The sequence below is a fragment of the Amblyomma americanum genome, chromosome 3 (assembly GCF_052857255.1).
Source record: "Amblyomma americanum isolate KBUSLIRL-KWMA chromosome 3, ASM5285725v1, whole genome shotgun sequence".
In the NCBI taxonomy this organism is placed as follows: Eukaryota; Metazoa; Arthropoda; class Arachnida; order Ixodida; family Ixodidae; genus Amblyomma; species Amblyomma americanum.
Genome location: NC_135499.1, coordinates 5,559,255 through 5,703,057, shown reverse-complemented (window position 1 = coordinate 5,703,057; position 143,803 = coordinate 5,559,255). Strand labels below are relative to the sequence as shown.

The 143,803-nt window shown below is 47.8% G+C and overlaps 3 protein-coding genes and 1 long non-coding RNA gene across 9 annotated transcripts; 1 reads left to right on the top strand and 3 right to left on the bottom strand.

Annotated features, from left to right (window-relative positions):
* Positions 1-26,551: 26,551 nt before the first annotated feature.
* Positions 26,552-33,221, bottom strand: LOC144124436 (uncharacterized). Its single transcript, XR_013313169.1, has 5 exons — positions 29,413-33,221; positions 28,654-28,816; positions 28,159-28,425; positions 27,879-27,989; positions 26,552-27,596 (listed from the first exon to the last, which is right to left on the bottom strand). It is a non-coding gene; the product is annotated as an uncharacterized LOC144124436 (long non-coding RNA).
* A 716-nt stretch (positions 33,222-33,937) lies between these two features.
* Mtl (Rac family small GTPase Mtl) lies at positions 33,938-71,081 on the bottom strand. Of its 5 annotated transcripts, XR_013313168.1 has the most exons (6): positions 70,733-70,865; positions 67,407-67,456; positions 57,072-57,472; positions 44,840-45,000; positions 42,330-42,432; positions 33,938-34,500 (listed from the first exon to the last, which is right to left on the bottom strand). XR_013313168.1 is itself a non-coding variant. In XM_077657084.1 (5 exons), the coding sequence occupies exons 3-5, from the start codon at positions 57,445-57,447 to the stop codon at positions 43,458-43,460; spliced, it is 615 nt and encodes a 204-aa protein (XP_077513210.1). In that variant the 5' UTR covers positions 57,448-57,472; positions 67,407-67,456; positions 70,733-70,865; the 3' UTR covers positions 42,354-43,457. The 5 variants fall into 5 exon arrangements, 4 of the variants coding, with proteins under 4 accessions (XP_077513210.1, XP_077513207.1, XP_077513208.1 ...); XM_077657084.1 differs by lacking the exon at positions 33,938-34,500 and having other exon boundaries at positions 42,354-43,535; XM_077657081.1 differs by lacking the exons at positions 33,938-34,500; positions 67,407-67,456; positions 70,733-70,865 and adding an exon at positions 70,963-71,081 and having other exon boundaries at positions 42,354-43,535.
* A 146-nt stretch (positions 71,082-71,227) lies between these two features.
* ScsbetaA (Succinyl-coenzyme A synthetase beta subunit, ADP-forming) lies at positions 71,228-135,261 on the top strand. 2 transcript variants are annotated; one of them, XM_077657078.1, is made up of 10 exons: positions 71,228-71,482; positions 71,906-72,062; positions 72,451-72,713; positions 83,295-83,465; positions 90,368-90,464; positions 97,545-97,706; positions 110,835-110,977; positions 111,198-111,318; positions 124,188-124,276; positions 134,930-135,261. In XM_077657078.1, exons 1-10 carry the CDS (start codon positions 71,417-71,419, stop codon positions 135,002-135,004), a joined length of 1,344 nt encoding a protein of 447 aa, XP_077513204.1. In that variant the 5' UTR covers positions 71,228-71,416; the 3' UTR covers positions 135,005-135,261. The 2 variants fall into 2 exon arrangements, with proteins under 2 accessions (XP_077513204.1, XP_077513205.1); XM_077657079.1 differs by lacking the exon at positions 83,295-83,465 and having other exon boundaries at positions 71,331-71,482.
* On the bottom strand, positions 74,932-76,500 carry LOC144124433 (uncharacterized). Its single transcript, XM_077657080.1, has one exon. It carries the CDS (start codon positions 76,358-76,360, stop codon positions 75,056-75,058), a length of 1,305 nt encoding a protein of 434 aa, XP_077513206.1. The 5' UTR covers positions 76,361-76,500; the 3' UTR covers positions 74,932-75,055.
* Positions 135,262-143,803: the final 8,542 nt, after the last annotated feature.

The window sequence follows — 143,803 nt, the reverse complement described above, 5'->3', positions numbered from 1 at the left end:
TGCTGGGTGTAGCCCACTTGCGGAAAATACTGTCAGGTCGCTGTGTTCTCAACATGTGAATTACATAGCGCCTCAAAGGGTTAGCAGGTGACCTGAAGCCTATTCTGCCATAACTGCCACGCGATGCTCCCTTTAATGTCAAACATTTCATTACGAAAACTCAAAATTAAGCAGTCCCACACAGTTCCCAGGGGACATCACTGCGGCTGAACAAATTTACAAGGAGAGTTGGTAATGGTAACCACCCAAATTAGAACAGCGCCAAAAGGACAAGGGCGCAAGATATGAGGCACGACATAGTGACAGCCTATATTTTATAGGAGAGTGACACAACTAGACGAACCGGAAGATGCGCGTCTTAATGTGTACCTGACGAAGCACCTAAACTCGTTGGAGGTGCCTGTAAGTTTAGTTCGGGCCTTGCACTGCCAAATACGTGAATGTCAGTCGTCAAATGACGCACCAGCTTGCACGCCTGTTTCCGTGAGACTTATGTGGTGTTTACAAGTGGGAAGCAAATATGTAGAGATAGTTGAGGCCTCCCTAAGACAAACGACACGTTTCTAGCGCAGCCGTGTGCGCGCACATTTCTGTGAGCAATTTTGTGTCAATTTCCTTCGACAAAATTTCCGTCAGTGTAGCGTCGTGCTTATTAATTTGTGTTCTAGTTCAGATTTATTGACTTTGCCTGGCTTTACTGGCGATGTGCCCTGATGTCACTTGCTAACTCAGTGGGGGTGAAGTATACCCTAAATTATAGTTTCGTCTCCCGTCTAGTGTAGCCTTTATTAAATGATGATCTTAGATAAAAAGAATCTCAAAAGCTAACCTAGATGACGACACACCAAAGACAGAGGCTATATGATTTGCGTGCTGTCAATTCTCGGCGTCAAATTATAGACGACAAATGCAATCAGTGCGGCAGAGTATGCGTTATCATAAAAGAACGTCTTGCTGGGCAAGTTGGTAACTGTACATCTTTTTGGTTACAGCCGCGAAAACAGACACAGCACAAGGTAGAAAGACGGGATGGAGCGCCACTCACAACTGATTTATTTGAAGGCAACACGGACAAATATAAACCATCGTACACGCAAGGAATGCTATCATCTTCAAGGTTGATAAGATAGCGAACGAGTGAAAAAATTGTTCTCTGCCTTATACAAAGATATGGACGTGTCACTGACGCACATGCTTCCTTTCTTTGCAATAAAAAAAGCTTAGATAAATTCTCTGGCTTTTGTGTCCTTGTTCATTGATAGAATTCGCGCACCAGAAAAACATTGCTCACAAGAGCGTGACTGGCAGGACCTTATATACTTAGGCATATTTGGGCCTTCTTTATCTTGCTCTACGTTTCTTTCATGTACATATTCACGTATTTCACGTCCGTATCTTTGTATAAGGCAGAGAACAATTTTTTCACTCGTTCGCTATCTTATGAACCTTCAAGATGGTAGCATGCCTTGCGTGTACGATGGTATATATTTGTTCGTGTTGCCGTCAAATAAATCAGTTGTGAGTGGCGCTCCGTCCCGTCTTTCTATCTTGTGTCTGTTCTCGCGCCTGTAACCAAAAAGATGCGTTAGAATTAGTGTTCACACCGGACGGAGCAGCCGCTGCCGCTGACGGGTTCAGACCACGCGAGTGAGTAGCGTGACCCAATCTGTAAATCACCCAACCTGTAAATCACACGCTGTACCCACCTCGCACAGTCTCTTCGGCTTCCCTCTCCTGCTTTCATTACCCCGCCCCAGAAAGTGGAGCGGGAGTTTTTCTTTTTTCGCTCCACTTTCATCATAATCAGCCTGACTACGCCCACTGCAGGGAAAAAGCTTCTCCCATGTATCTCTAATTGACTCTGTCCTTTTCCAGCTGCATCCACCCTTTGCCTGCAAACTTCTTAGTCTCATCTGCCCACCTAACGTTATGCCACCCCCTGCTACGCTTGCTTTCTCTTGAATGCACTCTGTTACCCTCGGGGACCAGTGCTTGTCTTGCCTTCGCATTACATGCCCAGCCCAAGCCCATTTTTTCCTATTGATTTCTAGTATAGGATGTCATTAATCCACATTTGTTGCCTCGCTCACTCTGCGCGCTCCCGGTCTCTTAACGTTACACCTATCATTTTTCTTTCCATGGCTCGCTGCGTTGTCTTTAACTTAAGCTGAACCTTCTCCGTTAGCCTCCACGTTTCTGCCCCGTAGATGAGTACCGCTAAGATGCAGCTGTTGTACACTTTTCTCTCAAGGGATACTGATAAACTCCCTTTCATGATCAGAGAGAACCTGCCATATGCCACCATATGCTCTCTAATTTGCCACTGGCCAACAGAGGTATCAGACGGGCGGACGGACAGATTTTTCCGACATAGGGTTGTAATGTTAAAGGTTAAACAAAAAGAGGAGAAAAAGTTATGTTCAGCAAGGGAACTCAAACTACTACTGTACGCGTCCAAAAACACTCCAACGATCTCTTGAACCGCCTTGTAGATGTGAACGGGTGATTTTAAAACTGTTTCTTTTATTTGCTTACGCTTAGCGATGATGCCCAAGGGGAAGCTGTGGGACCGAAGTGAGTGCAGACCCCTGGCGGGTGTCCTAGATTTGTGGCAGTGCAAGAAAGGAAAAAGAACGCTTCCGGGAACCCAATAATACGCCGAATTGTCCTTCCAATCAGCTCATTCTGCAGCAGAATGACGCAGAAATCGTACCTGATTAGCAGAGAGACAATTGACAGATAATCCAACAATTATTCGGCAGTCGTGAGGAAATTGAATCATACCACTCGGTCTCCACATTCCTTTAATCTTGGTCTGACGAGCCATTGTTTTGCAAGGGGCCAGTCTGTTTCGCGTCCTCAGCCGGAACGAATCCTCCTCCGTGCATCCGTCGAGAGGTCACCCCCACAATGGAAAAGCACGGCACAAGTAGCTGGAATTTTTTTCCTTGCCAGTAAAAGGCCGTTGCGCAGTAAGTCCGCGCAGAAATAGCGACTCCGGGTTGGTGCTCATTTTTTCGTGTCCGTGATACGCATCAGACGGCATTATTAGCGCTAACAAAACACGCACACGGAAGAGAAGGAAGGGCACGGGAGTGGCGCTACCGCACCTAACTTATTACTCAGGAAGGATAAAAAATTTATTCCAATGACTACACATGCGCTGACCAGAAAACAACGCTTATTGCACACAGGTACACACGGTGTTGCACACAGCTTGCTGCGCGCAGTTGTTGCGCGCAGTTATACGCTTGCTGCACAATTTTAATGGGCTCTGAGGAGGCCTGTCAATAAAGGTATGGTATGCCTGGGAAGGCCACCGCTTCACGAATATCCTCCATCCAGAATTTTTTTTCAACGCGTTTGTTTCAAGTCGAGTTATCTGCAGTCAATTCGAGCCCTACCCTCTATCGTCACATTTCGCGTGCTCGAAGGTTAGCGCTCCTCCGCCGGCCCCACACACTGGCCGGAGCTCTCGGCGGTATTAGCTGCGTGACGTCTGAAAGAATCTAACAATAGCCATTTCCTAACCGAAATGCGGCCGACGCGTGCGACGGAGGAGGGTGCGAGTATGCAAAAGTCGTCGGAAAAGGGTCGCCAAGTTTCGCGCGCGATTGTGGGTTGCCTGGGGTGTTCATGCGAACACAATGTAGTGATTGAGTGAGTTTATGCACTTTCCTCATAAAGCGTTTCAGAGCCCTCTAACTATTAAGTGACAATCTCATCATGCAAGGAAACGGTGCGTTCTGTGAGCACAAATGGCAGCACAGTCTTGGCTGTGCTTTGCTGTACGAGATTTTCAGCGCACGAGTAGCGCAGTGATGCGTTTTCTCACATCAGTTTTCGTCTATTATCGATCTGACACCAGGCGAGTTGCGTTTAAACCGCTTGAACCCACCTCTCAAGTCAATATCGTTTAGAGAGCGCCTGCGTATATTCTACGAGGGACGCCGTAGTGGAGGGCTGCGGATTAATTTACACCACCAGGGATTATCCAAAGTGCACTGACATAGCACAGCCCGCGAGCATCTTTTGCATTGCGCCTCCATGGAAAAGCACCCACCGCGGCGGGGATTCTATATCGTGACCAATAAGGCCCGCAGCCACTTAAGAAAGACAGCTGCTGTCACCAGATTCCTCCTACTATATTGTACCTAATGCGCACAGCGTGCCGCTCACTCTACGCCCTAAACTTCAAATCAAGAATCAATTCATACGGGCACTGAATAGCGGCCCTTTCAAAGCCATAGCCTGTACTCATAATACACTGAGAAGATTAGCACCAGTGTTGTGAGCACTGCATCATTGAGCATGACTAGTCATCGGCACTACTCGCAGAATACAAGAACGAATCGGCTAGTCACCAGTGGTACCTACCAACTGCACCCCTCTAGTCGCCGTCAGTTGGTGCAGAAGTGCCACGTGATATCCATGAAAGACTCTGCAGTTACCCCTTTCCAAACGCTGAAGGCTGCGATATTCACGCCGCTCTCTCAGTTCCTTGAGGCGATCGAGGAAAATAAGCAGGAGGCTTACCTGGAACGTTGAGGCTTCTTCGTCTTCACTCGGGGAACGTGCAGCGCGCAGCCACTGCGGCCTGCATTCAACGCAGCGACACGGAGTAGAAGGAGGCAGGCCAAATCGCAGAGAGGATCTTCAATCGTAAAAAAAAAGACAAAAATGCATCTTCCCAACTTCTTACAGCGGTACCTGTGAGGGCGACGGCCCGGAAAAAACACCACTCGCCGTCAGTCGCCACGAAATAAACGAACATTTCTTAGAAGTAGTGGTTGCAGCTGTTGCCGGTGGAGCCCTTAGTGCCAGTGGCTACTGTTGACTTCTCTGCTACGGTCATCAGCGTCTCCTGGTCTTCCACGGAGACTCTGGCCAACTTCACCTCCCACTGCACTGAGGCCGCATCAGGAAGCCTGATGCTTTTGGGTTTGTGAGGATATACCCATATAAAAATGTTACGAGCGCAAAACCTTTACTCAAGGCGCGTTCGTCAGGCATACTAAGTGTATCAAGTCAGTTCCCGATAGCGTCCAGCCGACCCACCTTCCACCTGCTTTTCACTTATCCTACTTCGCAATCGCTCATCCGTGGCATTTGCCTGTTGCGCAGCCCAAGCCCGTTGGGCGAGTTATATTGTGTCCCGAGAGTGGCATGGCTTCAGACGAGTGACATGTGATAGCTCAGTTTTCGTGGAACGGTGACCATGTAAGGGCCATAGCAGTGGGCCAGTAGATTTTGGTGCAAGCCGCGGCGCCTGAGTGGGCGCAAAAGCCACACCCATCTCCCGGAGCATGGACAACATGCCGGCGGTGGCTATCATAGCGGTCCTTGGATCGCTTTTGTGAAGCAGTGGATCGCAAAAGGGGCATCTGACAAGCTTTTTCGGCTAAAGACAGGGTCTCAGCGATACAAAGGTTGTCACTGGTAGAAAATGGTAGGGTGGTGTCCAGGGTGCAGCGCGGCGGGCGAGCGTATACAAGAGGTAGAATGGACTGTATCCATTCGTTTCATGAATGGCGGTATTAAATGCGTACGTGATGAAGGACAGTATGGTGTCCCAGTTCTTATGGTCAGTGTCCACATACATGTTAAGCATGCTGGTGAGTGTTCTGTTTATGAGTTCCGTCAAACCGTGTGTCTGTGGGTGATATGTCATTTGGTGCCTGTAGGTAAAAGTGCACAAAAGTAGCAGCGGTTCAACGATAGCAGCCGTGAACTGGCGGCCTCGATCACTGATTACCACTCGCGGTGGTCCATGCCGTAAGAGGACAGAGTTCAGAACATAGAGACACTGGATGCGCGGTAGTCGATGGTACAGCAGCCGTTTCCCAATAACGTGTAAGGTAGTACCCACATACCACGATCCAGCGATTGCCATTTGGAGTTCTGGGAAAAAATCGAAGCAGATCAATTCCAACCTGCTGGAACGGACTGTTCGGAGGCGTCACAGGGTGCAGTAAACGAGGTGGAGCGGAGGTAGCTAGGTCATTTGTGGCGCTGACACTGCGTGCAACTGTCCGCATAGCGTTCTTTTGTTGGACGCATTTTCTGCGAGTAAAACCGCTCTTGGGTTCGGCAGAGCTGCGAGCCGATCCCAATGTCCTGAGGCGGGGTTGTCGTACACGACACGCATAATGGACGAGCACAGAGCCGTTGAAACAACGAGCAGGTAACGTGGCCCCACAGTGGATCAGTTCTTTTTTAAGTAAGTAACTTTATTTTGCAGGAAGTAATACAGTTAATCCTTGCGGGTGGCGTAAGGCCATAATAGACCATCGTGGATACAAAAACGGCCTGTAACTCAGTGGGCAGAGATGACAGCGATGACGTAGAGGTAGTGCGTCCGCCTCGCGTGCTAGAGGACCGGGGTTCAAATCCTGGTGCCGCGCAATTCTCCACCGGGTTTAAAAAAAACCGCGTGTCGATGGAATTGCATAACAAGGCCTGGGGTGCGGCCTGATCTCAGTGACCAGAACCGACAACGCACTCCCTCACCAGAACAGGACTTCGCCACTCTAGTGTAGCACTTGGCCGCAACCTTCTATGATCAAACCATTTAACCCTCGGCCCTCAGTCCCCAGCGGCTGCGGAGCAACTGACCACGGCGGTGGTCAGGAGGGCGCTAAGAATTTTTGGCTCCGTACAGGCCGCCATTGGAATCTAAACCTGACAACGTTTAACGCTAGAACTTTGTCTAGTGAGGCTAGCCTACCAGTGCTGTTCGAGGAACTAGCGGGAATTAAATGGGATGTGATAGGGCTTAGCGAAGTAGGCGTATACAGCACTAAAGGACGGACACATACTGTGCTATCGCGGCTTAGAGGGTAGACGAGAACTCGGTGTGGGATTCCTCATTAATCAGGATATAGCTGGCAACGCAGAGGTGCTCCATAGTATTAACGAGAGGGTAGCAGCTATTGTAATTAGGTTGAATAGGAGGTACAAGCTGAAAGTGGTCCAGGCCTACGCGCCTACATCCAGCCATGATGACCAGACCGTTGAAAGCTTCTATGAGGACGTAGAATCGGCAATGAATGAGCTAAAACCACAGTACACTGTACTGATGGGCGACCTCAATGCGAAAGTGGGCAAGGCAAGAAGCAGACTGACGACCACGCGGTAGGCGGCTATGGCATATGTTCTAGAAATAGCAGGGGAGAGTTATTAGTTGAATTCGCAGATAGAAATAATTTATGGATCATGAATACGTTCTTCCGCAAAAGAGAAAACAGGAAGTGGGCCTGGAAGAGTCCCAATGGTGAGACTAAAAACGAAATCGACTTCATACTATGCGCTCAACCTAGCATCGTTCAGGATGTGGCCGTCCTCGGTAAGGTGCGCTGTAGCGACCACAGAATCGTAAGGTCTCGAATTAGCTTAGACTTGAAGACGGAACGGAAGAAGCTAGCGAAGAGGAAGTCCATTATCGAGTTATCCGTAAGAGGGCAAGTACAGGAGTTTAAGATAGCGCTGCAAAACAGATATTCGGCTTTAAATGAGGACGACGACCTTGATGTTCATACAATGAACGATAATCTGACAGCCATCATTACGGAGTGCGCAGTAGAAGTAGGCGGTAGGACGGTTCGACACGGTACCGGAAAGCTATCTCAGGTGACGAAAGATCTGATTAAGAAACGACAAAGCATGAGGGCGTGTAACCCTACCGACAGAAAAGAAGGGACAGAGCTATCGAAGTAGAATAACCGCAACGTAGCCGACATAAGGAAGTTTAATATGGAGAAAATCGAGCATGCTCTAAAGAACGGAGCTAGCCTAAAAGCGGTGAAGAGGAAACTATAGGGATTGGTAAAAACCAGATGTATGCGTTAAGAGAAAAGCAGGGCAATGTCATTAGCAATATGGATAAGATAGTTAACGTGGCCGAAGAGTTCTACACAAATCTGTACAGTAGCCAATGTAATCAGAGCGTTACTGAGAAAGACAGTATTGTACAGCAATGCGTCACCACGCCAATAACGAGAGAGGAAGTAAAGAAAGCCTTAAGATCAATGGAAAGGGGAAAAGCAGCTGGGGAGGATCAGGTAACAGCAGATCTGTTGAAGGATGGAGGAGACATCATGCTAGAAAAACTAGCCACCATGTATATGCAATGCCTTATGACCTCAACCGTACCAGAAGCTTGGAAGAATGCAAATATTATCTAAATTCATAAGAAGGGAGACGCCAAGGAATTGAAAATTTACAGACCGATCAGCTTACTATCTGTTGCCAACCAAGTATTTACTAAGGTAATCGCTAGTAGAGTCAGGGCAACCTTAGACTTTAATCAACCAAATGATCAGGCAGGCTTTCGTAAAGGGTATTGCACAATAGATCATATTCACACTATCAATCAGGTGATAGAGAAATGCCCAGAATATAACCAACCTCTATATATAGCCTTCATTGATTACAAGAAAGCATTCGACTCAGAGGAAACCTCAGCAGTCATACAGGCATTGCGTAATCAGGGGGTAGAAGAGCCTTATGTCAAAATACTGGAAGATATATATAGCAACTGCACAGCTACACTAGTCCTCCATAAAGTCAGCAACAAAATTCCAATAAGAAAGGGCGTCAGGCAGGGAGACACGATCTCGCCAATGCTTTTCACCGCCTGTTTACAGGAGTATTCCGAGCGATGAAGTGGGAACAGTTGGGAATAAGAGTAAATGGAGAATACCTAAATAATCTGCAATTCGCTGGTGACATTGCCTTGCTGAGTCACTCAGAAGGTGAACTGCAAATCGGGATCAATGAGTTAGACAGGCAGAGCAGAGCGCTGGGTCTAAAAATGAACATGCAGAAAACCAAGGTAATATTCAACACTCTAGCAAGAAAACAGCAGTTCACAAGTGGCTGCGAGAGCCTGGAAGTTTAAAGGAATACGTTTATTTGGGGCAGGTAGTGACAGCTGATCCGGATCGTGAGAGGGAAATAACTAGAAGGATAGGAATGGGGTGGAGCGCATATGGCAGGTTCTTTCAGATCATGAATGGAACTTTACCAATTTCTCTCAAGAGAAAAGTGTACAACCACTGTATCTTACCGGTACTCACCTACAGGGCAGAAATGTGGAGGCTAGCGAAAAGAGTTCAGCTTAAGTTAAGGAAGAAAATACCAGTCAAAAAAAGACGAACACACCAGGAGAGAACAACATAGGACAACGGCTAGACTAACAACTGAATTCTTTATTGAGTACAGACCGCAGTGTAATCTCAACGCATGCGCCAAGGCAGGACAGACGCTCAAGCAGAGTTATTCAAATAATCAAGTTCTTTTATCGTCAGTGCTATCGATGCTGAACTGACGCAAGCATCGTCATGTTTTGCTATTTGAAAGGCCTCAAAGATTTCGCGGGCCTTCCCTGTTTTCCCATAGCCCAGAATGGTGACTTCAGAGAAACGTGGATAACACTTACCAGGACATCTACTACAGTGCCAAGCAAGATTGCCATCTTCACCAGCGCCAACCTTTGTTTTGTGCTGGCGCATCCTTTTGTTCACAAAGTCACCCGTCTGAACTATGTAAAATTTTCCACAGGTCAGCTGAATCTTATAAATCACTTCAGTCCGGCACTTTACGTACGTGGTTCTATGTTTGGTCGTGCAACGCTTCTTTTTTCCGTCAGGCATAATTCGTGCACGAAGTCCCGAAAGCTTAACGGGGGCCGAAAAAATCAAATCAACCCCTTGGCGCTCGGCAACTTTCTTAACATTATGCGCCACTTTGTGCAAATAAGGCATGACTGGAAATTTTTTCTTTTGTCAGTGGCATCATTATTTCCCTTCTTGACCTCGCCGTTCCTCTCTTTTGATACGGATTCAGCGACTGCTCTATACATTTCTGCACGGAAACCTGCATCAGACAGGCGTTTGGCTTGCGTAGCGACACTGGTAGACACGGTGTGACAGCAACTTTTTTTCACAGAGTTCTCGAAACAAGCCTTAGCAATACCTCTCTTGACTAGTTCCGAATGGTTAGAGTCAAAGGGTAAGAGCCCTTTTTTGTCCTAGGTGAATACATCCAGCACACATGGCCTTCTCCAGAAAAGGTTAGTAGCAAGTCTAAAAAACGGGTGGAGTTGTTAGTGGCTAACTCGTGAGTAAATTTCAGAAGGGATGAGCAGCGCCTAAAGGCACCCAAAACATGTTCAACTATCATCTGACAGGAGTCATTAGGTCCGGTGTTTAAAAGCACCAAAAAGTCATCAACGTATTTGGCAATTCGCAGAACACGCCCGTCATCCAAAACACTTCGAAGCGAGCGGTCAAATTTTGCTAAGAAAATATTGCAGAGCACTGGGGCTACACAAGCAACTATGCAGATCCCTTTCTTCTGAATATGAAACTTGTTGTTAAACTCGAAAAGAGTGGCAGAGAGGTACATAGCAAGGAGCTCCAAAAAACTTTCACGCTGGATTCCATATCTTGTTTTAAAGGCCAGTTCACCACACTCTTCAATCAGTTCTCTCACCGCATGAAACAGTTCGTCGTGAGGGATAGAATAGTAAACGTCTTCGACTTCCACAGAGAAGGCCATGTTTGCTCATAGTAGGCCTTGCTGTAGCTCCTGTACAAGAGCTGCAGAGCTCCTAATCCCGAAAGGGTCTTTTGGCGTAAGGCTGTTCAGATGTCGTTGAAGATATTGTCCAACCACCTTTTGCCACGAGCCCTCTTCTGTAACGATGACCCTCAACGGTACGGATGGCTTATGTGTCTTCGCTGAGAAAAAACTTGCAGCGAATTCTGCGAAGATTTCTTTACAGATTTTAGCAGGTGGTCCAAATTGAGTTCTCCGAGGAGCAGCTCAGCGGCGCACCTTACCTTGGTTGGTTTTTTCGAAGCGCTTACAAAATATTTTTCCATGGCTGCCGCAGTTTTTTCGCTGAACCGTTCCAACGGCAGTCCAACAAAACAGCCTTCCTTGTCAGGCTGTAGAAGAGCTAGCTTCGAGTCACGAAAAAAAGTAACCACCTTGCGAAGGTCTTGCATTTTCCTTACGATAACTTGGTTCCCCGACTTGTGAAGACAGTCAGCACCTTCGGAGAGGCATCTCTCCTTTTCTTGGGCTGGCGCCAGGTCCGAGACACCTCTGACAACCGCCAGTAGCTCATGGTTCTTCACTTCGCTAGGAAAATCGCAAGGAAAATGCAAGACCTTCGCAAGGTGGTTACTTTTTTTCGTGACTCGAAGCTGGCTCTTCTACAGTCTGACAAGGAAGGTTGTTTTGTTGGACTGCCTATGGAACGGTTCAGCGAAAAAACTGCGGCAGCCATGGAAAAATATTTTGTAAGCGCTTCGAAAAAACCAACCAAGGTAAGGTGCGCCGCTGAGCAGCTCCTCGGAGAACTCAATTTGGACCACCTGCTAAAATCTGTAAAGAAATCATCGCAGAATTCGCTGCAAGTTTTTTCTCAGCGAAGACACATAAGCCATCCGTACCGTTGAGGGTCATCGTTACAGAAGAGGGCTCGTGGCAAAAGGTGGTTGGGCAATATCTTCAACGACATCTGAACAGCCTTACGCCAAAAGACCCTTTCGGGATTAGGAGCTCTGCAGCTCTTGTACAGGAGCTACAGCAAGGCCTACTAGGAGCAAACATGGCCTTCTCTGTGGAAGTCGAGGACGTTTACTATTCTATCCCTCACGACGAGCTGTTTCATGCGGTGAGAGAACTGATTGAAGAGTGTGGTGAACTGGCCTTTAAAACAAGATGTGGAATCCAGGGTGAAAGTTTTTTGGAGCTCTTTGCGATGTACCTCTCTTCCACTCTTGTCGAGTTTAACAAGTTTCATATTCAGAAGAAAGGGATCTGCATAGTTGCTTGTGTAGCCCCAGTGCTCTGCAATATTTTCTTAGCAAAGTTTGACCGCTCGCTTCGAAATGTTTTGGATGACGGGCGTGTTCTGCGAATTGCCAGATACGTTGATGACTTTTTAGTGCTTTTAAACACCGGACCTAATGACTCCTGTCAGATGATAGTTGAACATGTTTTGGGTGCCTTTAGGCGCTGCTCATCCCTTCTGAAATTTACTCACGAATTAGCCACTAACAACTCCACCCGTTTTTTAGACTTGCTACTAACCTTTTCTGGAGAAGGCCATGTGTGCTGGATGTATTCACCTAGGACAAAAAGGGGGCTCTTACCCTTTGACTCTAACCATTCGAAACTAGTCAAGAGAGGTATTGCTAAGGCTTGTTTCGAGAACTCTGTGAAAAAAAGTTGCTGTCACACCGTGTCAACCAGTGTCGCTACGCAAGCCAAACGCCTGTCTGATGCAGGTTTCCGTGCAGAAATGTATAGAGCGGTCGCTGAATTCGTATCAAAAGAAAGGAACGGCGAGGTCAAGAAGGGAAATAATGATGCCACTGACAAAAGAAAAAATTTCCCGTCGTGCCTTATTTGCACAAAGTGGCGCATAATGTTAAGAAAGTTGCCGAGCGCCAAAGGGTTAATTTGATTTTTTCGGCCCCCGTTAAGCTTTCAGGACTTTGTGCACGAATTATGCCTGGCGGAATCAAGAAGCGTTGCACGATCAAACATAGAACCATGTACGTGCCGGACTGAAAAGATTTATAAGATGCAGCAGACCTGTGAAATTTTACATAGGTCAGACGGGTGACTTTGTGAATGAGAGGATGCGCCAGCACAAAACAAAAGTTGGTGCTGGTGAAGATGGCAATCTTGCTTGGCACTGTAGTAGATGTCCTGGTAAGTGTTATCCAAGTTTCTCTGAAGTCACCATTCTGGGCTATGGGAAAACATGGAAGGCCCGCGAAATCTTTGAGGCCTTTCAAATAGCAAAACATGGCGATGCTTGCGTCAGTTCACCATCGATAGTGCTGACGATAAAAGAACTTGATTATTTGAATAAGTATGCTTGAGCGTCTGTGCTGCCTTGGCGCATCGGTTGAGATTACACTGTGGTCTGTAATCAATAAAGAATTCAGTTGTTAGTCCAGCCGTTGTCCTGTGTTGTTCTGTCCTGGTGTGTTCATCTTTTTTTTTGGCTGGTATAATCTTCTTCAACATGCCATACTAACAGGCCGACCATTCTGCCTTGCTTCAGCTTAAGTTAAGGTCAACGCACCGAGCCATGGAAAGAAAAATGATAGGTGTAACGTTAGGAGACCGGAAGCGGGCAGAGTTGGTGAGGAAACAAACGTGGGTTAATGACATCCTAGCCGAAATCAAGAGGAAGAAATGGGCTTGGGCAGGGCATGTAATGCGAAGGCAAGATAACCGCTGGTCTTTAGGGTAACGGAGTGGATTCGAAGAGAAAGTAAGTGTAACAGGGGGCGGCAGAAGGTTAGGTGGGCGGATGAGATTAAGAAGTTTGCAGGCAAAGGTTGGATGCAGCTGACAAAGGACAGGGTTAATTGGAGATACATGGGAGAGGTATTTGCCCTGCAGTAGATGCAGCAAGGCTAATGATGATGATCATGATGAACTCAGTGGGAGCGCGCGGTGGCAAAGAAGGGTTATAGAGCCGGATCTTTATGGTGCTCAGTTTTAAACACCTCAACTTCAGGAAACTCTGGAACGATGGCTGAGATGTAGTGCATGAAATTATCACTGCCACACTAGGTTGAGGGAAACGGCATTCGCGGAAGACAGTCTGCGTCGGCGTGTCGGCGCCCGCGGTTGTATACGGCATTGAAGCCATACTCCTGTAGGCGGAGCGCCTAGCGCGCGAGGTGACCGCATGGATCTCGAAGTCTGACGTACCAGCAGAGGGAATGATGATCAGTCACAATGATGAATGAGTGGCCATAGAGGTACGATCAGAAACTCTGCATGGCGAAGATCACACTTGTTCGGTAACACTGCAGTTGCGCTCTGGCTTGCTGAGGGAGCGCGTCGCGTATGCAATAGCATGCTCCCGATCATCGTAGCGTTGAACCAGAACAGCGCAGATTCCAACACAGCTAGTATCAGTATGAACTTCTGTTGGTTCGGAGGACTCGAACCGTCTTCGCTCGTCCCTGGCAATACAAGTGAAAGTAGGAGTGCCGCCACACCAATGACATGCTTGGTTAATGGGGGTTAACGTCCCAAAGCGACTCACGCTATGAGGGACGCCACAGCGGAGGGCTCTGAATAATTTCGACCACCTTGGGTTCTTTAACGTGCAGTGACATCGCATAGTAGAGGGGCCTCTAGCATTTCGCCTCCATCGAAATGCGACCGTCAAGGACGTAGTGGAGTACGTCATGGTCCCCCTGTCACACGGGCACTTTCGATCCTCATTGAGCTCGATCTGCATCGAGATTCTCGAGCACGCTCGAAACATCCGGTGCTACACGGGCATTTTCAATGCTCATTGAGAAGTTTCCCTAATGTGTGTTAGGTGGCGCCAAATGTTCCGCCGACAGCCATAACATGGCGATGTCCGGCAACACTGTGCAGTCGGGGGCAGCGGAAGCCAAATCCGTAGCCAAATCGGTACATTGCGTATCTGCGCCAGGTTTTTGTGGCGCACCTCTGCCGCTGTGCGATGCAACCCGAGGGCCCGCAACGCCGCCGCGATTTCTGCATAGACTGCGGCGTTTCTCTTCTGGCGCCGCAAATCATTTAGGCGGTCCTGCCAGCAGTCGATGAGTGCGGCTGTCTCGCGCTCGCTCAATACCACCTAGATAATACCACCTAGATAACTTTACAAGGCCCCCGCATGACCTCCTCGCCAAGCGTCTACGTCACTGCTAAGAGATGCAGCGCGCAGCAGGTGGACGTGGCGCCATCTGGGAGAAAACTGACTAAGCGGAAAAATTCTGTTCCCTCGATCGGATTTGGAATTATCCTGGCTTGGCTCGAACTTAGCTATTTTCTTGTCGCTTCAATTAAAACTCAAGAAAGCTCTTTTCTTATTTTTGCCACGCTTATATTAACGAGTTTATAGTTTGAAATATTGCAAAAATAAATGTCGTGTTAAGCCTTGCATCCTTGCTGTCAACTGCGGCTTTAACAATGTTTAATATCAAACTCTACTTGCGCTTGAAAGCTAATGCCAGTCCGCATCCTAAGTTGGTTGGGTACACTGAGACAAACGTGGTAAATATTATAGAAAGGTTGTTACTAATTCGGGTGTCAGCCATTGTGGACCGCAAAAGTATACTCAGCCCGTGCCAACTCGGTTTCCGGCCACGGTGTTCGATATGGAATGTACATGCCGATCTTGAGAGCAGAATTCTCCTTGCTCGTCGTCAACGCCTGGTCGCGGCTTTGGTTACGTTAGATGTCGCCAAAGCTTACGACAGTGTAGAACACTCCATCCTGATACATAGGCTACAGTCTCTTCAATTTCCAGATTATATAGTTGCATGGATATTTGCATTTCTTCATAACAGGGAATTCTTTTGCGTCCATAATGGTGTTCATTCAGAGAGGTATAGACAAACGCGAGGTGTACCGCAAGGAGCTGTTCTTTCTACTGTGCTCTTTAATATTCTGTTAAGCTCAATTCCTCTCCACCGCCATGTACGCACTTACGTCTATGCGGACGACATTGCGTTTTTTGCTGCTGCGCCGGATATACATTCTCTGTATGGTCTGTTGCAGTCATATTTGAATACACTTGAGCACTGGTTGAGCGCATTACACCTGAAGTTAAATGTTGGCAAGTGCGCCACTCTTGTTTTCCCTCTATTCACTCCTGTAGTGGTCTCTCTCTCTTGCCAGTTAAAAATAATACCGCAGGTTCAATCCCTAAAATACCTAGGGGTCATTTATGACAATAAACTCACCTGGCGACCTCACATTGACCATGTCGCGGCGAAAGGGGCTCATGCCGTGGGCATGTTACGGAGATTATGTCATCACCGGTACGGCATGCGCAGAGATGCGCTATTAATGATCTACATAATGTATGTCAGGCCAATTATAGAATTTGGATCAGTGTTGTTTTCAGGCTCGGCTACATATAAACTTCGCCCTCTCGTCCTTTTAGAGAGGGAAGCAATTCGCATGTGCCTCGGCCTTCCAAAATTTGTGGCTATCAATGTGCTGTACCTTGAAGCCCGCATTCCGTCTCTCTTATCACGACTTCAATTTTTAACTGTGCAAACTTACCTCAGGATCTATGAATCCCATTTCCACCGTTCCCAAAGCATTTTCTGTTCTCAGCCGACCTCCTTTTTTGGTGTCCCCTGGTCTCGCTTCAATTCCCCTCAGGTAGTGTTTGTGCAAAGATTACTTCAGCCTTTAGATGTAAACATTTATGATATCCTTCCTGCGCTTCGGAATGGGCCCACTATCCACATTGTTTTCGACGACATATTCCCAAAAAATGCAAAACTTTTGCCACCGGGTATTCTAAATGGTCTTCTAGAAGATCATCTGAGGACCCTACCTACAGATATAGTAATAGCCACTGATGCATCGCAATGCAATGAAAAAGCAGGTGTGGGAATATTTTGCTCGCATTTAGACTGGTCCTTTTCTCTGCGCCTTCCAGAATTCACCCCTATTTTTCAAGCAGAGTTTCTAGCAGTTGTACTTGCTCTACGCAAGCTAGACCCCTCTATTACAGCAGTTGCAGTAATTACTGATTCTTTATCTTTGTGTTCGTCCCTCGCTGCACAGGTTGACGGTCCCATTTTATCAACTTTCTTATCCCTACTTCCTCCGCATTTGAGCCTTGTTCATTTAGTATGGGTTCCCGGCCACAGCAGTGTGACAGTAAATGAGATTGCTGATAATCTCGCAAAGCTTCCCTCAGCGGCCCCGTGTTGCCAATCATCCCGGCTACAGCCTACATTACAGCATCTAGATTTCGGCGACGTGCGTTTTTAAGCACGCAAGACACATCGCTTTTAACATCGGCGGATTATGAGCACCTTAAATATTATTGGAACAGGAAAATTTGTTGCTCTCGGCAGCTTGAAGTATCACTGACGAGGCTGCGCTGCCGCATCCCCCCTCTAAATTTCTATTTACACAAGTCGGGTTTGGCGCTCTCTCCCCTTTGTGCATTTTGCCGTGAGCCAGAATCTATTGAACATTTTTGGCTGTATTGTCGCCGATTCAACTCACTGAGAAAAAGGTTGCTGGAGGAGCCCTTGCAGCATCTTGGCCTTAGTTTGAGCAGCCCGCTCTTGCTATCATTTGGCGCCACCACATTTGGGTTCAGCCACAGATCTGTTTGCACCGCTGTTCAAAATTTCCTGATAGAATCTCACCGACTGCCTTGCTAAGTGTTCCAATCTTTTCCTTTCTATCAATTATTACATTTTGACTAAATCATTAATATTTATTCCCTCTATTATTATTCTTAAAATTTTAAAATCAAAACACTCATCCCTTTTCTGTTCATGACGAAAAATTCACCGGTGTTGCGCTCCCACGTGCTTTTCCTTTTCGTTAACTGCGTTCAGGTGAATAGCCACCCGATTCTTGGCCGATCCCCCAGTGTGGGTATGTGCCATTTTTTGATAGGCTAACAACAACAACAACAGTACGCACATGGTCATGGTGCTAGCTGACGTGAATGTGTCGCGTTTTCACGGAAGAGCTCAAGAACTGTGCAAGCTTTTTTATCTGCAGAGGCTTCGTTTGCGTGTTTGAACCTGCGTAGCCTCAGTTCTGAAATGCCTGGCTGCTGCTGCGCCCCAGGCTGCAGACCAAATTATTATGGTGGTCAGAGTGTCCGCGTCTACAAGTTTCCTGCCGACGAGACGCAAATGGCAGCATGGACAAAGGCTACTTCTCGCGAAGATTTTCTGCCAACCAAGCACACTATGGTAAGCGTCGCTTTTGGAGCTGTTTTTCAGGATGCTTGCCTTAAACTTCTTGCTTCAGTAAAACTTCTTTCTAGCCTAGTTAGTGCATTTTGAACACGGGAAAAGGAGCAGCGCAAAAGCATGCAACCACGCAAGAAAGGACAAGACACGAGCGCTGTTTTCGCGTTTTGTGCCGTGTCTTGTCCTTTCTTCTCTTGTGGTTGCATGCTTTTGCGCTGCTCCTTTTCCTTGGTTTTGTGCTTCACACGACATTTTTTTTTATGGCTTGCTTCGGAGAGGGGACTTTTTCTTCACTTTCTTATTACTTCGCTTGCGGAGTTTTATTTCCCAGTTATTTCGCTTGCCGAATTTTGTAAGCCTGTCGCCCAAACCTAATGGACTTGTGGTTTTACTTTGTTTTAGGTGTGTGAAAAACACTTTCAAACGAGTGACTTCGTCAGGTTTGCAACGTACACGGACGAGAACACTGGTAACGTTATCGAAGTTCCGCTGCAGCGTGTCTGCCTGAAGCCAGCTGCTGTCCCGAGTGTGTTTCCCGGCTGCCCGAAATATCTCTCTCAGCCACCATCTTCGCGAGAAGCTCCTGCAGAAAAGAAGGCCCGACTCGAGGCAGCGTCACTGCGAAAAGCGATAGAGCTTTCTGTTGCTGCTCAAGAGGAAGAAGATCGCAGGAACAAAATTTGCAGTTTTGGGGAGCTGTGTTCTGCCCTTCCGAAGCTTAAGACTTCTGACTTCTGGACTGTGGTCACTACGCAGGCAAAGGTTTTGTTCCTTGAGCTCTCCCTCGACGAAGCTCCTGCAGTGCGTTCATCAGTGGTGGTTTTAGACGACCTGTCTGTTCAGGTGTTTCTCGGAGGGTCCCGTCTCCACAAACTTGGAGACGAATGTGTGCCGTCACAAATGAAGGATTTAAGGGAGCTTGAAAAAGTGCTGCAGTCTGTTGAAAAGCTGCAGAGTTGTGCTAGTGGCAGCGAAAAGGAACACCAGCTTCTTGCAACTGTGCTAATGCTCCTGGATGAGGTGAACAAGGATTATGAGCTCCAAGAACATCATGGATGGAACTTACAGGTACTAAAATTTGTGCGAAACCAAGTCGAGCTTGTTTTGAAAAATGGGCCTCGATATCCACCAGATGTACTCGTGTTTTCAGGTCTGCTGTATATCATTTCTCCACATGCATACAGGTTCATCAGAAGCTCGCTTAAAATTAAGCTGCCGCACCCAGACACTATTCGACGACTGTGTTCGTCATATCACATGAATCCAGCACTTGAACAGCGAGATCCTTGTTTCTTGAACTATGCTAAAACTGTATTGCAAGCAATGGCCGAGCATGAGCGCACTGTGACATTAATGATGGATGAGATCCATCTTCAAACCTATTTTGAGTACAAAGCAGGCTTCGTTACAGGTGCCGCAGCCAATAGTTCCGATCCGGCTAAAACAGCATATGTGTTCATGCTACAAAGCCTTTTGTCAAGCAACAAGCATATTGTTCACATTTTGCCAGTCGCACAGATAGATGCAAAGGCACTGCATCTATTTTTGCACAAGCTCATTACTGACCTTGAGTCACTTGGATTTAAGGTACTAGCTGTTGTTTCAGACAACAATGCTATCAATCGGAAAGCCATGACATTTTTTGCTAGCCCCCCCAAAGCCAGTATAGTTTACACACACCCAGCTGATTCCTCTCGTCCACTGTTTTTCATTTTGGACCCTGTGCACCTTTTGAAGTCAATTAGGAACAATTGGCTAAACCAGAGAAACAGTGGAAAGTGTATATATTACCCTGATCCAAGCAGCAATGACCCAAAGCCACCTATTCTTACGGCATCGTTTAAATCTTTGTGTGATCTGCATGAGGCTGAGCAAAATAACCTTTTAAAGCTGGCACCAACACTCTCACTGAAAGCACTGAACCCATAAACTATGGAGAGCCAGAACGTTAAGCTTGCTCTCAGGATTTTTAATGAATCGACAGCAGCTGCACTGCAATGTTCCGCTGTACAACATGCTAAAGGAACAGCAGATTTCATAAACACCATTTTGACATGGTGGCGAATAGTGAATGTAAAGACGCCAAGAAAAGGTGAACGCCTGCGTGATGAAATGCAGTCTCCGATTGCGTCAACAACATGTCCACAGCTTGAATTTTTGAGGAAAATACCAGAGTGGCTAGACTGCTGGCCTAGCCTCAGACACGATGCTGGCCACCTGACGAAAGAAACTCACATGGCTTTTGGCCACACGAGCCACGCTCTGCATGAGATCGCTTTATACTGCCTGGAAGATCTGGGATTTCGGTATGTGCTCCTTGGAAAATTTCAAACAGATTGCCTTGAGGATAGATTCGGGAAGTATCGCCAGCTATCCGGAGCCCAATACCATGTCTCGATCAGGCAGATTTATGAATCTGAGAACAAGCTAAGGCTTCAAAAAGTACTGGACATGCCTGATCTTGACATTATTGCAGAACCGATCTCCGTCATAAGCGTTGAATCACTTTGTGCACAGTTCAGTATAGCAGTGACCAATGCTGATGTAGCAAAAAAATCGTCGATGATTCCCGCTGTTAAGTATGTTGCGGGATACTGTGCCCATGCAACACTGAAAAAGCTCATGTGTATGTCGTGCAAGGACAATCTCGTCCTGGATAACACCAGTTTGGACCATGATGACACACTGCTCATTTCAGGCACGACAAGAGGAGGATTAAAGTTTCCACGAGATGTCGTAGTGAACGCTGTACTTTATACAGAAATAGTCCTTGACAAATTGAGGAGTGAGCAGTATGCATCCAAATTTCTGGCTCTTCCAAATCAGAAGGAGGCCCTTGTTTCTCTTGTGTCAACCATTCTCCACGATTCTGGAGACCTTGATACGTGTGATTCTGGTCATTCGCCAGAAAAAGTCATGCACCATATTTTGAGTGCTGCTGCCAACACGCTGTTAAATAATCTGTGCAAAACGAAAAACAACACAACAGTGTCGAAGGGGCAGCGAAAAATGCAAACTCTAAAGAGTTGAGGATTGATGACTGTATCGTTTAATGGCAAGTGTTTCTGAGATAGCGGACCTTTCTTGCACACCTGATTACATTATAAAGATAGCTTTGTATTAAGGCATTTTATAATCTGCACATGTTCTTTTCATACTTAGCAACTGCAGCTATAGAACATTTGATAGAACTGTAGCGAGTGGTAACTTGTGTACCAAATTTTTTTCCCTTCTGTATGATGGACATGTAAATGCAAATGGGTATGTTTGTTCCTGTTTCATAAAGTATGGCACTGAACAATTTGTACTGGATTCTTGTGTGCGCATCTCACCAAATCACACAACTTGGTGACAGCTATATTCTTTGTGTATGTGTGTGTGAAGTGCTTAAATACTCTTTATTCACTGTATTCGTTGCAAATTTTTTTTAGAAATCTTGCTGGTTTGTTGTGAAACATCCGTGCAACGTGAAATAGTATAGAATAACATATGAAGGAAGCTGACGGTCAATGCAACCAAGGAAAGCATAGGGGAATGTTCGATTTTTACTGAAGTGGTTATGAGTGGGAAGTGAATAGTGTAATCATTTTATGGATGCAAGACAACTGACTAGGAAGAATTTAAAAAAAGTCAAAGGAGCTACAACTGGGGCTAGTTGGAAATGCATTCTTGAAGGGGATGATAAGCGCTGTCAAAATACGAGAAGGGACGAACAAACAGGACAAAGCGCTTTCTAGCAACTGTTTATTCTATGAAGAAACATGAATACATATACACATGTTAACGTCAAATCATGCGCAGAAGAGGGAAGACCGCACCGCACTGACAAGAGCGATATGAAGAAAGAAATAAAATAGAATAGAAACGAACAACACGTGCCTTTACAACAGCCGAAGATTACTTATCTTGAGGTAGTTTAATTCAGTTCTCCCTAACAGCACCGAAGCGGAGCTGACGCATTGCTTATCTGGAGCAACATGCATAGCGAATGCGTCGATTATTTGGCGTTCCCGCCTATTCCTGAAGAATACATATTCTAATCAGAAACCGTTAAATACTAATATTACGCTGGCACAAAACACGCAGTATTTTGAGAAATGGGTGCCCGACGGGCAACCGGAAAAACCACGTGGGGTGAAGCTGACTTCCAGGCACATCTGCTGTGTGTGACGTCACGGACGCGTGCGGAGGCCTTGAGCTAGGGAACCGCGGCGTCCCAGAGTGGCGCTACTGCTCCTGACAGAAAGTGCCATCGACAGAAAAAGAGAACCTGGGGGCATCCGCGGTGGCGCGCGCCCTTTGAGCCGCGTCGCTCCCGCTCGCTTCCGTGCACGCGCCGAGCTCACGCCGCGCCAATATGTATCGTCTGAAGTGCGGCTACAAAAAGGTCGCTCAGCTTGACAGCTACTTCCGAAAAACAAACTTGAATAAAGGTCAAAAGCTAATTTCACATGTATACTCTGTGGAGCAGAGTATTGACCACGATGGAGCCCGGCTAAGTGGCAAATGCACATCGCAAGTGAGCGACCACATCGTGTACGACGTGTACGTCGAGGTAAGTGTGTCATTTTATGCGAAGCATATTAACGTAGGTTTCGGGCTTTCGCGCGACGCCCGGCGGTGGCCACCATTGACCCTGAAGTGGGGTCACGTGACATGACGTCACGTGATGATGTCACACAGGCTGCAGATGGGGCCTCATATCGCGCCGTCGGTCGCCTCCCGGCGGTGGCCACCATTGACCCTGAAGTGAGATCACATGATGTGACGTCACGTGATGACGTCACACCGGCTGCAGATGGGACCTCATATCGCGCCGTCGGGCGTCGCCCGGCGGAGGCCTCCACGCTTCGGTTCGCGCCGTCGCGCGCGACGCGGCGGCGGCGCCACCATCGCTGCATCACGTGATATGTGACGTCACGCCAGGGATGGAGCGGCGCGCGCCCGCCTTCGCGTCAGTCTCTGTGCCCGCAAGTGCGCCAGCGTCTTTGTGCCGGGCGTGTATGCGGCAGCTGCTTACCATGCTTCGCATCCACTGGGCTTAACCTTGATAAGCCTCCAATTTTGTTATATGCTCGAACTACCGATAAATGACTCGCAATGATTAGGGGCACTCGATCCATCTCTGCTGGCGAATACGAGGCAGATGCTTTAGTTGCTGGTTGGAAAATTCACTGACGCTTGCGAGGTTGGCTGAATTAAAGCACTGCGAAACTCGGCTTACTGCCGCCTAATTTTTTTATTCGGTTCTCACGTCTGCCTACGAGTTTTGTGGGCTAATCTGCATTACAGGCGTTAAACCTGCGGCGTGAACGCGTAGTTAGCTGCGAGTGATACCCAGCCACGGGTGTCATGCGTGCGACGCAAGCGCGGAAATGTACAGTGCCGTTAGTTTTATCCACGAGGAAGCCGTTAAGCAAAAAAGAAAACTCAATCTGTGTGCGTGAGTGCGCGCGCGCGTGTGAAGAATCGGGCTCGATTATAACCGAAAGATTTTTCACGGAAAGCCAATGCGTGTGATAGGACGGCCGATCAGATGGTGATAGAAAGTGATGTAAGATAATGAGCCAGTGAATGCGGTAACAGAGCAATTGCGAACAGTAATGCAGCGAAACATGCATGACGAGATGGAGACGTGGCTCTAGCAAAAAGCAATGTCTTGGCGCATCCAACTATAAGCCAGGGCACCCAAACTCTGACGTTGGCTTACATTTACAATTAGTTTGATGGTCTAGCATGTCTGGCTGGTTTGAGAAATACCCAATTTCTTTCTTTCATAGTTGGCGTGGTCAAGCCAGGAGAGGCGGAACCTCCTTGTTCAAGGAGGGAGATGCACATGCAAAGCTGGCATCACAGCTCATTGCAAGCATGCAGCTGCTATGTGCCTCTATGTAAACAGCTACGAGGAGGAATCATGCACCAGCCAGCCCCAGAAATGGGGAAAGCCGAGTGACAAACCAAAGAGGCGCTTAGAACAAGATGTTTCGGACCTCTTCTCCTGTGAGTAGAATTCGCTGCTTTATTAGATGCTTCAACACTGCAGCCTGAAAATATGCTTTCTGGCCAACTAGTTTAGCTGATCTTTTTTATTTCTGTGCATTCAGCATGCCGCCCTTCATAGCTGCTGCTTCCATTTGTTAAGTATGCCATTAACTTGTTTAGTTTTTTTTTCATCCTTCTTAACAGGCCAGGACACTAGCACTCCAGAAGGAAAGCCTCATGACCCAAACATCATATTTAGCTATCCGGGCATAGCATGTTCCCTACGACAAATGTTGGAAATAGAAAAGATAAGTGCTGAAGGTATGATTTGTGAGGAAGTAGTCAATGAAATTGTTGAACAAGTGACGGCAAAATTGGAGAAAGAAACTCTAGAGGAATTACTACAGCCAATGAAGCACCAACCAGTCTACAGATACCTTGAGGTTCTTGAAAATGAAAAAATCCAAATCAGAAATTTTGCCAGCGAATTGGACGAGAAAGCGCTGCGAGCTACGATGAAAAAGTAGTGCTTAAAGAGAACCCATGTGACCTATGCCTTCACACAAGGGGCCAGGCAAACTGCTCACGGTATGTAATGGAAATTCGGCAAATGATAGCAAGCACAACACACACAATGAATGAAATCATGTTTATAATGCTTATAATTTGCAGATGGCACGAAGAGCGTCACGTGCAAATAAGCAGTACAAAAGCACATGCCATCAGGACAAAAAAGAATGACAGATTGCAGAGCAGCTGAACAATTATGCAAGAGATCATCCTACACAAGTGCTGCAATGCAATACGGTATGCTTTCCAGCACAGCACATAACTTCATTTAAAAGGAAAACATGCTGTGCTTTGTCATCAAATCACATCACTGTGCTCCCTGTGCCACAGCAGGATTGAATTCTGTCCAATGTTCATAATAATAAAGTCTAGGACGTCAAATTGTTTTTCAGGTATCGAAACAGAAGCAATTGCACGAGATGAACTGCAACAAAAGCTTGGTATTTGCATTGTACAAGTAAGTTTGCTTGTTGTTTTACCTTGCATGAGTCCCTCCTTGCACGTCAAGTCTTTTACCTTAGATCTTTCAAATAAAGTACTAATTAATCCCATTCGTTATTTTCAGACAGGACTCGTCGTGCTTCCAGAGCAACCATGGCTTTGCTGCAGCCCAGACGGTATTGCCAAAATTGACAATAAAACTGTGCTTATTGAGATTAAGTGCACATATAAGTTCAGAGATGAACCTTTCATCTTGTATGAAGAAAGGCGCAGTCTGTTGCCTTACTTAGTTTTCAGTGGGGATGAAATTGTATTGAAAACAACACATAGCTACTACACTCAAATCCAAGTGCAAATGTATATAATGAACCTTTACAGGGCCATTCTCTATATTCACAGTCCTAAACACTCAGTGATAGTAAAAGTAAACCGGGATGAGGCCTTTCTGTGTGGAATCTGATTCCAAAGATGGAGTATTTTTATTTTAAGTTTTTAATTCAGTTGTTCTAGATCTCAATACTTTATTTCCTCAGCTGATTCAAGATGCTTCGCTCAAGTTACTTTACATTGCATAACCACGTTTTTTATCATGTACGCACTGAATTCCTTATTAATTTTGAACCCCTATCCATTTTTTTAATTCCAGGAATATCCAATTATTAAACATACTTAAGAATTTTGTATTCAGAAGTTATGTAATGAAAATGTGTTATGTGATATTTATTGTCATGAAGCAACTCTGGCTATAACAGGTGCATTTTGAAAGGACGTGCCATGTTAATTTAATACACCTGGAGATTTTAAGTGTTTGAGCATGAATTTTTGTTCTAATGGTAGCTTTTTCATTTTTTAGTCCAAGTGTCCCCGAGTCATGACATAGGAAAATTTGCCAGATAAAGCATTAACATATTTCATCCATAATAAAACTGCATTTCAGTAAAAAACAGTGAAATGCATTAAATTTTTTAGTAAAGCACAAGTAAAACTGAAAAATGTAAGTTATCCATAATATAGCGCTAAAAGTAGCATGCAAAGACCACATGACTAATTAGGGGAAGCGTCAAGCGTTGGTTTGCAAGTTTTATGTCCAAAGGACAACAGTCTCAAGCTTTTACTACATTAAATTTCGGTGCATTGTACTGCATTTTTATTGTAAACACATCTGGGCTGACAACCCAGATGTGTAGCACTGTTTATGCTAGTCAGATGTCTAAGTGATCTCATTTAAGTGTAGTCGGGTGCAGCTCATGTGCAATAAATCAGAGTTCTGTGATATGAAGTCATCGTCATTAGCCTGGCTATACCCAAAGCAAGGCAAAGGCCTCTCCCATATTTCTCCAATTAACCCGGTCCTGTGCTAGCTTGCACCCACTTGACCCCTGATTTGCTTCTTTATCTCATCTAATTATCCGCCGCCCCCCGCTACTTTAGTTCCCTTGGAATTCATGTTGTTACCCTCAGTGACCACCAGTTATCCTTTCTTCGCATTACATGTTCTGCCCATGCCTATTCTTGATTTCGACAAGAATGTCATTAACTGAAGTTTGTCCTATGACCCACTGTGCACACTTCCTATCTCTTAACATTACACCTATGATGAGGTGATATCAAGTGATGTTCAATAAACCATATTTTTGTGATACCATTTCAGTGCCATGTACTGGCTTGCATTTTTTGCTTTCACTATTTTGCTGCCATCTATGGGAGAATAAAAAGTTAAAAGCACAGATCTGCTGTGCGAAACACATGGTGACCAACACAGAACCTTTCACAACAAAAGTAAAACAAAAGTCCTCAGTGCTAGGATTCGCATACCCATTTATTGGCTGGGACACATACAATTGAGTTGTGAACTCACTTGAGTGCAAACATGAACTCTTATGAATGTAATTCATGCAAACTAAGGTATGGACTACATCAAGCAAAGCAGGCCTACTGCTTAATTATTGGAGGTTGCAAATTTACTAAGGCAGCACACACTGAAAATACTTTCTTCATGTGTGGTATCAGGCTAAGTGGTACTCTGTTCTTTAGAATATGAAAAATTTTTAATCTTTGGATTACTCTCTCAACATGGATACGTACAGAGGCAATCTTGTAAGTCATGTCCATGTCATCATCAGACATTTGACCACCTGTTGAATTAAAAGGAGGCATGAGTAGCACCACACCTTTCCCTTCTACCGTTGTGCGGATGCTTGGAAATCCTTTATCACTTAAAATTAAATCGCCTGGTCTAACAAGCTCCAGAAAGCCAGAGTCCAGAGTCTTGGGTAATGAATGAGTCAGTATGTCGCCCTCCATAAACCTTTGATACGAAGCTTATCATACCATTAGGAATTATACCAATTAAGAATTTCAGCGTGTATTCTCGCTTGTAATGCAAATACAAAATATGTTGACAGTCAGGGTTTGAGGGTGCTTCAGTGCGGGTCTCGGTACAATCTATTATTAAGGTGCAGTTCGGGTAGTTTTCTTTAAATGGGGCAGGCAAAGAAAGTTTGATTGCTCTCCGGGAAGGCATGAAGACCCAATCCTTCAGAGCAATGCTTAAAATACCAAGTGTTTTCTTAAAGACAGTGGATGCTGTTGAGGGTGCGACGCTGAAAATTACTCCTAGTGCACTATATGTTATCCCAAGACGTAGCTTGGCGAGAAACAAGCACAGCCTATCTTCATTTGACATAGTATTGCGCCTGTACTTCGGAGGAGGCAGCAGGTTCAAAAGGAGGCAGAAGACTTGCAGTGTCACTCCACATAAATCTTGCAGTGCTTTTTCTTTTTCCTTTAGACTGAAAGCCTTGAAATCTAGTTTTTCTTGCAGTTGCCATCCACACTTGCAACCTGCAGCAGAATAAACAGAGAACATGGTGCAATTTACAGGTAAATATACTTTAGCAAGAGGACTAACCAATGAAAAATGCTTTTTGCATCACCCTGCAACTATGCTCATTCATTCCCAAAAGAAAATAAGCACCACTTCTATAAAATAACAAAATGTTACACAGGAAGAAAAATTCACAACAAAGGTAATTGCACGAAAAAAAGAAATCCTCTGCTAGCCTTAATAAAATGTTAGCTAGAGTTAAGCACAACTGATAAGAGGAAACCGCAGCATAGTCCAACCTTGTCACTCATTTCTGTGTGCACAACTTGAGTAGATGCATCAGTTCCATTTGTCGCAGAAAGAAGTATAGTTAGCTTTCCTTGAGCCACACTCGCTTTGGTTTGGGATTCCTGAAAAAAAAATTTGTATAAATGACTATGTTGTATTGCACAGATATGTTCTCAGTGCTACAGGAGAACAGTGTTGAAAGGGCAGTATTAATAGCAAATTAATGTTGGATTTGTGTCAAGCTTTTTCTATAGACAGAAATATGATCCCATAATTAAAAGGTGTTCTTACAGCATCTCTCTTTGCAATGAAATGACTTTCTCCTGTGCCACACACACTCATTGAAGGATGTGAATCACTTGTGCGGATTGTCGAAGCCACAGCTGCGCTCATCTCCAGAGGTGCATCACTGAGATCCATCATGTGAATGTCCTGATGTCGACAGTCTGTAATGGAGGTTCCTGGTTTATCGCTTTATCGTCTGTACTTCGTGATGGATTTTCACTTCCTGCACCGGGCTGTCTAGAAGATATTGTCTGGTTGAGACGCCTTTGCCACCTGCATTGAACCAGTAAAAGTAACATATTACTGCCAACCTTAAAAAGGGTGCAGCCAAGCTCATCGTGCAATTAACTGCTATATTTTTATCTCATTGCCCTTTTGAATGCCCTCCCTGTTACAATCAGTGACAGGATTTAAAGTATGAAATAAAAAAGCAGAACTCATTAAAAAAACACAATTAAGGCTGCATTTTACACTGGCAGTTTCACATTTTTGATTTCATACCTTTGCGCTCTTTCCCTGTCAGGTGCTTTTTTTTCTGTAGATCGGAGGGAAAATGGTAGGGATGTAGGCTGGATGTTGGCTAATGTCACTCTTGCAGTTGCCTACAAAATGTCTGCTGCAAATTCTTGTGAGCTCCTTAGGCAACCAAACAGTTCCATCAGGGCTACATAAGAAAGAATAGTATTGTCTATTATCAATTGCCAAGGCAAACAAACACACGCACAGACACAAACGAAATCGCACAAGTTCCGAAGGGAGCAACTCAAATAATTCACGAGCTCCTCGAATATAGCATAATAATAAGTGCAAGTGTGATTCACAGGTTAAAACAGCATATAAATTCACAACAAAACAAAGCAAACTACGGCGTCTATCATATTGCCTGAGGTGGGTTCGGGCGTAAATTCACAAAGCAATCCTTTATTGCAGCAGTTCGTTCCGATGTGATAAAGCTGCTCTGACAGCGCCTAACTGTAATCACCTAACAGCGCAATGTTTATTTAAACGCGCTAGCATATTCATGTGCGAACTTGTAACAACGACGGCCACACCTAAAAAAAACAATACAGGAAATCAAAAGCCACTACGCAATCGCAATCCAACTTTTACATTTGTGCTTGCGAGAACACAAGTACCCGTAATCATCAGTGCAGTCGTCGCGTGCATGCTCAGCGTTGAGTACCGGCTTGTAACCAAAACGAACGAACACAAAATACAAACCGCCACAGCCGAAAGCACGGCATGGCTGTAGGGACTTACCTAACCCTCCTCACTGCGTTGATCCACGCTTGAAGTCTTTCTTTTTCATACCATTTCCCCGGAAATCTGTACAGTTTTACAGGTGGCTCAAGTCCCTTGGCGTTTTCCGCACTGTTGTGGCAGCCGACAACACAGCAATACTTCGGGCCCCGCTTAGGTAGGGCCGCTTCTGCCATTGTGCAAATTCCACAACACGCTCGCCGAACAACTGCACAAAACTGGCGGCGCCCTGCTGCGCCCAGGACGGCCTCGGAACGCGTGCGCACGCACTTGTCTGCCGCCGCGCACCGGCTGCTTCTCTTCCCAGTAGTTCACGTTCCGCCGCCAGATGGCCAGCAAACTTGAGCCGCGGGTCCCCGCGCCGAGTAAGGACGCCATCTTTGTTTACAATGACGGCGAAGCTTGGAGCGTGGTGTAGAGATTATTTTCAAATGTTTGCATATAAGCAGGCATAGTACCTGAAAAATGCTCTGTATTACATTTTAATCAATTACGACAATTGTGGTTTGGTTTTGTTAACTTGTGTTTATTTTTATAGCTTCATGAGAGCGAGTGTTTTCGATTGTGCTTGGAACCTCAAGCACTCTTGAGGAACCGGCATCGAGTCAAGCAGGATCGAGCTCGATTGCGCTTGTAAGTGGCCGCGTGACAACCGTCGATCTGCATTGAGTTCGATAAGCATTGACTCAGTGAGGATCGAAAGTGCCCGTGTGACAGGGGTAATAACTCACGAGGCAGTGCCATACTCTTTGAAGCTAGGTTAGGGTGTCTAAGAACGCGCAGCTACAAAAAGTAATTTAACGAAGATGACACATGTGGTGTGTGTGGTAAATTTATAGAAACAGTAGAACATCTCATACTACAATGTGATGGTATCCATCCTGATATTGATACAGTCACAGTCACTCTTCCGGAGGCCATTGGGTTTACAGATAACAATGGTCATGTAAATAAATCTGTGGTGAAAATTTGCAAAAACCGATTGGAAGATTGGTGGCTCAAAAGCAGAAAGGTGACATAAGGTTAAAAGTGTAGGAAAACTTAAAGAAAATGGCAGATTTTAAGAAATTATAACAGTTAAACAAAAATAAAGGAAAAAATGCTGAGCATGGTGGCAGCCGCCATCACCCGTTTCAAAGGGGACGCTCCTACCTTCGATCCACAGCCATAACATGGGTGATCTCCGGCAACACTGTTGAGTCAGGGTAGCAGCCGCCAAATCCGCCTGCAATGCCTCCACAATTACTTGTGTACACTGCGGCGTTTTTCTGGCTCCGCCAATGATCTAGACGCTCTTGTCAGCAGTGTGAGAGTGGCTGTCTCACGCTCGCTCCACGGTTTGCGCCATTCCTTCCTCCATGCTTTGCGCATATCTATAAACGTTGGGTCTTCACATAGACGAGCAGGACGACGCCATCTTTGTTTACACTTCTGGCAAAGCTTGGAGCATGGTGTTAAGATTATTTGTAAATATGTTTTCATATAAGCAGGTGTGGTGCCTAAATATGTTTTCTTGCATTTTAATCAGTTACAACAATATCACTTCCGGTTCTGTTTTGCTAACGTGTTTTTTATAGTTTAGTGAGAGTGCTTTCAATTTTGCTTGGAACCTCGAGCACTCCGACTCGTAAAGTGACCAGACATCTCGATTTAGGCGGGACATGTCCCTTCTTTGCGGGCGTGGTCCCGCTGTCCCGCCAGCATGCTTGTGAGACGGTGTTTTGCCCTGCCTTTCTTACATTGCCTACACCCGCTCTGCCTAGCTCCACCAAACCAGCCTAAATAATGGAAGAGACAAGCCATATCCAGGCGCACATAACTTCAGTCATATCGGTTTCGATGAGAATGCTTTATTTGACAAAGCCTGCAACGTTTCACATTATGTCACGACTGAAAAACTAGAGGAACGGAAGAGCCAAAAGAAGCCGGTCAGGGAACGATGGGTGGATGTTCTCCAGCGCTTTGAGACGAATGATGTGCCTTGTGACAACATGAGCGCAAATATGTATGGAGTACTGCATGTGGATGTGAGGAACAAATGCACCAGTGGAGAGGGCGTTTTCTTTCATGAACAAGCTGTGGTCTGTAGAGAATATGCAGTTTCAAGTGACTACACGTAAAGCGATGCTGATGCTCAAAGTGAATGCGCACATGACATGTGAACAGTACCACGGACACATCTGCAAGAATGAAGCAGTGCTACAGAAGATCCATTCAAGCCAGAAGTATTAGGTGTATGCAGCAGCTAGGCAAAAGCCACAGGAAAAGAAATGCTGCATGATATAAATAGAATAATAAAAACTGCATGTCTAAACTACTAGCCTCGTCATTCAGAGACCTGCCCATGGCCCGCTTTGGGGTCTGATGAATATGGTCACTTTACTCTTGAGGAGTCGTCATCAAGTCAAGCAGGATTGAGCTCGATTATGCTTGAAAGTGGCCATGCGACAACTTTAAACCTGCATTGAGTTCGATGAGCATTGACTCAATGAGGATCGAAAGTGCCCGTGTAACAGGGGCAGGGCTCTGAATGACTCCTGTAAACAGGCGATGAATAGCATTGGCGAGATCGTGTCTCCCCGACACCTTTTATCGCTGAATTCATGTAGGACTGTGGCACTTGTGCACCCTCGATATATATCCGTTATAAAAGTGCGTGCTGATGTACGAGTATGCTGTTCGCTCTTTGTGCTTAAAGGGGCTCTGAAACACCTTCCGAGGAGAGGACATCAACTTTCTCAATCACTGCATTATGTTGTCATGAACACCTGAGCCAAATAATACACTTCTACAAGCAGCAGAGTACCCACAATCACGCGCGAAAGTTGGAGAGCCCTTCACGGCGACATTTTCATGCTCGCACCCTGCTCTGTTGCTCGCATCTGCGTATACATGTTGAGAGGGGGCTATTGGTTAGATTCTTTCAAACGTCAGGCAGCTATCACGGCCGCGGCCAATAAGCCGCGTAGCTCCGGCGGGTCAGGAAGCTCTTCCCCGGTGGTGGGGCCAGCGGAGGAGCGCCGACCTTCCAGTTTGCAAAATGTCAAGAGAGGAGAGGGAAAGGCGCGAAGACGCTGAAATTCAAATTCTGACTGCAGATAACTCAGCTTCTACAAAGCGCATTAGAAAATTTCTTGCTGGACAGTATTCGTGAGGAGGCGTGCTTTAAGATCCCAGCCATACTGCAACTTTATTAGAGCCCCTTTAAGTTATGGGCGCAAAACTGTGGAGAACTGGTTCGCAGTCTGCCTGGTAGGTTTTGCATGCCTTGTGCCCATCCGAGTATCGCTGTACGCAGGGTATTTTGAAGCGCTTTTTTAATAACGGGAATGAAAATTAATGCCGTAATATTCGCCTGGATCTATGCTTAAGGAGCATTGTACATTTTGTGGGGGTGCCATTCTCAACAGATCATAGCGAGTCAATGCTGAGTGGTCCTCGTCTTGTCGTCCAGTCTTCTTCACGCAGTTTCAAAATGACTCAACTCAAGAACCAGCCCAACTTCACGCCTTACTCCAGCCCTACTCCCATTGCGGCGATGACGCAGCGCAATGAAATCCATCTATTGACACCCACCTCACTAGGAACATCCTAGCGCCGTTCCTGAGACGCAAGGCCTCCCTTCAACCAAATAAAAAGGAACCAGAGGTAGCGGGCCCAACTCATGACGCAAGGGGAGAGTCTTGAGTGCAATCTACCTTGTTCACAAGACGTGGCGCACTCCGGGGCGAAAACTGGTTGAAAACAAATGCACGTAGGATACGATGCGCGATCCGCTTAGCTGATCGGGACGCGAGTCCCGATTCTTGCAGAGCTAATGAGGAAAGCGCGTCTAAACAGCGTTTATATACACGCCATACGTTGTCACATCACGTGACCTGACAGTGTCGCCATATCGATAAAACTCATTTAAGATAAAATGTCAAAGGAAAAGCCACCACAGTGAAGATTATGGACCAAGGTGTACCTTTGGTAGACATGGTACATCACGGGGTTTTAACTAGGTTAAACTTATTACCGTGCGAAAGCATTCTCTAATCGTCAAAGTCAAATTTTGGCAATGGCCCGGGCCAAATGTGGAGGTCGCCATCGTGTCGGGCACGCTCAATTACTGTTGGACATCGATTTTGGTCCAAATTGGCCAAGGTCGAATTTTGGGGGTGGCCCGGGCCAAATTTGGAGATCACCATTGTGTCAGACCCGATCAGTTATGGTTGTACATCTGGCGTTTAACTTAAGGCTGCTGCTAAGCGGCTCATCAAGGTCAAGGATCGCACCAACAGAGATCGACTTCTGCATCTAGTAGAGAGGTGCTCGAACCTGATCTCGGCTACGTTTCATTTCGATAGAGTTGAAACGCGAAAGGCACATGGATAAAGACCCCAGGTGGTCGAAATTATTCTGCAGACCTCCACTATGACACCTCTTTCTTCTTTCACTGCCTCCTTCACCCTTCCCTTATGGCACAGTTTGGGTGTCCATGGAGATATGTGACACTGCATCATTTCCTTTCCTCAAAAACCAATTTTCATTTCTTTTTTGCTCGTAGAACTATCCCTCTAAAAGAGGTGGGACAGAGGCAGGCGACAACACAGGCAGTTTTTGTACACTGGCCTGCAATAATACCCAGCTATGTCCTGAGGATGTGTTATCGAAGTGCAACAAGTGAGCGCTCATCGACCGGCCTGTGATGCCTTTCGTCTTTTTGTCCGCACATAAAACCCTGTGGATGCGTCGCTGTACAACATTCACCAGAGTAAAAGTGGATTTCAAGGTATAGTTTTCTGCTTAAAAACAAATAGCTCAAACATAATTGAAACATCGTACCCAAGATAAAAAATTAGCACTGTGCTTATCTGTCGGTTTTCCACCAACGACAAAGAAAACGAGAGGTCTTTCCTGTCAATGTTTGCAACCCAAAGCCGTCACTGCTCTTCGCCTGCAGGAAATCAATGCAGCTGAAAAGGCCTGCAACCAGATAGTGCCGGCGTGGCTGGCTTCTCATGTTTCTGTTTTCACTTTCGGTAGTTGTTGCATCCAAAGAAGATGCAATGGTTTCCAGTGGCTCTTGAGCTTGTAGTCGTAGAGCTAAATCCACGAAAGAGCAAGAACGTGACAAAAATGAATCAATCACCAAGCTAGCACACTGAACACGTGGCACGGGCATCGCCAATTGCTCAGGCCAGATAGTAGAATGGTAGTCGGCGTGCTGCCGACGAACTGGGTGTGCAGAAGACGGAAAATGGTGTATATACCCGCAAGTCAGCTACCGCCAGCGAAGCCACGGGCTAAAGGCACCGACCAGCCAGCTCCTGCCAATTATTTCAGCTAAATAAAAGTTTACTCTCTCAATCTCTTCCTCGTCGTTGTTGGCTAGGCATTTTTGTCACCCGGTATTGTCACAGACAGCTGTCTATGGCACAAACTGGTTGCGGATATTCCTGAATGATACTGCCGGGACGGCTCAGAGTCGCACAGATGGCCACTAAGGACAGTGTCAATTGGAGTTCCCACTCAGAGACAACATGCGGAAACCACGCAGCCATCACACACCCTCGACGAAAACTGCGCACTTCCAGTGGCCCTACTGTGAGGCTGCTGCTGCTAAGCAAAAACGTGCGCCCAGCGTGACAGCAGTGGTGGATGGAGCCTTGCAAGTGGCACAGGCCTTCCAGCTGAGCTCGAAGAATGCTTTATTCTCACGGTCCTTCCCCTCAACACCTTGCACTCCTCAAGAGAGAACACATACACTCGCAGAGAAATGTTCTCCAGGCACCATGGTTGAACCTGGCCAATCGCTGGCTACCTTCCACGCATGGAAAATGCCCCCATCCGAACAGAGTGCTGAACCCTAGGTACATTAGCACAGCCTGTTCTGAGCGAGAATTCATGGTACATGCAAGGCCAGACGCGACGTATCTGGTCTTTCTCCACGGTGTACAATGAGACCGCTCCAGCACACAGTTGTGAAGTATACACTCAGCAGTGCATAACGCGGGGCATTTGCTACAAAGTATCACACACGAGGAACTTTTCGGCCACAACATGGCAAAAGTCCACACATACACACACACATGCACACACGCACACACACACACACACAAAGATGTGCTGGGACTACTGCGACGACAAGCGCACAAAATCCTGTGTGCACTATTCACAAGAAGTCATTGCCACTGTATGCCCCGAAAGAAGCGTTTAAGAAAATGAGTTGGTGGCTTTAACGGGGCTCTGCAATGCTGAGTACTGACAGTAACAAAAGCGAGAAACTGGCATATAATGATCAACCCATCGTCCTGAAGCAAAATTTTGCACTGAATTGATGTAGCACCAGAAAATCTGTGACTAAAAACAATCCTCCACATTTTCCCTCTCAGCTCATACACCAGTGTGAGCCCGAAAAGGTCGGGACAAGGCACCACAATCTACAAAAATTCCAAACAAACGATGTAAACACTGTTTATATATCAGTTAAAATCAAAACTCGCTACACTAAAAATAAACAAGTGCGAAGTCTCATGCAAAACACAAGACTGGTACAGGCAGGTAAAACAATAAAATGGCACGAGCCAAGCTTAAAGATAACGTAGTCAAGGGTTCGACAGAATCCTGCCTGGAGAGGGGGAAGCATAGTGGTTGAATAAAACATACACTCGTCAAAAATGTTTCTAAAACATGATGTTTCGCAATCCCTTGTGCACAATGACCATGGACGGAATGGGCGTAGTTATCCGGGAGATTACCCTGCGTCTTGTTAATAACGTTATCTGTAGTCTGTATATAAAACATTCTAAAAGCAGTCATGACGATAAAGGTTTAATTGTATCTAAGATTGTGGCGTTTTTCCAGTCAATGGTGTGCTTCATTCCTTGGGCATGTTCTGCCAGTGGGCTCGATGACGTGCGACATTTGTTGACATCGTTCTTGTGTTCTCTTAATTGCCTGACTTGCCAATGTATGATGCATCGCAGACTTTGCAGGGGATTTTGCACACAACTCTGGCGTAATGTGGGCGCTCCAGACGATCTTTAACGTGACAGAGCTGTTGTTTTAGCTTGCTGGATTGCGCACGTCGTATTTTGAAATGTTCGAGCCAGAGCCTCACTTCTCCCCCAAGCGTAAGGCACGCTCGCGCACTTCTGTTGTCCGATGAGTCTAGGTTCGGCAGGTTGCAGAGAGCGGCCTTGTTCGTTTTGCAGCAGTTGTTGAGGATAACCATTTTCCTCGAGGTCGACGCGGACATTTTTTTTTTGCTCGGAACAGCGCAGACCGGAATTGGTGCAAAGACGAGCTGCACGGTTATATAGAGTGGACACGACGGAATGTTTGTGGCCAATGTGGTGGGCAGATTGAAAATCCAAGTACTTCCCAGTGTGTGTGGGTTTCCGGAAAACGGTAGTGGCAACACCATCGGGAGTGCGGAGAACAAAGACATCAAAGAAAGCAATCCTTTCGGAGACTTCTTCTTCCACTGTGAACAGAACTGTTGGTTGAAAAGAATTTAGATGGTCCAGAGATGGTTTGGCGTCCTTGCGATGAATTACACAGAATGGTTATCAACAACTGCTGCAAAACGAACAGCACCGCTCCCTGCAACCTGCCGAGCCCAAACTCATCGAACAACAGAAGCGCGCGAGCGTGCCTTACGCCCGGGGAACAAGTGAGGCTCTGGCACGAATATTTGCAAAATACGACATGCACATTGCGCAGGTGCCGTCCAGCAAGCTGAAACAACAGCTCTGACACGTTAAAGATCGTCTAGAGTGCCCATGTTACCCCGGAGTTGTACACAAAATCCCCTGCAAAAACTGTGATACATAATAAATACGTTGGCGAGTCAGGTGACTTAAGAGATGATTAAGAGAACACAAGAACGACGTCAACAAATGTCGCATGTCATCGAACACACTGGCAGAGCATGCTCAAGGAATGAAGCACACCATTGACTGGGAAAATGCCACAATCTTAGATACAATCTTAGATACAATGAAACCTTTATCGTCACAACTGCTTTTAGAATCTTTTTATATAGACTACGGATGACGTTATTAACAGGACGAAGGGTAATCACCCGGATAACTACACCCATTCACTGTGCTGTCAAGTGCCCATATAAGAAGACAGACTACGGATAACGTTATCAACAGGATGAAGGGTAATCACCCGGATAACTACACCCATTCACTGTGCTGTCAAGTGCCCATGTAAGAAGACAGACTACGGATAACGTTATTAACAGGACGAAGCGTAATCACCCGGACAACTACACCCATTCACTGTGCTGTCAAGTGCCCATATAAGAAGACAGACTACGGATAACGTTATTAACAGGACGAAGGGTAATCACCCGGACAACTACACCCATTCACTGTGCTGTCAAGTGCCCATATAAGAAGACAGACTACGGATAACGTTATTAACAGGACGAAGGGTAATCACCCGGACAACTACACCCATTCACTGTGCTGTCAAGTGCGCATATAAGAAGACAGACTACGGATAACGTTATTAACAGGACGAAGGGTAATCACCCGGACAACTACACCCATTCACTGTGCTATCAAGTGTGCATATAAGAAGTGGCCGATTCCGTCCATCGTCACTGTGAACAAGGGAAGGGGTCCCGAAACATCATGTTTTAAAACCATTTTTGGCGAGTGTACGTTACATTCAACCCCAAAGGTTAAAGATGAGTCTTTGGGCTGCTAACACTTAAAGGGACAATGAAATGATACCTACTGAGGTAAGAAAAGCGGATGAGCGATAGGTATGTCACAACTCGTCCCCCACCTCAATTTTTAGTTAGCTTCATTAACACTGAAGGTTAAAAATGACACCCCTCTCATACGCCCAACTTCAGAGGCACACACGCCGCGCATGTGCAGAAGCCAGACTGCGCATGCGCGGGCGCAAGCAGGCGTTTAATTTTCTATTGTCCCTTCAGAGCCCCAAGGTGGGTATTACATGGTGAGGGCGGCACCAAAAATTATGGGGACAATTAAGTAACTTTGAGGTGGAATGAGAAAGCATTCGATTTCCCATTGGTTGTTGCACCTGTTTGTGTCAGTTTCAGTGCAAAAGTCGGCCTATCAACCATCATATTTGGACTGCTAGCTGCATTAGCAGGTATCCGCTATGCTGGATGATGTGGATATTCTTTTTCTTCTAATCTTTTATTTCGATCCTCTATCTAGGTTGCTGTCTACAAATATGTTCCTCACAACCTTGTGGCCAGGTGATGTGACGTGATTTCGACCAATCATTTTGCTGCCACCTACTATGGAGGCCAAATTGCTCAAAACCCCGTGGTCTACCATGGTGGGCAGGTTGCGATGACGCCATAAGGTCATGTGACCCCTCGACCAATCAGCGAATTTCGTCTGGGTCATCGGCGGGGTTTTGGTGTGACGTCATGAGTTTGAATCGAGGGGTAAACTACTAGATTCGCTTTTCGCTCCCATAATGCCGCACAAACATCAACATACCAAGCATGAGAACCAATTTTTACAAAAAAAAACAGTTGGACGATGCTGTGCATTAGCAATCAAGTTATAGACGTTGCAATCAAGCAACTTCGCCATGATTCTCCGCTTGATAAGCCTTCGCAAGCGGAATTTCCCTTTCTCCTGGATTTTCATCTTCAGACTTTTCACCTCTATTTTTGTTACCAAAACTCACTTTACATTCGGGCAAACAGCGAATGTTTACTGCTCAACAAAGGCATCTCTCCAGTTACCCCAGCCCCACAAGGTTTGTGCTCTTCCCAATGCCTAACACAAGTTAAATATGATTTGTGTACCATGTGAGGTTAAAGAATATGGATTTTAAAAGACATGCACTAAGCTGAGCACGGTACAGCCAAACAGCACCGCTCTTAAAGCACAGGTAGTGTAATCCAGACCCATTGCCGATAAAAAGCCAAAACAGTGCATGTCTGGCAGGTCGCGTTACCAGCACACAGGCAAATTTCTATCATGTCCAGAGTGATTCCCGGCTCAGACCTGAGAGCGAGTACCCTTTGTGTTTGAAGAGTTCCTTTCACTACCACATGATGGCTAATGCAGGCATCTAACAATTTTCCTAGCATTCAATAATGTAATAATAAAAATCAATTTGAGAGACTAACAGGCAAAAGTAATTGCTAGCTCTACAAAATGCTGCTTTCACGTGTGAGCCTAACTAGGCACAGTCCCCAGTTTGCCTTGCAATCCCCATCTGGAAAGACACGTCAAAATAAAAAAATGACAGTACTACATATAACGCATATAATGTTGGTGCTGTTTGTCCACCAAACACCACAGGCAAGCTTTTCTGCCCGACTGGGCAGGAGCTAGTGCTCCTTTCAGGCAGTTTTGAATGGCCAACAGCAAGAGACTTTAGCTGCTCTAACACAACTCCATTACAGCGTCGCTCATAGCCTGAGTAACTTTGGGACGTTGCACATCATAAACTAAACAAAACAATCCGTTGCAATATGCACCAAAACAAAGCAACTGCATAGGCATGAAAGAGCGCTGAAGCCTAGTGGCGGGAATAATGCTTCAAAATTCTTCACCAGAAGTAAAAGCTGAGCTACACTCCAGTTATCAATCATTACACTAGACATCTCCGACATCCGCCATGAAATTTGCATGAAAAGGATAGCAATTTTTTTTTTTCCTTGTTCACCCCAAGAAGCTGTCAGCAGTGACCTTGGATAAAGTAGTCTTAACAGTTGCCTTGGCAGTGCTGGAATGACCAAATGCGGCTGTCCCGACCCGTTCAGAAATCTGTCGTGAGAACACACATGGCTACAACATGGAGGGCACACCGTTTATAACAGAAAGAATGGCAGTTTTCAAAGACAACAACAATGGTGTTCCTGCACCTAAATATCTTGCACAGATGCTCCACCTACTTAAACAAATTTTTTGCGTGTATGATCTCCGTCAAAAAGTTCCAAATGCATTACCTCTTTAGATACTCTGAAACAAGCATAGTGCTTGGACATCCAAATTCTGCAGTGCAGCAGCTATAATTGTTAGTGGGGTTGACTTTTAATATACTGTAGGCCATTAGTGAACACTGCAAAAATGCTAGACACTGCTGTCTTGGCACTGCAAGCTTATGCACAGAGTGCAGTGGCTGTCAGTACTGCAGTGCACTATGCCCTCCTGCTTGGCATCACTGATCATCATCTATGCAATGAACCTGACTAGCATGCCCAAGTGGTGCTGACACTGCAGCACCAGCCAAGTTCAGGCAGAAATGGGCAGCAGACCAGCGACAAGTAGGGACGAGGAGGACACTGGCAGTGTGGAACCAAACGTGTGCACTACTGGTGGTAAACGAATCGCAGAGCACCCTGCTGAAGTCAAATGTGCGAGCACTGGATGTTGTAGCTAAGATATGGCAACTCAGTACAATTTGAATTCACAGGTGACAAACAGCCAATTTCTTGCCCAAATCAAGTACAGTTCCATTTACAGGCAGGGAATATTGACGCGACAGTGTTAAGGCTCCTGTTCTGCAGAAAATTCAGTGTCATTATTGTGTACAAAAAAGCAGGTGGCCCTCCTACTACCTTGGTCACATGACCTTACGACACAATCATGACAGATGGCAGTTAAATCAGTGAGGTTGCTCAGGGAGAGCAATCTGGGTCTCCGCAAGCCCCACCAGCCAGGCCTACCCCCCCCCCCCCCCCCCCCCCCTGCGTCAGGAGTGGTACGAGGATTACCATGAATCTGTGAACGTGAAGTCGAGAATGACTAGTTTTGTATATATGGACATGCAGGCAGAACCTAGGAGAAGTGATACACAAAGAGGACCCTGGCTGCTGAAGGGAGCCTTTAACGCCACCGCGTCATACCCTTATGGTGGAGCTTAAGTGTTTCTTGAAGTTTTTTTTTTTTTACACATTTGAAAATGCTCGCGCAACTCTACTTGATGCTGCTCAGTAATGCAGCCGAGTGATGCACCAGAAGCAGGTCATTTTAGCTCAGCTGCCATTTCCCCACTGTCGCATTAAAATATATGCTGGGTCCAGCCACAATTGGTGAGTGTGAGGACAACGGCCAGGGCAATGTGTGCCACATTATGCATGGTGCACTCTCACTGTGGTGCTGCCGTGGGCATTGACTGTGACAGCACAATGTGTACACTGCAAGCAAGGCAGCAAGAATACGGCCAGCAGTCATTGAGCGCCACCTGCGGATGTCAGGTGACAACGGCAAGCCAAGTGTGTGCATGGTTAGTGGCATGCAGCCACTTGATGCTGCACCGCAAGATGAGCCACTGTGCACAGCCAGACCAGGTTGCCAGTTCAGCTTTTTCGAGCCAACTGCCACACTTGCTCAAGTGTATCAATTATCAGATGTTTTGTCTTAGTGAAACAGCACCTACAATTTTGAAGGGATGAAAGTGTTCAAATTAAGCTAGTTGAAAATAGGTTCAGGGGTATTTTTACACTGTCGTGTGTAAGCACCAAGAGAACCTAGTTCAGTCATATCCGAAAACAATTTTGAGGAAACCGACAATGACATGTTTGCAGCAACTGCACCACAAGGTGTTCAAATGCTTGCAGTCACCAAAATGCCTCGTTAGAAGGTCAGACACAAATTGCATGCCACCAGAAAGCTTGTAAGAGCTGTGTGCAGCCCTCCCTAAGTTTTGACCTGTGAAACTCTGCATGGAGGCGCCACCAGACAAAGCACCTCTGGTGTGAGACTGGTGCAATAGGCTGTTCTTGACACCAGAAGTGCTTTGTCAGGTGGCGCCTCCATGCAGAGGGACACAGGTCGGAACTTGGAGAAGGGGGTCTCTTACTTTTGCCCACAATGGTACATTAACCACCAATCTGCAATAAAAAAAAAAAAAGCACCACACACAAATTTTAGAAACACTAGCATCACGAAAAAGAAGACAGTCGCTCGTACCGGTACAAGGATCTGCTTGCTGAACATTACTCCTGCTCACAGATGCAGCAAGCATGGCATGAGTGCAGAGGAGGTGGAACTCACCCCACAGGGCTCAGTGGCACTAAAACAAACAAGAAACACACCGAGAACACTTTGCTCCATGTTTTCACTGCTCAATCAAGGTACGAGGAGTACAGTGTCCAAACACGGATTCCACTCAAGGAGGTGGCGACTACACGAAGTGACTTCAGATGGAACTACAATACTCAAAAAGCTAACATAAGAGCTGAGAGACAGCACAGCATGAACCCCCTTCAACGAGATCCCGCACACCTCCCACTCCATTGCACACGTCACAAGACAATGCCACACTCAGCAGTCTTTCCTCACCAGCAGCTCTTGGAAGGAGGTGTCCTCTGCACCATTCGAGAGCCGGAACATGCAACAGGCACTGCTATGCTTAGCCAGCTAAGGTCACCAGGAGCTGCAACTGAGGCCGTGCTTGTTGAGGCAGTAAATCCGCAGTCAGCTCAGCCGGGTCACAACTGGTGCCCAACGCATCACTGAACCACCTGGCAGGCAGGCCACTCATTTGTGCTGGCGTTAACCTGGCTGCAATCAGACTGCTGCTTCATATTCTGGCCACCACAAGTGCTCCAGGTTGAGTGGAGATCTCGGAAAGTGCCCCCCACCGCTGCTGCTCTGCCACATTGCTAACATTCACAGCGCAAGACGAACACGGACACGAGGGGAGACACCACAAAGCGCTGACATTCACTGTTGACCTGTGGCACTACTCAACCACACACACTTCCACTGCGAGCACAAATAATAACAAGGCAATGCAGCCCGTACCATGCGTACCATGCATGCAGAGCGAATAAATAGCAGGGTGTCAAGCAATGCAGCAGCAGGTGTGGTCGCCGCCATCCTTGTCTTTGCCAGCTCCCACACAGACACTTGTTCTTTTTCCAAGCCTAGTGAATGAGCCGCAACAAGCTGCCCAGTAGTTACGGTCTCTGACCACTCAAGGCTGGCAGATGACCGAGGAGTGAGCAGAAGGACCCCAAAATCGCAGCACACAAAAACACTGCACTCGTCCTTGCATGCTCTTTCCTCAAGGCTGTCAGGCCATCCTCTGAGAGCCTACACCAGCTTGCACCGCCGCTGCCTCCGCTTCAGGGGCTCTGGCCGGAGCACTGCACGCACCGCCTCGTCAAACACCTGCGTTGCCAAGGGTCAGTCCACAGAGGCGCACTAGCTAACGTTCCGCCAGAGCAATTTGTGCTCCATCTCACAAGTCATGTGCAATGCTGTGAAGGCTGCGACGATCTCAGCCAATCAGAACAGCGTGCACTGCAAAACGCATTCCTCTGCGCCCCTCACCCCATGACTGGCAGCGCACAATTTTGCAGCAGGCCTTCGCAGTGCTGTGCTCGTGCGTACTTTAACTGCCAGCTTAACCAGGGCTTAACCTTACTTTCAAAACACCATTCTGAACTATGTTTATTTACTGCAATAACTGTTTGAAAAATATCGTATATACATGACTGTAAGTCTATTTTTTTTTTATTTGAAAACCCGAATTGGAGGGGGGGGTCGATTTATAATCGGAACCAAAGCATGGCACCATAAATAAAGGCGAGACAAATGACATACCAGGGATGCTACAACATGGCTGCCATTTTATGTTTGTGCACAGTTCTACCCAATAGCATTCAGCATACTTTTTGGAAGAATTTTTCTTTTTTTTGTTAATTTCAACTCTGCAATCAGCACTCAAGGGAGTGTCAACAGTCAATGGAAGAGCTGCTGTTCCAATCAGCAGTGCTTCCTGGGAGTGTCAGTAGCTGATGGAATAGCCGAAGCTGCTCACACAAAGTTTCTCTTTGGCTTTGTTTAACGCATTTGACAACTGCCAGCAACATTTTACCAGTTTTGATTATGTGCTTCATCAAATTTGTGCTCCAAGTTCGGTAAGCGTACGGTGCTCGTTCATGGCTACATTCAAGATGACTATCATTCTTTATGCTGAAGAAACGAACAACTGCGCGATACAGTTGTATCGGCAGCTGCAAAGAGACAAAATTTTCAGCTGTTCCACGTGATGTCGTGATGCGGTTGTCTGCAAAGAGTGGGATTCCACAGGAAGACAATGTGCTGTGCTTGTTTGCGAAGTGGGGGATTTTGCTGGATGACAACGTTAGAACGATGTGGTTGGGACAGTAGCAGCAATGATGATGGCTGCATTAGTGAGGACGAGTTGTCCAGTGACTAATACATTTTTGGTTTGGAATGTGTCCACGAGCACGGCCCATTTTTTTTCCCCTGACATGTGATATGAGGGGCCGACTTATATTCAAGCCAACTTACAATCGTGTAAATACGGTAATCACAACTCCTCAAATACTTGAGGAACTATTGTTGCCTTCCTTGGCCCTGATTAGAGAAGAGCGCTCTACCTTTCACAGTGCTGCAAACGACTTGCGAGATGAAGTTCTGTGTGCAGTGCAGTAGCCAAGCCTCACCTGTCGGAGGCCCCTCTGGGTGAGAGCAGAGCACTCGAGGTACTTGATGGCCCGGATCTTGGAGCATAGCTTCTGGCCCTGCTCCCGCTTGATGGGTGACAGGCCTTGCTCCGACAGCTGCTGCAGGGTCTCCTTATCCTCCCGAAGGTCCATCTTGGTCCCTGCCACGAGGTGAAAAGAGAAGGCACTCAACTGCTAAGGCACAGTGCTCTTTTAGTGCATCAGCACTCAAGCCCATATTCTTCCATTTGTCATTCTGGTGTTTGCCACCTGCCATGGTGGGCAGGTTGTGATGATGTCACAAGGTCACAGGTGGACCACCTGCTTTTCCGCTCACAACGCTCATGCTGGATTTTCTGCAGAACGGGAGCCATGACTGATAAGCATGCATAGAACAACTGTACAGTTGAACCTGGACATATCGAATTCTAAGGGGATCGGAAAATAGTCCGATAGAGCGAAAATTTGATATACAGATAGGGGATTAACCCACACTCGAGATCATGACAAATTGTGGCATACCAATCGCAGGAGTCATGAACCGCAAAGTCTGGGCATGCAATGTGAAAGCACTATTTCACGGAACAAAAAATCGCTAATTTTCGAATGCCTTTTGCTGTGATTAGTGAACTTGAAAACACTAGTCTAGATCTTCTCGAGGCTGTCCAGGTGCAACAGCCCGGTACCTTCCACTTCGCCGCAACAATGCCGAATGAGGCTGAACGTCGATGCCAGTTCAGCGGCTGTGCACGGGCGCATCTCTTCAGAAACACAGTTGACCTTGTCATCGCTGGAATCGCCTTCTTGGGCACCGGCTATTCTGGCCACAATGTCCTCATCAGCGAGGTCAAGTACAGCCTGAACTTCACTCTCAGCATTGATGAAATCTTCAACGATAAGTTCCGACAGGACGACGCTGGAAAAATGGGACAAGTTGCGAAACGCGTCCTCCGAGCATTCATCATCATCCAAAGCTTCAGGACATTCAACTCCAACCATTTCAAGGCCTGCCTTGCCGAAACAGTTGGCTGCCGTGGCCTATTTTACATTGTTCCAAACGGCGGTAATCATCTGGATGGCGCCGAGCAGTAGTCATCTGGATGGTGCAGAGCAGGTCAATCTTGAGATCAGTTCCTATGTGGAGGTTCATAAGGGGCTGCTGAACAAATCACCTTCTGTAGCCTATCTTGAAAGCCATTATGATACCCTGGTCCATGGGCTGCAGTCTCGCTGTGATGTTCGGCGGCAGAAACTTCAGTTCAATGTTCTGCAGCTTGCAAGTCGTTTGATGGGCCAAGCAGCTGTCTAACAGAAAGCATACTCGGCGTCCCAAGCCTGCAGCCATTCACCAAAAATTGGCCTGTCATCCAGGCCTTTCTATTACAGTCGTAGTCGATGGGAAGCTGCTTGCAATTCTTGAGGCAGCGTGGTGACGTGCTCTTTCCGATAAAAAACGGACGTAGCTTGCACGAGCCATCCATGTTTGCCGCAAGCAGAACTGTAACACGCACTTTGCTCATTTTCCCGCCGTGACAAGAACTCCCTCGGAGATCGAGTGTATTATTCGGCAGCATTTGCCAAAAGACAAAAGAGACCAGTGTCTATACTGAAGACTTCGGCAGGCGAAAACTTTGAAGTGACCTTCGGCCACTCCTCTGAAAGCCAATGCTGCATCTCCTGGCTGCTGACAGCCCCACTTTCGCCTGAAATGGCTTTTCTCACAATGCCGTGGCGGTTTTTAAACCATTGCAGCCACCCAGTGCCATCGCAAAAGTTATCTTCGCCAAGAGCCATGGCAAACCATTTGGCCTTCTCCATTAACATGGAGCGATCCACAGGGATGTTTTTCGCTCAGACTTCGAGAAACTACGCATACAGCGCCTCCTCAACTTTATCGAAAGCAGCAGGGTGCACACGACCTGCTCCCAAGCGACTTTGCTCACCTGCTTTGAGCGTGATGTACTGCTTGTTTTTAACAGCATACTTAGACTGCTCTGCGGAATGCCGAATGCGTGTGCCACAGACGACTTCTCTTCGCCATTCTTGATGTGCCAGATCACCTCAAGCTTTGTTGCGTCGAGATTCTTTCTCTTTTTTACTTCCATAGATGCCATAGCTTACTAGATCACAGCACTCACGCACGCTACAACCAGCACGTTGAAGCAAAGACACGCACAAGAAAAATACGACAGGCCCCGCACTGGCCGATGGAGTCGAGTGGCGTCTGTCGAGAAGGCACAAAGGGAAATAAAGGAGGGAGAGAGAAAACTCGGTGGATATGCACTGTTGGTGCTAGTTGTGTCAGTTGTGGGACGCTGCGGGCGCAACCACTGCCTGACTCGTGGCCTCCGCAATCGGCTCCGGCGCGCGCACGCGCACGCCCTATTGCGGAGGCCATGCCTGGCTCTTTCCAGTTCTTTCGTCTCCCTCCCCAGTGAGGAGGCGCAGCCCCTCACTTACGACCGGTTTTCTCTCTTTCCCAAGAAGGCATGGCTTGCAAACGTCGCCGCTCGCCTCCGTGAAGCGCGTTGTGCGACCGGAGATGCGAGTGTCTTTGGGGAAAGCGCACTTCCCAAGGGCTCAGCGCGGCATTCAAAATATCGAACGGCTGGTGAAACTGGAGTTTGATATACTACGCAACTGTCCTATACTGTTACATAGTATTTTCAGGGGGATAACCTTTGCGTTTGATATAATCAATAAATTGAAATAAGCGGGTTTGATATATCCAGGTTCGAAGCAATAAAAATTGTACGACATTGCAATATCATGAATAACAAAGCACAATCACAATAAACAATGCAGAATAACGGCCATACAGTGCTAGCGCACCTAATTCGAATTTGGCCCAAGTATGCAAATCAACCGCTAGTTTTTGTCACTATCTTCTCACTGGAAGGCCAGCTCACTCTTCGTTTCCACGCATCGCATTTCTCTTGCACAGGCTGATCCATTTTTCAAAATCACTTGGCCCAAACATGGGGTCCACCAATATGTGAACCATGGCCAGGGCAATGTACAAAAGGTACAGAAGGAATTGTACAAAATGCACAAAAGGAATTGTGAGAGTGACGCAGATGACGCTAGGGCAGAAAGCCTTGCCCTCTGGCAGCCTCTGAGGGTTTGCAAAGCATGGTGAATGCTACCAGAATTACTGCTACATGTACTCCCTCTTTTCACAGGGAAGCTTATCAGATACGCCCAGCAACATTTCGCAGTCTGCTTTTCTACCATCACACAACCAGGTGTTCTGAAGCTTTTTCTTGTCTCAATGAACTCCTACAGATTTCAATATGAGCCAAGAAACCCCCCTCCCTCCGTCACAACCGGTCGTCACAAGCATCACAATTGGTCTGTGTTGTGAATTTTTTCGAGTGTAGCTCTTAGGCGTCCATTCCCAGTTTGAGCGGCATGCCTCGGCATAACCGAGCATGGACACAACGGAGGATGGCAGAGGTGATGGCAAAGAGAGCACAAGGAGGAAACCAGAGCAGGAGTGTACGGCGGTAGCGCAAAGGCACGTTGCACGGCAGCGACCCACAGCATCAGAGCAGCATGTGCCGTTGTATGCTCGCCGATGACATCATCAGTAAGGTATGCGTCGCTAGCAACAGATGGCACCTGAGTAGCGCGCTGGTTGTTCGCCTGAGGCGAGGCTCATCCAGGCAGAATGCTATGCACGCTGCCCCAGTCGAAATCCACAGCCACTTCCGTTCAGCACTGCGTGTTTTGTATGCGGTCGCCTATGGTTCCAACTCCACAGCAGCTGCACTCAAAAAATGCATTACCTAGAAGAGTACTCATCTGCAAATTTTTTACCATTTTGTTCACTTTTGTAAGCATTTCTTTCTTTTGCTGCTTACAGCATTAAGTGTCCATCTCTCACTAATGCCTCCAACTCCAAACAAGAATGCAAAAAACTCAACTCACAAGACAAACTTTCCAACACATTTTCACGCTCGACCGGCTGGGCTCCGCATAGAATCACGTGAGGGCTCAGCCGACTTTCAATGATTTCCTATATGCTGCTCCCCGCTCCCAGCAGTGCGGCGCCGGCATTTTTTGAATATATATTTTGGCAGCTACTGGCTTTTTGGCGCAAATGGACCTGTAGCGGCGCTGATGAGGATGAAGTTAGCGCGACCTGGCTCGCGCAGAACAGAATGCTTTTGGCAACCGACCTGGCCAGCAACGTCAACAGCCCGCTCCGCCGGCTCACCAGCCGCGGCTACCGGGACTCCAAAAAATGTGGTCCTCCCACCACATCTGGTGACACCGCACAACAGCTTTGACGCACGCAACGCCACTTCCACCGGCTCTGCACTTCTGCCCGTCCTGTCCCTCCACTTGGCCTTGCCGCTGCACGCTTGCTGTTCGCACCCGGCTTTCGGCACCTTTTCATCGCCATGTACGTGCCTACCACCAAATCCGGTGAGCTCCAGCCGTATCAACGCTCCTTCCTTCCGTGGCTGCCCGGCCTACCTGTATTTTATGCCAGGGACCCCGTTTTGTGGCTGGCGCTGCTGAACTCGCACTTTCACATCAACAATGTGTCCAGCCAGCTGCTGCGCTATCAGCACGCCAGCCGCGAACTACCACCCGGTCTCCTGGCACAGCTGCGGTTGCCGCCTCCTGGCCCCGACATATACGCCGATTTCAAGAAGGGCCTCATGGCATCTTTTGGCTTGGAGGTCCCGCCGCCTCTCTGCGCTCCTGTTCCTGACTCAGAAGCTGCGGCGCCACTTGACCCACCACCCCTGGCCGCATTCCCTACTCGAGCTGTTTCGGCTTTCCCTCCGCCCGCTCGTACGTCGGCGCCCCTCCCCACACTGGTCTCTCCACTATCGCCGCCACTGTATGTGCCCCCACCCATGGTTCAGCAAGTGCCACGTGAGCACGCGTCGGTCTCTTGCCCACCTTCACACCCAGCTGCCTCTTAATACACCCCGGTCTCTCCCATATTTGCCGCAACGGCCCCTACGGACGGCCATTCACCTGCGAGCTCCCGTCCCAGGGCGCCTCCTGCCCAGCTCTGCTTCCCAGCTGTGGCGCCTGCCCTTGGGCCATCACCAGCAGCACCCTCTCTCGACCCGGGCCCGGACTCGCTTCTAGTCCCAAGTTCGCCTGCTACCTCAATCCCAACCACAATGAACACAACTGTCATTCCTGCTGCGAGGGCCGCATGCACGCCACCCCAGGGCATTGTCACGCCTAGCGCACCACCCGAAACGCCTGCCACACATCCCTGCCCACCTGGTGCCTTCACCAGTGCCTGTGCCTCCACGACAGACGAGACAGCTCTACAGTATCCTTCCCATTCCAACAACTACATCCCGGACTTGCTTCTTGTGCCCCAAGATTGCCGCAGTGAGCTCGTTTTTGCATAAAGCCGTTGCACCTCGTCGACCACTTCGATCACTTCCCTACACGGCAGCCCGAGACCTCCAGCCCAGTGTCGTGCGCCGTCGTTTCATCGCCGCCAGCGGCTGAGGCATCCCCTCCTCTTCTACGGCGGCGGCTTCTGCACGGCATCCCTTCGTATACACCCACTGGGCCAGCACAAAGCACATATCGCCTGTAACTCCCACCACGGGTGCATTTTCTGCCATGACATTTTCTGGCCCGCTTCAACCCAGCTGGCAACCCCACCAGTAGACCTTCCGACTGCAGCACGCCTAGCTCGCCTCCAATTCTTCGACGTCTCCTTATGTCATCATCCTCATCCTTTCGTTCCCCTCGCCCTTTGCGCAGCAGCCAGGCACAACCGTCTGAGTTTGTTGCACCCGCCCGGTGGCCTTCACGAACCTAACTGTGTCCTGGACTTGACCCACCTGTACAAACTTGTACATACCGTTTTTTTTCCTTTATCGCACACCACACTAGGGGGGTGGGAGCATCTGTAGCGGCGCTGATGAAGATGAAGTTAGCGCGACCTGGCTCGCGCAGAACAGAATGCTTTCGGCAACTTGCCTGGCCAGCAACGTCAACAGCCAGCTCCACCGGCTCACCAGCCACGGCTACAGGGACTCCAATAAATGTGGACCGCCTTCCACAGGCCTGCTAGCAGCAAAGCTTCTCCCCGGCACCACCAACGCCTCGAAATGGCAGGAAGAAAGCCCAATGAAACGTACAAACATTTTTGTCCTGGCATGGCTCGGCAAGCTCGGCGATGTGGCCCATGTCTTCAGTCACATGAATGCACATACTGCAACACCCATCACCTTCTGCATCATGCCCCTTCCACACCGGCCCTCTAAACCTACCTACACTGGTGCGGCAGAGTCATGGCACACTGCCAAGGTCTGTGCTGCAGACAGCCCGAAACTGAGCAACGAGCTAAGAGCCAACGCTCTGAAAGGAGTTTCCACAAGCCAGGTACCATGTCTGCTCTGCAGGTGCCCCCAAGAAGTGTAGCAGAAAGGGGGCACAGGCCAGCGTGCGTCTTGAGGAACCCACAAAACGCAGTTTTAGAACCCCTGCTGCAGACAATGTTGAAACAACCACCACCACCAACCCAGTTATGTCCACTACAGAAGAAAGGCCTCCCTAGTTAACCCATGCCCACAGGGCAAGATTTGAGAACATGAAAATTCTGGGCAGGGGTGTGAATCTAGAGGCTTTACATTTAAAGCTGTTTGACCACTGTTTCAGTGATACCCCTTTGTTTTCTGCTGAGTGCACACAATTGATTTCTTTTCGTGCACTAGCATTAGAACTGCAACACGGCAACCATGTGAGATAGCTGGTGTGTATGAGACATAACTGCGCCAACGAGAACACCAGAAGAAGACGAACACACGAAGTGTTGTCCTGTGTTCTTTTTCTTCTGGCGTTCTTGTATTTTCGCTGGTAAACTTTCGCCAATGTATGTCCAAAGCCTCTGGAAGGTGGCACACCTGCCAGCAGCCTTTGTGGCCAACCATGAAAATCACTCCATGGCCGCGAGTGGTTTTCAGCGGTGCGAACAGATCAGCTTTGCTGGCCGCTGCATCTGGCCACTACGTCATCACCGCAGCTGAACATCCCACACGTTTAGCTGCCTCCTGCACTGTGTTTTGGATGCACTCGTCATCATCAACTTCCATCTGAGCGCAATGGATTTAGAACACATCTTTACCGCCTTGCCCTCTTAAACAGAGTTTCGAACCAAAACCGAAGTGCGAGCGCACCTAATTAGCATTTGACTAAACCACGCTAAGCCATCCGATTTTTTTGCTAATACAGCGGCTGCATGTTACGCATGTCTCAAACTGCACCTCACAGCAAATGTGTGGTGGCAAGCAGAAGGACGAGACATGATGACAGGGGGCTATGAGATTACCTAATAATGGCTGTTTGGCCTAGTGCGAGCGCTTCACCACTGCCCACTTCATCGTCTCCTTAGTCGACAACAATGCTAACATGAACTTCAGCAGTTTAATAGATATATCTGCACAGAACACAATGCACAGAACACAATGTACTTGCGTGAGATAAAACCTGCTAAGTAGGCACAAACTTCCCTGGGTATGTTTGACAAGTTTTTAAACAACTTTTGAAACAAAAATTACACGAAACGCAGACTACAACACATGTAGTAGCACTACAAAAATTTTTTGGTACGTATTCTTATTACATTTTAATTTATTCATAATCAAAGTTGGCCAAAATACCTGAGTGTGTTGGCGCGGCACATCAGCTCTTCAAGACCTTTCACAATTCTCTGCAAAAATTTTTGGGGGGCAAAACCAACTGCATATATTTTTATCCTAGTCATCAGGCAATGGCATGTAAAAATATATCAAGTAAATTTAAGAGGCTGACCAGCCACCATATCTTACATGGCACCCATACGAGGCACTCCGCGATGTAAAGGGTGCCAGCGGAGAATGCTGTTTCACACGCAGTCTTACAGATGCTATGTGCAGGCGAACCTCGCATCAGCCACACAGAGGAACAATGTCGTGCAAAGACTCGGACAAAGGATGCGGTCTATAAATGAGCGGCCAGGGCTCAAAACCGGGAGGAGGCACAAGCGAAGCAAAGGCAAACTGCTAAGCAACTGTGGCAGGAACAAAGGGCGCAGGACAGACATAGGGCGTGTGCGAACACTGAGATGCGGCTACGCGAGCCCGAAGCCACCCACGAGAAACACGGCAAGATTCTCGAGCACAGGCTCGCCAAATAGGATGCTTAAGCTCGAGCCCACGAGGCAGAACTCAGCAGTGAAAGATGCATTAATCGAACTTTCGATTACTGAAAAAGCGCACATTGCAAAGGCACAAGCGCTCATCATCCGAATCACCACAAGTGTGTAATTGCCATACATTTTTGCAAGAGCATTCTAACAGGCCAGTTGGTGCAGTTTGCCAGACCATTAGTGCACAACGACAGGGACAAAGGGGACAGGACACAACAACGCTGTCTCCTGCATTTCTGCTGTCCCCATCACGATGCACTCATGGTCTGGCAAAGACATATATATATATAAGAAAATATATTCCAAGAAAATATATATATATATATATATATATATATATATATATATATATATATATATATATATATATATATATATATATATATATATATTCTTAGCCCACATCATGGGCATTGTTTGTTTGTTGCTGCTAACTTCGCCACAAGAATGCTGAAGTGCACTTTTGCCAACAATACTAAATCAAGAGCCCGACACAGGCCGGCAAAACCACTATTTCCAGCCTGAGCATTTGTTTATTATATTCAAGGTTGATGCACAAAGTTCGCTGCATCCGAGGTTTAGACAAGAAAAGTTCATTATATCTGAGGTAACACAAGAAAGTTTGTAATATTTCAGGTTAACATACAAAAATTCATTACATCCATGGTAGCATACTTATCACCAACCCAACTAGACCCACTGAAGGACAATGGCCTCTCCAGTTAACCCTGTCCTGTGCCAGCTCCGGCCACATTATCCAGGTCCGAGATAGTATACCAAGGTTGCAGTGATGGCATAGAGGCGTATCGATGGAATTGCATAACCAGGCCTGGGGTGCGGCCTGATCTCGGTGACCAGAACCGACAATGCACTCCCTCACCAGAACAGGATTTGGCCACCCTGGTGCAGTACTTGGCCACAACCTTCTATGATCAAACCAATTAACCCTTGGCCCTCAGTCCCCAGCGGATGCGGAGCAACTGACCACAGCAGCGGTCAGACCTGTGACGCAGCGGAGGGTACTAAGAATATCTGGCTCCGGGCAGACCGCCACTGGAATCTGGACCTGGCAACGTTTAACACTAGAGCTTAATCTAGTGAGGCTAGCCTAGCAGTGCTGTTCTAGAAACTAGCGGGAATTAAATGGAATGTGATAGGGCTTAGCTGAGTTAGGAGGGCAGGTGAGGCGTATACAGTACAAAAGGAAGGACACATACTGTGCTATTGTGGATTAGCAGATAGACGAGAACTAGGTGGGGGATTCCTCATTAATCAGGATATAGCTGGCAACATAGAGGAGCTCTATAGTATTAACGAGAGGGTAGCAGCTATAGTAATTAGGCTCAATAGGAGGTACAAGCTGAAAGTGGTGCAGGCTTACGCACCTAAATACAGCCATGACGACGAGACTGTTGAAAGTTTCTATGAAGACGTGGAATCGGCAATGAATAAAGTAAAATAACAGTACACTGTACTGATGGGCGACTTCAATGCGAAGAGGGGCAAAAAGCAGGCTGACGACCACGTGGTAGGTGACTATGGGATAGGCTCTAGAAATAGCAGGGGAGAGTTATTAGTAGAATTCGCAGATAGAAATAATTTACGGATCATGAATACTTTCTTCCACAAATGAGAGAACAGGAAGTGGACCTGGAAGAGCCCTAATGGTGAGACTAAAAATGAAATTGACGTCATGCTGTTTCCTCACACTGGTATCGTGCAGGATGTAGAGGTCCGCGGAAAGGTGCGTTGTAGCGACCACAGAATGGTAAGGTCTCGAATTAGCTTAGACTTGAAGAGGGAACGGAAGAAGCTAGTGAAGCGGGAGTCCATTAAAGAGCTAGCGGTAAGAGGGAAAATAGAGGAATTCAGGATATCCCTGCAGAAAAGATAATCAGCTTTAACTGAGGAAGACGATCTTAATGTTGATACAATCAATGATAATCTGACGGCTATCATTACGGCGTGCGCAGTATAAGTAGGCGGTAGGACGGCTCGACAGGATACCGGCAAGCTATCTCAGGAGACGAAAGATCTGATTAAGAAACGTCAAAGCATGAGGGCGTCTAACCCTACCGCCAGAATAGAACTAGCAGAGCTATTGAAGTTAATAAATAAGCGCAAGGTAGCCGACATAAGGAAGCTTAATGGAAAGAATTGAGCATGCTCTAAAGAACGGAGGTAACCTAAAAGTGGTGAGGAGGAAATTAGGCTTAGGTAAAAACCAGATGTATGCGCTAAGAGACAAGGAGGGCAATGTCATTAGCAATATGGATAAGATAGTTAAAGTAGCCGAAGAGTTCTACACAAATCTATACAGTAGCCAATGTAATCAGAGCGTTAATGATAGCCACAGTAGCACACAGCAATCCGTCATCCCGCCTGTAACGGCAGAGGAAATAAAGAAAACCTTAGGAGCAATGCAGAGGGGAAAAGCAGCTGGTGAGGATCAGGTAACAGCATATCTGTTGAAAGACGGAGGGGAGATTCTGCTAGAAAAACTAGCCACCCTGCATACGCAATGCCTTATGACCTCGACCGTACCTTAAGCTTGGGAGAACGCAAATATAATCTTAATTCATAGCAATGGAGACGCCAAGGACTTGAAAAATTACAAACCGATCAGCTTACTGCCGTTGCCTACAAGATATTTACTAAGGTAATCGCTAATAGAGTCAGGGCAACCTTGGACTTTAATCAATCGAATGATCAGGCAGGCTTTCGTAAAGGATATTCCACAATATATCATATTCATACTATCAATCAGGTGATAGAAAAATGCACAGAATGTAACCAACCTCTATATAAAGCCTTCATTGATTACGAGAAAGTATTCGACTCAGTGGAAACCTCAGCAGTCATACAGGCATTGCGTAATCAGGGGGTAGAAGAGCCTTATGTCAAAATACTGCAAAATATATATAGCAACTGCACAGCTGCCATAGTCCTCCATAAAGTCAGCAATAAAATTCCAATAAGAAAGGGCGTCAGGCAAGGAGACACGATCTCGCCAATGCTATTCACCCCCTGTTTACAGAAGGTATTCCGAGGCCTGAATTGGGAACAGTTGGGAATAAGAGTAAAGGGAGAATACCTAAATAATTTGCGATTCGCTGATGACATTGCCTTGCTGAATCATTCAGGAGGTGAACTGCAAATCATGATTAATGAGTTAGACAGGCAGAGAAGAATGCTGGGTCTGAAAATTAACATGCAGCAAACCAAAGTAATGTTCAACAGTCTAGCAAGGGAACAGCAGTTCACAATTGGCGGTGAGCACCTGGAAGTGGTAAAGGAATACGTCTACTTAGGGCAGGTAGTGACAGCTGATCCGGATTGTGAGAGGGAAATAACTAGAAGGATAGGAATGAGGTGGAGCGCATATGGCAGGTTCTTTCAGATTATGAATGGCACTTTACCAATTTTCCTCAAGAGAAGAGTGTACAACAGCTGTATCTTACCGGTATTCACCTACGGGGCAGAAACGTGGAGGCTAACGAAAAGAGTTCAGCTTAAGTTAAGAACGCAGCGAGCCATGGAAAGAAAAATGATAGGTGCAACGTTAAGAGACCGGAAGCGGGCAGAGTGGGAGAGGGGACAAACGCAGGTTAATGACATCTTAGTCGAAATCAAGAGGAAGAAATGGGCTTGGGCAGAGCATGTAATGCGAAGGCAAGATAACCGCTGGTCCTTAAGGGCAACGGAGTGGATTCCAAGAGAAAGTAAGCGTAGCAGGGGACGGCAGAAGGTTAGGTGGGCGGATGAGATTAAGAAGTTTGCAGGCAAAGGGTGGATGACGCTAGCAAAAGACAGGGTTAATTGGAGAGACATGGGAGAGGCCTTTGCCCTGCAGTGGGTGTAATAAGGCTGATGATGATGATGATGACCAAGTTTGTTACACAACACATGCCGTGCGTCACGACGGTCACCATTTCCACTTTCCCTAAGATGCTCATGCATTAACAAAAACTGGGCGGCCAACCACCAGCACCAGCAGTCAAGCAATACTTGGAAGAGGAATGCCCAGTCAAAACAGGTGCCGAACGCTCTTACCCACGAGTATGATGGGGGCATCGGGGCAATGGTGCTTGATCTCAGGGAACCACTTGGAGGTGACATTCTCAAACGAGGAGGGACTGACCACGCTGAAGCAGATGAGGAACACGTCTGTCTGTGGATAGGAGAGGGGCCGCAGACGGTCGTAGTCCTCCTGGCCAGCCGTGTCCCAGAGGCCCAGGCTGACAGGCACCCCATCGCACATCATGGCCGCCGAGTAGTTGTCGAACACGGTGGGCACGTATTCACCCGGGAACGAGTCGGTTGTGTACGAAATGAGCATGCAGGTCTTGCCCACTGTGCCGTCACCCACCACCACACACTTGATGGGGCGCCCAGACGACACACTGCCTCCACCGCCCACCTTCTGCATGGCTGCTCCCGCTCCCCAACAGGCCCTGCACGAAGAATTAGATTGGATTACTGCGTGCGGACATAAGGTGTGTCTACTGATGTGGTAAGCAAACAGTTTTTTTTTTCTACCATAATTTCTGATACACAGTCCGTGGGGTTGAATTCTGGCTGAAAAAAATTTTAATGCAATAGCATTTAGACTGTCGCCTTGCAAAAACCACAGGGTTTCACAGGAACAAAATTCCCTGATTCGTCATGAGGGCCACGACGCCATCAGCACCGCAAATTTGAAAATTTGAAGACAGAAGTGTTCAGGTACCTTCCATTGAATTATCATACGGCATTAAACTAACCATACCCATTCTTCAACCTTGATCCCCAAGCAATCCAGATTAACCCACCAACTAATCCCCATTATCCACCTTTCTGCACCTACTAATCCACCGAAGTCCATTTTGTGGGATGGGCATACTTGGGGGGGTCCTTTGGAATATTTGGGGCCAGCCACAGAGACGACTACCTAGCGGCTGGAACAAGAATGCACCTTTTTATACATGCTGGGGGCAGGGCAATATCAGCACCAAGTGCCCAACTTGAGCTAGCACTGCGACAGCATAAGACAATTCAGGCACTGTGATTGTAAGGTATACAGCGCATGCCCGATACATCCCAGAGGGGTAATGACATGAAAAAAAGATGATTAAAAGCAGTGTCGTAATGAAGTCGCTGTGGTGGCTTGATTGCACGTGCCGACTTTCTTGGGACAGGCGTCGGCCTAGGAGCAGTTGGTAATGTATGGCCCACTGTACTAGCGGGTGCCACGTGGTTGCCGGAAGACTGTGGCTGGAGCAAGAGTGTAGACTGCAGATATGATGGAGCAGCAGAGGTGTTTAAAGGAGATGTGCTAGGGTCAACAGGCTTACGCACGAGCAAAGCACAATCGTCATCGTCCTGTTCACTGGCGTCCGCTGCACATTTCTCAAGAGTTTGAAGAAGATGCCGTCTGTTGCATCTAAACACCCGACGATCTTCAGTTTGTACCTCGTAGGACCTGAGAGCCGTGGTGGCGACAGTTGCTTTCTTTGACCATGTGTTGTCCCAGAGCCTCACGACCCAACTCTTATTCAAAGGTGGTAGAGGTTTACTGCCACTTTTATGATGGTGCTTCCTGACATCTCTTACCACTATTTGTAGCTTCAATAAGCCACTATCATCACTAGAACCCAATCACTATCACCTGTCACTGAAGTGCCCTTACCATTTGCTATCGCCATTTTTTCTTCTAGCCAGTTATGTATGATATGGTGAAGATGGTTGTTTGGGAGGCTGTCCACATTACATGCAGGCCTGCTCTTGTCAGAGAAATTGCTCTCTCCTTTTGTCAACTCCGACTGTGGTAGATTGCAGTGATTGATCTCTGTGAGTCCCAGTGGTGGGAATGGCCAAAAGCAGTTTGGAGCACACTTTATAGCAGCCAAAAATTCAATTTGGAGCAGCTTCCTTGTGTTCTGTAGCAGGAGCCCTAAGCGAGAATGCCAAGGTTTAAGGATATTTAAGTGGTGCAGGGATGTCTATCTTGGCTAGCTCTGCGAATTTTTTTTAATGCATGCAAATTCACTTATTTTGTAACGAACTAAAATTAGCAAAATTTTGTATTGTTAATATTAGTGCAAATTTTGCAGTGCAAAAGCTGATTTGAGTTGTTTTTTTAATATCAGTTTTGTGCGGTTTCTTTTTTAAAACATGAGAAAAAAAGCCCACGAGATTTCAAAACAGGCGCGTGACTGTGCTCCTATGTCTTGACATCAGCACTCCAAAATGAGCTCCAACTGCAGGAACTCTGGTATGGAGAGCCAGAATGAACAGAGAGGTCACCACAGTAACAGCGAACATTCCGGCATGAGTGCAGCCACCTTGCTTCATTGAAGTTATGATGCAGCACAAGTGAATGCCTAGGCATTGCACAGGTTCATAAGAGGTTTCTCGTAGCCATAACATGGCCACACATCTCATGACAAAGTGTTTCATCGCGTATGCGCACTCCTACACTGGTAGGTTTAGTGCTTCTCATGCCCTTCACAGCTTCCTCTTCAAGTGTTTGCAACAAACAGACTCGGTTTGGACTTTTTCGAACCATAACATATAATTCAAGACAGTGTAACGGAAGACGTCCGGCAACAACATAAGCTTGAAACTGCGTGTGCAGAATGTGGTCAGTGTAAGCCAACCCACAAGGAATGCCACCCCATCATTGGAGCTTCTATTTACAAGCCAACTCTCCACCATGAAGTTTCCAATTAATGTGGTCTCCTGCAAATACAAAACGGAAGCTAAGATGTTGACAGCACTGCTACAGCTGGCAACCAAAAATGAGGCCCGTGGAACCGAGCTGCATCAGCTGGAGTGTGTCCGAAGCCTTTATCGAGCTGTTACACTGACCTAATGGGGACACATGGCAGTGCTGTGCAACAGCCTTATAAATCTAGCAGGACCAGAGTTTAGCACTATTTGAGCCTCTTAGGAACAATTTTTTCTTCGCATGTCAAAGGGGTAAAATCTGTCAATTTTGGAGAAGCAGTCCAGGCTGCTCCACGGAGCAATCTTCGCTCGGCAACTGCTTCCAGCCTGTGATTGGAAAAAGCGATCCCCATATCCCATCTGCCACTGGAATAGAAAATCCACGCACAACGGCTGTTAGCCTCCATTTTAAGTTTGTTCACCCTGATTGCCAGAAACGTTCTGTGGTGTCATCGCTCCTCCGACGAAAAGAAATGTGTTCCAGAGGAGAAGACCGGAGTGCTGAAGATGCGCGTGTACGGCGTGACTTGTCAACCTGTGGCTATCCTATACACGTCATGGACTCTGTACAGCGCCAAATGGAACGTTCCAGGCTGCAAGCTAATTCCGCTACCCAGAAACGAGCCACAATTCCCTATGCTCCTGGCATCAGCAAACCTTTGGCACGCATATTACGGTCCTACGAAGTAAAGACCACGCATGTGCCAGCTGGAAAACTGAGGAGTCAGCTTGTGCAAATCAAAGACAAGCCGAAGAAGGAAATGTTCCCAGGTGTTGTGTATTCGATCTCATGTGCGGACTGCCCGTCTGTGTACATCGGCGAGTTGGGTGACTTTGAGCGAAGAATACGTGACCACCAGAGTGACGTCAGAAACCGGCACGCAGATCAAAATGCGCTTGCCGAGCACTCGGTGTCCGCCACACACAACATAAACTGGGCAGAGGCACGTGTGATTGCAGAAGAAAGGGACAAGAAATCTCGGCTCTTTCTGGAATCGCTGATTATTCAGATGACAGCGCATACGCTCAATCGGAATCACAGAAACTTGCCCCCAATCTACGCCAGGTGCCCGAGTTCGTTCATGCGCCGTGTATCAATAAACGACGCAGCTACGTTACGCCTCAGTGTGAACAAGGCTCCTGTGGTGGAGCCGAAACGTCTTCCAATCCTTTCTTTTGGTCGGTGCCTTCTATTTTCGTCATGTGAACAAGGCTCCCATAGGAGAGCCGAAACTTCATCCCTTCCTTTTTTTTTTTGGTCGGCACCTTCTACTTTCATCATGTACCATCCCGACCAGACGAGTTTCCGTCAGACACTAGACTTCATGGAATAGCCTTTCTCCAAGAAAAAAAGGAGAAAAAGTTAATCCGGAAGTGGTCCCAATTCGTGGTTCAAATTCGCCACAAGTACTGTAAATAAATATTGTAAATGATCAACAAACCGAGTCACGAAAAACAAGTCTCCCGTCACCTGCAGCATCAGCTTGTAAACAAGCTACATTACAAGAAGCTCTTTTCCTTGTGAGCTGGTCACTGTGCAGCAACAGATAGCCCCACTGTCATTTTGGTCCTTGGTAGCCGGGTGACACATCGGCATATGTGACAGTAGTGTTGGGCAGATGCGGCACAGAAGGGGTCACAGTGCTCAGCATGGTTACAGTGCCTATACTGCACTGGCCAGCGTGCCGACGGAAAACGCCAAGGTGGCACCAGGCGACTGCCAACAGCTGCCACATAGGGGTGCTGCAAAGCACCGAGTGGAAGACGTGGTCACAGATTTGTTTTGTCCCCTTATTTTTTATTGTAGACCACATTAGCCTACATAGTAACCCAATACATTCATCACAGTACACTGCAGTCCTCCTCTCCGAGATGTCACAAGTGAGTTCTTTGCAATACACGGGACATGCTTGCTATGCAACAATCAGATAATGCACACACCACAGAAATCATACTTGTGCACACGGCAATGGCGGCTGCGCTACGCGATATTGTCTGCTGGCAGTCGCCGGAAATGGCACCTCCCTGTAAATGGTGAGCTGCCAATGTTCGGCACACTAGCCAGCATATTCTAAACATCAGGCAGCATGGTGTCAGGTGGTGCTGCTTCTTGAGAACACGCATGTCTACTCAATTGACAAGGAGAAGTATCCACAATGACTCCACAAGAGTGAATTTTTTTTTCTGGAAAGCACAACTACATTTTGATGCAGATCGAGCCATTTCATCTTTTGTTTTCACTACTGCTGCTTTGTGGGCATTTGGATTTTGTGCGGTCCATACAATTTTGCTTCCAGCTTACAATAAAGAAGCTCCGCAGAGTGCTCCCTTTACCCATTCAGAGTTATACTGCAGTCCTCCAAAACCAACAAGCACCATGCACCCATTTAAACAAGATGTGGAAGAAAGAGGGGGTAACGAGCAGTGACAATATGGAGGAGAGGTGCCAATATATACCGGATGTTTCACACAAGATGTTCTGCTACTTTTTTAAATAGGCTTTCCGAGTTAGAAGAGCGTTCTTTTTAGCCATAGCACCGTCAGCGAAGCACTTCACAATACAGATAAGATGTGCTAACTAGTAGGCTGGTTAGCTAATACTGAATAGTTAGCCTTTTAAAATGATATCGTTACGGGTCCCATGTCGCAGAAAAGCCAGCGGTGTTGGTGTCATTGGCCATGAGCAAAAAAATCCATGAAAAATGCCAAGAAAAGCAACCTAGGTGGCAGGTGGGCCACCTAGGTTACATGACCTTGTGACATCATCGCAACTGCCCACCACTGTGGCAGGTGTCAGTTACATCAATCACTGGTCGAGAGAAGTTACTTGGGGAGAGCAACCTGGGGGGGTCTCAAGCCTCACCAGTGGCAGCATCTGCCATCACAGGGCAGTGGCGCATTGCTTAACCACTGCACCAGGAGTGGTATGAGGATTCCCAGGGATCTATGAATGTAAAGTAAGGAATGACCAATTCCGTATACATTAAACCCATTAAATGCTATTGCATCATGCCCTTAAGGAAGAGTTCTGGTATGCCCTCCAGTTTTTCACTTCTATTCTCATTCACTTATTGCTCAAATGACTGCTTTTACCTCATTAGACATAATTTTTATAAAGCTCCCCAGAAAGTAAAAAAAAACTGCTTTACATAACAAATGCTCGTCCGGTACTCGAATACGCTTGCACGGAACCCTCAAAGCTCAAATCTTATAGAAAAGCTTGAACGCGTCCAAAACCGCGCTGCAAGATTTGTTTCTGGTAATTATAACTTTCACAGCAGTATCACATACGAGAACCTTGGTCGGAAAACACTAGCACACTACCCATTAACTGCAAAATTAGAACTTTTTTTCCGAATTTACTCTGATCTCACAGGAATAAATAAGAACCTTTCTCTCCCAACTTCTCTAAACGATGTGATCACGAGCTGAAAATTCTTGAAAGGTGCTGTCATACTGATGCCTACCGGAATTCATTTTTTGCGCATGCTTCCGCACACTGGAACAAGCTTCCCAAGAGCATTGGTGAATGTAAAACATGTTCTGAGTTTGTCTTTATTATCCCATAGTCTGCCGTAGATTAATATCATCTCGTTTACTTCATATTTTTTGGCTGGCATTGCGCTTCATGCGATAGTGTACCCTTTTGATTTCTGTGTTGTGTTTTTTTTTGCACCGCGGTGCCCCGAAGACCGTTTGCCGTCGAGATGACTTATCCATGTTACGTATTTTGTTACTTTCTTGCTTTTACAAACTGTGCTTAGCTTAGCTGTTTTAAGTTTTTTTCTCAGGTTCATTTAAGAAATAGTTTTCCTCCAATTGTCTCCCCTGCAATAATGCCCTTGAGCTGCTAAGGGTACCTGTATAAATAAATAAATAAAAATGGCTGTGGTTTAGCTCTGGTTAAACCTGGAGTGACGCGACAGCTACAGCTGGCCGAGTGAAGCTCGCTCAGTCGAATTGTAAAGTCAGTGTTTCGCTGCTCCGTTTCGGTGGGCGTTCCTTCTTCATCTTCGTCCCTGGACGTGGATTCACTCTCTCCACTCCTTCCCCACTCTGTTTCGCCGGCGCGTCGCGCCGGCAGCTGCAACGGTGGCTATGGCGCTGCCACGCTGAAGGCTCGAAATGCTAGCGTAATGTAGGCGCGCAGCGTGAACATCAGCTGCGTGCTCCGACGTCACTCCACCCATGCGCACGACCGACGAAGCGGGCGGCGTCTGCAGCGCCGTCTGCAGCGCCATCGGCGCGCGGCGCACACACCAGATGTGGGCTATGACGTCACTCCGCGCATGCGCACAGCTGGCGGAGCGGTGCTGCCACGGCTCAGCGCGCAGCCATGCTGACCTCGCGAAGTGGCTGGTGTAGTGTAGATATCGCTACAATAAATAAATGTGTTGCTGCTACATGCACTGGAAGGTTTTCTTTGTCTGCAAGTTTTTCGAAAGTGCATGTACTTTGCCATGATATAGGCAAAAATTGTTAGGCCACAGCGCCATGGGTAACTGCATTTTAGAATTTTTAAAAACTGATATGCATATTGCCACCTAGTGTTGCCAGGTGGCGCAAGCTGTCCGCGAAGACGATGAGGTTGCGATCGTGCTATCGGGGATCGGCCGCCATTACCGTCTCCTCTTGCCGACTCCAGCTGTTGAAGCGTCTCTCCGTGAGAACTCCGTGACAATTTGGTGGAGCCTGCTGGGTACGAGTATCCCATGCAAGAAACCCCTCCAGGGAGCCGTGCCGCCAGCCCTGCGCCGATTGACACCCCGGTACACCGCTTCAGCCGGAGGCTGCAGGGACTTTCACCGGAGTTTGGACCACTCGCGACAGTCATGATACCAGCCACCGGTATTCTCACGCAAGCTGCCGGTGCTACACCTGCCCACTATACCTTGCAGACCCCGCGGGTTCCCAAGGCCTTCCACGGGGACCTTTTCGAAGACGTGGAGGACTGGTTCCTTCACTTCGAGCGTGTGGCTGCTTATAACCAGTGGGACGACGCCGCGAAACTAAGAAACGTCTACTTTAGCCTAGAGGATGGCGCCCGCACGTGGTTTGAGAACCGTGAGGAAGTTCTAACTTCCTGGCGAGAGTTTCGCTGTCGCCTGCTGGAGGCCTACACCAGCGCGGATCGCCGCGAAAGAGCGGAGCAGGCAATCCAGTCCCGCGTCCAGCTACCGAACGAAAGCGTACAAATGTACGTCGAGGACATGACGCGGCTCTTCAGGAGAGCTGATCCTGCCATGCCTGAAGAGAAGAAACTTCGGCACTTAATGAGAGGCGTCAAAGAGCAGCTGTTCGCAGGCCTCGTGCGCAGCCCACCATCTACAGTTGCTGCATTTCTTTCGGAAGCCACAACGATGGAGAAGGTCCTGCAACAGCGTTGCGCCAGTTACGACCGGCCCGTGCATGCTGCTGCAGTCACATCATCGTTTGCCACCATCGGACAGCATCCTGATGATTTGCGGGAACTTATTCGCACAATCGTGCGTGAGGAGCTTCACAAATTTTGTAGCCCGTCGCAGCCTGCGCTCGGTTCCATCTCCGCTCTTGTACGAGAGGAGGTGCAACAGGCGTTCCGGGGCCCTGTTCCTGTGGTCGACGTACCACCTCTGCCTGGGGACTACCACCGTCCGACGTACGCCGAAGTTGCAAGGCGTCCGGCTCCCGCTTCGCCGCCACCAATTCACGCCACGCCTCAAGCCCCGCGGCCCTCTGTGCAACCGGTGCAGTACTTCGAGGATCGTCGAGCACCCCTCCGAAAGGCCGACGTTTGGCGTACACCTAACCGACAACCGCTCTGTTTTCACTGCGGAGAGCCAGGTCATCTTTATCGAAATTGTTATTACCGACGCATCGGCATCCAAGGCTTCCGCACCGACTCACCGAGACCCCGTCAAGGTGAACGACCCCCTGAAATTGAAGAATTCCTTGCGGACCAGCGCAATCCATCCCGAGCGCAGCGGCAGTCGCGCTCACCCTCACCGAGGCGCTCTTCCCCGACACCTCCCGGCTTCTCGCGAGCGGCACCGGGCCGATCGCCAAGTCCTCGTCGGGAAAACTGAAACCCGCGACCTTCGGGGGCGTGGTCGCTGGGGGGCGCTGTGCTAAAGACCTCCTGTCGTCGCCGCTACAATCAGACAAAAACCCGCCGACGCCATCACCAGAGTTAAAAAAACCGCGTTTCTTTAGAAATACCCGTTCTTATCGATGGTCGCAGAGTAAGCGCATTAGTTGATACCGGGGCCGATTATTCGATCTTAAGTGGACAACTGGCGACCATTCTGAAAAAAGTGATTACCCCTTGGCCTGGCGCGCACCTTCGAACTGCCGGCGGTCATCTGGTTACGCCCAAGGGTATGTGCACTGCTCGCGTTCAGATCAGCAAGTCCACGTTCGTCGTCAGCTGCATCGTCCTGGGCGAGTGTTCTCGGGACCTAATCCTCGGCATCGACTTTCTGCGGGAGTATGGAGCAATTATCGATCTGCGCAACCGAATCGTCATGTTTTCCACAGAGCAAGCCGCCGAACTCGACAACTCCTGCCGACGCAGTGCCGCACTTCGCGTTTTCGCCGACAGCGTCACACTTCCGCCCCGTAGCAGTGTTTTGATTGAAGTCGCCTGTGCTGAGTTGCACGACGCTGAAGCAGTCGCCGAGGCTAATCATTCGCTCCTCCTGACTCAAGGCATCTGCGCCGCTCGAAGCTTACTAACAATTCGCGCTGGCCGGTCTGCGATCCTTGTTACAAATTTTTCTCCAGAGCACCGGCACCTTTTCTCTGGAACTGCGATCGCTACCGCTGAAGCGGTTGTGGATGTTCCGGTCTGCTTTGCGTTCGCGGCAGCGGCCCCTGACGACCAATCATCGCGCGCCACTGACGACCAATCTGTTCCGAATGTCGACATCAACTGCAACCTCCCCGAAGGAAAGCGCCTGGCCTTAGAGCACTTGCTATTGGAGTATAAACAGTGTTTCGCTTCTTCGTCGAAAGTTCGTCAAACGCCCCTAACGCAACACCGGATCATTACGTATGACGACGCTCGCCCTATCCGCCAGCAGCCTTATCGTGTTTCCGCCAAAGAACGGGAAGTAATCCAAAAGCAAGTTCAGGAGATGATTGACGACGGTGTAGTTCAACCTTCCCAAAGCCCGTGGTCTTCGCCTGTTGTCCTTGTTAAAAAGAAGGATGGAACACTTCGATTCTGCGTGGACTACCGTAAATTAAACAATGTGACTAAAAAGGACGTCTACCCGATTTCCTCGCGTTCTTCTCTGTTTCCCTTCTGAACCTTAGCGCGCCTACGCTGCTGGCGGCACCACTGCGATGCCCTTCTTTTTCGGAGGGGGGAATAATGCCACCTAGTGTTGCCAGGTGGCGCAAGCTGTCCGCGAAGACGATGAGGTTGCGATCGTGCTATCGGGGATCGGCCGCCATTACCGTCTCCTCTTGCCGACTCCAGCTGTTGAAGCGTCTCTCCGTGAGAACTCCGTGACAATATTAATTAAGGTGGGCTACACACCTCTCAATAAATAAGGAGACTAATAGTAACAGTTAAAAGTTAGCTCCTCAATACTAGTTAGCATATTCTGGTGTGCTATGCCGCTAATGTTGCTATGCAAAGCGCGTTTCTAACTGAAAAAGCCTATTTTTAGAAATTGCAGAAGGTGAAGCACCCACCGGGGAAAGCGACGAAACCCCCAGTTTCCAAGGAGGGTGCCAACAAGTGCCTGGAACGAGGTGAACCAACACAGGTGTGCCATCAAAAAGCACAGAGGACGCCAGTCTTTTATGCGCATGAGGGGCACACCACAAACTGCAAGGTTTCCAATAGGTGAAACAAACACAGGGCGAACAGTCAGCATGCCCAATCGAAGTGCATGCAGCAGGCTGGCATGGTTGCACTAAATGCCACACGGAATGGTAAAAGCTGCCTTCAGATCTATCCTTTGAAGGCGGCTGTGTGAATGTGCAACAACGCTGAAAGCAAAAGCACTACTGCCCATACGCCCTCGCTAAGGGAACTCTCTGGTAAGCGGAAGATAATCCTGACATTGCAATGTCTCATCACGAGCATTCCAATGCTTCAACGGCCAAATTACAAAGGAACAAAAAATAAAATTGGAATTGCTACATTGTCAGCTAATCTACCCAAATTGAAAAGCCAAATCCACAAATTTGTTAGCACTGCTAAAATTTGGGAAATCGGGCAGCTGGTGAATTCATGATGCTGGCATTTGGACCATTTAGTGCAACTAGTCCGAGCAGTGTGAAAAACCAAATGGAAAAACCCTGCATTCGCAATGAAAGTGCATGGACAGTTTTTCTTGCTCAGACAAAGGACGACATAGCTATCAAAATCTTGGTGTGCGCTAGTCAGTGGTTCATCTTAAGTAAGAGCAGTGCAGCACAAAAAACAGGGACAGAAGGGGAAGAGACAAACAACAGGGCTGTCGCTGACTAACGACTGAAATTTTATTCAAAACGGCAGAGGTTTAAATATAAACAGGGTATGTACTTGGCCGTGTGATGCCGTTCGTATTTAAAGCCCTGCCGTTTTCAATAAAATTTCAGTCGTTAGTCAGCGACAGCCCTGTTGCTTGTGTCTTCCCCTTCTGTCCGTTTTTTGTGATGCACTGCATTTACCAAACAGGTCATAGCATTTGCGGCTGCACCCCTACTGTAGTGCAGCCGCTTTCTCCCCGTTATCCGCAATACCACATTTTCAGGGCTGTTTGTCCACATGTTCTATTCCAGCACTGTGAAGTACAGACATGCACTGATGTCACGCATGGCTGTCACACACCCAGTCTGCAGAGAAACAAAAGGGGGCCAGCTCACTTGCCTGCGCCCCTTCAAAGAGGCCCAGCGACATTCATCAAGCATGAGCTCTTTATTCTCGGTATGCCTCCATGTCCACAGAGGTTGCCCAAATTGTAATATTTGATATTTTTATTTTCTCCAAAAATGCTTATTTTGAGCTGATGGCATAGAAACGCAGCGGCGATTTTCAGCAGCAGAAATGAGGTGGCAGCCACATTTGGCGCTGCCTTTAATTTTTTGGGCATCCAGTTTGAACCTAGTTACTTCAAACTTGGGAAATGAATCCCAAGTATGATGTCTCTAAATGCTGTACACTTTTCGCATGCCACAAAAACTGAACAGAGCGGTGAAAGTGAACGAAAAGTAGTAAGAGTAACCCTAGGGGCATCTGCTTCAAATTTTCGTGGAGACGAATGCTGTTCAAAACATACCCAGAAGAAAGAAAAAAAAAAAAAGCCAGTCGACACACCTTTCCCGAAAATGTGAAAAGCCAGACAGGAAGCAAACCTTTTGATGAGTTCGTCATCCCTGCCCTATCTACAATCTGTAGGCAGAGGGGCTCCCCAGGCAAAGCAACAACTGCAAGTGTACAGACACGCTTCTGCTGTGCAAGTGCACAAGGCATGGTTCTGACTGGTAGCGGCCAATCTCAGCACTGGGAGAGTGAAACGCACTTTCATCGGATCATTTAACATGCAATTTTCTAAGTTGAATAACTCATTTGCATGCTCAGATTTCAATTATTCTTTTTGCACTGATCTCTGGAACACATAGATCCATTTAACAGATTAACCAGCACTGAGAAAACATAGTGGTACCCCTTAAATCTGAGGCTAAAGAAGGGTGTGGTAGAGACCTTCAAAAAGGCATTTCCCAGATAAGGGGGCACTTACTAATTGAGACCCTCACTCCCCTTGCTTACAGCAGCACTTGTGACCATATTCTGTTTTTGGCACACTATACATCGGAAGAAACTTTGAAAAAATCTCTAAGATTACGTTTCAGACTAGCTTCTTGAACAGATGCAAAGTGCCCATTGTCATGAATTCACACAACAAACCAGGATTTAGACTCGTTCACTAAAACAAGCACTCCAAGTGTTTTATCCACAAAGGCTATTATTAGGGGCCCCTGGAAAGAAAAATTTTATGCAACAAAATTTTCTGAATCCTTCCAAAGGCAACAGTCTCCACAAAACAGGACGAATCTGAACACTGGCTAGCAGCTGTACATCGGCAAATCCATTTTCGTCACACAGCTGCCTCCCAATGGCACTGTACAGTTTCATTGGAAGGCACCGACAAGTGAGAACATGTCGATGTAAGAATTAGTACCCAAGTTCCATGTGTAAATGCTGCCGGAGCCGTCGCCAACCACAAAAGTATGTACAGGTTCAGCTCAGCTGTCGAAAGATTTACGCAGGCCAAAAGAGGCGCTCCATTAATGAGCATCTCTGAGCATGAGCAGTCGAAGCAATCAGATGATAGGAAGAATTTAGCAGTAGTACACTGCGAACCTACAGATACCAAAATACAGCCCTCACAAGTGCGTTTGCGTGGCTGCAATTGATTTATTCAATAAGGAGATGGAATTTCTCGGTTCAGCTTGTCAATTTTTGAAGTTCGTTTGTCATAAGTGCTTATGCATATGGCTGGCGATGACAGGAAGCCAGTGGCATTGTTTTTTTTTTTTTCAGTGAACTACAGCTGAAAGTCTCCTGCTGCATTTTGCTCTAAAACAAACCTACATGCCCTTCAAGGACTTTCACGCAAGCTCGTTACGTTCTCAAATGCACATTTCGCCCTCTTTAATGCAGTTCTTGTCAAGTATGCCTCGCTCTGGTGCCCATTCTTTCCTCAGCCCGTTTCGCTTTTCTGTCGGGACGGAAGAAGAAGAAACACCAGCCGCGGCTAAATGGAGCACACGAAAAGGCGGCGCTGCCCCTCAGTCACGAACGGTGGCCGAAATCACCGGGTCAACAGGAACGACAGTAAACAAAACGCGACTCGGCCACCGAACGCTGCAGCCCTTTAAGACGGGTGGCTCGACTGACGCGCTAAAAATACACTCCATCCGACGTGCACACAAAGGGCAATTTTCTCGCTCCAGCCAGCACGTGCTCCGACGCCTCCCGCGAGCGGCAGTCGTTGACAAAGCCCCGGAGTGGCGAGAGGGTGACTCACTGTGCTGGCCACGAGGGCGTAAACAAGGAGTGTGGCCGGCACTTGAGCTGCTGGCGACAACGAGGATCCACTCCCTCCGATACGCTCTGGCCGTGGCCGCCCGTGGGGCGCTATCCGTCCGCACGCGTAGCGCCGCTGCCAACCCGCCGGACACACACCCGGACAGCTCGCTAACACATCAAACGAAGCCTACGCAAAGCCCACCACAACAACAGCCGGCCCGCACGCACCTCTCCGCTCCCCGGCGGCTCCAGCCGGCACTTGGCGGGATACGGCAACGGCTACGAAGGGCCGCGGTCAACGCCCAACCGTGCGCCGGCGACAACTCGAAACAAAAACAAACACCCATGCCCACTCTTGGACAACCCAATTAATGTTTTTTATTTACCAACAGATTCAAGAGTCCGAGGAGGGGTTTTATGGCTAGAGGCTCCATGGCTTGCTTCTTCGTTCACTCGAATTTGTATGCGAACGACATTCATTTTGAGAACGGGCAGTGGAGGCTAAAAACTTGCTGAAAATTCACACACACTCGTATTTCTACGGAAAGAACAGTTTGCCATAATAGAACGACCCCAGCAAGCGCGAAGAAAACCCCGCAAACATCCACGAGTGATTTCGGTTTCGGATTCTCGCTTCTCATCATCTGTGGTGCAGCTACTGCAGCAGTGTGGTGGGTAAAACATGGCGACCTTGCTACGGAGGGCAGTGCGGACTGCCGGAAAAACCGCTCTACAGCGCAACTTGAAGGTGCGACGACAGCTGCTTTCGATTGTTTCTCGATGTGTATCAGCTCCATTCTTAGGTCTGTAGGATTTGGGCCCACCACTGGTCCACAACTTGCTTCTGAGGCGAGCTGTCGTCGTGAACAGATGGGTTCATTCGCCGAGGTCGGCCAGCTCTTTCAAAATGTTTAAAACGAAAGAAATTGCAGTGCCGAAACAGTGCCCCATTTCTTTACCACTCCATAGGGAGCTCTGCCTAATTAGGATGGTCGCGCTATGTTTGTGTTACGGTTGCATCAGAAATGCCAGCTCCGCGAGCGTACTACCTGTGATCCTTGCCGCAGCGTATCGCTTCCAGGCACCGTTACTTAAATCGAAGCAGTCCCTCGTGCCGCGTCTGTGTCTTGTCGGAGCTAGGCATTGATCGGAACGCCCTGTCGCTCCCAAGGTCAAGCAGGATACCTGGGCAGGGTGGCTGCAGCGCCGCAGCCTCAACCTTCAGGAGAACGTCAGCATGCAGATCCTGCAGGACAACGGCGTCACCGTGCCCAAGTTCGGCGTGGCCGCATCACCCGAAGAGGCGGAACAGATCGCCCAGCGGCTAGGTACGGAGCTCGCACTGGTCAGGCACATTGACAACGGCGTCAAGCGGGTGCACTGCCTGTCTCCCCTTTTTTGTGGCTCTAAGCAACGCAGCACTGCGTACTGATACCTTGGAGGTGAAATTGATTTCCAAGTCCAAGTCAGCAGCGTGCCAGAATAAACACCTTCCTTGTTAGTCTAAAAGATGTGCACGACCAAGAGCTCAGTTTTCTAGCAGGCAGTGCGTGCTTGAGTTTTCTACACTGTACTGCCACTTATCATTTTTCTTGAGTTCAGTGTGAGCATTGTGTCCTTGATAATAATTTTGCTGTCAAGCAGCCTTTGTGCCATGCAAGTTTTGCAGTCTCTTCATGTGTTCCTGTCGTGATGAGATGTGTGTGTGGTTTTCAGGCACTCCCGATGTTGTGATCAAGGCACTCGTCCTGGCAGGGGGCCGTGGCAAGGGCACCTTTGACAGTGGGCTGAAGGGCGGCGTCAAGATGGCCTTTTCGCCAAGCGAGGCCAAGAAGCTGGCAGCCCAGATGATTGGCTTCATACTGCGCACCAAGCAGACGGGTGAGCGGGGCATCCGGGTGGACAAGGTGATGGTCACCGAGCGCCTCTACAACCGGCGTGAATACTACTTTGCCCTCATGATGGAGCGCGAGTACAACGTGAGTCCCGCTTTCAGACTGTGCTACTTGCTCCCTCAGCTGGGGCCAATGTTGCACTCTGCAGCTGTGGCACGGGTTGGCAGTGTGAAGCGTATCTGCTGTCCAGTTAAAAACCAGCAGTTTGGTGCTGCACTTGGTGTTTTTTTTTTTCAGGTGTGATCAGGGCAATCCCCCCCCCCCCCCCCCCCCCCTCTCCCTACAAGCGAGAAATTTTTGTAGGAAACCCCATTTTTTCAACCAAAAAAGTTCAAGAAATACATGCCTCAAGTGACCACTCCCTCATCTATCTCATCCAAAAAAGAGCCACAAATCCGCTCCTGTGACTGCCATTTTTTCTGCCAACAAATGGGTGCCTGTGTGAACACGCAGAGCTGTTGCTGCAGTGCTGCAGGGTCATCGCTCGGGCAGAGTGCCCCTATGAGAGATTTCCTCCTGTTCTCTCTCGTAGTGCAATGGCTGTTAACTGTGCAAGTCTACAGCGTGTTCCGCAATTAAAAGCGCACCGTAAAATGCTTCTCTCAGCTAAACTGGTAAGTTGTTCAAGTTCAAATTTCGCACAGAAATTGTTGAGGTGCTAACAAGGCAGGTTTATTCCAGCAAGGTGAATACTGGCACGAGCACGAGACATGTGCCAGCCCCCGCGAGCCTCACACGCGCGCGCAGCAGCGCAGCCAAGCTAACCGGCCTAGTCACTGCATGCGACTACTGCCTACAACATCTCCCTTGACAAAAAATGCAAACTCTTGGGAGGAATGATGCAACGTCCACACATGGTGTGCCAGTGGAAGCCGCCAGCGCAGGCTGTTTGTGAATCTTCTGGAGAAACTGAAGTCCCAGGGAGTGTTAGTGCCTTATCATCTTCATGTTGAAATGGTAGGCAAAACAGAGCTGACGGACGGGACGGAAGAAGGCGAGACAGACACATGCGCTGAACTAACAACCAAATGGTTTATTGCGAAAGAGGGGGCAATATAAAGCATAGAAGGGAAGAAGAAATGCGGTGCAAAACATGATATGGCATACATTCGGGATATCATCACTGATTAAGAAAAGCGATCTCCTGTGGGAATAGAGCCACCGATGGTTGGCTTACACATGAGTTGCCTAATGCATGAATGTGAAAGGCCTCCGATATCAGGCGCGAGGTATGATCGTTATATTTGGCGATGATAGTTGTTTGGTTCAAAAACGCCTCACATTCTTCGCAATCTGCGAAATGAATGACCATATTTCGGCGTGACTTGTTTTCAATGTCTTTCGCGTGTTCGCGTAGCCGATCGTTGACGCACCGTCCGGTCTCTCCGATGTAGAAACGGCCGCATGACAGTGGGACCTTGTACACTACACCACAGCAACAGTTGACAAATTTGTCTCTGTGTTTCTTCTGACAAGACTTCTTTCCACTCTCCTGATTCACTCTCTTGCACAGGCCTCCCAATTTGTTCCTGGCAGAGAAAAGGAGCTTTACGCCGGCTTTGTTCACAATCTTTTTCAGGTTATGCGAAACTTGGTGAACATACGGAATACATGTTATGTGCTTAGTGTCCAGTTTGCACGTCTCCTTCTGAATTCTGCATTCTTTTAATATCGACTCTGCTGTGCTAGATAAGATCTTCGTCGGGTATCCCGCAGCGGTAAGCCTAGTAACCTGCGCGTCAAAGCTGGCTTGGGTCTTATGTGCACATGATCTAAACAGAGCGGCTTTCATGCATGTTTTCGCTATCCCGCGCTTGACTATCTTATAGTGGGCCGACCGGAAGGGGAGCAGGCTTTTCTGGGAGCGCGGGGAGTATATCCAACCACACATACACATGGTCACACGATAGCACAAGTTCCAGATCCAAAAACCTTAGTTTGTTGTTAGTAGGTAGCTCTGTGGTCAATTGTAGGTTGTTAAGTTCAGTACTGAACACGTCAAAAATCTGAGCAACAGTTTGTTGGGCGTTACTTTTGCGATAAAATACTAAAAAGTCATCTACATAACGCATAACCTCCGTTCCGTCGTCGCATTTCAAGTCTCACCCTTTATCACAAATTATTTCATTCTTCCCTCAATCGGTCACCGGATATCACAACTGCCGCACGCATATCTCACCGCACCAGTCATCCCCTACAAGTTGCCCGGCCGCCATCGCATACTGCCACCTTTTCTGCTTCATTTTTCTTTCGAGCAGCAACGGACTGGAACGGCCTACCCCGTGACATCGTCAACATCGCTTCATCCTCTACTTTTCAAGAACATGTAACCGATCACCTTCAGTGCTAAATAATATTCGCTGTTTTGTTTGCTCATTCCATTAAAATCCCACCCCTTATGTAATACCCCCGATACAAGGGGGCCTTTAAGGTGAATAAACTGAACTGAACTGAACAACGGTGCTGTCCAGCTTGGCTTGAAGTTGTCTATCGCACGAAGCTAAGAACAGATCGATGAGAACGGGAGCGAGGCTGGATCCAATACAAACACCTTGTTTTTGGATGAAAAAACTATCATCAACTCTAGCAAACGTGGACTGTAAATAAAAGCGGAGCATTTCTAGAAACATGCTAACGTTTATACCACTAGAGTTCTGGAACTTGGTGCCTCCGTGACGGTCGATGCACTTGCTGATTTCTGCGATCACCGCGCTTTGCGGCAGGGAGTAGTACAAGTCCTTGACATCCACCGAAAACGCGCCAACGTGGGCAGGACACTCGTTTTGAAGCAATTCTGACACGGTCTCCGGCTTTCTGATGAGGAAAGGATCTTCAATCTCAAGGTGTGACAGGCACTTCTGCAGGAACACCGCTACCTCGCGCTGCCACGTTCCTCGGTCGGACACAATGACACGGAAGGGGCAGCTTACTTTATGCGTCTTGGCGCTGAAGAAGACGAAAAGGCTAGATGCCTTCGACGCTTTGACGGAAGAGGCCAGTCTTGAAAGTCCAGCACGCTCACAAAGCTGTACTGCCTGCTCTTGCACTTTCGACGACTTGACAGTTTTCACTTGTCTGAAGTTCGCAGCGACTGCAGCTTGAGCCTTTTCCTTGTAGAGGTCGTTTACCACAAAACCACCCTCTTTGTCCGACTGAACGAGCTTGACGCCAGCGTCTTTGAGGGCTGATACTGCTGCAGTGAGACGGCGCGTGCTTCCTTTCTTCACCTCCTGGGGTAGGGAATCCACGCCTTCCTTGATGCATCTCCCAGCTTCATCCGTTCTTACTCTTCTGGCAGCGGTCCTAACAAGAGAGAGGAGCTGTGTTTTGTCGAGTCGCGGATGCTCGCAGTATTTCGGCCCCAGCACGAGCAGGTTATTCACCTTCGGGGGGACACTTGCGTTCCCCAGCATGACGACGTCTTGTTGAGGCGAGGTAGGGGGCGCCTTTCGGCGAGGGAGCCTAGGAAGAACCTGTCGCCACATGAATTCCGCCGTCTGCGAAGCTACACGCAGGTCTTGACTGAATCTTCTATTCCCTTGTTCAGGAGGGATGTTGCTTCTGCACGCAATGCTCAGGCACTCCATGTAAAATCTCGCTTGCCTCCAGGTCTCGGAGCGTAGGTGCACAGCATTCAGTCGGTGCACAGCATTCATAGGTGCACAGCATTCAGTCGGTTTATCAACAGGTGAAATGACACCAGTATTTTCCATTCGCTGCAGTTCAAGCATTGTTTTCTAGTACAGCGGAATTTGTATGCAGCGAGGGGAGCTCAGAGCAAATGGTTTCACACCTTTGCGCAAGCGAATGTGGTTTTCTCTTAAAAAATAAAAAAAATAGCTTGTCAACGCCTTGAAACAGCGAAGGAAATTCGTCTCTTGGGCTCACCTTCTTTGCAACGGTGCTGACGAAGGTTAGCACCTGCAAGTCTTTGATGCTGGGCTTGCCGAGTAAGGGAGTGTGGACATCCACTTAGACGTCTTGGAGCGTTTCACGTTCACGGTAGGAGAGTTGAAGACGCGTAATGCCCTTGGCTGCGAGAGGTCTCCCATCAGGACTGTAGAGCTGCCGAGGAGCACACTACAACGGAGGCTGATGTCTGAGCATGCTGAAAGCCGTAGGTGGGAGAACAGATTCGTCGGCGCCTGTGTCGATCTTGAATTTTACAGGTTAGCGTTGCATGAGGATGGCTGTCTCCCATGTCGACGTATCAAAAAACGAGACGGTTTCGAGAAATCTACCTTCGCTGTCGGGTCCGGTTGCTTCAACGATGTCAACCCGGTGTGACATGCAGACATGCGTATTGGCCCTTCTTGTGGCAGCCCTTGCATACCTGTGTTCGTGCTGGGCATAGTGAACGTGGGTGTCGTTTTTTTTTCACACCAACGACACAATGTTGGAACGCTGTCAGCTGGACATGAATGTGGCTTTGGTTCAAAGTGCTCTCGCCGTCGTGGACATGAGTAGCATTCGTGGAGTGCCTGACTTGCTGTCTGCCTGATGCAACTTTGTTGACAGTCAGCGTTTCGGGGTGAAGCTCCGCTTGCTGCTGATGTACACTTTCGACCTGCCTGATGAACTCGAGCGCCTTCTGAAGAGTGAGATCAGCGTCAAGTTGCAGTCTCGCTGACTATTCTTGAATGCCAACGACCAGTCTGTCTCGAACCAGTTCCTCTCGGAGGGTGCCATACTCGCAATGGTTGGAAAGCATGTGAGGTGCAGTTCCGAAGTCTACAGATTCGCCAGCATTTTTGACCCGTGTGTTGAAGCGTGCCTGTTCAAAAATGTTGTTGCGCCGTGGTATGAAGTAGCTGTCGAACTGCTTCAGGACAACTTCTGGTTGGGCTTACTATGGGAATTGCGTTGCTTCTGACACCATGTTGAGATGCCAGCAGGACAGGTTTATTCCAGCCAGGCGAATACCGGCACAAGCACAGGACACGTTCTAGCCACCGCAAGCCTCACGCGAGCGCGCAGCAGCGCAGCCAAGCTAACCAGCCTAGCCACTGCATGTAGCTACTGCCTACAACAGAAATGGCAGTAGGTCGACAGAATTGTTCTGTGCTACAATTGTTTTGAATACTTTCCTGAATTGATAAAAAAAAAAGTCGGATGTTCGCATTGTCTGTGGTGACGACGAAACAAAACTAGCCGTTCACTCAGCGATTGCACCGGTGGCGCCATCTCATTTGCCGGCTGTGACAATTCGGTAAACAAGGGGGTTGGGGGTGTTTTGCAGGAGGTTTGAAGCCGCTTTTTAACGAAAGACTTGAAATTTGGTGGAGTTGGCCAAACTAGGTTTTTGTGATCATTGATATAGAGTTGAAAAAGCATCTTCAAACTAACGGCCTGAGGGGCGAGTTGGTGCATGATGAAATAAACGGCTGCGCAAATCAGGACGAAGACAAGAAAGAGACACCACAAGCGCACATGAGAAAACGTTAGAAAGCGGAGGCGGGTCAAATTTGCCTCCCCATTGTAGAGACTGCAAGTGTAAGCCGGCGCTTAACGGAATAAGGATTCCTGGCAGGAGTCGCGATCAGGTGGCGCGTGAAATACTTGAGGCCTTTATGATAAAAAAGAAAGGAAGCACATGTGTCAGCGACACCTCGGTATTCCTCCGTAGAAATGAAGTTTCCTTCCTAGACAGTTTTTTGTGACGTCATGTTCTGTGATACTTTTCAGCCTAGCATTTCTAGCGGCCGTCTGCTGTTTGTTTAGGTGGGTTGTTAATTTTTTTATTGGTTTTATCTTTCTTTTTCTGACTGCTTTTGCTTCATATGTTTGACTCTGCTTTTGCTATGATTGTTATTGGTTTTTACTTTTTATATTTTGTTTTTTGGTTTCTGACTGCTTTTGCTTCTCCTGTATGACTCTGCTGTTGCTACGATTGTTTGACACTGCTTTTGCTAAGAGATGGCCCCTTTGTTTCGGGTTTTAATTCCTTTGATCAGAGATATCTGTTAGTCTAATCTGCAGTATATAGTCTGTTAACCTGATGTAGTGGCTTTTCATACCACATGCTGGGTTCGAAGTGATAATGGGATGAGTATCATGCTTGAGCGGAACTGTTTAAATATGCCATCTTTCCATAGAGTAAACAGTTGGTAGTGTGCGCATGTGGTGTCTCTTTCTTGTCTGTGTCCTGATTTGCGCAGCCGTTCATTGCATCTTCAAACCTCCAGCAAAGCATCCCCCCCCTTCTTCGCCAAATCTCCACGGCCGAGAAGCGAGATGGCGCCACCGGTCCAATCGCTGAGATAATGGCTTGTTTTGTTTTGTCACCACCGCAGACAATGATATCCGACTTTGTTTGACCGATTCAGGCACGTACCCCAAACAAATGTAGCATATAACAATTCTGCCGGCCTATTGCCATTACTGTGCGAAATTTGAGCATGAACAACTCACCAGTTTAGCTGAGAGAAGCATTCTACGGCACGCGTTTAATTGTGCAACAGTCTGTAGAGGCTGATGAGAGAAGACATTCAATTTAGGGTACTGAAAAGCTTCACTTTAAAGTGAAGTTTAGGAACTACTGTTGAAATGTTGCTCAGAATTGAAAATTGTGGAACTCTTGTGTCTTAAGCTCCTGAAAAAGCTTAAGTCATTCGGAAAACCCGATCCTCCAGAGCCTCCCAGTAACGAGAAAAGAAAGTGTGCAGTAATTCCGTAAGTTCACAGATTATCCCACCGATTAAAACAAGTAGGCTCTAGATATGGGGTAAGGGTGCTGTTTTCAGCTCCCCAAAATCTTGGAAAAATCTGTGCCATGGTCGATAGAAGAGCCAGATTAGAAAAACAGAAGTCAAGAGAAAGTAAAAAACAGTGCAATATAAAACATGAGTTGCTATTTGCACCTTGTGCCGAGGGAGTGGTATTATATGATGTACCGTTGACATGCGGCAAGAGTTATATAGGCCAAACTGGTAAATGTGCAAACACACGGCTAGGCGGCCAACATAATTCGTCTTTAAAGGTGGCTCCTTCCTCTAATTTGGCCCTGCATTACAGAGACTGCGAACTCAGCAATTCTAGCCCTTTGGACAAAAATGCATGTGTACCTCTGTTCAATAGAACAAACATTCTGTATAGGCATTCCAATCAGCTAAGAAGGGAATTATCTGAGGCTTATCGTATTCACAAGAACTCCGACATGTGCGTCAGCACACCATCTGTTGTAATCCATGATTGTTAAATTCGGTATCTTGGTTTTTCAGCAGCGCAGGGGACAAAGGACGTGACAAGTGCACAGACACGGCGCTGAACTTACAACTGGTTTATTGAGGCGATTTTCACTACTTAAATACAGTGGCAACCAATCTCAAATGAAAAGACAGATACACAAAAACAGATTGACGAAAATGACAATTCCTGAGCACAGGTCTACAGTGGCACAAGGCCAGCTGCGCACATTTTTCTATTCTCATAAAGGAAACGTAGTTCTTTATCAGACAGAGCTATTGAGGCTACGCTTACGCATTCATCTTTGAATTTATGAATTTCATGAGCTTCAATGATTTCACGAGTGATTTTTGTTCTATTATCTGACAGCCCTCGACACTGAGTGAGAACAGGATAACACGGCGGTTTTTTGTTCTTTTTTCTTTCCTCTGTGCAGTCTCTGCAATGAATGCCAAGGTGACGGGAAGCGATGCCGCTCACGTTGTTGTGTTCCCGCAGCCGGTCGTTGAGGCAACGACCCCGTGTAGTGCTTGCCACATGTAAGCGGAAACCTGTACACAACATTGCTGCTACATGGTACAAAACCTTTTTGGTGTTTCTTATCGCAGCCAACCATCCTTTCATTGCTGCTGTTTACAATTTGGCAGAGTTTGGAGAGCTTATCAGGCGCGGAAAAAACAATGTTTACATCGGCACGCGCTCCCATCCTTTTCAGATTATGTGAAATGCGGTGTAGATAAGGAATAACCACATACTTTCTTTTTTCTTCCTTGGGCCTTTCAGTGGAATCTCTGCGGCCTGAATTAATGATTTCTCTTAACAGGCTCTCTGATATTGCAATCAGAAGGTCGGATGGGTATCCTGCTGCTTGTAAGCGTACCACCTGATTTTGATAGCTGTCTTGCACACGACCAGCTGCGCACGTTTTTCTATTCTCATAAAGGAAACATAGTTCTTTATCAGACAGAGCTATTGAGGCAACGCTTACGCATTCATCTTTGAATTTATGGATTTCATGAGCTTCAATGATTTCACGAGTGATTTTTGTTCTATTATCGGACAGCACTCGACACTGAGTGAAAACAGGGTAACACAGCGGTTTTTTGTTCTTTTTTCTTTCTTCTGTGCAGTCTCTGCAATGAATGCCAAGGTGACAAAGTGTAAACCTACCAGGTGTAGAATTCCAATCAAATTCACCGTTTCGTTTTTAAAGAACAACTCGCTGACCCTATTACAGGCTGATAAAGAGGGAGGTTTTGCTGTGATGGCAAAAGCGCTCTACTTATCGAAAGCAGAAAATGCTATCAGTTCAACTTTCCGGCAGAGAAGCGATGTCGCTCTAAGTAAAGTGAAAACCCGAGCACGGAAAATGTGTGCACAAATGAATTTGGAATCCCTAGCCAAGTGTATAGAGAAAAGCAAGGTCCTGCTTAAAGATATTCTTCACAGCCAAAACTTACAAGCTGGACTGCCCACTTCGAGCAATAGTCACCGAGGATGGCACATGGCAAAAGTCTGTTGCGTTATTTTTGCAAGGCAAGCTGAAACTCTTAACCATTGACGACCCTTTTCAAGTGACGAGTTCTAACCAAGTAATCGCTTTCTTGCAAGAAAACCCAGGGAAAGGCTTCTCGGCCTGCTCTATCGATATTAAAGATTTATATTATTCCCTTCCGCAAAAGAAACTGCTGGCAAGCGTTGAAGAATGCATTGATTCCTTTGATGTGGTAGCTTTCCAGAATTCTGCAGGCATCAGCAATAGCAACTTCTTGGAACTCCTTACTTTTTACCTTAACTCAACATTTTCCACCTGGAATGAATCTGTTTACCTCTAGAGCAATGGCGTCTGCATTGGTTCATGCATAGCTCCGATACTGAGCGACATTTATCTCGCGCACAATGACAGGCTCCTTGATAGTCAACTAGACGAAAGCGTGGCTTGTGTTTTTAGGTTTGTAGATGTTTTTTAGTTTTTATGACATGTGCAGTTACTGACGCAGAGGCCTCGGTCTCGAAAGTTTTATCAATTTTTCACACCTGTCTTGACCCTCTTGTTTTGACACGCATGAAACGCCTTCTGAAGGAAAGTTACGTTTCTTAGATCTTGCCATGTGCCTCAACAATAGCCATGTGTGCTGGCGTTACGAGCCACGATGCCAGAAGCCCCTCACGCCTTTCGCTTCTGCACATTCTAAGCTTGTAAAGCGCGGCATCGCGAAGTTGTGTTTAAGAAATGCCCTAGAAAAACCATGCCATCATGCGATGCAAGACAGCTATCAAAATCAGGTGGTACGCTTACAAGCAGCAGGATACCCATCCGACCTTCTGATTGCAATATCAGAGAGTCTGTTAAGAGAAATCATTAGTTCAGGCCGCAGAGATTCCACTGAAAGGCCCAAGGAAGAAAAAAGAAAGTATGTGGTTATTCCTTATCTACATCGCATTTCACATAATCTGAAAAGTATGGGAGCGCGTGCCGATGTAAACATTGTTTTTTCCGCGCCTGATAAGCTCTCCAAACTCTGCCAAATTGTAAACAGCAGCAATGAAAGGATGGTTGGCTGCGATAAGAAACACCAAAAAGGTTTTGTACCATGTAGCAGCAATGTTGTGTACAGGTTTCCGCTTACATGTGGCAAGCACTACACGGGGTCGTTGCCTCAACGACCGGCTGCGGGAACACAACAACGTGAGCGGCACCGCTTCCCGTCACCTTGGCATTCATTGCAGAGACTGCACAGAGGAAAGAAAAAAGAACAAAAAACCGCCGTGTTATCCTGTTCTCACTCAGTGTCGAGGGCTGTCAGATAATAGAACAAAAATCACTCGTGAAATCATTGAAGCTCATGAAATTCATAAATTCAAAGATGAATGCGTAAGCGTAGCCTCAATAGCTCTGTCTGATAAAGAACTACGTTTCCTTTATGAGAATAGAAAAATGTGCGCAGCTGGCCTTGTGCCACTGTAGACCTGTGCTCAGGAATTGTCATTTTTGTCAATCTGTTTTTGTGTATCTGTCTTTTCATTTGAGATTGGTTGCCACTGTATTTAAGTAGTGAAAATCACCTCAATAAACCAGTTGTAAGTTCAGCGCCGTGTCTGTGCACTTGTCACGTCATTTGTCCCCTGCGCTGCTGAAAAACCATGTCACACCAGCTTGCCCAAGCTTCTACAGTATCAGTATCTTGGTTCAACACAGTGATTCGTTTTGTCATTTTGGGGGTTGGCGCATATGCTGCTGGCTGCCTTGTGTGAGGTATTTAATCTTGTGTTTTTTCCAATAAACTTCAGTTGATAGTAGCGCTTGTCCTTCGTGTCTTTCTCTTTGTGTCCACTGTCGCAGCACTGTCGAAAGTTTTCATGTTATGATGTTTGCTAATTTTTAAAAGAAATTAGAAGCTTCCAGAATCAGCCATTTCTTCTCAAATGCAATGGCAGGCCTTTGTGACAGGGTGGCAACGCAGGGGGTGCTGTGCGCAGGGTCCCGTGATTGTGGCCTCGTCCCAAGGCGGGGTCAACATTGAGGAGGTGGCCAAGGAGAACCCCGAGGCCATCCTCAAGCTGCCCATCGACATCACCCAGGGCATCGACAAGGCACGCACTGCCGAGCTGGTCGAGGGCCTCGGTTTCCACCCGGCTGCCATCGATGGGGCATGTAGTTTTCTCTCTCAGCTCCAGGGGCGGGGGTGCCTGATGTGGAGATAAGCTACTCTCTCGACCAGGCATTCCCACCTTGTGCCCACTTGCATTGTGCTTGCAAATGGGCCGGTAGATGGTGCAGGGAGGCAGCCGGGACACCCGCAAATTGTGGGCTACACACAAATCGTGAACTCTATCTAGTCAAGCAGCATGGACACTGCCAGAAGAGTATCATTCAGCATCAGCCAGTTGCACCGCTATCAGCATGAACCTGGACCAAACCGCCAGACAAACACAGGCGACTTTCGTTAAGATGAATCCTCAGATAAGCATTTGTTGGGTTCCCATAAGATTTAATGTAAAAAATATGCATGTTCACTTGGTTAAGATGAACTTTCACAATGACACTAAACCATGGCTATCCCGCATGTCATATCAAAGAAAGGAAAAAATAAAAATAAAATGTTTAAAGTTTAAATAAAATTCCAGACAGTGTGCCTGTGCTAAATAGCTTCTGTGCATCACTGCGCAAAGGTGTAGGAAAGCTATCTTGCGAGAGATGCACTTTCTTGTGAAGGAAGCTGCTCTCCTGTGGGTTCAGGGAATGCTAGCACCTTGGCCCCGAAATATATCATCATCACACAAGTCGCGTGTTGCCTCAGGCATGTGGCACAGTGTGCACCTGCTCATTGACTTAATTTTTTCACTGCCATGAAAAAATGACAGATTTTGACTGCTTTAAATGAAAAATGGTTTCTTCAAGTACCAAATTCACTGCGCATTGTAATATGCATCAAACTGTAGCTTGGTGATTATACTCCCGAACGAAAAAAATGCCACAGTTGTGTGTGCAAAACATTCACCCAAAGAACAACACCGGCAAAAAAAATTACCCACTGTTGTGAGCTAGAAATTGATAACCAAAAAATTGAATTATACCAAACGTTGCAGATGTTCTTAGCTACATCCTTGTCATTTTCAGCTGAGTACATAATACATCGCACTTTCCGTGGCCTTTCAAGTTAGGGGACATGACTACTGTGCTACTTGAGCAGGCGTTCTCAAACTGAGTTCCGCGGAACCCAGGGGTTCCATGGGCTGCTTTTGTGAGTTCCGTGAGCACCCACTCTGGTCTGCCCCCCCCCCCCCCCCCTTTTCCGTTCACTTCTGGCGTGCGTGTGTGAAGCAGACACAGTACCTGTTTCGTTGAAAACTAATTTCAGAGCGTTCGCTCTTCTGGGCTCGTTCCTCAATTTCCTGCCATCGGCATTGGTGCCGTTCACTGCACAGACCTTGGCAGCACACCTAGGTGCTGCGCTACAGTAATTGTGCAAGCAGCGGTGGCTCGCCCCGCGCACTTGGCAGTATGCCAAGACTCTGCTGTGCCAGTGCATATACTTTCAGAACGCTGGCGAGATGGTGTGGAATGGGCATGGCGCACTAGCACTCGTGCAAGTGGCAACTACCCTATATACTCTTGTAAGGGCCGCGCCCGCAACTTTGGAGCCGAAATTTTGAAAAAAAATATATATATATTTTCATAGCCAAACACAAAAATTCGTGCACCAGCAAAAATGAAGTTTCACAAGTCGCTACTAGATGGCGCTAGCTGCGTTCAAGACCGTGAGATACACACAATAAAACTTAAAAGGAGGACGCCGACCAAAAGTAAAAACCAAAAAACAACAAAATGACGTTTTATTAAGTTTTATTATGATTGTCCCCGACCAGACGAGCTTTCGTGCAACTCTCGACTTCATCTTGAGATAGACACGTTGTGCGTTGCATGCGGAGAGGAGGAGGAAACGGCTGAACACTTGATATTTTTCTGTAAATGGCTTCACCCTACAGTGGAAAGCAGCAGGGCTGATTTATCCAAGGCATTGGGGTTTTAGGACAGTGAAGGGAAAGTAGATTTTAAGCGGGTAGAAGTAACCAAGCGAAGGTTATCTGATTGGTGGCTAAAATCAAGAGAAGAGTAAAATTTCATAAGTCATGGCTAGGTGGCTTGAGCCACCGCCCTATTTAAAGGGTTCAGCCGTATCCATCCATCCATCCAACCCTATAACACGCTACACACGGACAAAAACGACAACTAGACGACGGACACAGGACAAGTGTGTACTAACAACAGATTTATTCTGGGATGAGGGCACATAATTACATTTCATGCACTTGCTCAAATCAATTAATTCATCGCCACCGGCTGGGTTGCATGCTCCTTCATTTCTTGATTAGATCTAACTCCTCACTTGATAACAACACCGAGGGTGTGCTTACGCACTCATCTTCACCGTCCTCCCATATCTCAAAGGCTTCTTTTATTTCTCTTTCTTTCTAGTCCCTTGCACGAGCTAAAATTGTAGTCCGTTCAAAGTTGTGGGGTTTTACTTGGGGAGATATATACGTTCTCCCCCATTTAACTGCGGTTAATACTGTTCAAAACCGCCAGACCCCACCCCGTGATCGCGTACGCTACCAAGCGCTTGCCAACCATGGTGGGCTTTGCTCTGACGGAACAAAGGAACGACACATTGGCTGACACAAACAGGCATTTATTGCTACAGCAACAATAACGCCAGCTAGCAACAAAATACACTAATGAATCAAGGTCGTTCGACTCACCAGCAAAATTACGAGTGAATGTTCGCCCAGGCTAGGGTAAGGGATGCTACGAGGCCGGGCGGGTTGAGATACGGGAACCAGAATAACTTAGGAAAAATAACAAATCCTGGGAACCTTGCCCCCGATTGCGCAAATCACAAATGTTCACCTTACTTTGAGCGGACTACAATTTTATCTCGTGCAAGGGACAAGAAAGAAAGAGAAATAAAAGAAGCCTTTGAGATATGGGAGGCCGTTGAAGACGAGTGCGTAAGCACACCCTCGGTGTTGTTATCAAGTGAGGAGTTAGATCTAATCAAGAAACGAAGGAGCGTGCGACACAGCCGGTAAAAATGAATTGATTGATTTGAGCATGTGCATGAAATGTGCTTATGTGCCCTCGTACCAGAATAAATCTCAGTTGTTAGTACGCGTTGTCCTGTGTCCGTCTCATTTCAGTTGCCATTTTTGTCTGTGTGTAGCGTGTTATTCCCATCAAATGTACAACCAACTAGCCCACATTGCTGCCTTGCTTACCCTATCATCATCAGTGCTTTGAGATCACATGGGGACGCGGTCTTGTTTTACAGCCGTTTCGCTCCGGGAGCCATTTTTTTCTTTGTGCGGTGCTTCGGTCTTAGGCGGTGTGTTGGTGCGGTTTTGGTTGCTGTGTGCAACATTCAGTGAATCGTGGCCTATGTTTATCGCTTCGTGACAATGGACAGAGATTTGATTTTGTACACCGCGGCCTTCAGGCTGAAAGTTGTCGCTTACGCCGAAGAACACGGCAAACGGTCGGCTTGACACAAGTTTTACGTCAGCAAGAAGTGTGTGCGTCCGTGGAGCAACTAGAACAGCTCATTGGTACGAACTGCAACTGGAAAGTATTCCGCGGGAAGCAGTGCAAGTTTCTGGAGCTTGAAAAGGAACTTGTGGATTTCGGACAAGAAAAACTGCTATGCAGTGTCTATGGAGATAATGCGCCTGAAAGCCGTTGCCATCGCTCGCCACATGGGCATTCCGCTGGCGAATTTTAAAGGAAGTAGAGCATGGCTTCAGTGCTTTATGAACTGGAACGCACTCTCCATTTGGCGCAAAACAACATTGTGTCAAAAGCTGCCCAACGAGCACGAGGACGAACTGTTGAAGTTTGACTGTTTCTTTAACAGCCTTCGAAGGGAACACGGCTATGACTTGACACAGATAGGGAACGTGAATCAGACGCATGTCTGGTTTGATGCACCAGAAAACAGCACAGTTGATTTTAAAGGTGCAGAAAACATCTCGGTGCGTACAACCGGTGCAGAACGGCAACGATGCACGGTGGTGCTGTGCATCACTGCCAATGGTAGAAAGCTGCCACCATGTGTGGTCTTCAAGAGGAAGATGCTGCCAAAGGAAAAGTTTCATGATGGCATTATTGTTCGTGTCCTCGAAAAAGGTTGGATGTGCGATGAACTCATTTCTGACTGGATAAAAACTCTGTGGGTGAACAGACCGGTCATCCTGCAGTCACTGGATGTTTATGTCCATCGGCATTTAAAGCTGAATTCCTGTGCTGTTACTCCGAATGAATGACAGCAGGTGTTCACGAGAAGACTCCTACTGGACGGTTGAAGAGAGCTTCACTGCAGAAGGTTTGTGGATTTTAAGCGCATGGCGTTTAGTGTCGTGTGACACCATTGTGAAAAGCTTTAAGGTGACTGGAGTATCGAACCAGGCGGACTGCACCGAACATAACTACCTCTGGGGACGTGCCCATGAGACGAACTCAAATAGCTGCCAGAGCGAAAGAGATGAGGACTTTCCTTGAATAAAGTATGTGTAGTCATTTAGCAGTGTTTACATTATTGTTTACAACAGTCGCAGCAGAAGTCGCAACAGTCGCAAAGAAGCCAGATAATGCGGTTATCAACGACCAAAGTTGGTAGACGAGTCCTCGAGGATCTGCACATAGTGCTGCCACCCACAACAGAAGACAGAGGGGACATTACCGAAGACTGGAGAAATGAACTACTAGTTAAATCAATACCAAAAAATATGCATCCCGAGCACAATCAAGGTAAGAGAGAAGCCAGAGCTAGCGCTATAGAGAAGTATTACATCAGGAAAAATGGCACGTATTATCTAGACGCGGCGGGCCGTACGCAAGACAGCATCTGCACCATCGCGCTCATACACGAGGGAAAGCAGGTGCATGGGCTCTCAGTGAAAACTAGTAAAGTTGCGTTAGCCGAGGAAGTGGCGATAGGACTGGCAGCCACTCACTCCGACGCCACGCGCATAATTTCTGATTCTCAGCACGCCTGTCGAAATTATATAAGAGGAAGAATAGCGCCGCTTGTCAGCAGAATTTTAGCAAACGCGCAACATAGCTCAATGCAGGGAACAAAACAATTGGTATGGGTGGGACACCAGGGAATAGAAGGGAACGAGGCTCCGCCCGAGCGTCTCTCCCCCGGAGTTCCACTGAATTCCCAGACTCTGTCGGGACTCCTGTACCGAATCCGCTTACCACATATGCAAACATTACAACATATGTGCGCCTCAGTAGGCAGACGTTCCCAGAGCCCGCCAAGGGCCTGGATAGAACTTAGGAATGACACGTCAGAAGGCTGCAAGGGGGGTCGTTTCTAAGCCCTGCGATTCTAAAACACGTAGGCCCAACTTTTTCGAGGTACTGTAAGTTTTGTGAGACGTGAACAGATGCATATCGGGGGTATGGGCCTGCCAGAAAAATCCGGAAATAAAGAAAGTAAATCAGCCATCGAGAGAGGTCTGAGAGGCAACCTTGTCCAACTGCTTGGACCTGGAGTCCCAAAGAGCACGGACAGCAGCTACCGCCAATGGTGTCCTGGGATGAGGTCTACCACCCAGGCAAGGGAGCTCTCCACTCTCATCTAAAACCCACCCCACTGCATCCAATAAAGTTTTACCACCACCGCCACCACTTCCGCGCCGTGCCACCTTTCGGCGCGTCCTACTCTGGTTCCATCTCTGAGCGAGCGGTGGCACTCTATGCACCCGGTTGCACCGACAGTGAGGGACACTGCTCAACCCACGGACGGGCGCTTACTAGCTGCGCTCTAAAAAAAAGAACGTCGACGTCACACTGCTGTCAGAGCGGGAGTCGCAGATAGACAAAGGAGCCGAGACAGAGCGTTACATGATTCTGTGCACAGCCCAGCTAGTCAAGTGCACGAAAGCGTGGAAACATTTGTTCTTGTCTTGATATTAGAAGTCAGTACGTGAATGAGAGATGGGCACTGAAAAAAAAACTTATTGCTGAAAGCAAGAAAAACAAACAAAAGTGAATGAAACAGCAAGAAAAAAAGCACAAAGGCATTTACATGCAACCCCGCCCGATTGTGATGCTTGTGACGATAGATTGACTGGGAGGGGGGTTACTTGGCACATGTTGAAAGCTGTTGGGGTTCCTTGGGGCAAAAAAGCTTGAGAATCCCTGCATTAGAGGAAGTAGTCACATGATAATGTGAAGGTAGATCTGAAATATGATACAGCATATGGCACTTGTTCTGAGTTCTGTTCATGTTTTTTATAGCAGAGCTTGCAGTTCCTCTTTCATTTATTTTTCAGTTGGTAGCGAAATGGTTGTATGGGTCAGAAAGGGGCCGTGGCCTTCCTTGACATCATTATAATCAAACTTCAGCTGATGAATTGGTAAAATATCTTGGGTGCGTGTTGCGAAGACCCTAAAGCACCTAAAGCACCAAATAAAGTCACTCCCATCATTTACAAATCAAGTGCACTACATAAAATACAATGTGAATGGTAAAACAAAACACGTGATGATGTCGCAGGCCTCCAAGACAAAATATCTCTATCGGAACTGAAATCCATGCATTCCACATCGTTGTCTAACTCACCGCTGCTGCTCTTTAAAAAAAAAAAGAGTGCATCAGACTGACTAATATGCTCGGTACAGCCTTTTTTTTGCCTTTGAGGAGTGCACGGTGAAGGGGATGCCATGATCACTGACCGGCAGACTACATCCAGTCGAGGTTTCACTTTTCATGTCACCCCCTCGCATTAGAAAATGAAAAAACAAAACTGAAACCAAACAGTTGGTGTTATAAAAGCAAACTAAATGGTGCAGCGTGTCCAGGAGCGCTGTCTTGAATTTTTGACGGCAGGTTCAAAACATCGGTCATTGTACAGCATATGGCATGGTGGTGAAAGAGTTGGGAGCTGAATTTTCAACTGACGTAGCACTGATGCCTTGTCAGAAAGTTGTGCTGTGTGGTGTTCTATGCTGGCCTTTCTCACGTAGGGCCTCTGTGGTTTTGCAGGCGGTTTCTCTGATTGAGAACCTGTACAACGTGTTCCTGAAGTATGATGCCACACTGATTGAAATCAACCCCCTCATCGAGGACAACAACAACAAAGGTGGGTATCGGCATGTGCGGTAGGCTCGAGAGGCGCACTAACCACCAGGCAAAGGTAGTATCGAAGATGCATGCATCTCTTTACCGAGTCTCTTTATTGCAAACACTTGAAGAGGAAGCTGTGAAGGGCATATGAAGTACACAGCAACGCTGAACCTACCAGTGAAGGAAAATAGCGGTGCTCCTTGAGATGAAGACTACACATAAGCAATAAAACGCTTTGTCGGGAGAGGTACAGTATGTTTAACTGCAAGAACCTTGTCATAGCCTCCTATGAACCTGTGCAATGCTTCGGCATTCACTTGTGCTATGCTATGAAACAGCGATAGCGCGGTCGCACTCATGTTGTGAACTTCTGTAAACCAAAGTGGCTGTGCTCATCCCCGAATGATCGCTGTTAGCAGGATGACCTCTTTATTCATTTTGGCTCTCCATGCCAGAGTCCTTTCAATTGTGCATTTTCGAGTGGCAACATTAAGGCATTATCATCATCAGCCTGAATACATCCACTGCAGGGCAAAGGCCTCTCCCATGTCTCTCCAAGTAACCCTGTTCTTTGCCGACTGCGCCAACCCCACAGTGTAACAATATATTTAGGTGCTGACACTGCTCCCGGCAGTGCGACCAGATCTTCTTTACTGCTCCTTACGCTTCTCTCGAACACGGACAGATGGCGCCACTCGACGGAGGCCTGTTTAGTCGCTGAGCTGCGGCGTCCATAATGCAGGTGTTGCGCAGTCGTTCGGTGCAGCGGTGTGTACGTGCGCTTTGTTAAAAGCGGCAAGGCACAGAAGGTTTGAAACTGCTGTCAGAGCCAAACAATTTTGGGTGACTTCGTGTTTTACTTGCTGAACTGCATGTATGGGTGGAACAACAGCGAGGGCACTGCTCTGCGATCCTTATGAGCTCGTTATCGAAATGCGTTCACTGTAAGGTTTTTTTCGTTCATCCTCACGAATGCTGAGAGCATAGTTAACTGTACTGACTCTTAAAATAAAAGGTCGGCCGCAACGTTCATGCTCCCAGATTTGGGCCAAAGAGCCTACACATACGTTTAGACATTGCTTGAGCAGTGTAATGCGCCAGCGCTGTGAGAAGATGCTCGCCATGTAGAAAACATGGTTAACTTCAGCCAACTGGAGTTCTTAGATGTGCAGAGAAACCTCAATGGCGTTTCCGCATTTCGCCTGCATCAGAAATATTGCCTCCGCAGCCAGGAGTAGAACCCGCTCTCTTGTGCTGCATTGCGGAACGCCTCCAGCGCTGTACGAACGAGCACAGGGACCGGAAAAAAAAAAAACTGAATTTGTGACGTTTTAATGGCTAGTGCAGTGCACTTTTAGCTACGCGACGCAAAAATGGTTAATGGAAATTCCCCTGGCATTCCTCCTGTGAAGCTCTTTTACATTGGCACCGACGATGCTTTACATTGGCACCGACGATGCTGAGCTGTTGTCTCCCTCAAGGAAAGACTGGCGTGCACGCGCAGAGGTAAGATACGTGACTCTAAACTGGGGCTGGCAGATGTCAGTTTAGAATAATTGCAGTTGGCGTGGTAAAGCGACTTGTTCACCTCAATAATGTTGGGCCACGAAATTCTCCATATAGTGTTCTAGGGTCCGGCAAACTGCAGCTGCATATTTGTTATAAATCTTACCGGTATGCCTTCTGCCTTTCATGCCATCATGTTTTGTTGCACCAAAATGTACAGCCGGTGGAAACTGGCCATGAGATCGCCGACCGAAATTGCTACGCTGCCATGGCATGTACAGGTAACGCTGAGCACCTATAGAATTTTAAGTACCTGGACCAGTGCTCAAGAGAACAAACCTTAGCACCATGAATGCCGATGAAGACGGGGCTTGCACTTAAGTGAGGAGGCACCTCAAAGTTTCATGATGGCAGAAGGGCATGTTCCTTGATCAGCTGGCATGCATGATGTACTGCAACCACCTGTGCACAGTTTCTTTTGAGGGCTCCATGATGGATCGGCGTCTTTTTGTTTTTCGCAGGCTGCCCCCGAGGGCAGTGCAGCAGCAGCGGGTGCAGACCGCTTGCTTGCCTCCTTGGAACACGTGGCTGCAGACTCGTTTTCTATGAGGCTTTCTTAAACTTGCCTCTTTTGTCAGATATTTGGGACACCTGGGAAAAATGCTGGGCGCAGCATTCGAAGACAGCACCGGTTTCTTGGGTGCATTTAAAAGTGCCTTGCTATTGAAGTCGGCGTAGTGCAATTTTATATCGTATGCTCCGGTTATATCTGCTCCGGTTATTGCCTGGCGCCAAAGTTCTAGGCGAGCAGTCTCTAACGGAGCTTTAAAAAGTGACGCTTGGTGCGGACAACTCTGGTAGGCCGATCTGCTGTTGGTTACGAAGCACTTCTTACCCATAATCACATCTAATCGGCTCCTGGAACCAGCTGTATCTCTTAGGTGTGCCACCACAACAACCAACACTTTACAGCCACTATGTACATTCATAGTCAAGGCGGATTTGAGGGTCAATATTCGGGGTGCGGTAAGTTCTAGCCACCGTAGCTGTGCTCTCTGGTTGCTCTGGTGCACTCATCCCACAAGAAGTCGTGCAGCACATCCGCTGTCAATGCGTAGCCGTTGAGCAGCTCTTCTTCCAGTTCGGGAAACTTGCACGGCTTGCCTCGAAAAGCGCGCTTTTTGCAGCTTGTGTTCCTCAATGCATCTTTTTGGTTGCACCATCGTCGGATGCACTTCTTGGCCACGTCAAATTCCTTGCCCGCCGCACGCTTGCCGTGTTCCAGAGCAAACTCCCAGCCGTGTAACTATTAAGGTGCTTGCCCATCGTGCTAAAACTATAACACTTGGCAGCAGACAGCGAAAGCCACAACTATGGTGAACCACAACTCTCGTGCCTTTGACAGCCACAAAAAGCTGGAGCTAGTAATACTGATGCCGATATGGATAGCGGGAGCCGGCGGCAGAGGAAAAAGTTGACAATGATGATAATGAGCCGCGGCCTCTGGCACCATTCGTGGGCAGCATCCGGAAGCTCCTGTGTGCATGCGTCGCCTCCGCGATCAAGAGCGCTATTGCTCGCAGCCGTAGCCTATCTCGGAGGCCGCGGCGCATGCATTTCGAAGTCTATACCCGCGTGGGTCGTGTGGAAATTGTGGGTGCGGCCCTTACACAGATATTATTTTTTTCCACTATTTCCTTCTGGAAAACGGGGTTCAGCCCATCCACGGGTGTGGCCCTTACACACGTTTATGGTAGAAGTACGCAGGACAAGCACTAAACATCAACTCAACTAAACATCAAGAGTTGATGTTTAGCGCTTGTCCTGTGTACATCTTTTCTGTGTCCTCGTCTATAGCGTATCTTTTCTAATTAATAATGTACATTCATAGGCCTCAACAACCATGCATGGCCTTGGCCCTGCCTCCTTGTGTGTTTGCACAATGACGATTGCCACTAGTCCCAAACTGCGACACAGAAAGCTGGTTCTAGCACACTTTGTTCGTGCACAGCGTCTAACACAATGTGGAAGCCAAGAACCTCACTTCCACACCTTGTGACGCACTGTGGTAGTGCGAAACACTGAAAAACACAGCCTAAAACTGCACTGAAAGCCGCGCAAACCGCTTAGTTGCGTCCCTCGCTCCGCAAGCGAATGGCCCCTTCTCTGCAGCGCCCCCGTGCCGCTGTGGTCCACGCATGTACTAGAGGGTGAACATGATCTGTGCGCACTCTCCGCTGCGGCGGGCGGGCAGTGTCAACACCTAAAATATTTTTACACGTAGCCCACCCTATGCCCGCAAACTTCTTAATCTCATCCGCCCACCTAACCTTCTGCCACCCCCTGCTATGCTTGCCTTCTCTAGGAATTCACTCCACTACCCCTAAGGGCCAGCGGTTATCTTGCCTTTGCATTGCATGCCCTGCCCAAGCCCATTTCTTCCTCTTGATTTCGACTAGGATGTCATTAACCCACATTTGTTCCCTCACCCACTCTGCCAGCTTCCGGTCTCTTAACGTTACACCTATCACTTTTCTTTCCATGGCTCGCTGCGCTGTCCTTAACTTGAGCTGAACCCTTTTCGTTAGCCTCCACGTTTCTGCACCGTAGGTGAGCACCGGTAAGATACAGCTGTTGTACACTTTTCTCTTGAGGGAAATTGGTAACCTGTTATTCATGATCTGAGAGAACCTGCCATATGCACTCCACCCCATTCTTATCCTTCTAGTTATTTCCATCTCATGATCCGGATCAGCTGTCACTACCTGCCCTAAGGCATAGGAGCCCAATTATGTGCCTATTTTTAAATGTCGCATGTTTTTTTTTTCTTCAGTTTTAAAAAAGAAACCGCACTAAAACTGATATTAAAGAGAACAACTGAAATCAGCATTTGTCAGAATTCTCTGCAGCTTTTGCACAGCAAAATATTCACTAATATGTATTCATCATCATCAGCCCGAATACACCCACTGCAGGTACACCTGTCATTTTCCTTTATATAGCTCGCTCCATTGTCCTTAGGTTGAACCCTTTTCGTTAGTCTCTTTGTTTCTGCTCCATTAACAATCCATGTTAGCAATAGGAAACTTGTTTTAATTCTTGCACAATAGTATGTGAATTGCGTGCATTTAAAAAAATATTGCTATGGCGGCAAAAACTTTGCTCAAGGTCGGTTCACGCCAGGTGTACAAGTCAGTTCCTGATATCGTTCAACCGACCCAACTTCCACTTCGTACTCCCTTCTACTGCTTCGTCTTCGCTCGTCCGTGGCAATATGCAGAGCTGGCCAAGATGGCTGCCTGCAGCCTTGTACCATTTGAATGTGCAGCAAGTTGTCATTTTTTGAACTGTGGCATTCTCGCTTGGGGCTCCTGCTACAAAACACGAGAAAGGTGCTGCATATTGAATTTTCCGCTACTACAAAGCCACTACAAAATGTTCTTGGCCATTCCCACCACTAAGTATGCTTAAGTACGTTGTATACTACAGCCAGAGGAACACTAGACCCAGGCCTGTGGTCATGTTGATCACTGTAGAAGCTGTCTGTCCTCATGTCATCCATTTCAACTAGTCATGCCACTTTAATATCTGGAAAAAGCTGTGTGCAGGGCTGACAAAAGTGGAAAACATCTGTTGTGTGGTTTTTTAATGGTTAGACTCATTGGCTTATCTTCATTTTTTTTCTATGCAAGTTTAGCTGGACACTTGTAAACTTTGAAGCAGCTTGTGCAGGGTCTACCATAGCATGCTGTGAAACCGGGGAAAGCCAGGGAGCTCGGCAGCTGTGCAGTAGTGAGGGCTGTGGTCCCTCTGGAAAACGCTTAAACTGGGTGTTCGTAATAAGGCCACCATGCCTCCACACCTAGCTGCGTTGGGATGCAGATGACACGCAGTTAGCTTGTTGGCTCGGAGAAGCTACACGAGCTATAAAAGCACAAGCGTACTCGCAACAAAGCAGCTCTGCTAGCATTTCACTGTATTTTCCCACAGCACACCGCTGCATAGGTTAAACAAGCTTGCGCGTCCATAAAGACGAGCGCTAGAGGCGCACATTGATCCATTCCGACGATACCACGCAGAGATCTTCATCATAGATATGATTCGAACACACGCATAACGCACCTTCTTCTTCTTCTGCCTCTTAATAATTGGCACATACCCACACGGGGGGATTGGCCAGGGTGTAGTGGCATAAACAAGGAAATTTTCATAGGAGATTATGACAAAATTTTAGCACCATGCGTGAATGCTCTCGTAGCTACTTTTTCGTTGCCCGCTCCATCGCGCGTTGAAAGCGGCTCACAGCACTTGCCCATTCGGCCTTCTTGCTTGAGAAAGCAAAAAGCGTCGGAACGAAGTCTAAATCCGCGGTGACATTCGAGGCCTTCCTGGCCATGAATAAAACCTTTTGTGACAGACGGCACACGCATTTAACCGCAGTACCTCGTCCGTACCTGTCACAAAGTGATTCCCGCACAGTCTTGACGTGCTTGACGGTGCCCAAGGGCGGCCACGATCGTCGAGCCGGCGAACTGCTTTTGTCCATGCTTTGCGTCAAAGGCTGTCCCGGGAGGCGCTCGGAAAGCGAAAAAATCCGAGTTTGCTTCCCTTTACATATTGGGCATTGCAGCCGTATGCAACACATTTCGTAGGTATCGCGAAATGCGTCGCGCTGAACGCCCGACGGCTGCAGCAACGCACCCTGCGTAGGAAGCCGGTTTGTTTACACTTCCAAGGCCGGTCTCGAGTGGAGCGCGCGACCCTTCCAATATGTTTCGCGACACCGCCGCCAGGGGATGGGCGCATGCGCAGTCGCGTCGTGAAAAAGGCGGATTGGAGAGCCCAGTGATTGTGCCGTCCGATGCTCCTTCTGTGTCTCTGTGGTAGTTGCACTGGGGCAGTGTTCCAAAAGGTTCATTTAGCACCTTTGGCAGGTAGCGTGGGGAAGCCAGGCACCTGGACAGGGGGATGGGCTATCTGCTTCATTTTGCCCTCACAGTTTTGCAAAGGGCCTTGTCAGCGCCATGCATAGCTGAAGAGCGTCACAAATCGTTGCAACAGTTGGTGGCTCACAGTGGTCATCTGCGTATTCCTTCTGCCTCAGTTGAATGCAGCTGGGCATCACTGGCACTCTCCACTCTGATTGCAGCGTCACTTTTATTCTGCTTGATGCCACATGCAGGTAAACTTGAAAAGCTTTGCCAGCCAATGATTGGCTGCTGCTGTCTGTCATCGGGGCAGCTAACACCTCTCTGGTATGGCGGGGCTAGGCTTTTGGGTGGTTTTCAGCATTGAATGCCCTGACGTGCTTCACACACTCATTTATGCAGTCCATGTGCATGTTTTTCAGCAATATGATGGCTGAGTGCTGACCAGACGGTCATTCTGCATCCCACAAAGAACTAGACTAATGAAACATACTAGGTTGCGAGCATGCACACAACCACCCCACTCCCTCCATTTGCTCCTTCATGGGACATTTACTGACTGTTTGGAGGTCCATGCCGCTGCACGATATTGCCGAGAAGTAGGAGAGTTCTGCATTACATGTGGTGGAAATGAGTGCTTCCACAGAGCGGTGCCTGCGCAGTGTACTGCCTGGACGCCAAGTGCCGCTTTGACGACAACGCGGCCTTCCGACAGAAGGAGCTGTTTGACCTGCGGGACTGGGCGCAACAGGACCTGCGTGAGAAAGAGGCCCACGAGAGCAACCTCAACTACATCGCCCTGGACGGTGACATTGGCTGCCTCGGTGAGTGTTCCTGTGGACCCATGTGGCTGGACCCCAGTGCCAAGCTGCGCTAGAGCTCATGCCGCTTAACAGTGATTTAGACGAGTTTGGTACGGTCGAACCTTTCTGTATCAGACAGAGAGCACGTTTTTCGCAGCATCAGACTCTTCCAAAGTCTTTAAATAGGCATGTGTGGATAATTGAAACGTCAAATAGTTTGCGAATTCGAATCGTGCCATCTTTTCACTATTCAAACAACCTCGTAAACTTAGAGATAAAGAATTTTCTGCATATCAAAACATCATGACATTTGCTAATGGCAGTATCTCGCACTTGCCGCTTGCTCTTTCCTCATGGAATTGACTCCCAGCATGCAGCAAAAGTCTACGCGTGGTGATACTAGGCCTTTGCATAATGCGCTGATGGCCATTGGAAACACCACGCAGCGCATCATTGCGTCATGCCATGAAGTTGACAACTGTCCGGTGGCGATGTGAGACCCAGCGTTCACCAAATAAGCTAGGCTTGTCGAGGAAAGGGGAATACGCGAAGTTGCGGCCCGCACGTGTTCCTGCGGTTGTTTCACAGCGACCGCTTTGATCGTTCTCAGTTATAATCTAGAAACTGTGCATCCGAGGCCGCACAGCACAAAAAGCTTATGACAGAATTTGGGCCCGTGCAACCACACTGCGTAGAGTGCAGCTCGCACACCAGGGCATGCATCTAACAGCATGGTTTCGTTTCTGCACCTTCGGCTAGCGGCAATGCTTGGATCCATCGTGGGGCTTGTAGTCTGACGAAATCGACACATGAGGGCTAAGCGGACTACCTGTCTTGGTGAATGCTGCATTTCAGGTTGCATCCCAGATTCATGCTGTGGTGTCCTTTTCGTGAGCTGTCGTGTTGCTGCTATGGGTCCAGACATAGTAACCAGTGAAATAAGAAGCGAAATTAGTGTGTGTCCTGTTGTTTCTCTCCTGTATTTCTTTTCGCTAGTGACTATGTATGTCTTGTTACATTCAGCCAGCAATTCTGTGCACCTTGCCCCTTCAGTAACCTACCACTGACGTTATTCATCAAGTAGGGAAGTACACTCGCGATAATTCAAACTCTGACAATTGCAAGTTTCGGTAATTGAAACAGTTTTCAAAATTTTGGTTGGCCGGCTATATTTTCAATGCATTTTAAAGCCACCTAATTTATACTGTGGTTTCGCTTAATTCACACTTTTTGTCTTGCTCCAATGCTCTCATCATGCGAAAGAGCAGGGGCCAAGGTTGGATACACCATGTTTGTGGCACTTAGTGAGCTGAAAATTCACCCCCTCCATCCACTTGATGACGCAGTCCGAAGGGGAGCCATATCAAGGTCTGAATGGCATTCCAAGCGATCCAGAGTACCTCGTTGCCAAACAGTTCTGTTTTCTGAGCTTCGCTACCAGTCCGCAGTCAGAGCGGCTATCAGCCACGTATCAGTGAGCCAAGCCTAGCTGTGCACTGTTTAGGACTTGGATTGGCACGTCACTGGTATCTGTTATTTTTAGAAGGCTTCGTGCCATTCAGGCACAAAAGTACATTCCCATCACTTCTGTTTGCGTGGTTTTCAGTTGTTCCTCCTCCTTCAGTGCACCGAAAATGTGTCCTCATCACAAGCTGCTATGGTGAAACCATCTTTACATGGGCACCGCCGCTGGTGAAGGAGGCAGCAGAAGGCCTTACTATTTTGCAGTAGTTCTGCTGTTGATATTCCAGGCAGTCGACAGTGCAGTGCAGCATATGACTCACTTGTGAAAAATCTTCATTGTGGTACAGCTTTCACTCATAAGCTGACCACCATAGTCAGTTTTTTTCACAGTTAAATTTTCTGCAGTGTGAAGTGGTTTTTTTTTTTTTTGCTATTTGATGATTCAACCTTTGGATAAATCGTACATTTTTTTCAGTACCTCAAAGTCCCATTACACCAGTGCATTACCAGGTCTGTCAGAAAAGTATCCGACCTTTGGTCGAAGAAAAAAAACGCAGCGAAAATAAATTACAAAACCGTCACAAGCGTTATAATAGTTCTGTATCCGTACATTGTGTGGTCGTTCATTTATCTGTATAAAAATTCCAAATAGTATTGGAAAAAATAAAACCGTCAGTCTCACTACCAGCAACCCGGATGGTCGAGCAGCCATGTTTTTTGTATAGCCTGGCCCATACCAATGCCCGTAGCCAGTTCATGAGCCGGCCGTATGCTGACAGTGCTGGAGGCGCGTTATGTTGCTGGAGTGCTGGCTGTGGCTGTTGTTACGGCAGTTGTGCGCACGGACTTGTTTGGTCGTTTATGCTACATTAATCTGCTTCTGTACTGGGCCAGCCCGCTGCGGCTTTGTGCTTGCAAGCATAAAATGGCAGCAATCGCTTCCCGCTGCAGTAAGTCCATTTCACAAAGCGATGTCCGCCATGAGCCTGCCGCAGCTGGCTGAACTTTGGCTTGGACTCGTGGTGGATAGCAGTCATCATTATCATCATCAGCCTGACTACACCCACTGCAGGGCAAAGGCCTCTCCCATGTCTCTCCATTTGACCCTGTCCTTTACCAGCTGTGCCCACCCTCTTCCTGCAAACTTCTTAATCTCATCCGCCCACCCAACCTTCTGCCGCCCCTGCTACACTTGCCTTCTCTTGGAATCCACTCCGTTACCCTTAAAAGGGCTGCGAAACACTGCTTGAACAGATGCCGGCTATACTTCAGATGAATTCTTTGTCACACAGATGCTGACTCAAAAAGAATTAGAGGAATTGATGCATAGAAATGGGAGTTATTCAATGAAGAAATTTAAAAATACGAGCAAACAAAATGCTGCCCTCAACTTGATTTTCGTGCAGCTTCCCATTCCCATTTCACTCTCCCAATGACGACACTTGGGGGGGGACCAATCAAAACAGCCTATCTGAGCATGTCGCGGAAGTTTGCACACCATGTTGCCTAGTCGCTGTAACTTGTTCTTGCCAAGATTGGTAGCATCGTTTTCATGGTTACAACACCCACATGAATGGCCAGTTGACCCAGCGACGCTTCATCGTCACGTCGACGGCGCAGAAGGGAGCACTGATCAGTGACATTCCCTGACTGATGGTTTCGAACTCAAGCACGAGATACTGCGACAGAGTGACGCCCTGCGCAAGGTACTAGATACTTTTAGGATAGCGCGTACCGCTACTGCTTACCGCATACCATGGCCGCTACTAGGAATGCGCTGATTGGTCACGTCGAGCAAGACGCTCGTGCTGTTGACGGGAACGTGGCGCCATCTGGCACTGCCGCCCGGTAATCCTTCACAAGCCGACAATGTGCACTGCTAAATGTGAAACGAATGGCTTTTTTCTTTGCATCCTTCCTTGGGACCGAAACGAACGCTTTTAGAGTGCAATCTCTTGATTGGATCGATTCCGCAAAGCCGTTCTCAGATACATAGAGAGTAGCCATAAGTGCTGTGCGCTAGGTCGTAGGGTGTGTACAGAGAGGCGCAAAGTCCTTCGAGCCAAAAAAATAGCCAGAGCCTCTGGTAGTGCATTTTTGTTTTACTTGCTTTACAGCACTTTTATCTATGGCAAACAAGTTGGTTTTGTTGATGTAATATAAAGTGCTAAAACTTGACGAAACTTATGTCTATTTATTAGCACAATTTGCAGTATATTTACTGTTTGTCCAAACATCAAGCTCCTGCCCCGTGATGTAATATCCAGTGCTAAAAACTGCCACTGTATGTTAACACCATCAGTGCCATTAATTTGTTTTTTCGAGCTAATTAAAATATTAAAAACTGGAGTATACATGGCTTGACTGATGCTAATAGCATCGCTATAACTCATTCTATGCAACCAACGGCCAAAACAGTGCACTGATTATGTGTTTTGGGGCCCCTTTAAGGACCAGCGGTTATCTTGCCTTCGCATTACATGCCCTGGCAAAGCCTATTTCTTCCCTCTTGATTTCGACTAGGATGTGATTAACCCGCGTTTGTTCCCTCACCCACTCTGCCCTCTTCCTGTCTCTTAACGTTACACCTATCATTTTTCTTTCCATGGCTTGCTGCGTTGTCCTTAACTTAAGCTGAATTCTTTTCGTTAGCCTCCACGTTTCTGCCCCGTAGCTGAATACCGGTGAGATACAGCTGTTGTACACTTTTCTCTTGAGGGATATTGGCAACCTGCTATTCATGATCAGAGAGAACCTGCCATATGCCATTTTCGGAATACTTTGGCAACATATTGAAGCGTACATCGAAATTTTTCTATGCTGCACTTTCTCTCTATCACAGTCTCCATATTTTGCAAATGGCATTAGTTTTGGCCATGTACCAGCGTGCAGATAAAATGACATTAAGTTGAACAAATGTTATTTGATGAGAATGTCATTAAATTTGCTGTGTGACAGGTGTGTTAGTCTACAAAATAAAGTTTAGTACCATCACTTCTACACGATTCCCCCTCCCTTATTTAATTCTTTCCTCACCACATATAAAAGTGTATGTCCCTGTTGCTGGGACAGACCATCATGCTACCATGTGCAGTTACCAAAATATAATGGCAGCTCCCAAAACACACAATGTTACAAAGGAGCAATGGGAGGCAGCATTGTCCAGCGAGAGCTTAGAACAGTAAGGCATGTTGCTGGGCAAGTTGGTTAAGCATCTTTGAAACTTGGAAAGAATCCACCTTGGCGCAAGTAAAACCACACACACAAAGGAAAGACAACGAGACAACGGACAGGCGCCAACTTCCAACTGTTTATTCCTTAAGAAAACCACACAGATAAATAGTCTCAGGATACGCCCACTTTCTTTCACTCCATGTGCCTATCACAGCCATAATCTATCACCCTGCATTATCAGTTATTGCACAGAAAATTGTACTCCGCCGCATACAAATTCAATGACGTGTCACTCACACAGGATCTGCAGTATCTGCAAGTATCTGCAAGATACTTAGATCTGAACTGTGGCGTCAGGTTCGTTTTTTTCACGACTGGCTGCATGTCGTCTGCCACCGAGTGTTTCCAGAGTGGCTTGCAGAGAAGAACTTTGTTTTCTTCAAGCGGCAAGCCGCCCAGCTCACAGAGGCCAAGCGGAGGGAGGTTTTAAAAGGTCTACTCTGCGATGCTAACAAGAAAAAGGATAACAGGACGAGCCGTGTGGTGGTGTTAGAGAACGCAAAGGTCCCTGATAGGTTGTTAGAAGTGCTTGAGAGAGGACCTAAGTACGGCATTCAACCAGTTGTGCCTGCCCATGAGCTGCTCGCCACAAACAGGAACATTGCTGCGAAAGTAAAGGGTGAAAACCAAGAACGGTGTTTGTTGGAAGGAGTGGACTGCCTAAAAAAGTGTGTTACGACTGCTGTGACCAGTAGACTGGAATGTGATGTTAGTCATGTTATGTCCTTTTTTAAAAGGAATGAGTTGTGTCTCCTTCAGTCGGACAAAGATGGCAGGTTTGTGGTCATGGAAAAGGGCCTTTTCAATGAAAAAGCATTGCAAGCGGTTGACAAGAATTTTATTGCCATTAAAAAGGGGGCTGTGAGAGTTAAAACTAAATTCATTAACTTTTGTAGGGACCTGCAACTGCCGAAGCTGGCCGATGACATAGTGAAAAGTAAAAGGAACTCTCTTTCAGTTTTCTTTACTGCAAAAACCCACAAACCTGACATACTGTTCCGTACTGTAGTGAGCGAGAGTGGTTCCTGGCAGCATAATGTTAGCCGTTTCTAGCAAAAAAAGCTTAACCTTCTTAAACTGGACGACCCTTTTCGGGTTAAGAACTCGCTGGAGGTTGTTAATTATTTTAAAACACATCCAGAAATTAGGTCTGCTTTTTCAGTAGACATAGAGGATTTGTTTTATTCCGTCCCACACGCTGAGCTGCTGGCGTCTGTTATGTCGTGTGTTGAATGGACAGGTGGATTGGCCTTCCGGGATGCTGCAGGTATATGTCTGTGGAAAATTTTTTGAATTTATTGGAGCAATATCTTAAGGTCACTTTTATTGTTTTTAATCAGCAGCCCTACTTGCAGAGAAAAGGTATATGTATTGGTTCCTGTGTAGCCCCTATTTTATGTGAAATTTTTTTACCTGCTTTGGACCAGGATCTTGCACAGTTGTTTTTAGGAGGACCTGTTTTTAAATCTTTTAGATATGTTGACGATTTTCTTATCCTTTTATCCACCGGTTTTGACAATTGTTTTGAAGCTATTGTGTCCAGGATTTTAAGTGTTTTTAACCTCAAAGGTCGCGGTCTAGTTTTTACGCATGAAGTCCCAAGTGAGAAAAAACTGCAATTTTTAGATCTAAGCTTAGCGTCCCGGGAGGACCATTTATGCTGGGGTTACTATCCCCGTACTAGCAAGGAACTCCTGTCCTTCAATACGGCGCATTCAAAAATTGTGAAGCGCGCCATCGCCTCTCTCTGCATTGAGTCCTCGCTTTCAAAGTCATGTCCGCACCAAATGCACGATAGCTTAAAAAATCAGATTGGCCGCCTGTTGGCTGCTGGCTTCCCCTCGGTAATGTTGACTGCCGTCGCTGAAACCCTCCTCCAAAAAACAAAATGCTGTACCAGGCCAAAGAATCCGAAAGAAAGGAGCCCTGCGGTAAAACCTGAAGTTATGCCTTATGTGCACAAAGTGTCACATAATCTGAAGAAGGTGGCTAACAGACACGAAGTACCGCTAGTATTTTCAGCACCAAACAAGCTGAACAAACTTATACCCCGGATTTGTGGCACTGAGCGCCCTGGATGCAATATAAAACATCAGCGTGTCTTCACCCGTTGTATGGAAGGAGTGGTGTACGAGATACCCCTGACCTGTGGGAAGTCCTATATAGGGCAAATGGGGAGGTGCATCAACAAACGCCTTGGGGAACATTGCAAAAAGGTTGAAAACAATAAAGATAAATATGCCAACTTGGTCAACCATGTGCAAGTGCAAGTGCGAACCTCGACTGGAAAAGGCGAGGATTCTTGGCAGGAGCAAGATTAAACAGGTGAGGCTTTTATTGGAAGCGTTTCACATAAAGAAAAAGGCGGCTTTGTGTGTGAGTGACACGTCAGTGAATTTGTATGCGGCGGAGTACAATTTTCTGTGCAATAACTGATAATGCAGGGTGATAGATTATGGCTGTGATAGGCACATGGAGTGAAAGAAAGTGGGCGTATCCTGAGACTATTTATCTGTGTGGTTTTCTTAAGGAATAAACAGTTGGAAGTTGGCGCCTGTCCGTTGTCTCGTTGTCTTTCCTTTGTGTGTGTGGTTTTACTTGTGCCAAGGTGGATTCTTTCCAAGTTTCAAAGAGAGCTTAGAAGAGCATCAAAAGCTGAGTGACCGGGCCAAGATCGCTGCAGCAGCCGCAGGGGCCCTGAACTAAAGCCTCCACCCATCCACGACTAGAATTTGCGAGCCAATTAAGTTTTTTCTCTCTCTCTCTCACTGTGCCCATTGAGCATGGGTCACCGGTGACCCATAGACATCCATCTATATTTCAAAGCCAGCTCATGCACTGTCTGACTTGTTGTGGCATAATTTATATAGCCTGAGCAGTTAATTTTCAGTTTTTGAATCTTTAGTAATTTTTAGAAGCAATGAATTTTGGTGCTGGAGTGAAGTTAGCGCAGTGGATGCCAAACTTCCCGGTAGCTAGAGCTTCTTACAAATGAACTTTCTTTCGTGCTTTTTCGGGGCCTCAAGGTAATTTTAATGCTAGTAGTAGCAGTAATCCTTAGAATGATGTCAGATAATCTGGTTTTGGTTTTGTCTGTGCAGAACTTAAGAAAGCCGCCGGAAACATCAGCTGCTGTCGGTTTACTGCTTTTTGTGCCATGAAGTTGTTTATTTGTTTATTTAATAATTTATTTGTTTATCGGTTATAGTAACCTCTTAGGGTCACAGGCATTGCAGAGGGGTAGTATTAAATAGAGAGAAAAAAATACACTTGGTTACATGAATGTTAAATAGCTCCTGAATATGCAATGTTATCTAATGCTTCGTGGGACAGCTCATAATTATTAATGCCAACAACTTCTGCGGGAAGGTGGCTCCAGTCGCGTGAGGTTCGCAGTAAGAATGATTGTGAGAAACATGTGGTGCTGTATGACACAGCAGGGCCGACTCTGTGGAGGGGGCCACTACTGCGGCATAAGCCTGTTGAGGGATAAGGTGATCACGGACAGCAGGATGGAGCAGGGCACTTTTCTGTGCAGGGTCAGTGGTGGCAAGAATTAAGCGTACAGAGCTATTGTGAACAATCTCATGTTCACTGATCAAATTCTCATGAGCAGGATCCTATACTAGTGTCGCATACTCAAGCTTGGACTGTGTTTTATATAGCAATATTTCAAGTAAGAATGAAAAATGTTGCAACGTAGGTAGCCTAGCAAGCATTTAGTTTTTTTAATTATGCGGTGAGCATGAAGAGACCAGTTAAGGTGTTAGAAGTAATGTGAACACTGTGGTATTTATGATGAAACTGATTACAACAAAATGTTATCAACGTGGTATGGTGGTGGGGTGAAAGTTTTTCTAGGTACATGTGACTTTGCATTTGTTAATATTAAGCACCATTAACCATCCCTTGCACGAGTTCCCTATAGTGGTTAGGTCTTTTTAAAGTAAAGCAATGCCATTAGCATTGGTTATTTCTCTAACAATGATGCAGTTATCAGCGAATAGGTGGATATGAGAGGTCACAAGACAGGGGAGATCATAAATGCAAATCAGAAGCTACAGGGAGCCAAGAACTGACCTTTGTGGAACTCTGAACACACCTCTGTAAAACTGGAGTTATAACCATTAGTAGAAACAAATTTAGTTGTTTTAGTTTTTGAAGTAATAGTTTATGACCTACCTTGTCGAATGCTTTGGGAAAGGAATAAGAATATACTGTCAGCTAGTGATGATTGATCTAGAACATGGTGCAATGCATGAGTGAATGGTATTAACTGTGTTTCACAAGAGTAAGTTCCAAAAACCAGGTTGTGCTGAGCTAAAAAAAAAGTTCAATTTAAGGAAATTAACAAGGTTGGCAAATATGATGTGTTGAGGCATTTTGCAACAAATACTGGTGAGAGAAATCGGACGATAATTAGGGGATGCTTTGCTGCCAGATTTATAGACTGAAGCCTCCTTTCTATTTTCCATTCATTAGGTAGAGTAGATTGGCATATGAAGTGTGTTATGAATATCAAGTTAATACAGTCATAACCTGGAGCGAGCTGAATGCCGAGTCCATCAATAAGCTTATTGACACCAGGTGAAGCAACAGTTATAGGCGTTATTTGAGTGATTTCAAAACAAAGAGACGCCGACCAGTAAAACGAAAAAATTGTATTGACGTTTCGGCGCCCAGAACGGGGGCCTTGTTCACAATGGAAACACACCAAGAGGGTTCGTCTTTTTAAAAGCTATAGTAATCGCCGTAAAGATCGCGCGTAAATCGGGTTAAGATTGCCCTCGTTACGATTAAGCGTGTGAGCCGTTGTCTGTATCACCAGGGACTCGAGATGAAGCCGTGATGTTGTCAGTTTCTCTTTTTCGATGATTCTTGCTTTTTCCCAATCTATTCTGTGATTTGCCGTCACCGCGTGCTCTGCCAAGGCGTTATTGCGGGTATCTTCTTTCTGCACATCACGAGCATGTTGCTGTAGGCGCTTCTTGTAACTTCCGGTTTCGCCGATGTAAACACCGTTGCAATCTGCACAAGGGATGGCGTAGACAACTCCTGGGAACTTCTCTTTTGGCAACTGATCTTTGACGTTCATCAGTTGTTGTCGCATTATAGGGATGTTAGCAATAGTATGGCCATTCTCTGCCATATGTCTACATTATATGGCTAAGATTCGGACCAGCCATCTCTAAAGATGGCAGCCGTTTTGTCCAACCCCTTGTGTGCATCTGCAGCATGCAGATGTTTGTGAGTTGCAAAACCACGAGTTCCTGAGCACATGTGGATTTGGTCCACCCACATTTAGCCATTCGTGGCGTTTGGTTGTGTCCGGGGAAAAGGGGATTCTGGTGGTTGAGCCAATGCCTAGTGATTGGACCCTTAATGCTCCTCGGCGGAGGCAACACACCACTTTGGCCCCAGCTTCTGTAGACAGCACCTCCGGCCTGACCTGACTGGGGAAAATTGGTACTAGTGCTTTTTCCTGTCCTCCCCTTGATCCTTAAAGGGGCTGTGAAACACTACATTAAGGGACGCTGGCTGATTCAAAAAGAACCACAGGATTCGGCACCTAGAGGCTAGAGTTATTCAGTAAACTGCAAAACTGCAGTGCAACGACGACAACATAAGAAGGAAAAGGACAACACGTGCACTTTTTTGTGGACATGCGTACCTTTTCCTTCTTGTGTTGTGGTCGTTGTGCCACAGTTTTTTCAGTCATGCACCAGCTTGCCCCACGAGCCATCATTCTAAAATTTTCAATGAACAAATATTTAAAAACAAGCAGGCAAAATGCTGCCCTCAACTCGATTTTTGCGGTACTTCCCATTCCCATTTCACTCCCCCAATGACGCCATTGGGTGGGACCAATCAAAGCAGCCTATCTGAGCATGTCGTGGAATGAAGTTTGCACACCATGGTTACCTGTTGTTCCTACCAAGGCTGGCAGCATCATTTCTATGGTTACAACGACATGGACACCCAGCTAGACCAGCGATGCTTCATTGTCACGTCGACGGCGCAAAAGGGAATGTTGATCAATGGCCTTCCCTGACTTAACAGTACTCGAGCGCGAGACATTGCAGCGAAGTGACAACCTGCGCAGGATACTAGCAGATACTTTATGGCAGCATATCGCTGCTGCTTACCACGTACCATGGCCCGCCACTACTAACGCGCTGATTGGTCACGGCGAGCAAGGCACGCATGCTGTTGACGGGAACGTGACGCCATCTGGCGCCGCCGCCCAGTGAAGCTGACAATGTGCACTGGTAAAGGTGAAACGAATGGCCATTTTCTTGGCGCCATTCCTTGGGCCTAAACGAACGCTTGTAGAAGGCAATGGCTCGATCAGATTTTATTCCGCCAAGCCGTTCTCAGGTACATAGAGAGTTGTTATTAGCTCATAGACGTGTACATAGAGGTGCAGTCCTTGGATGCAAAACAGTAGCTAGAGGCTCTGATGGTGCTTTGTTGTTTTACTTGCTTTGCAGTGCTTTTACCTAAGGCTAGCGTGTTGGTTTTGTTGATGTAATGTAAAGCACAAAAACGTGACAAAGCATATCTTCATTTATTAGCATGATTTGCAGTATATTTACTGTTTGTCCACTCATCAAGTTCCCACCCAATGATGTCATATCCACTGCTAGAAAATTGGGCGTGGTTTAGCTCTGGTTAACCCAAGATGAATTGCGAACGCTTCGTTTTGTCTCATTCTGACGCTGTCCTAAACTCAAAGCGGTCTCTTCCACAGTTGGGGTCATTCCGGGACGTGGCACGACTTCTAGCCGCATCTTTGTTACAACGTTTCTCGAGTCGTGTGGAGCGTTCTTATGGCGTCTCTTGAGCACGTTGTCTCTTCCTCGCTTCGTTCTGTCGTTCCAGATCAGGTGTCGCCAAAGTCACGTCAGCATTGAGAGCATGCATGATACTTGTAGATGCACCCATATCAAGAGATGTTCAACGCATTCGCCTGGCTGCATAACATGCACGCCGTTTAGCTAAACGTTCCCGCTCTTCATTCGTTTCTTCCGCACGCCGCCGCTTCTTAGCTGCAGCACATCGTTGCAGCTTCACCTTATACACATGATCCGACATAGATGCGACGAGCCGAGTTGGGGGGCCGCTTTTCCACAGCTGGCATGACGTCACGTAGAGCGAGCGCCTCCCCCAAGGCAGCGGCGCGTGGAGGATTCGCTGGGACGATCGCGACAAGCTGGGGGAAGGGGGGGGGGGGGGGTGGCGCCGCTTTTCCACAGCTGGCATGACGTCATGTACAGCGAGCGCCCCTCGCGGCAGCGTCGCGCAGCTGCAGCATGGAGGATTCGCTGGGACGATCGCGACGAGCCGAGTTGGGGCCCCGCTTTTCCACAGCTGGTATGATGTCACACATAGGTCACGCTAAAGGTCAATGGTGGATTCTCCGGGACGACGGCCAAGAGCGGAAACCTCGAGCAGTATTGCTTTTGCAATAAAACCACTACTGTGTGTTGACATCATCAGCATCATGAATTTGTTTTTGCGAGCCGATTAAAATATTGAGAACCAGAATGTACGCCCTACAACTGATGTTAATAGCATCACTATAACTCACTCTATTCAAGCAGCAGGCAAAACTACTGAAATTGTGTTTCATGACCCCTGCTTCTGCGGAGCGAAAGCTCTTACTCTCCGAGCCGCAACATTGAACCACACAGCTTCACGGCCCATTTAATGGAATGTCTTGAATAAAATAAAAGAAAAAATCTTTCTCTTTCGTATTTTTTATGTACAGCTGTCCTACCTCTTTCTTCCTTTTTGTTTTTCCTTTTTTCCTAGTGGCTAGGGTTAATCTTGTGTGGCTAACCACCCTATGTTACGCCATATTTGGTTATAGTTGGGGTGTACAATGGCCACCACGGTGGCTCTGTGGTTATGGCACTCGGCTGCTGGCCCAAAAGACGCGGGTTCGATCCCGGCCGCGGCGGTCAGATTTCGATAGAGGCGAAATTCTAGAGGCCCAGCTACTGTACGATGTCAGTGCACGTTTAAGAATCCCAGGTGGTCGAAATTTCCGGAGCCCTTCACTACAGCGTCTCTCATAGCCTGAGTCACTTTGGGACATTAAACCCCCTAAACCTTAAACAAAATGTGTGGGTTGTGACTGCAGCCACTGTCCGTCATTACATTTATGCGTTGATTTATTCATTTCATTGGATCTATACACACCGCTGACGTCGCATTGTCATCCATAATGTAGTTTCCCCTCGTTTCTCTTTTATTCCATTGTTATAGCACACGCTTTTACGCAAGAAAAAACAAAATCGACTTTTTCGAAAAAAATCGCGGTTTTTTTCACCCGCATCTCCTCTTAAACCCTCATAAACCGTAAACCAATTGAAGCTGATCAGGGCATCCAGCAGATAAGACGAAAGGAACCAAGTTATGACTGTGGTTGCTATGGATCCCCTGCAGTGAACGGTGCGGGGCTGGCCATGGCAACCATGGACATTATCAAGCTACATGGTGGCAGCCCAGCTAACTTTTTGGATGTGGGCGGAGGTGCCACAGCCAAGCAAGTCACTGAGGCCTTCCGGCTCATCACCTCCGATCAGAAGGCGAGTGACCAAACATTTTATTCAGTAATTCACTTTATCACTGTTTGTTTAATGGGGCCTCTCATGCAACAGCCACTATGCAACGCCCTTTGATGCACAGAGAAATTTCCACTGCACTTTCTGCTTCAGCATGGCTCTTCCCATCCCTGGTGTGGAGGGTCAGCCTTGTGTGCAAATGTGGCCTTTGCACAATCAGCCTGCAACATGCAACACGTTGCAGGTCCAGGCCATCCTGGTGAACATCTTTGGTGGCATCATGCGGTGTGACATCATCGCAGAGGGTGTCATCCAGGCAGCTGAGACACTAGACCTCAAGATTCCCATCGTGGTCAGACTGCAAGGTACGTCCAATTCTGAACTCAGCCATATGTGCATGTGCTGAGAAACGCAGTGTCATGACCCTGGCAGGATGCGTCATTCCTAGTGTGCCAAGTGCAATGCACTATCTTTGCACTTTTGGTGTACTAGCACTTGACGCCTCACTAGTTAAAAAGCCGTCCTGTCTGGGGGTGGAGCCTCCAGCTGCCATGGTTGGCGAGCACTAGTTGAGTCACTAGCAAAAAAGCTGTTACCGTAATTATTCGAATCTAGGCCGGTGGCTTCTTTAAGAACACGAGATATCAAACTCTTAGGTCAACTTAGATTCAAGGATTCTGTCATTGTATTTATAAAATACGACAACAGCGCATAAAAGTGAAAAAATTGCATACGTGTGGTGCCCCCCCCAGAATGTCGACAGAAAACGGCCCAGTAGCTGCTAATATCCGTAGCTGATGTCTATAAAAACCCACACGAGCATTACGTGCCACTTTTAGCTCATTTTCTTTTCATGTAATGGTGTGGGCATGTTCCGCAGCAGTGCAAGTTTTTCACGCTTGACTTTTCATCAACATCATGGCATCAAGCAGACAATGTCATTATAGTGCCGCCTTCAAGTGAAAAGTTGTGCTCACTGAAGAATGTTTGCCATTCAAGGGGCAGCGTGATGAGCTTTTCACTTGTGCCGCAACGAGGAGGGCCTTCACAGGCCCAGAGGAAGGCTGCAATTCTGAAATGGACTCAGCATTGGCAGAGTTAGTGAAATTGCGGAAGTTAGTGGCCCTTCCATTGACCATAGATCTGCTACAGGGCAAAGCAAGAAAGCTGGCAAGAGAGCAAAGCATTTCACGGGACCAGTGAAACGCAGGAGCTAACTCCAACAGCCCACATCAAGCGCACGACGCGGAAAGTTGTTGCTAGCTGGATTGCTGATGACATCCCGGAAAGCTTTGTTGTGCGCTTGCTCCGAAATTGCAGAATTTTCAATGCACTAGACGGCACAGAAGATTGTGCACTGTACGAAGAAGGCAGTGATAAGGAGGTCAGTCAAGGTGAGGACAAGTGAGTGAGAGCAGGTTGATGGAAATAAATTCCATTTGCTGGGAATAAGAGCGCTGAGACGAGAGACAAAGAAAAAAAAGAGACAGCAGGACTGGCGCTGACTATCAACTGAAAGTTTATTAGAAAAAACACGCAAAATATACTCCTTTGACAACCAGGAGCGCGTGCGCAACACCAAAAGCCCAGCAGTATGTACCAACTAGCTCAACTCTCCGTTTTTTAAATGCCTTACTCAAATGTTTTTTTGCCCAGCTTCATTCAAGTTTATTTTTTTAGAGCACAGCTTTTGTGCTCTCATTCGTGGATTGATTCGCATCGTCGTCGGTGTCACCGAGCGCAAGGGGAAGGGGAGGAGAGACCGATTGTGCTGGGCGAACAAAAGTACCGCCACTCACTCATAGATGGCGCCAAAGTGGTGCACCTCGTCATCCATCCCCACCACATGTGGGGATGGATGACGGTAAATGCCTAGAGGAGGCGAGGTTTGTCTGCAGCGGCACGCGCACCGATGCGCTGCTTCCTCGCAGTCACACCACGCTCTATTGGCAGCTGGTGCTATGAAATGTGCTGCACTCAATAGATTGTCTGCGTCAGCCACGCCACCCACAACTTTGTCTTACTAGTATAAACCATCTGCTTATGAGCATTGCATTGGTGCAGCAGGTTCAAGGTCTTCATCCATTTCTTCGATCCCAAAGCCACTTTCAATACAATGAGGAGAGGAGTGTTACTCAAAAGAGTGTCCGTAGAAAATGAAACTGTTTTCCAACTGTACATACATACATGTATCTCTCGAATTCTTCACCTCAATATATCGCAAAATAAAAGCACCTACAGAGGCTATGCTCAAACTTCACATTGCAGAGTATCGTAACCGTCCTTAGAATTTTTTATTTGCCCTTCAACATACCAGTGTTGGCTTGGAATCATGCCTGGCCTAAGTTTGAGCAAATACAATGTGTGCCCTGTTGAAGCCTCCAGCTGCCACAGTTGGCAGGCGGCAAAATGGAGAGAGGTATCCCCGCTCCACTTTCAGAGAAGAGGGAAATGCATGTTAGAGAAGGAAAGAGAGGATGATAGGTTGTGGGCAGTGAAGTGGAGAGAGGTAAATTCTCCTTTCCTTTTCGTGTTAGCGCTAGGTCGGTCACTAAGGAAAAAACTGTTAAGTGTCCTGGTGAAGAGAAAAACCAGTTTCGCGGCACCTCCGCGCAGAAAGGAGACACTGGTGCATGCCAGCTGCAACCAGGTGAAATGGAGGGCAGCGTGCCTGCAGCAGCCTGGTGCAAAATGTGCAAACCAATTTCGCGGCTGCTGCAGCCAAGTGGAACAGAGTGTAGCGCGCATGCTGCAGCCTAGTGGAAAGGAGGCAAAATGGTTTCACTGCAGCAGCGGCCATGTGGAAAGAAGAAGCCCATGCAGGGCAGCTGCAGCCAAGTGGAACGGAGGGTAGCACACATGCTGCTGCCTAGTGGAAAGGAGGCAAAACTGCTTCGCAGCAGGAGTATTCGTGGAAAGGAGCAACCCGTGCAGGCCGGCTGTAGCCAGGTGGAAAGGTGGCAAAAGGGTTTCGTGGCAGCAGCAGCCATGTGAAAAGAAGAAACCCATGCAGGGCAGCTGCAGCCAAGTGGAACGGAGGGTAGCACACATGCTGCGGCCTAGTGGAAAGGAGGCAAAACTGTTTCGCAGCAGGAGCAGTGGTGGGAAGGAGCAACCCATGCAGGCCGGCCGTAGCCAGGTAGAACGGAGGTAGCGCGCTTGCTGCCGCCTAGTGGAAAGGAGGCAAAACGGTTTCACAGCAGCAGCAGCAGCCATATGGAAAGAAGAAACCCATTCAGGGCAGCTGCAGCCAAGTGGAACGCGGAGGGTAGCACACATGCTGCAGCCTGGTGGAAAGTAGGCAAAACTGTTTCGCAGCAGGAGCAGTGGCAGAAAGGAGCAACCCGTGCAGGCCGGCTCTAGACAGGTAGAACGGAGGTAGCGCGCTTGCTGCAGCCTAGTGGAAAGGAGGCAAAACGGTTTCACAGCAGCAGCAGCAGCCATGTGGAAAGAAGAAACCCATGCAGGGCAGCTGCAGCCAAGTGGAACGGAGGGTAGCACACATGCTGCGGACTAGTGGAAAGGAGCAACCCGTGCAGGCCGGATGTAGCCAGGTGGAATGAAGGTAGTGCGCCTGCTGCAGCCTAGTGGAAAGGAGGCAAAACGGTTTCACAGCAGCAGCAGCAGCCATGTGGAAAGAAACCCATGGAGGGCAGCTGCAGCCAAGTGGAACGGAGGGTAGCACACATGCTGCGGCCTAGTGGAAAGGAGGCAAAACTGTTTCGCAGCAGGAGCAGTGGTGGAAAGGAGCAACCCGTGCAGGCCGGCTGTAGCCAGGTGGAATGGAGGTAGCGCGCCTGCTGCAGCCTAGTGGAAAGGAAGCATAACGGTATCACAGCAGCAGCAGCAGCAGCAGCAGCCATGTGGAGCGGAGGGTAGCACACATGCTGCGGCCTAGTGGAAAGGAGGCAAAACTTTCGCAGCAGGAGCAGTGGTGGAAAGGAGCAACCCGTGCAGGCCGGCTGTAGCCAGCACGCATGCTGCAGCCTAGTGGAAAGGAGGCAAAACGGTTTCACAGCAGCAGCAGCCATGTGGAAAGAAGAAACCCATGCAGGGCAGCTGCAGCCAAGTGGAACGGAGGGTAGCACTCATGCTGCGGACTATTGGAAAGGAGGCAAAACTGTTTCGCAGCAGGAGCAGTGGTGGAAAGGAGCAACCCGTGCAGGCCGGATGTAGCCAGGTGGAATGGAGGTAGCGCGCCTGCTGCAGCCTAGTGGAAAGGTGGCAAAAGGGTTTCGTGGCAGCAGCAGCCATGTGAAAAGAAGAAACCCATGCAGGGCAGCTGCAGCCAAGTGGAACGGAGGGTAGCACACATGCTGCGGCCTAGTGGAAAGGAGGCAAAACTGTTTCGCAGCAGGAGCAGTGGTGGAAAGGAGCAACCCGTGCAGGCCGGCCGTAGCCAGGTAGAACGGAGGTAGCGCGCTTGCTGCCGCCTAGTGGAAAGGAGGTAAAACGGTTTCACAGCAGCAGCAGCAGCCATATGGAAAGAAGAAACCCATTCAGGGCAGCTGCAGCCAAGTGGAACGCGGAGGGTAGCACACATGCTGCGGCCTGTTGGAAAGGAGGCAAAACTGTTTCGCAGCAGGAGCAGTGGCAGAAAGGAGCAACCCGTGCAGGCCGGCTCTAGCCAGGTAGAACGGAGGTAGCGCGCTTGCTGCAGCCTAGTGGAAAGGAGGCAAAACGGTTTCACAGCAGCAGCCATGTGGAAAGAAGAAACCCATGCAGGGCAGCTGCAGCCAAGTGGAACGGAGGGTAGCACACATGCTGCGGACTAGTGGAAAGGAGCAACCCGTGCAGGCCGGCTGTAGCCAGGTGGAATGAAGGTAGTGCGCCTGCTGCAGCCTAGTGGAAAGGAGGCAAAACGGTTTCACAGCAGCAGCAGCAGCAGCCATGTGGAAAGAAACCCATGGAGGGCAGCTGCAGCCAAGTGGAACGGGGGGTAGCACACATGCTGCGGACTAGTGGAAAGGAGGCAAAACTGCTTCGCAGCAGGAGCAGTGGTGGAAAGGAGCAACCCGTGCAGGCCGGCTGTAGCCAGGTGGATTGCAGGTAGCGCGCATGCTGCAGCCTAGTGGAAAGGAGGCAAAACGGTTTCACAGCAGCAGCAGCAGCCATGTGGAAAGAAGAAACCCATGCAGGGCAGCTGCAGCCAAGTGGAACGGAGGGTAGCACACATGCTGCGGCCTAGTGGAAAGGAGGCAAAACTGTTTCGCAGCAGGAGCAGTGGTGGAAAGGAGCAACCCGTGCAGGCCGGCTGTAGCCAGGTGGAATGGAGGTAGCGCGCCTGCTGCAGCCTAGTGGAAAGGTGGCAAAAGGGTTTCGTGGCAGCAGCAGCCATGTGAAAAGAAGAAACCCATGCAGGGCAGCTGCAGCCAAGTGGAACGGAGGGTAGCACACATGCTGCGGCCTAGTGGAAAGGAGGCAAAACTGTTTCGCAGCAGGAGCAGTGGTGGAAAGGAGCAACCCGTGCAGGCCGGCCGTAGCCAGGTAGAACGGAGGTAGCGCGCTTGCTGCCGCCTAGTGGAAAGGAGGCAAAACGGTTTCACAGCAGCAGCAGCAGCCATGTGGAAAGAAGAAACCCATGCAGGGCAGCTGCAGCCAAGTGGAACGGAGGGTAGCACACATGCTGCGGACTAGTGGAAAGGAGCAACCCGTGCAGGCCGGCTGTAGCCAGGTGGAATGAAGGTAGTGCGCCTGCTGCAGCCTAGTGGAAAGGAGGCAAAAACGGTTTCACAGCAGCAGCAGCAGCCATGTGGAAAGAAACCCATGGAGGGCAGCTGCAGCCAAGTGGAACGGAGGGTAGCACACATGCTGCGGCCTAGTGGAAAGGAGGCAGAACTGTTTCGCAGCAGGAGCAGTGGTGGAAAGGAGCAACCCGTGCAGGCCGGCTGTAGCCAGGTGGAATGGAGGTAGCGCGCCTGCTGCAGCCTAGTGGAAAGGAAGCATAACGGTATCACAGCAGCAGCAGCAGCAGCAGCCATGTGGAGCGGAGGGTAGCACACATGCTGCGGCCTAGTGGAAAGGAGGCAAAACTTTCGCAGCAGGAGCAGTGGTGGAAAGGAGCAACCCGTGCAGGCCGGCTGTAGCCAGCACGCATGCTGCAGCCTAGTGGAAAGGAGGCAAAACGGTTTCACAGCAGCAGCAGCCATGTGGAAAGAAGAAACCCATGCAGGGCAGCTGCAGCCAAGTGGAACGGAGGGTAGCACTCATGCTGCGGACTATTGGAAAGGAGGCAAAACTGTTTCGCAGCAGGAGCAGTGGTGGAAAGGAGCAACCCGTGCAGGCCGGCTGTAGCCAGGTGGAATGCAGGTAGCGCGCATGCTGCAGCCTAGTGGGAAGGAGGCAAAACGGTTTCACAGCAGCAGCAGCAGCCATGTGGAAAGAAGAAACCCATGCAGGGCAGCTGCAGCCAAGTGGAACGGAGGGTAGCACACATGCTGCGGCCTAGTGGAAAGGAGGCAAAACTGTTTCGCAGCAGGAGCAGTGGTGGAAAGGAGCAACCCGTGCAGGCCGGCTGTAGCCAGGTGGAATGGAGGTAGCGCGCCTGCTGCAGCCTAGTGGAAAGGAGGCAATACGGTTTCACAGCTGCAGCAGCCATATGGAAAGAAGAATCCCATGCAGGGCAGCTGCAGCCAAGTGGAACGGAGGTTAGCGCACATGCTGCAGCCTGGTGGAAAGGAGGCAAAACTGTTTCGCAGCAGGCGCAGTGGTGGAAAGGAGCAACCCGTGCAGGCCGGCTTTAGCCAGGTGGAATGGAGGTAGCGCGCCTGCTGCAGCCTAGTGGAAAGGAGGCAAAACGGTTTCACAGCAGCCATGTGGAAAGAAGAAGCCCATGCAGGGCAGCTGCAGCCAAGTGGAACAGAGGGTAGCGCACATGCTGCGGCCTAGTGGAAAGGAGGCAAAACTGTTTCGCAGCAGGAGCAGTGGTGGAAAGGTGCAACCCGTGCAGGCCGGCTGTAGCCAGGTGGAATGGAGGTAGCGCGCCTGCTGCAGCTTAGTGGAAAGGAGGCAATACGGTTTCACAGCAGCAGCAGCCATGTGGAGCAGAGGGTAGCACACATGCTGCGGACTAGTGGAAAGGAGGCAAAACTGTTTCGCAGCAGGAGCAGTGGTGGAAAGGAGCAACCCGTGCAGGCCGGCTGTAGCCAGCGCGCATGCTGCAGCCTAGTGGAAAGGAGGCAAAAACGGTTTCACAGCAGCAGCAGCAGCCATGTGGAAAGAAGAAACCCATGCACGGCAGCTGCAGCCAAGTGGAACGGAGGGTAGCACACATGTTGCGGACTAGTGGAAAGGAGGCAAAACTGTTTCGCAGCAGGAGCAGTAGTGGAAAGGAGCAACCCGTGCAGGCCGGCTGTAGCCAGGTGGAATGGAGGTAGCGCGCATGCTGCAGCCTAGTGGAAAGGAGGCAAAACGGTTTCACAGCAGCAGCAGCAGCCATGTGGAAAGAAGAAACCCATGCAGGGCAGCTGCAGCCAAGTGGAACGGTGGGTAGCACACATGCTGCGGCCTAGTGGAAAGGAGGCAAAACTGTTTCGCAGCAGGAGCAGTGGTGGAAAGGTGCAACCCGTGCAGGCCGGCTGTAGCCAGGTGGAATGGAGGTAGCGCGCCTGCTGCAGCCTAGTGGAAAGGAGGCAAAACGGTTTCACAGCAGCAGCAGCCATGTGGAAAGAAGAAACCCATGCAGGGCAGCTGCAGCCAAGTGGAACGGAGGGTAGCACACATGCTGCGGCCTAGTGGAAAGGAGGCAAAACTGTTTCGCAGCAGGAGCAGTGGTGGAAAGGAGCAACCCGTGCAGACCGGCTGTGGCCAGGTGGAATGGAGGTAGCGCGCATGCTGCAGCCTAGTGGAAATGAGGCAAAACGGTTTCACAGCAGCAGCAGCAGCCATGTGGAAAGAAGAAACCCATGCAGGGCAGCTGCAGCCAAGTGGAACGGAGGGTAGCACACATGCTGCGGCCTAGTGGAAAGGAGGCAAAACTGTTTCGCAGCAGGAGCAGTGGTGGAAAGGAGCAACCCGTGCAGGCCGGCTGTAGCCAGGTGGAATGGAAGTAGCGCGCCTGCTGCAGCCTAGTGGAAAGGTGGCAAAAGGGTTTCGTGGCAGCAGCAGCCATGTGAAAAGAAGAAACCCATGCAGGGCAGCTGCAGCCAAGTGGAACGGAGGGTAGCACACATGCTGCGGCCTAGTGGAAAGGAGGCAAAACTGTTTCGCAGCAGGAGCAGTGGTGGAAAGGAGCAACCCGTGCAGGCCGGCCGTAGCCAGGTAGAACGGAGGTAGCGCGCTTGCTGCCGCCTAGTGGAAAGGAGGCAAAACGGTTTCACAGCAGCAGCAGCAGCCATGTGGAAAGAAGAAACCCATGCAGGGCAGCTGCAGCCAAGTGGAACGGAGGGTAGCACACATGCTGCGGACTAGTGGAAAGGAGCAACCCGTGCAGGCCGGCTGTAGCCAGGTGGAATGAAGGTAGTGCGCCTGCTGCAGCCTAGTGGAAAGGAGGCAAAAACGGTTTCACAGCAGCAGCAGCAGCCATGTGGAAAGAAACCCATGGAGGGCAGCTGCAGCCAAGTGGAACGGAGGGTAGCACACATGCTGCGGCCTAGTGGAAAGGAGGCAGAACTGTTTCGCAGCAGGAGCAGTGGTGGAAAGGAGCAACCCGTGCAGGCCGGCTGTAGCCAGGTGGAATGGAGGTAGCGCGCCTGCTGCAGCCTAGTGGAAAGGAAGCATAACGGTATCACAGCAGCAGCAGCAGCAGCAGCAGCCATGTGGAGCGGAGGGTAGCACACATGCTGCGGCCTAGTGGAAAGGAGGCAAAACTTTCGCAGCAGGAGCAGTGGTGGAAAGGAGCAACCCGTGCAGGCCGGCTGTAGCCAGCACGCATGCTGCAGCCTAGTGGAAAGGAGGCAAAACGGTTTCACAGCAGCAGCAGCCATGTGGAAAGAAGAAACCCATGCAGGGCAGCTGCAGCCAAGTGGAACGGAGGGTAGCACTCATGCTGCGGACTATTGGAAAGGAGGCAAAACTGTTTCGCAGCAGGAGCAGTGGTGGAAAGGAGCAACCCGTGCAGGCCGGCTGTAGCCAGGTGGAATGCAGGTAGCGCGCATGCTGCAGCCTAGTGGGAAGGAGGCAAAACGGTTTCACAGCAGCAGCAGCAGCCATGTGGAAAGAAGAAACCCATGCAGGGCAGCTGCAGCCAAGTGGAACGGAGGGTAGCACACATGCTGCGGCCTAGTGGAAAGGAGGCAAAACTGTTTCGCAGCAGGAGCAGTGGTGGAAAGGAGCAACCCGTGCAGGCCGGCTGTAGCCAGGTGGAATGGAGGTAGCGCGCCTGCTGCAGCCTAGTGGAAAGGAGGCAATACGGTTTCACAGCTGCAGCAGCCATATGGAAAGAAGAATCCCATGCAGGGCAGCTGCAGCCAAGTGGAACGGAGGTTAGCGCACATGCTGCAGCCTGGTGGAAAGGAGGCAAAACTGTTTCGCAGCAGGCGCAGTGGTGGAAAGGAGCAACCCGTGCAGGCCGGCTTTAGCCAGGTGGAATGGAGGTAGCGCGCCTGCTGCAGCCTAGTGGAAAGGAGGCAAAACGGTTTCACAGCAGCCATGTGGAAAGAAGAAGCCCATGCAGGGCAGCTGCAGCCAAGTGGAACAGAGGGTAGCGCACATGCTGCGGCCTAGTGGAAAGGAGGCAAAACTGTTTCGCAGCAGGAGCAGTGGTGGAAAGGTGCAACCCGTGCAGGCCGGCTGTAGCCAGGTGGAATGGAGGTAGCGCGCCTGCTGCAGCTTAGTGGAAAGGAGGCAATACGGTTTCACAGCAGCAGAAGCCATGTGGAGCAGAGGGTAGCACACATGCTGCGGACTAGTGGAAAGGAGGCAAAACTGTTTCGCAGCAGGAGCAGTGGTGGAAAGGAGCAACCCATGCAGGCCGGCTGTAGCCAGCGCGCATGCTGCAGCCTAGTGGAAAGGAGGCAAAAACGGTTTCACAGCAGCAGCAGCAGCCATGTGGAAAGAAGAAACCCATGCACGGCAGCTGCAGCCAAGTGGAACGGAGGGTAGCACACATGTTGCGGACTAGTGGAAAGGAGGCAAAACTGTTTCGCAGCAGGAGCAGTAGTGGAAAGGAGCAACCCGTGCAGGCCGGCTGTAGCCAGGTGGAATGGAGGTAGCGCGCATGCTGCAGCCTAGTGGAAAGGAGGCAAAACGGTTTCACAGCAGCAGCAGCAGCCATGTGGAAAGAAGAAACCCATGCAGGGCAGCTGCAGCCAAGTGGAACGGTGGGTAGCACACATGCTGCGGCCTAGTGGAAAGGAGGCAAAACTGTTTCGCAGCAGGAGCAGTGGTGGAAAGGTGCAACCCGTGCAGGCCGGCTGTAGCCAGGTGGAATGGAGGTAGCGCGCCTGCTGCAGCCTAGTGGAAAGGAGGCAAAACGGTTTCACAGCAGCAGCAGCCATGTGGAAAGAAGAAACCCATGCAGGGCAGCTGCAGCCAAGTGGAACGGAGGGTAGCACACATGCTGCGGCCTAGTGGAAAGGAGGCAAAACTGTTTCGCAGCAGGAGCAGTGGTGGAAAGGAGCAACCCGTGCAGACCGGCTGTGGCCAGGTGGAATGGAGGTAGCGCGCATGCTGCAGCCTAGTGGAAATGAGGCGAAACGGTTTCACAGCAGCAGCAGCCATGTGGAAAGAAGAAACCCATGCAGGGCAGCTGCAGCCAAGTGGAACAGAGGGTAGCACACATGCTGCAGCCTGGTGGAAAGTAGGCAAAACTGTTTCGCAGCAGGAGCAGTGGTGGAAAGGAGCAACTTGTGCAGGCGGCTGTAGCCAGGTGGAATGGAGGTAGCGCGCCTGCTGCAGCCTAGTGAAAAGGTGGCAAAACGGTTTCGCGGCAGCAGCAGTCATGTGGAAAAGGGAAACCCGTGCAGGCCTGCTGTAGCCAAGTGGAACGGAGGGTAGCGGGGCTACTGCAGCCTAGTGGAAGGGATGCAAAACAGTTTCGTGGCAACTGCAGCCATGTGTAAAGGAGAAACCCGAGCAGGCCAGCTGCTCAGGGGGTAGCGTGCATGCTGCAGCCTACTCGAATGGTGGAAAATGTTTTGTTGCAGCAATGCAGAAGGGGCAAACCCGTGCGCACCAGCTGCAGCCAAGTGGAGCGGAGGGTAGTGTGTGTTCTGCAGTCTAAGTGTAAAGGAGGGAAAAGGTTTCGCGGCAGCTGCCCCATATGGAAAGGGGAAACCTGTGCATGCCTGCCATAGCCATGAGAACGGAGGGTAATGTGCATGCTCCAGCCTAGTAGAAAAAGGGAAAAACGGTTTCGCGGCAGCTGCCGACATGTAGAAAAGAGAAGCCTGTGCCCACCTGCCACAGCCACGTGGAACGGAGGGTAGCGCGCCTGCTGCAGCCTTGTGGAAAGGAAGAAGAACAGTTTCACGGCAGGTGCAGGCATAATTTCTGAGAGGATTCTGGTGTACGCTAGTTGGTCAGTCTGTCAATCTGTGTCATAGATGGTGGAGGCATCTGGGATGGAGATGGAGCATGGAGATTCAACGTGCCTTGTAGTTTAATTTTTCTTTTCTTCTGAACTGCAGAGATTATAATAATTTCACCACTCCATTCTGTTGTGCCTACAGGTCTTGGAAGTATGTGTAATAAATAAATAAATAGACGCGCACATGTCTTGCAATCTTGGTGAGGAGTCTTATCTCACTTTACGTTCTCTGCAGTGCCCAACCAATTTTTACCTATACCCTATTTCCATGGTACTCTCATGTTCCTGCAAGCACACATTCAAATACCGACCTGTTTGGCCTATGTACAGCGTGTTGCAAGATAGTGGAATGGCATAAACGATGCCAACCTTGCACGTAACAATACTCATAGATGTGCTGCACACCACACCCAGGTTTTCTAGCTCCCTCATTTCACGCTTTTCTTTGAACAGTTAAGTAAACGTTATGCCTGGACGCTTCCGTTTCAAGGTCGTCCGCATATAGAATGAAAAACAATTTCATAATGCAAACATCGCGTCTCTAAAATACTGCGAAGAAAAGTGTGAAATCAGGTAGCTAGAAAATGTGGGTGTGGGTGCGGCACACCTGCAAGTATGTTCAGTGCTAGGTTGGCATTGTTTGTCTCATTCTGTTAGCTTGCAAACACAGTGCGCATAGGCCAAGCTGGCCAGCATTCGAACTTGCATTTACAGGAACATGGAAATAGGGTATGGGTCAAAATTGCTTGAGCGCTGTCGAGAATGTAAAGTGAAATGAAATTGCTCGCCAGGATTGCAAGACGTGCGTTTTCTACAAGCATCAAGATCAGATATCTCGCGAAATTGTGTCCACATAGGAAAATTGGGAGAGCAATGCATCAGTAAGCTTTTGTTTCATGAGAAAGAATTCACCTATCTTTGCCAGCATATCACTTGAAAGTTGTTTTTATTGTATGGTCTCATTGTCATGGTTTTTTTTTACACCTGGACATGCGCAGTGTAAGGTTGTTTTTTTGTTCAATGCCTTTCATCCCAACAAAGTTTTGCTTGCGAGTCAGCGCTCATCGCGGTCAGTTTTTTCACGCTGTTTACCACTCAGACATGTCAACCAACCAACTAGCCTAGCTTGCAATTCTTGCTCAAAGTGAGAAGAATGTGGGATACAGCAACGTAAGTTATTGTAGGCAAGTCACCATTTTTCATCCCACATCCCCAGCAGAATGTAGCTAATGCTGCCATCCAAGTGGGTCAGTGTCATTGCATAAGGATGTGCCCAGCACCCTGGGCAGTGCCCCTATCCATTAACCTCTTGGGAGGAAGCCTCAAGAGGCAGATCGCCCTGGTTTTCTGGATCCGGTCTAAAGCTGCCTCCTGGGGGCTGGTGGACTAGGAGGCCCTCCTACATGGGACATTTTATCATTTTGTTTTCTTCAATAAATGTTACCCTCTCTGTGTCTTGGAAGTGAGGCAACATTTACTTCATTATATTTAAGCTAAAAATACACATAGCCATATATTTCTGGCTAGTGCGATGCTTCCATCGCTCAGTGCTAGCAGCGTTTGCAAGTGCATGTCATGTGACTGGCATATTTGCATTTCACCAGGGTTTCTCACGCTGCTTATGCTGCTGCTGGCGTTCCAAACATTGCCACGGGAGGCACGTGTTATTGTGGCATTTAAGTGGGCCTGTATGTTGGTGCATTCCTCATTTTGTACTTGAGTGGCAGTTGCAGGGTTATTCTCCCCACCTGGGGTGGGTCTGTGCAGGCACTCAGGTGGACGAGGCCAAAGCCCTAATCGCCACTAGCAAGCTCAAGATCCTGGCATGTGACAACCTGGACGAGGCTGCCAAGATGGCAAGTCAAAGGAGGGAGGGGGGGGGGGGAGGGGGGGGGGGGGGGGGGGGGGGCTTACCAGCTACGTGGTTGAATGCTCTTAATCAGCAAGCTGCTTAACTAATATTTGACAGTTAAATTTTTGGCTATTGTATTTTGATGCCTGGTCGCAATTAGGGATTTTTATCCAGCCATTAGTACAAGTCATATCGGGTCTTAAAATTTCAAAAATACAATTACCATCTGTGCTGAGGCTGTGAGGTTTGCTGTGGAGAGATAAATACGTTCTCCCCACTTAATCACTGCTGACACAGTTCAAATCCGCCAGACCCCACCCCGTGATCACATATGCAACCGAGCACACGCCAACCACGGCGGGCCTTGCTCTGACGGAACAAAGGAATGACACATTGGCTGACACAAACAGACATTTATTGCTACAGCAACAATAACGCCAGCTAGCAACAAGGTACGCTAATGAATCAAGGTCGTCCGACTCACCAGCAAGGTTACGAGCGAATGTTCGCCCGCGCTAAGGCAAGGGATCTACTCCGAGGCCGGACAGGACGAGATACAAAAAGTATGGTGGGGCAGCCAGAAAAAGAATATAAACCAATAGGCCCCTGCCTGTGCCACTAAGTATAACAGGCTAAGAAGTGCCATCAGCACTCGGTGTTCCCAGGTGGTCTCCCTCCCAAGTACTGACCGAGCCCAATGCTGCTTAGCTTCGGTGATCGGACGAGAGCCGGCGTATTCAGAAGACGAGATACAGGAGCCAGTCTTCCCGCTGCTTCCTCGCCCTGCTGGCAAAGAGCGGAGCCGCGAGCGACATGTCTGCTCGCACCGACGATCCCCGCCGAACAACCTTCTGCCCTCTCCCGCGTGCGAGCAGGCTCTCGCGCTGCGACGCTGGCGCCCTCTCTCGTTAATGTAACTAACAACGGAATGTGCTCCTCCCTGAGGCGAGGCTGCTGCTGCACGGTGCATCGCGGGAAAGTCTACACAGGGGACTACGCAGGGCCCCCACAAGGCATAGCAAATTTTGGCCATCTCTCACTAAAAGATGCGCCATCAAAAAGCATGTGTCCGTGTCCTTGGTGCATGCAAAGGAACACATCACTGCATAACACACATGACACGTGTCACATGGCCTTTTCTGTCCTGCTGCTCCAGCCGACTCAGGAGAGAGAACATCAAGTGACTCATGCGCCACATAGGGACGTGCACTGGGGGGCATTGCCCTGCAGGTGCCTAATACATGCTTTTTTGAAAGCGTGCGTCATTGGGGGTAAAATCCCTAGAATGTGTTGAGCCACAGCGCTGAGATCTGTCTCCAAGTTTCCTGTGTACGTCCTGTTAGCGCACGCTGTTTAATAGTGATAAGTCACCGACAAGCAGTTTGGTCGACGCTCGTGCGGTACTGTTAAAGAATTGTGTGGTGTGATAATTGATTTATTGATTCGCCGTTGCTTTCCCGGACGAAGTTGCGAAAGCAAACTTATGGAATCCAGAACTACCAAACAATTGGCTGAGCCGCAAGCCATGACGCTGTTTTAGCGTCTTATTCAGCTTCGTGCTTGCACCTTCATGCCATCCCGCAAGGGGGATTGGGGGGGGGGGGGGGGGGGGGGGCATTTCATTTAGAGCGAACTTTTTTCGGGGGTCGGCCAGCGTAGGGTGCGGGTCCGGGTGCTTACGTATACGCAGCAACATACACTATACCTATATTGCGCGTTATGACCTTTGTGGAATTTTTTAAGTCGCGCTCGCGATATCCCCACGTAATTTGCGCACCCCCTTCTTAGAGACCTAATTTCTGAATAAAAAGTGCGCAAATTATGCGCGTAAATACGGTATCTCCGGACTTATAAATGGGAATTACCTTTGCTGCTTTCCAATCGTAAGGAAGGATACCTTGCTTTAGACTTTCGGTAAATATTATAAACAGATAATTTGTGCACCACACTGCGTACCTAAAAGAAAATTATTTGGCATGTCATCAGGACCAGCAGATTTCTTTGTCTATGTTTAATAGGGACGAAAGAATAGAGACCTTTAGTATAGAGTATGCAGACATGTGAAAAGGCTTTGCGAACGCTATAAGATAGCGTCCTTCGTACTGTGCATGCGCCAAACGCTATTTCACATCGAGGTTTAACGTACGTGCGCGTTACGTGTGCTATTTTTCGAATTTAGCGTGCGTGCTCTTGCGTACGCTAGGAAAAACAGCGTTGTCAAGATGGCGGCGCCCACGTCACCTGCTTCGGAGAGAATTCGTCAATGTTATTGGGTTTTTAGGCATAACCATTGCCTTTAAATGGTACACGTGACATTCGCTTTGTCTCCTCTCGCCGACAGCAGAAAGACAGATAAACTTGCCCTATTTTTGACTCTGTGTGACGATTCCGTCGTTCTTAACCCTAACAAGACACCGCGGATTGTGGATTGGCTTGGTTTGGATTTTTACGACAAGGTAGTCATAGCCTAGCCAAGCGCAATCTTTCTGGTGGCAGGCAAAAGGGTCCGAAAGATCTCAACATGACGTTTTTAAACCCTTGCTCGGTTCAATTACCTGAAAGAAATTAGGCCCTGGCTTGACTGAACTGGTAATGAACTGGCTAGCTACGTGCTACGACTTGGATAACCTTGGCTAAGTGCAAAAATTGTCACAAAATATTTTCACATTTTAACACCAGATGGCGCCACTGCGGCCAGCGCTATCGTTGCGTTTGGTTTGGCATACAATAAACTAAATGTGCTCATGGATTTCCAGTGTAACCTCCCACTAAATGCTTGCGTATAACGCACATAAGCACTCATACACTATACTAAATGTATCTAATACCTTTTTCGGAAACAAAAAAGTCTGTAAGTTCGCAGCCAGAGCCTGAAAATTCTAGACTTTTGTCAGTGCCGCGCAGAGATACCGAAGCAAAGTACTCGTTGAACACCTCCGCAGTATTATAGTTATCCCTGTTCTCGGCATCATTCAATCTAATGTGCATCCATAACTTTCTTGGGGCGTTAAAAAAAAATGGTGTAGCTTAACATTGAAAAAATGGTACTTTGAATTTTTTATTTTTTTCCTAAGTTCGGTACGCATTGACGGTAGCACACAACGATCGACGCCAACTATTGGAGCGTGGCAGGGCGTTTTAAGTGGCACTTTAGCTGCAGTATGTCACGAGTGATCCAAGGGTTATTGCAGGCCATTCTCTTGCTTTTTGTTGGAATGTACCTGTGCATACATTCCTGCACTGTGTCTTTAAAATGCAACCATAAATCATTGACACTGAATACACCTTGAATTGATTTTAGAAGAAAAGTGTTGAAATCTTGTTCTAAGTAGTCCAGTACACTTTCATCAGTTTCTTTCCTAAAATCCAAGAATCCTTTGTCTGGACAACGGATAACTTTTTGCTGTAGATTGCTTTTAAGCAGGATCACTTCATGATCTGATATACCTGGTAAAACTTCTACAGTAAATCCTGTTTCACTGACTGCGTCAGAGATAAGAACAAGCTCGAGGGTAGTTCTTGAGCTTGTAGTAACACGTGTAGATGTACCTACTACTTGTTTTAGATTAAAAGAAAACGCAAATCGGGCAGCACTTCACTTCAGCGTCCTGACAAGAATGCCGAGCACAGAGATCGTCCCAGTTGATCATCGTACATTAAAGTCGCTGCATAAGAGAATATGAGAATAGTGTTTATTTACTATGGGCCTAAAGAAAATCGAGCAGCGATTCCAAAATTGAGATATCTGCGTTCGGAGGCCTGTGTACTACACCAATAAGAATGTTACATTTGAAAGAAAGCACTAGAATCCAAACCATTTCAGCAGAACTGTGGAATGGATGTGAATGGGATACCCTTATTTATTATGGTCGCGACACCACCCCCCTCTCGAGCCACGGTCGGGGCGAATTATGTTGTATGAGCATCATGAAGCAATGTTTCCATTAGAAGCGTGGTGTCAGGATTGTAACTAATAAGTAGGCTTTCAAGGTCATCAGACTTGTTCACAATGCTCCGAGTGTCAACATTTAAAACAGTTAGCGGACTGAAGACGTGGGGTAATCCTAACAAATGAGATTTAGTTTTACTTTTGTGCTGTTTTTGACTGCAAATAGACCGGGTATGTCAATTTGTTGCTGAGGGAACTGCCCTGTCCAATACCTTGTCCCATCTGAAAATATTGCCATTCATTCTAACCTTGTCGAAGGATAGAAATACGTTGTCGCCTGTGTCTCGGTTTTCTTTTGTCCAGGTCCAAAACCCTTCTTCTTATTGATTGGATCCTAGGAGAGAAGTCCTCTGAAATGCTGTATGGAATGTTTTTGAAAGCTTTACACTCTTTCAGTATTTTTAATTTCTCTCCGTAGTTTACAAGCCTGAATATTACAGGGCGGCATTTGTCGTCCTTAGGCTTCCCTATGCAATGCATGCGCTCAGTTGACACATTTGTAACTGTTACTATGTTGTCGAAGATTTTTCTCAAAACCACTTGCTCCAAAGATCGGGATGGTTCTTCTGTTGTTTCTGGTAAACCATACAGTATTAAATTCTTCCTTCGGCTTCGGTTTTCAAGGTCATCTACTTTTAACAGTAGGCTGTTGACGGTTTTCTGCCGGTCGTCTACGTTGACGGTGTAGGTCTTAACAGTTGTCGAAATATCCTCCACTTTTCGGTCAATGGAAGCTAACTTAATGCTTTCATCTAGGCGCCAGTTTGTTATGGCCACACTTTCTTTATGCTCTCGCAAGTCGTCCATAATTGTTTTGCGGCATGATTTCGGTAGAGGGGCCTGAATTCAATTCAACGTCCCCGCAGGAAAATAGTGAGTCAACAAAACAATGGTACAATTTTTTAACGCATCAATAAACGGCCGTCGGCATGGCAAAAGCAAAAGACACACATCGTCACTACTATAGCCAGAATCATGGTGGTAGTCTCTCACCTGTATCAAGAACTAGAACGGATTCTTTAGACGCATGGTTCCGAAGCTCATGTTACACCCACTGGTCGACTGCCACTCTTGAGTTGCTTTTATACTCTCTGACAGTGGTGACGTAGCGGATGGTGGCGCTCGATGATGTCGGTCCAAGTGCGTCAACCAGCTGCACAGACCTGGCGTGTCATCAGCGGAAAAGCCTGTCGATGCATTGCGCTGGTGGCCGTGCAATTCCATTAGCTTCACCGCAGCTGGGTCTCTCTCCGTAGCTGAGGCTGCATTGTTGTAAGTGATGCAAATCATGACCTGCATCAAGTACAATAACGGATTCTGTAGACGCATGGTTGCAAAGCTCTCGCCGCGCCCACTGGTCGACTGCCACTCTTGAGTTGCTTTTATTCTCTCTGACAGTGGTGACGTAGTGGATGGTGGCACTCGATGATGTCGGTCCAAGTGCGTCGTCCAGCTGCACAGACCTGGCGTGTCATCAGCGGAAAAGCCTGTCGATGCATTGTGCTGGTGGCCGTGCAATTCCATCAGCTTCACCACAGCTGGGTCGCTCTCCATAGCTGAGGCTGCATTGCTGTAAGTGATGCAAATCATGACCTGCATCAAGTACAATAACGGATTCTGTAGACGCATGGTTGCAAAGCTCTCTCCGCGCCCACTGGTCGACTGCTGCTCTTGAGTTGCTTTTTATACTCGCTGACAGTGGTGACGTAGCGGATGGTGGCACTCGATGTCTGTCCAAGTGCATCGTCCAGCTGCACAGACCTGGCGTGTCATCAGCGGAAAAGCCTGTCGATGCATTGCGCTGGTGGCCGTGCAATTCCATTAGCTTCACCGCAGCTGGGTCTCTCTCCGTAGCTGAGGCCACATTGCTGTAAGTGATGCAAATCATGACCTGCATCAAGTACAATAACGGATTCTCTAGACGCATGGTTGCAAAGCTCTCGCCGCGCCCACTGGTTGACTGCCACTCTTGAGTTGCTTTTATTCTCTCTGACAGTGGTGACGCAGTGGATGGTGGCACTCGATGATGTCGGTCCAAGTGCGTCGTCCAGCTGCACAGACCTGGCGTGTCATCAGCGGAAAAGCCTGTCAATGCATTGCGCTGGTGGACGTGCAATTCCATCAGCTTCACCGCAGCTGGGTCGCTCTCCCATAGCTGAGGCTGCATTGCTGTAAGTGATGCAAATCATGACCTGCATCAAGAACAAGAACGGATTCTGTAGACGCATGGTTGCAAAGCTCTCGCCGCGCCCACTGGTCGACTGCCACTCTTGAGTTGCTTTTATACTCTCTGACAGTGGTGACGTAGCGGATGGTGGCGCTAGATGTCGGTCCAAGTGCATCATCCAGCCGCGCAGACCCGGCGTGTCATCAGCGGAAAAGCCTGTCAATGCATTGCGCTGGTGGCCGTGCAATTCCATCAGCTTCACCGCAGCTGGGTCGGTCTTCGTAGCTGAGGCTGCATTGCTGTAAGTGATGCAAATCATGGCCTGCATCAAGAACAAGAACGGATTCGGTAGACGCATGGTTGCAAAGCTCTCGCCGCGCCCACTGGTCGACTGCCACTCTTGAGTTGCTTTTATACTCTCTGACAGTGGTGACGTAGCTGATGGTGGCGCTAGATGTCGGTCCAAGTGCATTATCCAGCCGCGCAGACCCGGCGTGTCATCAGCGGAAAAGCCTGTCAATGCATTGCGCTGGTGGACGTGCAATTCCATCAGCTTCACCGCAGCTTGGTCACACTCCTTAGCTGAGGCTGCATTGCTGTAGCTGATGCAAATCACACCTGTATCAAGAACAAGAACGGATTCGTTAGATGCACAGTTCCAAAGCTCTCGCCGCGATTTAGAAAAGGCATATGACACAACATGGAGGGTTGGGATTATTCAGGACATGGCGGAACTGCGTATCTGCGGCAGAATGTGAACTGCCTTAAAGACTTTTTATCTAACCGTTCATTTAATGTCTGCCTAGGTTCAACCCTTTGTAGGAATTTTATTCAAGAAAATGGAGTACAACACTCTTTATTATAAAAATGATTTCTATTACGAAAATAATTTCAAGGTCCGTTATGTATTTTGTCTGTGTAGACAATCTCCAGATAGCTGGTACATCCTCCAACATATCAACATGCGAAAAGCAAATACAATTAAGAATAAATAAACTAACAACATGGGCAGACAAAAATGGCTTCTGTTTTTCTCCGCAGAAAGCAGTGGCCATCCTTTCTTAATTAAACGAGGCATGCAGACAGATCCAACCCTACACCTAAACGAAATAGAGTTACCCGTAAGAAATGAGCATAAATTTCTAGGTATAACATTTGACAGTAAACTCGCTTTGCTGCCTCACATAAACACGTTGAAAAAGAATGCCTCTCGGTCCCTGAACATACTCAAAGTGCTGTCGCAAAAACACTGGGGGGGCCGACAGGACATGTCTCTTACAAATTTACCTCTCTGTCATACGCTCTACCCTAGACTGTGGATGTATAGTGTATGGATCAGCGAGACTATCGTATCTTAAACGACTGGGGCCCAATACATAATTTAGGCTTGCGTCTTTCCACTCGTGCATACAGGACATCGCCCATAAACAGTCTGTATGTAGAAAACGAACGAACCATCACTTACAAAGATGATGCTCATTGTGTTCATACATTCTAAAAATTTTTTCACTACCTAAACAATCTGTCACCAAATAGTCACAAAGTGCCCATCTAGAATACTCTTTAACAAAAAAGCGCGAAGCACCAGGCCACTGCTGTTGCGTTTTGAAGAGATGTGCCAAAATCTCAGCATACTGACACATTACCAGGCATTGCTGGAAGACGAGATCCACTTCCGCCATGGTACAACTTCCCTGAAATCCGTGATTTCACTCTTACCTGTACAGTTGCGCAAAATACAAGCTCCACAATAACATATAATGCAAGAATTTCTTGCACTCGAGGAAAAATACGGTGCTTGCACAGCTTTTTATACAGATGGCTCAAAAACAGATGCTTAATTTGGAAGAGCAGTGGTACAAGGCAATTACAATGAAATCGTAAGGCTTGGAACAACGAAGTAAATAAACTGCACATGGTGAAACTAGTTTTAGATTAATGGAAGTCCTGCACCCACCAGGAATGTTTTAAGGAAGTGATGATCTGCCGTCTTCGTATAGGACACACACCTCACACACTGTTTCCTACTGACAAAACAAGATTCACCTGTTTGCGAAGAATTCGGAGATGAACTTACGGTTAACCATATTTTATTCTCTTGTGCGAAACTCGAAAAGCAAAGGAAAAAGTACTTTACTCAATTTTATGGCGAATAAATTCCTTTTCATCCTACACTGCTTTTAGGAGATAATGCAGTTGTTATGTCATGCATTTTTGCTTTTTTAGAGAAACGGGATTTCTCAATAAACTCTAAATTTTTTGCCCACTGGTCTGTTCCAATTTTAAGAGCACCTTAGCCACTTTCTCACCCCTGAGAAGAAGACTGAGGTGTTTATTTTGGTTGTTGGGAGCCTCGAGATCTTTGCCTAGCCAAGGATAGCTGCTGAGGTTACTCGGCCGTCTTTAAAGCTTCTATTAGCAGCCATTTTGTATATGTTCACTAGGTAATACTAACTTTTGAGGCCCTCTACACCACGGATGATTTTCCACATTATTATTAAATTCAGCAAAAAACTTTTCCTATACCTCGTGCTTGGCACATGATGGCCTTAGTAGCTTATGTGCCATGAAACACAACACAACACATATTCACATTTTTAGTCAAAAGTATGCAAACAGAGGCACAACGGTAAGTTCGTCCTAGTGACACCGTCTGGTTGTTAAAACGAGGAGCATTTTTGTCAACAAACCGACACTCCTATTTAGGACTAGAAGTGGCAGAATCGTCACTCAAAAAAAAAAATAAAGCAAATATATTGCTCATACATCTTATTATAGCCGAGATGAGACGAAACGGAAGCTCGATGCCACATTTATTGCCAGTGAACATACTTAAAATGGCAGTAACGATGAATTCAGTCTGAGGCGAGAGGTCCTGCTTCGAAGGGCACCGCCATTTTGGAAAATATGTTTTAGAGCACGCAAGAGTCATGGATGATAAGCTTATGAAATAGCATACGTGCTGCAGGCGTACTTTAAGGTTTGATATGAAATAGGGATTGGTGCACGCGCATTTTAAAGCATGCTGTCCCGTCTCCCCATGTGCCTATTTCATACTGGCACTACATTCTGCAACGTCAGAACGTTACCTGTGCACTCATCGCAGCTTTGGTAGCTCTTTGAGGAACTAGTGGGGTGGAGTATAGCTCTTACCCATCTCACGGACTAAGACCAGAGTGCATTAAGACTTAACCAACACCAATTGCCAATTATTGTAATTTTGGGGCAGTAAATTTTGTCTAAGCTGCTGTGTTGAATTTCTTCTTCATCTTTTTATCCCCTCAACCCTTTTCCCCGTGCAGGGTAGCAAACCGGTTATCCTTCCGGTTAACCTCACTGCCTTTCCTCCTCCTCCTCCTAGATCATGTCTGTATGCTAAACTTCACAGTGGCCTTTACGGTTACTAAATTAAATTTCCTGCATGTTTCAAACAAATATAACGCAGTATTTTGAGAACAGCTTGTTTCACAGGAAAAGTAAAAGTATATTTGAAATCTGCATATTGAAATGCATAAACTTTAAAGAAAGATCGACATCTGAGCTAGTTGGTAATGCATCACGAAAATGTTTAGCGCACTCACGACGAACGACAAGGTAGACAAGTCAACACAGGCGCTTACTCGCAACGCCCAGTTGCGAGTAAGCGCCTGTATTGTGTTGTCTACCTTGTCGTTCGTCATGAGTGTGCTAAACTTTTTCATGATAAACTTGGTAAGTTTCATGAATATCTATCGAGAAGTAAGAAAAATAGTTCTAAGAGGAGTGGTGGCTGCACTGCAGTCTCATTGCACTTGTGTGAACAACGCAGTGAAATAGCGCTTCGGCGAACCATTCCAGCTACAGAAGTTCTGTTTGATTTGTGAGGACTGACCAGCAGTCCTTGTGTGCAACATTGAGGAGCCAAATGGCAGAAGAAAACGCCCTGTCAGGATTCATTGCACCATGCTTCCATTGCCTTTGCACGAAGCAGGAGCTGAAGTCTGCAACTGATTCGTGGCGGCGTGGTATAGCTGGCTATGTCAGTTCAGCCAAGGCAAGACATCACTTTTAACCGAAATTATACTTGAAAGTTACTGCCATTTCTAAAGAAATGCTAGCGGTCATGCTGACTGCATGGCACAAAACACACGAGACAAGAACGCCATGGATTCATGCCTGCTGTCAAGTCTAGAGTACATAGACTCCACTCACTGCTTGTCGTTTTTATTTCTTGTGTTTCGTACTGTGCAGTCAACATGACAGTTGACCATCTAATGCAAACCTGAGTTAGGTACTGGCAACTTTGTTGTTGACTTTGTTGTTGCCAGCATGTCAACCCACAGGTGCTGTGCTACTGCAGTGCCACCTTTACCTGTCGAACCAAACAAGTAATGGCCGTGGATCAAGCGTACACGAGTGCACTTCACCTAATCGTTGACTGCCAGTGAAACTGCTTCAGCCATTCGGTGTGCTCTGCCAATCACTGCAGTGTTGGAGGCCCAGATTGGGGCCTGCCACAGCAGTATATCTGACAGCTCTGTTCTGCTCACTTCCTCCCACAGGTGGTGCGCCTGTCAACCATCGTGGGCCTCGCGCGGTCAGCCTCAGTGGATGTGAAGTTTGAGCTGCCGCTGTAGCCCCTGAGGGGACACCACTCGCCTTCCCTAATTTATATGTAGTGCCCTGGTCTACATCATGCCAAAAGCATAGGGAGCTGTATGACTGAAGCTTTAGGCAGGGTTTGTGTAAACAGTGGACTGCTTCAGTGTGCCCATTTTCTGGCAGCTGACGCTGCTTGTCTACTTCATCACATGCACCTGCAACTTGTGTTGGTGTGTTATAGTTGCTTGCAGTTGCACTGGCCAGCCTTGTTCCGAATAAATTGTTCACCCCAGCTAGGCACATTGTCAATCATTTTGGATAAGGTGTGCCTGTTCTCACTGCAGTGGTGCACAGTTTGTGCATGGCTGACTGTAGAGTGCAGAAACGGGAGTTAAAGAATGATGACTGTTAGGTCGCTGCAGCGTGTTGAAAACGTGCTGTTTACCACTGGTAGTGCCCTTGTTCGCCATCTGTGCAGGCACTTCCACCAGCAGAAGGCCATCCAGAGTCAATCTGCCGCATGCGAGGCACGGGCAAGTCCTAGATGGTCTTCAGTCGGGGCCCCTGAAGTGGCAGACAACGGGTTGCTCACTACCTCCGTGGGTCATACCAAGTTTCCGAGTTGACCTTCAGGGGACAGGGTTATTTCCTGGCATGAGCACTTCCCCTGGGATAGAGATGCAACCTTTATCATACCGTGTTACCATTACCAGAGTACCGGCAGCCCGCGTGCCGTCAGTGCGCATGTACAGATCGCCTTAAGGATGCCACAGGCACCCGGCAGCTGCGTGCATGCCTGCTGCATCTGGACCAGTCGTTTGTAGACAGCCATGTGTGCAAAATCGACAGCAGCTGCTGGGTTCATTCTCGCCGGCCTCTCGGGCATTGGCACTAGAGCCCAGCGACATATGCAACTTGGTTTGCTGTGGACAACGCACAAGGTAAACTTGCACTACGCTGCTCCATTCCAAGGGTTGGTCCCTGGAGGATAGGTAAAGCAACGGAAAACAACTGAATAGCATCGAGCCTGTGCCCTCGGTTATATTGGAAAGTGTGCCTTCCGCCGGCGGTGAGCGGGTCGTTCCAGCAATGATTGAATGGTACAGTGAAAGACATAGCTTAGGTGAGCGAACGCCGCTGCCAGCCGTTGCACAATACTATTATGCTTCCTTCTCGCTCGACAGATGGCGCTTCCAACTTGCACCCGTAGCGGCGCCGCTTGTGGCTTTAGCACAGTGTCTCCGTATGCAGCTCCAGGAGAACTTGCGGTCATCAGTTGATTTTTTTAGGCGTTTGTTATACTGTGAATCATCGCTAACTCTGAAAAAGTTGTCCACAGATCAGGCCGAGCGTAAAGCCCCTTTATCGACGCTCTCGCAAGACGACAGATAACGCTACGGCGAAGCTTTGGTGGAGCGGGAACCAAGCAGGCCAATATTACAATAGTTCGCAACTTTTCTCAGTGATAACATGGAAAGAGTTTGCATCAAGTTAGCAGTCGCATTTCAGAATACAGCGGCTATGTTCCACTGATGGGGAAATGAATGCCTGTGTGTGAAAGCGACTGAACGCATGCCTTAGTGCGGTTACGCAAGAACTGCATGCAATTTCTGTGAGGATGAGTAGATGTTTTTCGCAGCCCAGAAAAACATGTAACCCAGGTAGAACCTTATGTGTTTAGCAAAAAGTAGTCACTGCAAACCTGGATTACACATGAAACACCTAAATTCCACTTGTGTATAAACAAAATAACAAACAGTACACTCAGCTTGGCTCCTTGTAGTCATGCAAGTTTGGACATTTTACGCAAGTCCGGGCCTTTTTCACAAAGTGCTTGCGTTTCATTTGACGGCAGTACTGATGCATACGAAGGCTTATAAAATAATGGAGTAGCTTGGCTAGCATGTCCTCTCTGTGGATAGTACAAGGGGAAGTGCAGGAGGTCTGATTGAAAATTTTCCTGGATACAAACCCTGTAACATAATGAATTTACTCAGCAACACTTGCATCATTATTATCATACTCAAACACTTCATCGCACTCCCAGCTTCCTTCATCGATTATGCTGTCAAGCCTCTCAGCTGGCCCAGCTTGTTTAGTTCCTTCGATGCTGAGCTGTTATATGTGTTCTTAAGGTCAGCTAAAGTCACAACACCGTACTGTTCTTTCTCGGAAGCTGAACAGTTACCAAAGCGCGGCGCCTTCAAGAGGGAGTAAAGAGACAGCATACGGTACAGTTGCAAGAACGTTGTGAAAGTTGGATGTTCGTTTTGGCCACCCACTTGTCGAATAACAAAAAAAGAAATTCCAACGGGTCCTGATTTATTTTTCCGGTCAGGACATACTTGAAATGGCACTTTGTCAACAGGTAGATTGACAGCTGACAAGCAGATTTGAACGGCACCCTTAATCCTTCTGCAGTTGACCGGCTTGGGAAGAGATCTTGAGGAATTTTTCCTTTTGCAACTTCTTCCTCCTATTCGTCAAGCCAACCAGAGGCACTCTCAAGACTTTTAAGATCATTGCAGTCTATAGTCAGGCCTTCTGAAGCGCCGGTTCAGGACATCAAATAAGTTGTTCATTAAGATTCTGAACTCAACGGTCGGCTCAACATTAAACAGCTGAGGTGCTCCTCTGCGCGGCGTAAAACAAAATTCCTTTTGCTACGGAATTGCTGAAAATTTCGGTCGCCAATTTCACTCTCATTTTAACCATGTCAGAAGGATTAACATGGTTGTAAGTCAATTTTGGGCGGCATACTCTCAGCTCAATTGTGTTCTTGGTGTGTGCTACAAACGGTGTGTGTGTGTGTGTGCGTGTGTGAGTGCGCAGTCTTAGAAAAAGGCACGAAGCACTTCCCCATGTCACCAGTGCATCAGTGTAGGGTGAAATCGAAGAGCAGGCTTCAAAACAGTGACTCCACAGCAATAAACGCGACTCACACAAAAGCGATATCCGCACGGGAAAAGGCGCGTAACAACCGCTATGCGGGCGATATGAAGCGCACGCTTGTGCGCATGGAAGCTCCCTAGCGGGCAGTAAAGTCACTGGAACGTTCCAGTGACTTTAGCGGGCAGCAGTTTGGTGCGCCCTCTCTGCACTATTCTCTCGGCGCGGAGCCGTTCGCTCACCTAGCCTACTCTTACACCGTGCTGAATGGCGATGCGTGAAACTGATATGCAGTCAGCGCGGAGCAGACCGCTTTGCGAGCCGCTGCTTATGAGGGGCAGATTGTCAAGCGTCAAGACGCAGTTTTGCTGCTGTTATGTGGGAGGTGGTTTCTGCAGAGTGCACAGGCCGCCAACCACTGCGCACGGTGAAAGCCCCGCGAACTCTCGCCACACGCAACCACCTCCAGCGGCGATCGCCTCCAGCTTCACAAAGGAGACGTTTGTTCGTAGACTCTCGGGTCACCCCGTCGCGTGGAGAGAGGCTTTGATGCGCGCACGAGACGACACGAGCAATATATGGGCGCCGCTAGCACGCAGCTGCAGGAATAAGATCCCCGCAGCCATTGTTGCAGCTGTGATCTCCCTCGCGGCGACCATTGCGCCGCATCGCAAGGTAGGTCCACGCAATATTAAGGTATGCACACTCCCGAGTAAAAAAAAATTGCCGACAATTACGTTACTTTCCTAGTGCGGAATTTGAGCGCAGCTCATCAGCTGTTTCAGCTTTTCGATAGATTGAGGCAAAGAATTCGAGCAAGACACGCATGCACAATTACAGACTTATTTTTCACACATATTCCTTCTTCAAGAAACACTCCACTAACAGTTCTTGATTGTTATGAAGGAAGCGTTGTGGTCGGAGAAATAGATGGATATATACATAATGAGACTGGGGAGCGCTACAATCAAGACAAGGGGACAACACCACGAGAGCATATACATGCTCGACTTGCTGCACCAATGCCTGGTTCTCAAAGACGAGGTCTATGCAAGTATTTCGCGAGGTCATCACAGCCGTGGGAGGCGTTACGAGCGAGAGGGAACAGGATGTTCCCCACATAAGTGGCAAGAAATTGCTGTTTGTCTTCATATCTACATTAAAATCTCCCACTCATGGGCGTCCCGATTGGGGGGGGTGGGGGGGGGGGGGGGGGGTTAGGGGGGGGGGGGGGGCAGCTGTATTTTCCTGGAAATTTGGACAATAACTTTTTTTTCGCTCGAGCTAAAAAGTTGATTAGCACACTCAGGTTCCTCAGATCCGTAGAAGCACCATTCAGGATTGCGAGCAAACTTCGCACTTCTGCACAATGTGACGTAATCTTTCTTGTGATGGCAAGGCAGGGAAATTTTCATTTTATTTATGTACATACTGCACACCATGGTTAGGTCCAAGCAGGACGGGCACTGTACAGAATGAGTAAATCAGAAAAATCACGTGGCAGCTTGCAGTTTACAAAAAGAAAAAAACATTATTTATTTATTTATTTATTTATTTATTTATTAATACCTCAAAGGCCCCATTGAAGGGGTATTACATGAGGGGGTGGAACTTCAGCAGTAAATTCCTTCAATTGACGATCTGAATGACGATGAGTCGATCAGATCAACGATGGCGTTTGGCAGGTCATTCCAGTCCCTTGCTGTATGAACGAAAAATGATGACAGATGCGCAGAAGTGCGGGCAGGGGGAGGGTAGACTGCCTTCCCGTGGTTTGTGCGATTGGAGTTGAGATGTGGATGATGATAGAATTTATGAAACAGACACAGTCTGGAAATTTTTCGGCGGTTCGCTAAAGTTGTGAGTTGAGCATTGCGTTTTAGTTGAGTTACACTTACATGATAAGAATAGGCTGAGAAAATTAAACGAGCTGAGCGATTCTGTACAGATTCGAGAGTAGGGGAAAGGTTATTTTGATGAGGGTCCCAGATCGCGCATGCATATTCTAATTTGGGACGGATAAGTGTTAAGTAAGCAAGGGATTTTACTGATGGGGGTGCTAGTCGCAGGGTTCGTCGAAAGTAACCAAGGACGCGATTTGCCTCGTTAGTAATCTGAGATACATGAAAAGACAATTCAGATCGGGTGTCAAATGGATGCCTAAATGCTTGTAAGTTAATACTGAAGCGATTTCAGCATTCCCGATTAGATATCTTGAAGATGGTTGTGAATGACGTCGGTGGAATGATAGCAGAGATGTTTTTTTCACATTTAAAGACATTAGCCATGGATTACACCAGGTTAGTACGTGGTGAATGTCAGACTGAAGAAGCAAAATGTCATCGCTGCTAGTAATAGGCCGGTAGATAACGCAATCATCAGCGAATATGCGAATGTTAGAACATATGTTAGCAGGCAAATCGTTAATATAAATGAGAAAAAGGAGGGGGCCCAAGACGGTGCCCTGAGGTACCCCAGATATAACAGAGGAATAAGAAGATGAACATTTATTAACAAAAACAAACTGCTGCCGATTAATGAGAAAGCTGCATATCCAATTAAAAACATGCTCGTTAAGATTGAGACGAGAAAGTTTTAGGAATAGTCGTTTGTGAGGAACTTTGTCAAAAGCTTTTTCAAACTCGAGGAAGAGGGCGTATATGCATACAGTGCATACAGGGCGTATATGCATACAGTTACAAAGCATGGCTCATGTCAAATATGTCAATGTTGGTCCGTGGGGGGCAGAGAGTTCCAGTCCGCTATTGTGCGCGGAAAAAAAGAAAATTTGAACACATTTGTGCGTGCGAAGTATGGTGCTAATAGGCTGGTGCGATAGTGGCGGGTGCTTCTTGCGGGCTGAAGGAAAAGATATAATGATGGTTCAAGTCCCAACTTACGTTTGAGCAAGAGGGAAACAAAATCTGAACGGGTACCTTTTCGAGGACACTCAAGGTGGGGGGGATACCATGAGACTGCATTATTTCGGAGGGTGAATCAGATTTGGAAAATTTGGAGAACACGAACCTAACTGCCTTCCTTTGTATTTTTTCAGTCTTCTTTATGTTGGATGCCGTATGCGGATCCCAGACTACACGCGTATTCGAGTTTTGGCCTGATCAAAGATAGATAACTAAGAAGCTTTACGTTGGGAGGGGAATTCCGAAGTTTGTCTCGGGAAACATAGTTTTCTGAACGCAGATGAACAGATGTTGTCAATGTGGGCGTTCCATGACAGATCATGAGTGATTGTCACACCCAAGTACTTGACCGAAGTAACTTCCTTAAGCGGGGATGACCCAAGAATATATGCATGTTTTATCAGATTCCTTTTACGAGTAATGCAGAGAGAAACAGTCTTGTCCGGATTTAAAGCCATCCCCCAATGACTGCACCAGTTCACTATATTAGTGAGGCTATTATTCAGGTCTATTTGATGACGAGCACTCGAGATTTTGCGAAATAACAGTCATCAGCATATAGTCTGATCTGAACACCGGGCACAACTTCATTGACAATATCGTCAATGTACTGTAAAAACAATAAAGGCCCCAGGACGCTTCCTTGAGGCACACCAGACACAACAGGAAGAAAGCCGGATTGTTGTTCACCTAGAGCGACGTATTGTTTTCGGTTATTTAAATAATCACTTATCCAAGAAATAAGAATATGCGGGGGGCGAATGGAATCTAGTTTTAATATAAGGCTGCTGTGGGGGACTATGTCAAACGCTTTGCTAAAATCTAGAAAGATTGCATCAATCTGACCATTAATATCTAGTACTGAGGCAAAGGAGTGAACTACGGATACTAGCTGCGTCGCGGTAGAGTAACCTTTCCGGAAACCGTGTTGGAAATTTGTTAGTACCGAATTACACTCTAAAAATTCGTTAATGCGGGTGGCGATAACATGCTCCATCATCTTGCAGCAGGACGAAAGTAATGATATAGGGCGGTAGTTTTTTAATACGAGTCGGTCACCTTATTTAAAAATGGGCACAATTCGGGCTGTCTTCCATTCACTTGGCACTTTCGCTGACAACAATGAGGTGTGAAACACAACAAGAAACTTCGCAACAGATTCGGCATATTAGCGGAGAAAAATGTTTGGAATATTGTCAGGGCCGGACGATGTTTTAGTTTTCACGTTTAGAAGCATTGAAAGCACACCTTTGTAAGTAATAAAATTCGCTTCAGAGGGATAGGCAGGTGCAGCATCAAGTGTGTATGGTTGTGACACCGTGAACACGCTGTGGAAGTATTTGTTGAAATGGTGAGCAATGGCCCTTTGATCATTTACTAATGTATCAGCAACTAATACTTCAGAAACCGGTTTCTTTGTGTCACTTATAAAACCCCAGAATTTGCTCGGGTCATTTTTTATGAAGTTTGGGAGAGATATTTTGAAGTAATAATCTTTTGATTTGCGTACCGCGCCAGCGAGTGCCCCTTTAAGCTCCGAGATCAGATCAGGTTGCACGTGTTTTTTTTTTTTTCAGCCGTTTTATTTTGCGCTTAAGGTGAATAATGTTCCGATTCATCCAAGGCGTTTGCTTACGGACATTTTTGCGCTTTGTAGGCACAAAATTATCTAGACAGTAATGGCAGATTTCCTTGAATTTGGTCCAAAGTGCGCATGCGTCCGTTCCATCAAAATCTTTAAGGCACGTTTCCAAGTGGTGCATTATGAGGGCATCAGCAGCGCGCGTGTAATCTTTGAATGTGCATACTTGTTGCTGTTTGCGTACGCTGCGCGCCTGAAAAGGTACAGCAATGCTCACAAGATAATGGGTCAGAAAGCCCTTGCTCAACCGATACAGTGCATTCACTAAGAGCACGAGGTACAAATGCCAAATCTAATATGCCCTGCCGCAGTGGCTCAGTGGTTAGGGCGCTCGACTACTGATCCGGAGTTCCCGGGTTCGAACCCGACTGCGGCGGCTGCGTTTTTGTGGAGCAAAAACGCTAAGGCGCCCGTGTGCTGTGCGATGTCAGTGCACGTTAAAGAACCCCAGGTGGTCGAAATTATTCCGGAGCCCTCCACTACGGCACCTCTCTCTTCCTTCTTTCACTCCCTCCTTTATCCCTTCCTTTACGGCGCGGTTCAGGTGTCCACCGAGATATGTGAGACAGATACTGCGCCATTTCCTTTCCCCCCAAAACCAATTATTAATATAGATTCTAATATAGAATCGCGACTACGGGATTCACGAGTCGGCTGGCGTACAATCTGGACCAAGTCATGTGTGAACATAGTATTGTAGACAGCATTCATAGGTTTCTTAGAGCCTATACATTCAAGGCGGTCCCAGTCAACACCTGGAAGATTCAGATCGCCGATCAGCAGTATTTTATTATTTGTGTATCATGACATATGGATTTGATAATGACAGACTGAAGATAGCGAACAATTCTGAGAGGAACGCTTGACGTTTTCTATCTTGAACTTCGAGATATCTACGCAGTATTATCGCGAGAACTTCCGCTTTCTCATAAATTGCCGGCTACATTTAGGAAAAAGTCTAGACCGCCACACTTAGTAAAAAACTGTGACACCTTCCCGTAGCATCGCATTTGCTTGTAGACGCTCCTTGCCGAAATGAGGAAATTTCGACCACCAAGCCTATATATATCCGCCCGTCAAACAGCGTGTAGTGCACTGAAAGCCGAGGCCAGTAGTGTCATGATGAGATCCATTTCAACGAATTAAGATAGGGCCACATAATTATTTTGGTCCCAGATAAATGCAACCGCAACTAAATTTTGTGTATGGCTACCTATCAAAATAGGATAGTCAATTACATAAGCTTTTCTTTATTAATGGAAGAGTATAATTCGTAGGAGTCTATGCTTTTCTTCATTTTCTGATCATGAAAACGATTGTCAAGCGCTTCGGACGAATTTATACAGTGTAAGCACCCAGAGAGCCCCACTGCCATGAAAACG

Coding starts and splice junctions, on each gene's coding strand:
- Mtl (XM_077657081.1), bottom strand. CDS start 71,081: ATGGGTGTTTGTTTTTGTTTCGAGTTGTCGCCGGCGCACGGTTGGGCG. Junction 57,473..70,962: donor AGCCGCCGGGGAGCGGAGAG/GTGCGTGCGGGC, acceptor TTCTTCGTGCAG/GGCCTGTTGGGGAGCGGGAG. Junction 43,536..44,839: donor CCCAGAGGGGCCTCCGACAG/GTGAGGCTTGGC, acceptor TTGGCAACGCAG/GTGTTTGACGAGGCGGTGCG.
- ScsbetaA (XM_077657078.1), top strand. CDS start 71,417: ATGGCGACCTTGCTACGGAGGGCAGTGCGGACTGCCGGAAAAACCGCT. Junction 72,714..83,294: donor TGATGGAGCGCGAGTACAAC/GTGAGTCCCGCT, acceptor TGCTGTGCGCAG/GGTCCCGTGATTGTGGCCTC. Junction 83,466..90,367: donor ACCCGGCTGCCATCGATGGG/GCATGTAGTTTT, acceptor GTGGTTTTGCAG/GCGGTTTCTCTGATTGAGAA.
- LOC144124433 (XM_077657080.1), bottom strand. CDS start 76,360: ATGCTTGAACTGCAGCGAATGGAAAATACTGGTGTCATTTCACCTGTT.